This window comes from Odontesthes bonariensis, chromosome 6 (genome assembly GCF_027942865.1).
Source record: "Odontesthes bonariensis isolate fOdoBon6 chromosome 6, fOdoBon6.hap1, whole genome shotgun sequence".
Lineage (NCBI taxonomy): Eukaryota > Metazoa > Chordata > Actinopteri > Atheriniformes > Atherinopsidae > Odontesthes > Odontesthes bonariensis.
This window is the reverse complement of record NC_134511.1, coordinates 12331240-12475418: the sequence shown is the minus strand read 5'-3', so window position 1 is coordinate 12475418 and position 144179 is coordinate 12331240. Positions and strand designations below refer to the sequence as shown.

The 144179-nt window shown below is 40.0% G+C and overlaps 1 protein-coding gene and 1 long non-coding RNA gene across 2 annotated transcripts; both read right to left on the bottom strand.

Annotated features, from left to right (window-relative positions):
• Window positions 1-36897: 36897 nt before the first annotated feature.
• rtn4r (reticulon 4 receptor) lies at window positions 36898-84427 on the bottom strand. Its single transcript, XM_075468952.1, has 2 exons — window positions 83884-84427; window positions 36898-38942 (listed from the first exon to the last, which is right to left on the bottom strand). Exons 1-2 carry the CDS (start codon window positions 83903-83905, stop codon window positions 37561-37563), a joined length of 1404 nt encoding a protein of 467 aa, XP_075325067.1. The 5' UTR covers window positions 83906-84427; the 3' UTR covers window positions 36898-37560.
• A 46037-nt stretch (window positions 84428-130464) lies between these two features.
• On the bottom strand, window positions 130465-131480 carry LOC142382829 (uncharacterized). The gene is made up of 3 exons (XR_012769958.1): window positions 131429-131480; window positions 130767-130915; window positions 130465-130550 (listed from the first exon to the last, which is right to left on the bottom strand). It is a non-coding gene; the product is annotated as an uncharacterized LOC142382829 (long non-coding RNA).
• Window positions 131481-144179: the final 12699 nt, after the last annotated feature.

The following is a 144179-nucleotide window of genomic DNA, read 5'->3' as shown; positions in this document are numbered from 1 at the left end:
CTGCAGTGGGGAAACTAATGAACCAAACAAACAATTGAATAAATACATAGATAAATAAACAAAGTAAGCTTGATAATTGCAGTGTCCCTGTAGCTGCTCAGACCACAGCTGTTTCTATGGTAACTGCATGTAGAGTTAGGGGTGGCCTTCCTCATGATGTTCTGAAATACAACACTCTTCACACTGGAACTCTTATGTTTGCTACTAGAGACACACAACTCATTTGATTACATTTTAGACAAAACTGGTGATGTGATTTTAGGTTAAACATTATTTGTATTGCTGCTCCACATCTTTACTTTTAAAATAAATCTTATTGCGTCTAACTCCTCTTTTAGCACAAAATGAAATGGCATCAACATGCCATGGCAACAGATTAAAAACGACATGAAAAATTTGAGTCTTCAGTCACCTATTTAAAAAGGAAAACAATTTGTTTATAGCAAGTCATTGCAGGAGAAACGGCATCATCATGCAGCAACATGATGCAATTAAAAGTCATCTTGTTGCGAGAAAGTGGATAAATGTTGAACATGCGTGTAATTACATATGCTCTCTGTAAAACAAAAGGAAATTTGTGCAGAAAACATAGTAATGGTAAAAATTTCCCGCTTATGTAGTGAAACTGAAAAGTTTTGCACTGTGGTCCAACATAGCTCACTTAGGTTCTGCCATGAGATTCCCTTTTTTCTTTTCAGGCTTGTGATTTGCAAAGAGTAGGATTACTACTACTATATGAATACAGCTACTCTCCAATGAGACAGGTCTCTCCCATAACATCTACCAGTTACCAGGGAATTAACTCAGAAAAAGAAGCTCACATTTTCACAACTTAGCAAACAAGAGAAGATCAGCTCACCATCCTCATAATGAGGCTTTAAGCTCCTTCTAAATGAGTTGAACAGCTAGAACTGAGAGCATGACTGTCAGAGACAAGGAGATGAAACGGTTTAGAAATCCCACCAGGCAAAGACTTTGAATTCTTATTTTGGAAGGCCAGCACCTGGTAATAGTTCAGTCGTTGGTATTGATCAATATCTCCATTAAAGCTATCGCCCCCAAATTATGTTACAAACATTTGGTGCAATAGGGCAATAAAAATGGTACTTATCACAACTCAAGGGAGTTCCTCTTATCTTAAACAGGACTTTTACAAGAAACAAAGCTTGCAGATTAAATAACCTCTCCAAAATACCCCTCTCTGGAAAAATAAGACTTGAAATGCAGGCTTACTGAAAGGTTAGTGAATTAACTTGGTGTCGCTATTGTGAACTGCATTCATAGGATGTTACTTGACCTCAGAGGTGTGTGACAAACTGCTGTGAATCCAGCCTGTCAGCACCCTCTGCATTGTGTTTCTAGAGATGCCATTTGTCACCCTCTGAAGTCTGAGGTCATTTTAAAGGATGGTTATGACTTTGTGAGTAAGTTTTTCAGTATTTGGCTGTCAGCTTTTATGTTAATGACAAAAAGTGAACATGACAGCTGTTGTTCTCGTTTCATTTTAGCCTCCGGTAAGTTATCTTTGTTAAGTGTGAGCAGGACTCAACACGTTTGGCACGTGTTTGCCACGTACAATGGCTTGAATGTTTTCTATGTATCTCAATTTCTGTGTTGTTTGTATAAATAATTCCACTGATCTTGCAATTTTTTTTTTCCACCAAAATCTCTTCAACATGTTCGGGTTAAATTTCCTGTGCTGTCTGAGTGTGATAGCGCTAGCTCAAATAGGGGTAATATATGCAGGCCTCTGAAACAATCAGTCTTGTTTATCCAGAGCCCTTGAAAATCCAGGATCAGAAAGTTTTGGCAATGAATTCTGATTTGCTAAATCCCAGTTCAAGAAATTGCCTCTGCACAAACATATAAAAAAAAAAAAAAACCTCTCCCTTTTTGTGCCACCAGCTGTTAGATTTGGGGAGGAATAACAGAAAAGAAAGGCTTGGATGATAGAGACCTAGATGATTCACAATTTGTTTATTAGTGGCTCTTTTTTCTCACCCCGTGTCTGCCTCCCTCCCCTTGATTTCCTCTGTCTTGGAAAATATTCTCATCTGCAATGCAGTGCTTGCTTACTGTGAGGAAAAATTTATACAGACCTCACAGGGTGTCTTAGTAGGTTGGTTCATTTGAAAGTTTTCTTGGTGGAGTCCTTCACTATTCTCACATTATATTTGGTGATATTGAATGCTGTTTCCCAAATATCTGAAGTTGGTCCAAGGAGATGGGTATGACTGTATAATTTATATCTCAGGTGTTTATTGAAATACACTCTCTCAGCTGGGGCCACAGTGTTGCCCAAATTGAAAAATCTCAGTTTACTGTGCATCTGTCCTTCTTCATCCCTGATGAAAATAGATTGAAAATGTAATTGGACGAGTCAGATTGCACACTAATTGCTCAAAACCACAGTTGTTGTTTGGACATCTGCTTACTTGTCATTGTTTCTAATTAAGATCATAGACGATTAGTTATTCAGAGCCACATCCCTCAGATCTGAGGGGGGCAGTGCAAACATGTTTTGTTGGACATTTAGCCCAATGATCTGCATCTTATCATCCTCACTTGAGAGGTTTAGTCTTATATTCCAACTGTTTGATCTTAACAACATTTTGAATTTGCCTCAGAGTAGCCACAAAACTGATGTTTCACTGCCATACTCTACATTTTGCAGCTGTGCTTTTGAGTACAATTCTGAAGCTATCGTACTGATGACTGAATAGACTAATTATACAACATCATCATCGAAATGACATAATTAGGATGTGCTTAACATTTCTTTTAAATAGATTTATCATTGGCATGATCATCATTCCCACACATGCATTTTTGATTTTCTGACTGGAAATCACCAACTGTTGGACAAAATGTTATTTTTATTTTTTTTTATATACTTACTTGTCTAACATTATTCATGTCTCTCTCACAACAATGAAAGGCAAAGTTTTTTTTAATGCAATTAGCAGTTAAAGGGTTCCTCTAATTGCTCACAAGCTATGAGGATGTCTCCATGAGATTTTGGACCTCTCCTCTGCTTTGACAGTGTCCAGGTCTTTGAAGCTGAAATCATCACTCTCATCTTTAGTTTCCTGAATAGATTCTTAACAGCGTTTAGGTCTAGATTCTGAGTGGGCCTCTCCAAAAGGTTAGTATTGGCTATTGGCCATTTCCTTACACTTTGGCTGAGAGGTTTTGGCCGTATCTCATCATTCTGCCTAAGGCCAAGTTTCTCTGCAGGCTCCTTGATGTTTTCCACCAAAATCTCTTTTCTCGTGATTCTGTTTGCTTTGATGTGACTTTCTGGTCAATTGAAAAGATACAAAAAAAAGCATTGCATTGCCATCATTGTACAGGACTGTGGGGATGATGTTCTTGGGATTGAACGCTCCTTTTATCTTTAGCCAAAAGAAAAGGCCACCTCCTTGTATCCATACAACTCAACTTTCCATCTTATCCAAACAGAAATGTTGACCAAGGGCTTTCTTTTTTTGTTCAGACGAAAAGGCTATATGAATCTTTGTTTGCCTTTCATGGTGAGGTGAAGTGCTCCTTTGCTGGGGTCAACTGAGAGCAACATTGTCCAGATTCTCCATTAGATTCTGCCTAATGGACAATCTAAGATTTTGGCAATTGAAATGCTCAGCTTCATTTGTACAGCCTCGTGATGATCTCTGGACCTTAGATCTCTCCATCCTTTGATAATAGCCACACATTTACATTCTAGAGGAAACTATCAAACAGGCAGTAGAATTATTTGGCCTTGGGCTGCACTGGACCTTCAAACAAGACAGTAATGTATAAAAGTACAGTTCAAAAAGAAAAAAAAAAAAACCTTCCAGGATCAATATAAAGGCTTCAAAAGTGTACAAGTACATATTCTAAACTGTCACAAATATGATACTACACAACTGTAAAAGTAGAAACGAACAAAGAATCATAAAAGTATGTCAAATGTTGGAAGGTGTTGTTACATTGTGGACTTTCATGCTCGAGAATGAAATTCAGGCCCCATCCAACTCAAAATTGTCAAATTACTTCTAATTTAACTCATAGTAATCTGGAAATGTTTTTTAGATTATGAATAAGAAGTTCATGGATTAGATATTGATTACAAAAATCTAACTGGGATTAAGGATAAAAACCACACGTAAAGGTTTAAAGAAATGGTCGGCACGTGTCACATGAATCCTGTAGGCTACTACATAAATCAAAAATCACTGTATATGGATATCATCTGACAAAAGCTGTGCCTTTATTGTTGAATTACTACTTTCAGGGCAAGTGGAAAACCATACATACATATTTTTGGGATATAGGCCTCATAAGAGTTTCTAAAGAAATAAATTAATTGAAGTTAAACAGACATTAATAATGCTGTGTAGGAAAAGATGATTTAATCCTTTAATTTCCTTTATAATTTGAGTTGCTCTTATTTTGTCCTCGATTCATGCAAGCTTACCTGACACTTTAACTTTAAGTCTTCAATCTATCTTCTAAATTGATGTAATTATTTTCAGACCGACCAACACAAAAACAGATCAGAATGAATAGATTTAGCTTTGGTGATATCATAATGACATATCTCTATACTAGACTCTTTCATTGGACATTTTGATGCATTTTGAATTGGCATCCACTGGATTTAAAAATCTTTTGGAGCTAGTACCTACCCATCCACAGTAGTACTGCGCTTTGAAACATGTGACATTAATTTAGAAAAAAAGATGCAATGTAAACCCTACTAATGCTCTCACCATCATTCATTCATTAACTTTCTTCTAACAACCCAGCCCTAAAAAACCCAAATCTTCCATATCAGGTGCTTTGGATGGAATTCAAAAGCCTTTCTGATGTGAAGATGATAATAGTTGTAAATAAACTAGAAGATATAGGATGATTATATAATACTCCCTCCCATCGCTGCCCACCGCTCCAGGTTGGCATCTGTCTCTGAGTGGGCCCCACCACAGCACTGAGACAGCTCTGATCAAGGTGACAAATGACATCCGCCTGAACACAGATGCAAGTCACAGTCTTAGTTCTGCTGGACCTGAGTGCTGCCTTTGACACAGTTGACCATGCGATCTTATTACAGAGGTTAGAAGACTGGGTGGGAATCTCTGGTCGTGCTTTAAACTGGTTCAAGTCCTATCTGGAGGACAGGAAATATTTTGTTGAAATTGGTAACTGTGTCTCAGACCAAATGGCTATGACCTGTGGGGTTCCCCAGGGGTCAATCCTGGGACCCGTATTGTTCAATCTGTACATGCTTCCACTAGGCCAGCTAATACGCAGCTATAATGTGTCCTACCACAATTATGCAGATGACACTCAGATCTACGTGTCACTGACGGCAGGAGAACACGGGCCTGTAGATACATTGTGTCGCTGCATCGAACAGATCAGTGTGTGGATGCAAAACAATTTCCTCCAGCTAAACTCAGACAAAACTGAAATCATTGTCTGTGGCCCACAGAAACAAAGAGAAAGTGTTATCAGTCACCTTGAGACTCTCTCTCGAAAACCTAATTATCAAGTTAGAAATCTCGGGGTAATATTGGACTCAGACCTGAACTTTAACAGCCACATTAAATCTGTAACATCAGCAGCTTTTTACCATCTAAAAAACATTGCCAGAATCAAAGGAATAGTGTCTAAACCAAACTTAGAGAGACTGATCCATGCGTTTGTCTCCAGCAGGTTAGACTACTGTAACGGCCTGCTCACTGGGCTCTCTAAACGGGTTATAAGGCAGCTGCAGTACATCCAGAACGCTGCTGCTCGAGTCCTGACTAGAACCAGGAAATACGACCATATTAGTCCAGTGCTCAGGTCTCTGCACTGGCTTCCTGTCGCTCAGAGAATAGACTTTAAAACAGCTCTGCTTGTGTACAAGTCTCTTCACGGTCAAGCGCCAAAGTACATCTCTGACATGTTAGAGCCATATGAACCAACTCGGGCTCTGAGAACCTCAGGGAGGGGTCTCCTGCTGGTGCCCAGAGTCAGGACTAAACAAGGTGAGGCTGCGTTTCAGTTTTATGCCCCTAAAATCTGGAACAGTCTTCCAGAAGATGTGAGACAGGCCTCAACTCTGACAATGTTTAAATCCAGGCTGAAAACAGTTCTATTTAGCTGTGCATATGACACCTGAAAGTATTTTATCTGCACTCTTCACTTTTTAATTAATTAATGATTATTTTAATGGGTTTTAAATTTCTTTCTTTTTTAATTTCTTTCTTTTATTTTTTTTATTCCTTTTTAATGGTTTTAAATTTCGTGTGTATGCATGACCAATAAATCGAATCTTAATCACAATTGTAGTGTTTATTTTTAACTTCTTGAGGCAATTTTGCATACGTCTCTTTTTTTGTCTTGCTTTCCTTTCACTAATGTTGGCTACAAACAAGATTTCTGACACTCAAGCCGATGAGATAACATTGAATGAAGTGCTGCTGAGCGGGGAATCTCGAACTGTGAAATGATGTACTGCATATCGGTCTATACAGACCTCTCAGATTACGCTTTTTAATCACATACCCACACCAGCAGGGAGTGATGTGGTGGCTCTCATTCCAATGACAAAGCATTACATTAGTACTTCGGCTGCATGGGATATTCCATCTCTAAATGTCCCCATTGCCATCCAGAAGCCCTTGCTGTTGCCGAGTTTATCATAACAGCTTGGGGTAGATGACCTGCCAGATGTTTGTAATCTCACACCGAGAAGCTTGTGGCTGGGGTCACAATCAGATAAGGACACATAGGCAGGGATTATAAATTGCGATTGTGGAAAAGGCTATAGATTTCATTATAATCGCTGATGGATGCCGTATGTCCTCTTTTACCCTCAATGAAGGAGATTCTGTAAACACCAACTGTTGCAGCTCTTATGGTGCAGAAACCAAGCGCACCTTTCCAATGATCCCAGCTGTTCTGAATGATCGCCAGGCTTGGTTATATTTACAAATGATTGTGTTTTTGAATGAGTGAAAGTAAAGTGCAACGCAAGAAAATATGTCTGTCTTCATTGATAAAAGGATTAAGTCATGCAAAATTTGTTTTTTGTTTTTTTCAGAATCAAGTTTATTGCCAAGTAGGTTTTCACTTACAAGGAATTTGACTTGGGCCCAATCCCATTTCACCCCTTGGCCCTACCCCTTACCCCTTCCCCTCCATTTTGCGCGTTCACGTGTAGGGGTAGGGGTGTCCCAATTCACCTTAGACCGAGGGGTTGGCCTAAGGGGAAGGGCTTTGTAGCCCTTCAAACGGAGGGGTTCGGCCAGGCAGACTCCGTTTGAAGGGGTATGATATATTTTCCAGAGTAAAACGCGACTACCGGGAGATCGCGAGTCTTTTTAAAAATGGCAAAAGCAAGAGAACCACACAAATGTAAGTTCCTCTATTTTTTTGCCATAATTGAACTGTTTTAACCGTTTTAGGTTGTGATAACTGGTGTATTGTGTGAGTTTAACATGGTGGCAATGTGTAGTTGTTTTCTGTTATAAACGCACATGGGAAAAGTCGCTATTACTATGGAGTAATCGGTCAATGCATGTGCTGCGACAGTCGCAAAACAACAAACTTGTCGTTTTTGAAATTGTAACTCGAGTATTTACAAGCAATGTAGTTGGTTAACCTATAGAGAAGTTCCTTTTGAGCGTCATTTCGCTACCTATTATCACAAGTATTCATACACATGACTGATTCACAGGGACTCAAGCTGAAACAAAGGTCCTGATACAGTTTCGCGCCGAAAACGAAACCCGTTTCCTCAAATCAAAAGCCTCGGCCAAACAACAGTGGGAGTGAGTAATTTATTTTAGGTCATAGGTCGCTCACAATGGTTTGTTTTAGTGCATTTAAGGCGTTAACTGACGTTATCCCTCGTATTTACAACACAGGAAGCTGATAAAGGAGCTGGGGTTGCAGGGGAAGGTGTCCTCCCAGCAGGTCTCCAAAAAATGGGAGAACCTCAAGAAGAAGTACAAGGTAAACAGGAAGTAATGTCCTTTAAGTAGATGAATACAATGTGCTCTTGAAATATCGTCAGTGAGCAATGAAATGCATTTATAATTACCATTTATTTGAATTGTTTTGCTTCCTGCAGCAGCTGAGAACTCCCTCCACTGGGGATGGAACCGATGATGGCCAGGAGACCGCCACAACGTGGCAGTATTATGAGGCCATGCACGCGGTGCTGGGAGCAAGAGCAGCTATGGACCCTCCGCTCTTGTTGGAAGCATGTGCAGAGGAGGATGTATGTTTGTATGCTTTGGTAAAAAAACAGCCATGTATTATTTATGTATCTATTGGTCTTTAAGAATGAATGTGCATGGTATGTTTTTTAAAAATACATGCATGTATTGTACACACAGCCACCACTACCTAATTCTGTAACACCTTTTTTGTCAATGGATGAAAGTGCATGCTATAATGTCATGTTGTGTCTTGTTCCCCCAGAACGATGCTGAGCCCAGCACCTCCGATGCGCCATGCACCTTCGCCATGCCTGCTGCGGTCACCTCACCATGCTGTCGTTCTCCACCATCCCCATCCCCATCCCCAAAAAGGAGCAGGAAGTCCAATCCTGTAATGGATTTCCTGCTTCAGGAGAGCCTGAAAGAGCAGAAGCGACATGAAGAGACGGAGCAGCAGACGGAACACTTCTTATCTCTGTTTGAACGGATGATTGACAAACTGTAAGGTGAGTTGATGCGCCATGAACCTATTGTACACACAGCCACCACTACCGCATTCAGAAACACCTTTTTTTATTTTTTACAATGGATGAAAGTGCATGCTATAATGTCATGTCATGTCTTGTTCCCCCAGAACATCAGAGCCCAGCACCTCTGATGTGCCATGCACCTTCGCTGTTCCTGCTCCGGTCACCCCACCATCTTGTTCTCCCCACCATCTTGTTCTCCCCACCATCTCGTTCTCCCCACCATCTTGTCCTCCATGATTGCACTGTTGCCCGTTTATATTGTTATTTTATTGCACTGTTGTTCATTTCTGTTTATATTCCATATTTGCACAACCAGACACTTTAATCTGTTATTTGCACTATACCTAATAAAATAAATTAAAGACAAAAGGTTTGTGAGCATGATTATCACATCAACATCATATGAACGACTGGAACGGATATTGGTATGAAGAGATTTATTATAATAGGGATAAAAAAAAAATTGGGGTACATTCTCAAACAAAAAAATAACATCTTAACAGTTCAGCATTTAAGTCACAAAAAATATATACATCACACAGCTCTACAGTGAGACCTGGGCTGCTAATCTGTCCCGTGTTGCATTTCCAGGCCAAGCATAAAAAAAAAAAATAAATAAATAAAAAAAAGCCAGTATTAAAAAAGCCACCAAAACCTATATGCATTGCAGATCAATACTGTGACACCAGGGCTGCTAATCTGTCCCGCATTGCATTTCCACTCGCCTCATTAACTGCTAGGGCCTCTCGGGGAGGTTGGGGATCCAGGTTGTCCTCTGCCACATCCTCATCTGGCTCAAGCAGGTCCCCATTGTCCAGACACACATTGTGGAGAAAGGCACAGGATGCAATAACCTGAGGAGCAAACACTGGCCTCACTTCCAGTGCCTTGAAAAGGGCACACCGCCACCTGGTCTTCATTACCCCAAAGGCTCGCTCAATTATACTACGACCCTTGGCATGGTAGTAGTTGTAGCGCCCCTGTATTGGTCCATTGACTGGTTCCTTGTACGGAGGCATGAGGCTGATGGGTGTGTCTAGACATGGGTAGCCACCATCCCCAAGGAGAATGTAGCCTGGTGGAGGGTACCGCCTCGCCTTGTAGCAGGTGCTGTTTTTCATGACCCTTGTGTCATGAACGGAACCCGGGTAACCAACAAAGATGTCCAGGAATCTTCCAGTGGAATCACAAATTGCCTGCATGTTGATTGAATAAAAGCCTTTGTAGTTCAGATAGTCAATTCGGTGCCGTGTTGGTGGCTTGATTCTAATGTGGCTACCGTCTATTGCACCCACAACATTTCTGAATGCAGGGCTCCCAGATAGCAGGACAAATCCTTGGCCAACTGCATCCAGCTCTCCAGCCTGGGGGAATGCAATGGCACGCCGTAGATTTTGGCATATGTAATTCGCCACTTTGTGGACGACGCGGTGCACCGTGGATTTGGGAACGTTAAACACACAAGCCACCACGATGTAAGAGAGTCCATGTGCCAACCAGTATAGATCAGGACCTCCAGTTGCCCGCCCCAACCATGGTCCTGCTCTCTCTGTAGTAGCCTTTGGACAGCGTTTACGGCTCTTCTGCTGAGGCGAAAGTTCTGCTTTAAGTCCGCCTCAACATTGAACCACAACCTTAGAACAGGCATGTTGTGGTCCAATCGGCGATAATTTGTAGGATGACCCGTCTGCTGGAAAGAAAAACATGGAAAGATCAGGCTTTCATCCTCCCAAGCCAACACATTGATAGCACACACAATGCAGTGCATTTATTTATGTCATCAAATCTGAACCTGGTACAAAGAAAACCGCTTCAAAAACGCATTGTTTATCCCAAACGGAACGAGGCGAGTAACAAAGGCTAAACATTAGCTTATGCTTTCAGCTAGGTTAGCCAGGTTAGGATACTACTCCAATCAGCAAATCAGCAAATCCAACGAGACAAGCAAATCGTTTCTATATTACACGATATCACAAATGTACAGTTAGAAGCACTTTCAAACACACACACACATTATCATATTCACACGCCAGCTCTGGACGTGAAAAAGTGCTCACTCACCAGTGGTGTCAAAAGTACACATATTTGTTACTTAAGTAGAAGTATAGATACTGCAGTTTAAAAACACTTTGGTAAAAGTTGAAGTATCAACTTGACCTTTTTACTCAAGTAAAAGTGAAAAAGTATGTGCTCCAAAACCTACTTAAAGTATAAAAGTATAAAGTAACCTTTAAATAATTTATTTTTTTTAAAAACCCACACACAAAAAGGTAGATGCCACTATATGAATTGCAAGCTTAATTTGAAAACTGATTAGTTCTACATGTGGCCCAAGACAACAATCATAAAACCATTACTGTCAAAGACAAAGTCACTCAAGGAGCATGTTCTTTCTCAAACTTTATTGGAATTCAGTCCCATCAAAAAAACAAAAAAAAGTCTTACTGCCTGAAAAAATATATAACTATGCCAGTTGTTATTCTGAAAACATCAGAGAGGCAAGGCTAACGTCTTTGACAATTGTTAGCTGCTAACCGGGCATGTCTTGGCATGTTCCTATGCTAGCCAAGCTGCAGCAAAATATATCAATTATCAGTTCACAGTTCGGTGGTAACAAAGAATAAGCTTACAACTTACCTCTACATGTTTTTTCAAATTGGAGGGAGAGTTCTTGAACGCCAAAATTACGTGGGTCTTAGGTGTGCAGAGTTTACATTGCATTTTCCAAGAGTCATTTTTGCACCCGACTATTTTGAAAAAATCTTTAAGATAGGGCCAAGGATGAAGAAGGTCTCTTTGGTCTCCGTCTCCATCTCCCGATACGCTCTCGCCTGTGTCCGACCTTTCAGACATTTCGCCATCTTTTTCTGAATCGGACATTTTGCGTGGCAGCTTCGCGTTTGCAGTTAGTTGTAGAACACCTGCTCGCTTCTGACGAATGACGATTTAATTTGACGAATAGCCTAACCGATGAGTGTTTGCGTTATATGATTCATCCAATTACACTCGTTCTCACTAGGTGTGGATGGCGCCACTGATCTGTATTGGATGGCGCACATGACGTGAAATACATCAACATTAAACTGAAGCCAAGAGTTAAAAAAAAAAAAGTAACAAGGCTGTTTGTTTTGAAAATGTAAGGAATAGAAAGTACAGATACTTGCGTGAAAATGTAATGAGTAGAAGTAAGAAATAGGCAGAAAAATAAGTAGTGGAGTAAAGTACAGATACCTAAAAAGTGTACTTAAGTACAGTAACGAAGTATTTGTACTTTGTTACTTGACACCTCTGTCACTCACACGCGTTATTTGCATTAATTTCTCATTCTACATACCGTAACAAGATCCAGCAATGCTCCCAGATGTCGAAGACACCTTCGCCTGATGGCACTCCGTCGATTCGACGCAGATATTTCTAAAAATATCCGAATAGCCCAGGAGAGCGCGAACACCACAGCAGCAGGCATGTTTGTTTACTTCTGGCTAAAGCTGTCGCTTTTGGTTACGTAACAACTGACGGCGCGGACTTATGACGTACGTGAGTGTGAAGGGGTGTCCCAATACGAAGGGCTAAATTTTCATCCCTACCCCTTACCCCTACGATTGAAGGGGCGAGGGGTAGGGGTAGAAAAATAGAAATGGGATTGGGCCTTGGTGTAGTTGGTGCAAACGATAGATATATATATATATATATATATATATATATATATATATATATATATATATATATATATATATATATATATATATATACACACACAATATAGACTATGCGTTAATGTAACGCAGAGGGTTTGAAGATGCTACATTAATGTAGCTTGTAGGTCTGGAAGGGGAGAGGGAGAGAGTCATTGTCAGGGGGGTCTCCGGGCCTTGTTGATAAGGCTAGTAGTGGATGGAAAGAAACTGTTCTTGTGGCGTGAAGTTTTGGTCCTGATGGACCGCAGCCTCCTGCCAGAGGGGAGTGTCTGAAATAGTTTGACTGGAGTGCGAGGGATCAGCCACAATCTTACCTGTCCACACAAGAAAGGTCCCTGTTTTTTCCCAACAGCAGTTGTAGTTCATCCAGTTTGTTGGACAGTGAACACACATTTGAAATAAATATTCCCGGTAGCGGTGTGCGTAATCCGCGCTGGCAAAGACGCACAAGCGCACCGGCACGTTTTCCTTTCCTCCGGCATTTCACTGCGTGAGCAAAGGTGAGCACACCTTTGACCAGAATATCGAAAATTTCCAGTGTAGGGAGAAGAAAAGTCGGGAATAAATCCTCTGGTGATGTTACCCTGATGTTCATGAGCTCTTCTCTGGCTCCAGGTACCATCGCAAAAAACAGAATTAAAGTGCAAAACAAAACACAACAACGTGCACCAACACACTGAGGCAGGCGTCTGCGGCACCATCTTGAATGTAATAACCAAGATGGCTTTTTTGGATATTTCAACCTATAATAGAAATGAAAAACTAAAATTACTACATTTTAACACACTGTAACACTGAGTATTTTAGAGTGCCCGTAGTAGTTGTTAACTTAGTAAGAGCATATTTTCAGGATATTAGACTGTGCCTAAGTACAGCAGGTTTCACAACAGGCTGGCAGAAGCTAGAAATAGGCATTATGGCAGGGTGTACGATTTCTCCATTAGCATTTACAATGGCGATGGAGGTAATTATTAGAGCTTCCAAGTGGGTTGTAGGCAGAGAGAGACGTCAGGATGGCATGCGCCTTACACCAATTAGAGCATACATGGATGATATGACGTTGGTGACTACAACAGTGCCATGTATGAGGAGAATACTTGAGAGACTTAATAAAAATCTAAAGTGGGCTGGTATGAAAATCAAACCTAAGTCTAGAAGTATCTCAATAAGTAGAGGGAAATTAAGTGATAGAACGTTTGTAATGGATGAAGAAAGCATTCCAATAATTAGGGAAAAAGCAGTAAAGAGTTTAGGCAGGTGGTACCAGGCAGACATGAATGATGGAAAGCGGGCAGTGCAGTTTCAGAAAGATGTTGCTGAGGGACTGGATAGAATAAATAAATCAGAACTTCCAGGAAAGTTGAAGCGTTGATGTGGCCACCGTCTGTATGAGATTCCATTATCTGTTGTAGAAAGAATGGAAAGATTAGTTAGTTTTTATATTAGGAAGTGGCTAGGTGTTCCTAGATGCTTAAGTACAGTGGCACTGTATGGGAAAGGCATACTCCAGCTCCCAGTATCTAGTCTAGTAGAGGAGTTTAAATGTACTAAAGTTAGGACAGAGCTCCTGTTAGCTGTGTAGCGATTTTACACGTGAAAATGGATTAATATGTTGGATATTAATAAAAGAAAGGGGCACCACCTCCCATATCATTAACCTTTATTTCGTTACAGTCCTGGGAGGAGAAACTGTTAAGTTATGAGGGAAAAGTCTCACTGAAGTCGAATTATGTCTGCAGAGATATCCGACACTTAAGAATTTCTGTGACGCTCTGATCATTTACAAAACTTTTATTAAAACAGTCTTTCACAATTATATGCCAACAGTTGATAAAGAGGACAGAATAGAGATAATTTGCAGTCTTTATAATAAAATACGGGTTAAGAGAGAGATGTAGCTAGGTTTGAATGGGATGAATGGGGAAATCCTATAGTTTATTAAAGGTGACCTATTTTACCTCTTTTTAAACAAGTTAGAATTGGTCTATGGGCTATACAAAACATGTTCATGAAGTTTTTGCACAAAATCAATCTCACATAAAGAGATTTCACCAGCTCTATTGTTGCCAGTTTCAGTCTCTCCCAAATTGAGCCGTTTAAGGGCTCTGTCACTTTTATGCAAATAAGCTGTTGCTGGCCACGCCCTGCCCCGCTCATGAGAAGCCTCCGGCTGCGTGTACTGTTTACCCTGCGCGTTTCACGTGTGAAAATGACTGCAAACAGAACCGGTATCCAACCACATATGTTTGACCCTGAGTCGGACCCCGATCCCGAACAAGAGGAAGAGAGGATCCACCTGCACAAACGGCAAGAATGCAGCAAGCGGTTTCTGAATGTTAAGTCAACTTTTTAAATATACTTATTTGTTACCATCGCATCTCTCCTTAGTTGTCAGCCTACCATGTTTAGTCTACCACAACTATGTAGCCTAATAAGGTTATTTTTAGAAACATAATGCCATCTCTTTACAACATTTAGTATTTGCTAGCATTTTAAACTTTACAAAGCTCACAACAATCAAATAGCTTTTTTAATATCATAGGTGCACTTGTGGAAATTGTGGGGCAATGCCAACAGAGGCTGAGAGTATATGCTGCCAGGAAATTCCACAGGTAATCATTAGCAACATTTATTTAGCCTTACAGTTACCAACTGTGCAATGATAGCACTCACTTATTTACTTATGCTAGCGACTGTCCCACCATAGCACACTGATATGCTAGCATCCGTGCTGCTAGCATAGCACTCACCGTACATCATAAATAATAGGTCACACGACGTCTGCAGCAGCTGGAGGAAATGCCTCGATGTATCATCGATCATCCCGGTTTACATCCAGTGTGCCTGAATTTATACTCTCTACAAAATGCATTCAACGTCTACAGAGCTGACCATGGGCCTTTACGGCTAAGGGGAATAGAACAGTACATTTTATTTCTTAATTTTTCTTTTTACCAGTATGCATGGTAAATCTATGACAACATACTGCATTTTCAGCAAACAGATTTTAGTCTTGCTTCACTGTGTTCATAGGTCACTAGCCTTACACTCCAAATACATATTTGGTAAATGCCCCAATACAATATGATTGCTTTATTTCTTATCTATGTTTGTTATCTGCAAATACAGGTAGTAGCAAACACTCAAACAACACATTTAGAAATGCCATTACCAAAAAATATTTATTACATGAAGCAAAAATAGAAATGAACAAATTTTCAGGCACCATGAAATGTGACAGTTGTACTTTGTCTAACAGAACTATTTAACTTACTAATACAATGTTCAACTTGTAGTCGTTATAGGTATCTTGCCTACAGGAGCTTTGTGAGTTGGTGTTGGGGATTCCTTGGACGCAGAATAAGGGTCGTTATCCCGTCTTGTGTGGTCCTGCGTGTAAGTCGGGAGTTTCCTGACAGCCAAGGACAATATGTGGGCTTCAGACGGCCTCCCCTTGATTGAAGCGAGAAACGTTGCTGGCAATCACCTCCTCCTTCTATGGATGCTCAAACTCTGATGACAGGTCCGGAGGGATGTGCTTTTTTAAGATTTCCTCTCTGTATGCTGCTGGGTCCTCAAAGACTGGCCCCATGATGAGGCCCATCAAGTCTTTCACATATCATGTGCAATATTTCATAATCACAAACCATTCTCTAACCATGTACATAGTTATACAAGATTTTATTGTTAATTTGTTTCTAAATTTTTGTTGTTTACATATTTGTTTTATTTAGACACTGAAGTGGAACAGTAGTCAAAATGTACAGGTCTTATTGTTGACTAATTTAAAAAAAAAAAAAAAAGATAACTTACCAAAAGTTGCCTCGGTTTTGATGGGTTTCACCCTGCCCTCTCCCTTTCTGACCTTAATCCTGTACATAGGGTCCCCAGAGGATGAAGTGGCCTGGTCTTGTGCAGTATTCTCGTTGAAATGGAGAGCAGCCAGGTAGAGTCTTGTACAGTAAAGATGAAACCAAACGTGAAAATAATGGTATGTACTGTACAAATCAACATTTTGTGTAATGAAAGTTTCCCTTACCTGCAAAGCATCCCAAGAAATGGATACACTACCATTTTAGGAGCAAATTGCAAGATGACGCTGTGAAATGACTCCAATGATAAGGTCTGGTGGTGGGGGCTAAGTTTAGCAATGTCCTTGAGGACCCTTTTGCTATTCAGCACCTTCTCTAGCTCATAGAACGCTGGAGTTCCTAAAACAGATAAAGATAATTACTTATTAAACTGCAAAACAATGATATGACAACAGTTTCAATGGGTTAATATGACCAAATTAGTTGAACCCATAGACTGACTATTTGTCATTGGCAACTACAAATGAGTTATACCATGTGTTTGACCTATACGTGAAAGATACCTGCTGTCAGCCATTTGTTCTTGTCACTGGTTTTTCGAATTGGATAAAGACAAGCTGGGAAAAGGTGGTCCTTGTGGGTGTGGACATTGCGGACATGATTGAGGACACAGTTCCTTTTCGCCACTCTCTCTGGTCCTGTTGTGGATGATGCTGCAGTCCAGTAGATGTGATTTTTTTTTTTTATGGCCGGCATCCACTTCTTCAGCTTCTGACATTCTTTTTTTTTTTTTGCTGCTCTTCTGTAGTTTCTTTGAAAATCCTATAATTACATTTCATACATTTAATAAAATCCATCAGATTATGAATTTCACCATACATACAATATGCTACGAGATAGCCGAGGCAGACACCTCACATTTAGCCCTACACAGGCTAGCCCATTAACCCACTCAAGACCTTGGCATGAACTATGTAAAGGGGTGTTGATCATATGTAAATTAACAATCAAAATATACCTTTCTCCATGTGCCAAACGTCATAGTATTGGTTGATGCCAGCTTCCCTCAAGAACTTCTGTCACTATGCAGTCAAGGGTCACCCTGCGCTCCTTCAAAAATGCAAGGCTTCTCTTCAGGCCCTCCTTCTCCATGTGGTAGCTGCCGCCAACCTCGTTGCTCTATGAAAGCAATCAGATGCATGTGTCCATAAGTAAAAGGTGCTGGGCAAATCTTGTCAGTTGCAGTGTATCAAATGTACTTACAGTTTGACTAATTCCCACTCACCTGAACCAACTGGACATCAATCACAGTGTCTGTTTTCAGGTACATGACTGTATAGCGACCAAATTTTGCAGAGTGGCCTATGAAAACATTGTATAATTTTAAGTCACCCTCCCAAGGTATTTCGTCATACACCAATTTCTGTCCTTTATTCAAATACCTGGAGAATAAGCCCTCATGTCGCCACCAATTAGGGCATTTTCCTCACGAAGGCGCAGCAGCATGTCATCCTGAGAGGCCTTCCATTTGGTGACAATGGCAGGTTCAATATATGTACGTGCATGCCGACGAAAGGTGTCGTACAGAAACAATTGCAGGTGCATAGCCCGGAATACCTGATGATGGACAGGGATGACAAAAAGGTTGTTAAAAATATTAATGTAATTGTGTCTGCAGCTTGCAATACTACACTATCATAATAGGTATTACTTTGCACTTCATTCCTTATGCAATAATTATGACCAAATTCACTTACCCTTTGAATTTTGAAAAAAGAGGCTCCACAGACATAGACTGCGACAGAGAGCTGAACATTGCCGGCTGGCATGTTGTTGAGAAGTGGTTGGCTCTCCCAAGTTCGGCGGTACTCACAATGGGGGCACTGCTGCACCACTGAGATGAATGTCCCGAGCCGTCTTGTTTGAATGGTGCATGGATGCTGGCACACAGGGCACACCTTGAACAGCTCCATAATGCAGGTCTCATAAACAATGTATTTGTTAACTTCATGGATTGGAGTTGATTCCACATCTCTGTGAATAGATAAAATTCATGATATAAGCCATGATGCGTAGCACGCAAAAACTTGTACACACAGAAAGATAGGAGTTACTCACGGAATGTCTGTTGACGCAGTCAAGGTTGTGACTGACTTAGCGGGATCATAGGTGCTATCCAACCCTTGAGATGCCACTATTGAAGTGCTGCCCTCTAGATCAAGTTCCTCATCCTCATCCACCTCCTCCAGGCAAGGTCCCTTTATGGGAGTTGAAGTCTGGAAAGGCGGTGGGGCAGTGAGGTGTACAGTGGACGTGCCAACACCACAGTCTTTCGTGAACACAGTAGCCTGGACACCTTGAACAGAAATGCTATATGAGAGACAATGACAATAAACCTAATGCAGTACAAATTCAAGCAGTAACAGGTGCAACAGCTAGATGGTGAACCATTTGTGAGAGATCTATGTACCTTCACTTTTGAAGTGAGACTGAAGAGTCCATAGAGATAGCTGTGTACCAACAGTTCGTTTCTGTCTCTCTGGTGAGTCTGTTTGACAACCAATCTCTCTTGTTGCCGGAAACAATAGTGGCTGTACTCTAGCCTAAAGGAGGAAAAAGAAGTAATTGGGGAGATAGTCGTCATTTTGAAATATTCCATAACAATTTATGACAACTTGAGATAAGAAGCTTTCATTCAACAGCTACAAAGCCTACAGACTGAAAACAGGATAAATCTTGAAAGTCATCTTTTGATAGTGTATACACTGATCAGTCATATTGTTTCACCTATAAATTGTGACAACCCCTTCTAAATGCCTTATGGAGTCCCTTGGCAAATGTACATTTACTTTTGGAAGATAAAGGTAAGGCTACAACAGCAAAGGTTAGCCTCGACTAAGGGCTTTTACTTGCTGGCCGCTTCCATTGCGGATAGCATAATATTTCATTTCAGTCTAGGCAACATGTAAACACGCATTTACTCAAACAAAACAAGTACTACTTCACGTCAGTGGCATTGATCTTGAGTATGTTCGAGTAACGGTATGAAGTGAGGCTACAACTGCTAACGTCAGACTACGGGCTTTTACTTGATGGCGCCTCCATTGATAATAACATGACAATATTTAATTTGAGCCTAGACAACATTTTAACAATCATTACTATCAAAACTTGTCAAGGTATAAAATTACTCGATCGGCGGTGTACTGCAATGCTTTATAGAACGGAGAGAAACATATCTCAATCTAAGCAGGTACAGGGCTGACAGGAAGCGACGTTAGCTTTGGCTAAATAGAAACTGCAATAGAAACATGAAACTCATTATTTGAAAGTACTTACATCTCCTTCATCTGCTGACTTGCCACAGATAGTTGGCACAGAGACATCCGTCAGCCGAAGTTTGCTAGCTAGTCCTGCCATGTACTGTCCAAGGTTTTCGAAGCAGTCTGCTGAAAAGTGGTTCGCACACACCACAAGATTCTTGCCAATTGTAGCAGGGACATGGCCATCAAAAATTAATTGGAGCCACGCAGTTCTTCGAGTTTCTTTGCTCGGGAGAAAATGCAAAGATTTGTGTTGCTCCGTGCAGCCAACAACACAACACTTCATGTGTGATTTTCCTTTCGTAGCCATTGCGCCAACAACACAACACTTCATGTGTGATTTTCCTTTCGTAGCCATTGCGCTCGTATGCTCGATACAAGATGGCGGATCTTCAACTAATTTAGTGGGTGGGGATTCGAACAGGTCTATGCAAATTGCCTTAGAGTGCCGTAAGGATAAGGGAGCCATCCAAATGGCTCACAGCAGCATATTATTCTTGACACCAAAGTCTTTCTACTGGCCTACAGAAAATGGATGGATGGTTTTTTTTCACGCTTGGAGTGTTTAAAAGAACAGTAGAGGCCCAAATATGAACACAAAGGCCCGCAAAAAGTGAGTTTTGCATAATATGTCCCCTTTAAGTCTGGCCTCTCGCTACCCTGAGTTCAGTATCGGCTAATTAACTTTGACAGCATATTAAAGGGGCCAACACAGCCCCATGTCTGAGAAGGAGAGACGAGAACTTACTTGGTGGCAGGGACCCGAAGCACGTGATGTTTGTTCTTCTGGATAACCGTTTGTTATCGGAGTTTGTTCAACATTCCATTAAAGGGGGATTCTCTCTCTTAAGCACGTAATAACAGCACGTTCACTGGTTAGATCATATGATGTTCATAACACAGACAATAATATTGACATAAGAACATGCTTGAACACAAACATGAGAATGAAAACGGTTACTGGCACTGAATTCCTCATATTGGCAAAGAGAAAATGACACAACAAAACTTTGCCTGAGGTCACTTCTAATGGCCAAAGGCAGATATAACTTTGGTATAATTTAAACCATTGGATAGCACTTGTAGGCATTGAACCAGGAGAAACACACATGTCATTAGTCTTTCTAATTAATGGGTAATATCGTTAGTGTCCGTTATCCATGTCCTCTAGGTGGCACTGAGGCTCCACAGGAGGATTTCTGAGATAATGTTTTTGTAATTTCTGTAATGAGGCTCGTACAAAGTTGTAGAACGTCTTAAAATGATACGTAAAATATTCCAGACCAAATTTCCACACTGTTACACAATTAAAACGGCAGCTTCTAGGGATTTCATTAATCCATGTGAATTGGTTGCTGAGAGTTCTTTTGTTGACTCCAGAGTGTGACTTGGGTCTGGTTCTTCTTATCTGGAGGTGTCATGTTTAAATTTACAGTGCACAGATAACAACGTGCTGGTCTTCCTGGGACGGGTTCTCCCCCGTTTGTTGAACAAAGGATGAGTCTCTACATTTCTCCAGCAGGCCGCTTAGGGCATGCGTCTGGCATTTTATGTCTTTGGGATAATCCTTATGAAAGCAAAGAAGGGTACTCTTTCTTAGGTCGTAAATACCTTTAGTTCCAAGAAGAAAGGAAGGGGGGTCGAATGATTTCTCTGCCTTCCTCCAGGTTCTGAACACACTACAGCTGGGAGTAAAGATGTGGTAGTTTGTGCAAATAGGCCGGGGAGGCTTGGCCTAGGCAAACCAGTGTGGAGTAGAGCAGGTCCCAAGGAGAGGAGAAAACTAGTTGTTGAGCAGGTTCGTAGACAGGAGGAAATGTTAAGGGGTGCAAAGGCAGTGGCTCAGGCTAAGCAGGGACGGTGGTTGAATTGGGAAGGTGTAGAGAAGAAAAAGCTTAGTTGGGAAGAACTGTGGAGTATGGACGAAAGGAGTATTAGATTTGGTGATGTATTACCAACTCCCCAGAACCTAAAGCTCTGGGTAAATGGAGACCCGTTATGTTCAAGTACTGCAACTCTAAGGCATATTTTGTCAGGTTGTAAGGTTAGTCTGTCACAAGGCCGATATACATGGCGACATGACCAAGTATTGAGAAGCTTAGCTGCAGGTATTGAAGATAAACGAAGGTAGGTAAACTTAGGAGGGTCTAAGGTGAAGAGAGTTGCAATTCAGTTTGTTCAAGAGGGGGATAAAGTTAAAAAGACGATAAGGAGGCACAGCAACTTGGAGGATGCTAGTGATTGGGAGATGCAGGTAGATTTAGGAAATAAGCTTGTTGTTCCCCAGGAGATAGCCTCTACAAATTTAAGGCCTGATATAGTTTTGTGGTCTAGGAGTAGAATGAGAGTCTATTTCATTGAGCTGACTGTTCCTTGGGAGGAATTAGTAGCAGAAGCATATGAAAGGAAAAAGCTTAGATATGTGGAGTTGGGGGCAGAAGCAGAGAGGCCAGGATGGAAAGATAGAATCTGTCCAGTGGAAGTAGGATGTAGAGGCTTTGTTGCAAAGTCTGTCTCATTGTTGAGGGAGCTGGGTGTAAGTGGACAGAATGTGAGGAAAATAGTGAAGGAAGTGTCAGATGAGGCAGTAAAATCCAGTCATTGGATTTGGATTAGAAGAAGCAATAGCAGCTGGGAGCCCAGCAGGGGCAGCACTTAGGGTAAACAGACTTTTGGAAAAAGCAAAGAAGAAGTTCAAGATATTTAAGTGGAGGGTGTGGCCCATGTGAGCCTTTTGAAACCAACCGGCCATTTTGGGTGAGTTGGGTTTGAGTGAGTTGTATGGCATTAGCCGCTTTCGGACAGACCGTTCTAAGAAAGTAGTTATCAGAACTACCCTCCTCGAATTTCGTTCTGATAACTATCCTTCCCCAGCGGAACTGTTTCAGTCTGCATTCGCACATGAGTCGGGACCTGATAGGGACTGATGCGCCGCGCGCAGCCGTCTGCTTCAGTGACGTGTTAGCCGTTAGCCGTTTAGCGCTACATTCAAACACAAAACAAAACGGTAAAAGTAATGAGAGTAGAAAAAACACCACCAAGAAGCTAATATGGAGAGTGGGGAGGCCACTGTGTTTATGGTCTGCATGATGGTGATATTAATCATGGACAATCACATCAGGCGTCTAATATCGAGGCTGGAAAAGCTCACAGAGAGAGTCAGGAGACTATACTTTTTCATTTCATGAAGGAAGAAAGGAGAGCAGAGCGCTGCAGACAAATGAGACCAGTGTAAGTTTAACTTATTAAACACCCGCCGGTTGTGTCCGTGTATGAGTAAACATGGGGCGTAGCTACCGACCACCACACACCTCCGTCAGATTGTTCTATAGAACCATGAAAAGACCCGACCTCGGAGAAGGAGCTAAATAGTTATAGGAACTAAGGGAGAAAGCCCCGAGTTCCTGTATGTCCGAACACGGGAGAAAACGGCCCCGCGGATTAAAAGGTTATTAGAACTGCCAAAGGTTCCTACAGTCCGAAAGCAGCTTTTGTTTTTGCTGGCATTTTTAGTGATTATAGGACTGTTTAGATGAGTTTGTCTGCTGAATCTGCTAGTGTGTCTTGTCCTGCCTCCACCTCTGGCACCCTCTATATTTTCATTACCCCCTACCCGAACCAGAGTTTGAATCACATTCCTACTTATCTTTACCTCTTTTATTTCTCTCCCTACCCGAACCAGGGTTTGTATCCCCACCCCACTGTGACTGGTGTGCAGTTGGTGAGAGGCTGAGGTAACTTGCGGCTGTAAAAAAAAATAAAAAGATGGTGGTTGTGGTGTGAGGAGCAGTGATGGCTGGCATTAGGGGGGTGACTCTGGGACGCCAGTGGTCATTGTCTAGCCTCCTGGAGGTGTCCTGGGCCCAACTAGACGAAACACTGATGAAAGGAGGTTCCCACCCGATGACCCCAATGATGTGTTGGTCAGCACTGCTCACTGATATATATAGGGAGTATAGGGAATTATTCACTGAGTCTGGTCCATATTTTTTTTTTCCCTTAAAGGTGGGGTCTTGGAAAAACGGTTCCTGCAAGCTATATTTTTGAAAATACACAACCTTGCCTCTCCCTTCAGCCCACCCCTCGAAACCACTCCTTCAAAACACATGAACGAGTCACGAGTCTGTGAACGTGGAGGGGGGAGGGGGGCTGACGGTTGATTGGCGTGTCAGAATCCAATAAGTAACTCTCATCATTACTTCTATTGGTCAGACATTTCCTCTTGCTACACCCTCTACAATAATCTAAAAGATTTAGTTTTTTTCCCAAACATTCTATTTTAGTGGGTGCAATGGGGTCGTGAGGAGGTTTTCAGACAATATGATAAAAAATGTTCCATAAAACATCACAGACCCCACCTTTAAGCACAAGTTTCTTTTGTTTACCTTGAATGAATTGTGGCTAATTGTTGAGCACATTATACAAACCTATGGCAAAACTACTGCTAAGTCATCAAAATAGACTCGTGGATAAACGCAAGCATCAACAGAGTGTAACACATAAGTAAATCAACATAGCTCACGCCTTTATGGACGCACACACCACAGAGATCGGTCAGCCGATGTTTGCTCTGCACCGTGGGGAGTTCAAGGACCGTGGCAGTGTGGGAATTCACATGCGCAGCAATTGTTAACAGAAATAAACATGCACAGAGGGACGACCACTTGTACACTCGTATTAAGGCGTCCACTTCATCAAACTCCTCGCACAAGGATGTGGACTTCATCCTTCACCAACTTGCTAACTGATTTATACACCTGTTTATTTCCACATTCTCAAAAAAAATCTTCATGGTGCAGCTGTAGAAAATAAAAAATAAAAAAGGGGGAATTCAGAGCTCTCACAGAAGGCGCAAGCTCATTTCTGTTGCCTCGTTTGTAAGGCCCCATTGAGAGTGCATGGTTGTGTGGGCAGGTTAATGATATCATCTTGAGAGTGGTTTTTAATCATGAACAAACAAATGAGATGGGTTGGGCTGGAGTTACTCAACAATTAACAGCAAACACCAGTCACTCCATCCTTGCTTTCCTAGCCAAATCTTTCTGTTTTTACATTTTTCCTACCCGCTTTCTTTATTTTCTCAACATAAAAATGACAAAAATAAATAGGCAAACTATTTTAATGAGAACTCAATTGTGCTGATAAGGGAATTACTCCGATTCTCCTTGTGGCAAAGTACTGGTAGCTTGTAAAAGAGCAAAATTAAAATATTACAAAGTTGGTGTAAACCACTGAAAAACAGCAAAGCTTGGTTTCATGTACCTCAAAAGACATTTCCCTATTATAAAGATATTACTCATGAAGAAAAAAGGAACCTAACATATTCAGATTGTTCATGTTTTGTGATTCTACAACCTGGTAGTGCTGTACAGATGCTCCTTTTCTATAACTCTATAGTACTGAAACATGTTTCATTACATTAGAGAGTGAAAATTGAGGCTATGAAAGTGTAAAGAATTGAACATCAGTTCCCTTAAGTCCCTGAGGTACATAAAAATATGTTGTCTTGCCCGGCGCTCCTTGTTGAGAGCATGTTCTGCCTGTGAAGATGGCTTAGCAGTGGAGAGTACATTAAAACATGTAACTCCACGCTGAGTCCAGTGGCTGGTCCTCATGAAAACTCACTTTTAATACTGTAGTTATATTTCAAAAGTTGATCCAGGAGATTGTCCTGTGGTTTACCCTGTGGAAAAAAAATCATAATTTACAATAAAGTCATATGTGGTATAACATTAAACAAGGTGATCTTATTCTTGCTACATTTGATTTTTAATTTCATTGTTTAAACAAAAGTGATGTCCTAATTGCAGTGCCAGGAACTAAACTCAAAATGCAAATCTGGACATACATTAACATCTCGGTACTGGAATACTTTGAAAAATGTGGAAATGGCACCATTATTACGTTTTGTTTTTGTATCAGAGACAGAACCCTTAAACAGAGACGGACTCCTGAAGACTGATATTTAAAGTATTTAATTGCATTACATTACATTACATTACGGTCATTTTGCAGACGCTTTTAACCAAAGCGACTTACAATAAGTGCGTTCAACATCGGTAGGCAAAAGAACTTCAGGTCACAAGAAATCATAAGTGCATTTCCTTCTAATACCAAACAGCTAAGAGCAAAACTAGTGCTAGAGTAAGTGCGATAACCAACCAGCCTCTCACCAACTGCACAGCAGTCACAGCGGGGTGGGGATGCAAACCCTGGTTCGGGTAGGGGAAGACATAAAAGAGGTAAGAAAAGCAGGAATGGGATGCAAACCCTGGTTCGGGTAGGGGAAGAAATAAAAGAGGTAAGAAAAGCAGGACTGGGATTCAAACCCTGGTTCGGGTAGGGGGTAATGAAAATATAGAGGGTGCCAGTGGTGGAGGAGACAATAAGTGCGTAAGGAACTAGGACGGATCAGGTGCTGTCCTAAGAGGGCGGATCAGGGTAGTTTTTCTTGAAGAGGTGGGTTTTCAGCCTACGGCGAAAGATGGGCAGCGACTCAGCTGTCCTGATATCAGTCGGGAGATCGTTCCACCATCGGGGTGCCAGAACAGAGAAAAGCCGTGACCGTGTCGATCGTGCGCAGGGATCGTGCGCAAAGTAAGGTAATTTAGTTGAAGTTGCCGAAACAGACTGGATGATGCGGTAAGGACTGCAGGAGAGGAAGGCGACAGGTGAGTTTCCAGGTGATTGTTCTTGAAATGATGATTTTAGAGAAAATAAATGGTTTTTCTGAAGAGTATAGATTTACAACATTCCTGAGGAGACTGTTGTGGCAGTGCAAAGTGGCAAGATGACAGATGTGACTCAAGGCTGACTTATGTCCGGGGAATTTTCCTCAGGTGTGCAAAGGAGCTCGGGGCTGCTCAAATCCAGGCAAAGTGTTTCAAACAAACGGAAGATCCGAAATCCAAACAAGTACAAATTCCTGGAAACGAGCACTGGAATAAAAAATAAAAAAGGTTAACCTGTCAAGAAATCGTCACAAATCATGAGACTCAAGGTTTTTGCTGTACAATAACGCTTGAAAGCAGACGAACTGGTGGTGAGTGAAGAGCTGACCCAGGCTTAGAAAGCGGAGGGCATCATTTCTCGTAGATGACCAATAATGCTTTAGACCAAGGTAAGTAACGCCAACCTTATTACCATACTATTGAGGGGAAAAAAGGGTTTGGAGAAGTGGCGAAATAAATTAATGTGGAAATGAATAAGTACATCTAAAAAAATAGTTTGAGAAGTTAAAAAAATAAGTGTGGAAATGAAAAAAAAATAAACGAGGAAAAAATATAAATTTATAGACAAATGTAAAATGTAAAAACACATATTTGATTATTTATTTCCTCATGTTTATTTATTTTTGATTATGGCAGTTTCTATTACTACCTTTTCACTTATTAGTTAATTAGATTCTTCCGAATTGAACCAAGAGTTCTAATCAGAGCTCTAAAGAGTTATTGGTACTCAGGTTTCCACCGCCAGACAAAAAGGGATTATATTGTTTTATTCAGAATCGAAAATGATGAGAAAGGTTTATAGCTTAAGAATTCATGATGCAGCACAGGCTGATATGCCAGGGCTCAGCCATGGGCAGCCCCGGCCCAATTTAACACCTGTATATATGCGTGTGTTTTTATATATATATATATAAAAACCCTTATTTTTTCATCTTTAAGGTATAAGCTAGCACTGACTCGACACATTAAAGAAAACTTTGGATACCATCTGTTCAACAAAGTTAATCATGTAGCAAAGTGATCATTTCCAGGACTCTCCTTCACTGCTGGCACATTTAACACAACCACCCAACCCTTGACCTGCTAATTTGAGCTAGCATGGCAACATAACATGCAGACAAAGTCTTTATTTTACATCCTTTCCAGACTTGTGTGCATGGCAAACAATGTGTGCTTACTCTGAATTTGAATGACCGGTTATTGTATTTGCACTGCAAAACCACCCAACTGTATCCATTCAATGCAAAAGTAATTGATCAAACAACAAAAAGAATTAAATGAAAAAGGAGGGAAAAGTTTATAGATTATTGCCACTGCAGCTTGGACTCTCAGATTGATGGTTGGGTGATTTTCAGATGTTCTGCTGTCAGACTATTTTAGACATTTGGTTTGGAGCAGATTACTGGACTCTGAGTGTGTCGCTGGTTCAGTGAGGATAACCGCACATCAGCACGGATCACCACATGAACTGGCATGGAACTGTGTAATGTGAAAAGCGAGTAGAGTGATACACTCTACATGCATGTGTGTTCGTGTGTAAGAGAGAGATAGAGGCAGTGAATAGGGGGAAGGGGAACATGAGAATATGGGTAGCTTTATTCTTTGTAATCATATTAAGTTGGATTACTAGATGGACCTATTTACATAGTGCTTTCATGAGTTATATAGGACCAAATCCTATTGGATATTGGCCTAATCTATGGCACAGTCACTAGTTCCAGCTTTGGTAGAGACTTGGTGTCCTCAGCTCATGCTCATGCTCATGCATTAACATACATGCAGCATTCATTTGTCTGAATTAGGATTGGAAACAAATTGCTCACATTCCCAAATCTAGGTGCGGTTGAGAAATAATGACAAGCTCAGCCCACACAAATAGTCAGGTTATCACAGTTTGAATTACACAGTTCTCCTCTGTACAAGCCAGAAAGTCAAATGGTTTCATAATGGACATATTTATCAGGGACATAAAGAAGAAGAGTTTGTGTGAATCATAGGACAGACATCCCAATACAAATGTCTTCAGTACTGATATCAGTCTATCCAAAGATCTTCTTGCGTGCAATGCTTTAATAAGTAGAGCATGTCTCTACATGATGCATCATTTTCACTGCTGTACAAAGTCTGTGGTAGACTTGTAGACTTTGACCTTCCGTAGATGGTGAAAGCATTAAGTCAACTTCTATCTAAAATGTTTGAAGATTATCCTTTGACAGAATTTCATGCTATGATAGCAGTAATGGTAAAAATAGAACCGTGATCCTTGTCATTTAAAAGAGGATCAGGAGTAATGTCCTGCTGATATGACCTTTAGAGTTCAATCTTGGGGCCAACACTAATACAGTGACAGTTCTGAAGTTGGTTCTTCTAAAGCCTCCAAAGCAGATCGAAAGCAGTCGAATTACAAGACACTGTTCAGTAATGATGTATGGATTCAAGTATTCCGCTGTAAACGCTCCATATGGTGTAAAACTCTTCAGACAGATAGACGCAGCGATAGCAGCATGTGTGAATGTGTGTCGCTAAGATATATGCAGTCAGTATATCTGAGATTGTATTTTTGTGTGTATGTGTCTGGGCTTTATTTAGGTGATGTCAAATTCTCTTAACAAGCTATAAAAAGGGTCACTGCCCAGATTTTGAACCACAGGAAAACTTGGCTTTCAAAGGTAACACGTCAAATTTTACATTATTATTTTCTCTTTTTCTTACATGCAGAGACGCATCAATGAATGTCTAGTAATGCTCCTTTTCTGTGGGTGATTCCCAATATTATCTCATGCACACAGATGCACATCTATATGTTTTTATGCAGCACGTTGCACACACTGTACAACAGGTAGTGTGCCAACACAGCACTACTTCAAACTACTTAGAAAACTTGGCTTCTCAAATTCTTATGGGGTAAAAAATGCATATGATATTTAATAAGTATATAATATACCGTACTTATCTTTGATATTTTTGGGTGGGTGGCACGCGGTGTAGATATGTTAAAAATGTGGCATGAAACATGTAGCACAGTGTGAGGCCTTTTACATTTTAGCTGGTTAATTTGCTTGAAGTTAATGATCATCCTTTTCCATCTCCTCTGGCTTACAATTTTCATGCCACAGTTGTTCAATAACCTCAAAATACATCAAATACCTATCCCAATAGCTGATGCCTTTGATACTTCTTTTACAATTTACCCTGACATGAATTCTAACAGGTATGTGCTGGTGGTGGAAGATGAGCAAAGGGGATAAAGGTACAGAGTGACAGAAATAGACAGCAATAGAGGTGGAATTGGACTGAGATTTGATAGAAAGGGAGTGTGATAGTGTTGGAGCTTTTAGTATGCAGAATAGAAGGCAAAGCCTTTCAGCCCTTCTTTCGAAGCTCTCTGCAGTGAGTGCTCTAAACTTTCTCATATAAGCCCTTGCCTTGAGCCATGAATTCAAATATTTCAGTCACATTCACCGAGGCTAAGGAAAAATGTCTTATTAGTTATGATCAAAGGTTGGTGTTTTCTGGAGAAGACATAGAGCGTCTGCCAGAATTTGCATCAGAAGTTGAAGACGGGTCATTTTCAGTTGATAAGGAGGCACCCACAAGCAGATTTGTTGTCTTTACTGCTTTTAAGCTTTTTTTTCCTTTGAAGAAAGTTTAGATGGATAAACACTGCTGCATGAAATCTAAACATGAGTATTAGGATAGAGGAGTTCAATCGTATCATCCCAGTTAAGACACGTGATCACCTATTTTTCGCTGTTTTTCAGCTCCATTCCTTTATATTGTTACAGTAAAATGGAGTTAAAAAGCTTTGGTTGAGCTTTGAGTTCATCTCTGATTTGCAAAGCCATTTTATCTTGGACCAAAAAGAGAGACTACTGTTCATTTCTGTTTTAACCCTAATGTCAATGTTGTCTTTCTTAACCATAAACATTCTGCAACAACAAAATTCTGTTTACGATTACCATCAAAAAGACACAACGTGAGTATGGAAGGAAGAACTACAATCAAATTGTAAAAAGACAAGTAAAGATGAGTTAAGAAAACAGTAATTTGAAAATAAACCTTCTCTTAAAAGAAAAAGGTATTTGACCGTCACTGTCTTGCATGTTTGCAGCCGGAAGGGATGGACCTTAGGGAGAATAGTGCTCTATGCATGTAAATAGGGGTCATTCAGCATGCCCCCACCCATAATAATGTATCACTCAGTCTTGATGTAAAGTGAGTGAGTCATTCATCCTTCCAAAGCTGTCATTTTTAGGAAGCTGGGGTTTGGGTTTCTGTTTTCTCCACAAGGTGAGTTCTGGAGCCTACCGGAGGACGGTCTGGAGATTATTGCTCTCACCTGATTCTCATCAAGAGTCATCAGCAGCAGGATAAGAGGAGCAGGTTGCCAGTCCTTCAGCGCCTGAGTGTTAGCCATGCATGGTACTCTGAGCCACTCCTTGTGGTTTCCTGGTTAAACCAGAATTATCTATTGAAGTTTACCTTGCAGACTTAACTCTCTGTGTTTTCTCATCAAGGTTACCCCCCTGTTTTCTCCTGATCCCAGTCATCACAAACTCTTCAGTAATCTCGTGTCTTCATTAACTTCCACTGGATTCTTGGACCCATTTCCACGGCTGGCGTAACCTGCTCCTCCCTGTGGACAAACCTGCGAAGCCTGTCCGTCCTCCAACTCATACCCACTACAAACTCCCTCTGGTTTTCTCCAAGGATCCTCGGACTCTCTGGAACTCACCTGAAACCTCCCTTGGACCCAAGCCCCTAGCTTCCACTCACCTCTCCCTGGCGGACTTCCATTTCACCACCTTTTAAGTCATCTATTTACAAAATCTTCCTGGCTAAACATTCTGGAACTCACCTGTTTCACTTCCCACTGCAGAACCCAAATAACTCAAACCTCATCACCAGCAGCCCCGGACAAAGAGACTCTTCATACCATCTTGTATAATAAACTTTATTTTCCATCTTATATCTCCTGAGAGAATACTTGCATGTGGGTCAAATAACATCCTAAAAACCATGACAGTCATAGACTGGCAAATTTACCAGAGAGACCAAAACTAACTTTATTTTCATCAGACTATAAACACAATCTACAAAAAAGTTGGACATTTGTACATAGACATAACCCTAACTCTGAAAATGTATATAGTTTGTATATACATTTAGTTAGTGTGTATAGTTTTGTAACCAGGCATAAAGCTACTCTAAATCAAATTTTCAAGTACAAGTAAAAAATCTTGTCTCTTCAAAGAGACAGACTATAGCCGCTTTCGGACAGAGCCGTTCTAAGAACGCAGTTATCAGAACTGTCCTACTCGAATTTCGTTCTGATAGCTGTCCTTCCCCAGCGGAACTATTTCAGTCTGCATTCGCACATGAGTCTGGACCAGGACGGGACTGATGCGCCGCGCGCAGCCGTCTGCATCAGTGACGTGTTACGTTAGCCGTTTAGCCCCACATTCAACAACAAAACAAAACAAAACCCGGTAAAAGTAAGGAGAGAAGAAAAAAACACCACAATGAAGCTAATATGGAGAGCGGGGAGGCCACCGTGTTCATGGTCTGCATGATGGTGATATTAATCATGGACGATCACATCAGGCGTCTAATATCGAGGCTGGAAGAGCTCACAGAGAAAGTCAGGATCGAGCGCAGGCCATACTTCTTCGTTTCATGAAGTAAGAAAGGAGAGCAGTGCGCTGCAGACAAAGGAGACAACGTGTAACTTTAACTTATTAAACACCCGCCGGTTGTGTCCGTGTTGTATGAGTAAATTTCAGCCGTGATAGCTTGACAAGGGGCGTAGCTACCGACCACCAAACACCTCCGTCAGATGTGTTCCTATAGAACCCAGAAAAGACCCAGCCTCGGAGAAGGAGCTGAAATGGTTATAGGAACTGAGGGCGATGGCCCCGAGTTCCTGTATGTCCGAATGCGGGAGAAAACGACCCTGCGGATTAAAAGGTTATTAGAACTGCCAAAGGTTCCTACAGTCCGAAAGCGGCTAATGTTAGCTTATGTTTAAAAGGAGCCACAAAGCCCACATAGAGAGATTAGTCAATATAACATGACACCATGCAGAGGGAGACTACAGTTTTCTTTTTGATTTATTAGTTGATTTTCAACAGAAGATGTGAGTTTCTTTCATGGCAATGACTGGTTCCCAACAACAGCAAGGTGGGTATTATAATTGTAATGAATACAGTTACTAATTATATCCCATACCATTAAATCAATCAAATCACTCTTACCGTAACCTTGATTAAAAACTTAATGAAGCCTTGATAACTGGAAAGGAGCTGGGTCATCATTCTATCAAAAACTATGTAGTAGCATCACATGCTCTGTTGTTTTCACTTGCATTGGGACGCTTGTACTTTCATTCAATGCCACGCTTCATTACTCTGTCTCCAGAAATGTCCACTCACTTGAGCCAAACACAAATCCACATTCCGGCCCCAGCCATCAGAAAGCCCACGTTAACTGAAGGCTAAAGAGAAATTCACACCACTCATTATCTTGGTTACAAAGAGTATAATGACAAAATAACATTTTAGCAGAGCATTAATAATTCACTAAATTATTTAAAAATGTATTGGTTAATTTTTAAACATTCTTCTGTATTAACATCATTATTTTATTATGATTTATTTATTAATGTATTTCATATTTGCTATCTCTGAGTTTCAGTGACCCCAGCATACCAGCCGGGTGAGAGGGTGTGGCTGTCAGCAAAGGATCACCACCTCAGGGTCCCCTCCAGAAAGCTGGCGCCACGATTCGTTGGTCCTTTCCCCATCACAAAGATCATCGGCCCTGCGGCAGTCCGCCTTCGCCTGCCTCGATCCCTTCGTGTTCACCCTACCTTCCATGTGAGCCAGGTCAGATCTGCGAGGGAAAGTCCGATGCTCCCAGCTACTACACCGCCGCCACCACCTGAAGTGGTTGAAGGCGGTCCTGTGTACAAGATCAAGCAGTTATTGGCAGTACGCGGCCGGGGCCGGGGTAGACAATACCTGGTGGACTGGGAAGGATATGAACCTGAGGAAAGACAATGGATACCTTCCCGCTACATTGTAGACTCGAGCCTCATAGAAGACTTTCATAGGATCACCCTGAACAGCCTGGGCCGTCAGGAGTCGGCCTTAGGGGGGGGGGGGGGGTACTGTCACACGGTGAGGTCATGTTGGGGTTTTTGTCTTGTCTCCATGTTTTGTCATTTCCTGTTTTATTTTGAAAAGTAACTCTCCTCTTGTTTCAGGTCACTTGCCCTTCCTCATGTGTCACCTGTCGGAGTGTCTTCCCTGATTCCTGATTGTGTCCACCTGTTTCCCATTGCCCTCATGTGTCTTATAGTCTGCGTCTCCCTTTGTCTTGTGCCTGAGTGTTTCGTCTTGTCGATCACCCAAGCCTGCCACAGCCACAGAAATTCTTACCTTGTTCGTTCGTTTTCCAAGCCTCGATTCCTAGCCTCCTTGCGAGTGATTTTTTTTTTTTTTTTTTTTTGTTTATAAATTTTGGTAATCTAGTCTAAGGTTTTCACAGCCATTTTTGATAGCTTCCTTTAGGAGTGATTTTTGGTTTATAGTTCTTAGTTTATTGCCCTCCTCATAGTAGAGTGAGTTTAAGTTGTTTTGTCCTCTTTTATTTATTAAGTTTTATATAATATATAGAAGTATATTTTCATAGCTGATTATTTTCAACACGTCGCATTGGTGGTTGGAATATTCTAATAAACTCTGCCTTAATTGGATTATCTGCATCTGAGTCCTCCTTTCAAGCCCAGGTCTGACAAATCCTACATTACTTGCTGTTGCTTCATAGATTATATAGATAAGAACGAATGACATCCGAAAGATGTCAGCATGAGAGTGCAAAATAATAATTAAGTCCTTGTCAAGATGCTAATCCAAGCTGCATCCGGCCCCTCAATGAAGATGGAGGGCCCATAATTTGCTTCATTTCCCTTCATCAATGAAAACCCAAAAGTACACTCTGATTGCTGAGAGATGGAATACAGTTGCTATGATGACTGAGGATAAAGTTCTCGATGCTCAACTGACGCCTGCAGGCTCAGGTCATCTGGTCGCTTCCGGGCCCCGTTAAAAGGAGTTGTGGCCCCAGCAGGACACAGTTGTCAGACCTCACGGCCTCTGTTGGAAATTTCCGGGGCTTTTTAAGAGGACAGGGTTAATGGGCTTCCTGTTTACTTGGTGGAGAGCTGAGTGGGAGTTGCTCTCAAAATATAACTGTGTAATTAAAAGAAGCTGCGTTGGTGTGTACGGTTGCTTCGTGCAAGAGTCAGGGTCAACACAAAACACAATTTAAGAAGACCTAAGATTCAAGTTTCTTCAACGACTTGACAAAATAAGTTTAGAACTTTCAAATGCAAAAAATTCTTTGAACCACCATTTACAAACCTTGTGTGTCTCGTATTTTTCCTTTCTCCGTACTTCATAATTACCTACCCTGCCCTAATTTGTTTTACTAAATGATCTTCTGTTGTGTTTATAGTTCAGTCCTTCCATTTGTCAGCTGTCAGTTTTGTGCATCAATTCCCCAATCTTGTGTTTTCTGTTTTCCAAAATTTCACAATAGGTTCTTCTCAGCATGTGTCTCTTTTTCAAAGTCTCAAAGCCAGGGGTCTTTTCTTCAACATTTATGCAATAATTCAAAAGAAGGACCTCTGTAATGAAGTGCACAAGATGGGTTTTATGTTTGCACATGTATCCTTAATATGAGAGAGCAGCAGTGGCTTGTTTGAAATAACACGAGCATTAATATGTCAACCCTGCTGAATCATTGCTGAATCACCAAAAAATGGCAAACACAGAAAGAGCATTAGTAACTTAGACTTTACCTTCTAAAGCTTTCTCACAAATGAGCTTGACTTAGTTCAATTTTCTCTAAACAAAACTGTACGATACCTAAATTACTGTGGTAAAAATAAAATTGTAAACCTGCAGTTGTTAAAGCTGAAACTTATAAATATATTATTTTACAAATACATAATCTCTATGCAAATTTTGACATTTTCTGAAGATGTGTGTGAAGGTGTGATTGACTACTGTGACATTCATATCAGTATAAAAATCAAAGGGAGAAGAGGTCACAATAACCTTTCAACAATGATTTATTGAGGTATATTGACAATGAAAAGAAAATCGGCTAAGTAGTTAAAAAAAAAAAAGATGGACATGTAGCAGCCTATGATGCACACTACTTTTACAGAGGAATAGGATTCGGATAGCGAGTACTTTTTTGATAATAGCCAGAGCAGATACACAGCCGAGGTTTAAATGAGTTGGACACAATTACTGGCATCCTCTCGCCTGTGTATCAGCAGAGGGTATTGGGACTGTGTTTGATGGGGCCATGTTGATTTTCCCTGTTGATTTCTACTCAAGATCAATATCTTCTCAGGGTCCCCTCAGTCCTTTTACTTTCCACGGTTAATCTACAACAACAGAAGGCTGCAGGGATTTGTGGAGACCCTGCCTCCTAATGCTTTTACTTTATGTGAAATAAATTGAAGTGTTGACAAGATTGTGGCATAACGTAGTGCAGTTCATTACTCTACCTTAGCTTGGCCGGTGGACACCTCAGCAATGATTTCACATAACTTGCCTCAGCAAAGCCGCATCTTATGGATTTTTTTCGACATGTTCTCCTTTTCCTTAAGGGGGTTGTTAGTGATTTGTATGTATATATGCCAATCTGTAAGATATCCTTTCTTTTTTTTAATCTCCTCAGTGAGCTTAAAGTCTACACAACTCAAGATCGCAGGTGTAACTAATGTGGATCAAATAGGCTTTATAATGTTATTCCAGTGTTATGTGACTTACTTTTTAGATAATTCCTTGCCCTGATACTTAGAATAAGATATCACAATAATTTAAAAAAAGGGGATAGAAAGTTCACCCGAGAATACAAATTAAATCCTGGAGGAACCTGAGCAGAAACCAGAACCTGCACACCTAAACGTGTGACTAAAGTAGTCATAACTCTGAAAATCGAGAACAGAGAATAGAAAAAATGGAGAATGAGCCTGTCTTTGATCTCAACATGATTAGTGAGACTTAATTTGCAGTCATGTTAATAATAAATTGCTATCCATGATTTGAATTTAAACCCATTTGGTCCTCTTTTGTTTGGACAGTTTTGCTGATGCAATATTTGAATAAAGTCTTGTCTTCTCTGTACCTCATTAAAAGCGTACAGAATTTTGTGTAGAAGAAGAGATTTTCACGATTCGCAAATATTAAGTGAAATAAGTTAATTAAGAGTCTAAACTGTTTTTTCCCAGGGTAATAGCAGCAAGACAAAGGGATTTCAGACAATCAATAGTATTCTATATTCATGAAAAAAAAATCAAAGCAATAAAGCTTAAACTTAAAACAATATATATATATATATCTCCATCATGTATATACATCCATCATTCTGCTTGTTCTGGGTCTCATTTTTTGTTCTCTCCTGCTGCTTGTATTTGGTCTTCGACATGTTCTCCTTTTCCTTAAGGGGGTTGTTAGTGATTTGTATGTATATATGCCAATCTGTAAAACAAAGAGAAAAAGCAAATACCACACAGCATACACAAGATCTAGGAAATAAGAACTTTTATTCATAATATATTCATACTTGTACACAAGTAAAATAAAATGCATATCTATGGTTCCATTGCAATCTCCATGAACAAACGGACAGCATTCTTTTGGCAAATGCTATCCATATATCCTTTCTCTCATGAAAATAGAACTAAAACCCAGGGAGGTAAAACATTTGTTTTTATAAACATAAAAAACAAAACATTACCCAACAAATGCATGACTCTGAATAAATAATGAGGGGCAATTGTTTTTTCTTCATTAAACAGACCAAACATTCTTTGTGGGCTTTCTGTCTCTGATTTCCTCCATTTTCTTCTTTTTTTTTTTGGATCCTCCCGTGGTCTGTCTAAGCAGTAAAAGCTTTTGAAAGGGAAAAGGGAGGAGTCTCCAAAGTGTAGCTTAGACACAGTACAGCTGAGTACATAGAACAAACAAGTTTGGGCACCGATTCATTATTTACATTAGATGTGTAGTGTTCTGTAAAGGCATCCATTTTGTTTATTATACTCTTACTTCTTCAATATTGTATGTCTCCAGCAATGTTAGGTCAACATGACTCCTCACTTTTCAGTCACTGCCTGTTGTAGATGTCACTGCATCTTCTGTATCATTGTCATTAGCGTCAACATTCTTGAGTCCTGTGCCACCATGAGTCCTAAGACATGGCTAGAGATATCCAGGTCATGGGAATGATGAGAAAGAACAGCACTTGCAAAGTAGAGCCCTGACCTTTGATGCAGTGGGTGTCTGATTTGGGCTTTTTGGAACACTTCTTTTTCTTTTTGTTTGAGGCTGTTGATGATTCTGGATTATCTATAAAGTCAGGGTTCATGTTTTCCAAAGCCTTGTCCAGGGTGTTGGACAAGGTTCCCAGCGGTCCATCATTCTGCTTGTTCTGGGTCTCATTTTTTGTTCTCTCCTGCTGCTTGTATTTGGTCTTCGACATGTTCTCCTTTTCCTTAAGGGGGTTGTTAGTGATTTGGCGACTCTTTCCAGACAGAATAGAAGACTTGTCATTATCACTGAGACAACACCTGGGAATGACATCCTCCAGAGGGCTTTCAGTGGATGGGAATTTCCCCGATTGTGCCTTGGAGCTGAAGAGATTGGTCTGAATTTGTGGGGTTTCCACACATCCCTCCAAGTCTTCATTTTTCAGCCGTTTCAAGTCCTTTCCAGCCAGGAATTCAGGGACACTGCACTCCAACTCAGAGCTGGAACCTTTGAAACGTTTGAACCACTCCCACAAGGTCCTCGCCCGGCAGTCGCATATCCACAGATTCCCATTTAACCGCAAATACTGGAGGGAAACCAGTGGATCCATGGTCTCTCCTGTCAAGACTGTTAGGTTGTTGAAGAACAAGAACAAGGATTTCAGCTTACCAAGATCACTAAAAGCCTTGGGTTGGACATAGATAACGCGGTTCTGGTGTAGCAGCAGACGGTCCAGATTGACCAAGCCTCGAAACATGTTGTCCGTTACTATTTTGATCTTGTTATTGTGCAAGTAGAGATAGGTGAGATTAGCAAGGTCCAGAAATGTGTCATCATGCAGCGTTAGAATATTATTGTCCTGTAGGTAAAGGTACTGAAGAGAGAACATTCCTCTGAAAACCCCAACAGGGAGCTCTGATAGGCCACACCTGTGGAGATGGAGGGTGTGCAGTTTAGTTAAGCCCTGAAAGGCCGTTGGGCTGATGGTGCGGAGGTTACTGTTGTCTCCAATGTCCAGTTCCTCCAGTTTTTCCAAGCCATAAAAGGCTCCAGCCTCTATGTAGCTGATGTTGTTGGAGTAGAGCCAGAGAACAGTAAGATTGTGGCAAGAACTGAAGCTGGTGGACCTTACCACCGTTAGCTTGTTGCTCTGGAGGAATATCCGCTGGCTTCGTACAGGGATCTCAGTAGGGATGGAAAACAGTCCTTGTTGTTGGCAAGCCACAGTGGGCCGGGGTTCACTGTAGCACACGCACTTGGCAGGGCAGCTGTTAGATTGAGGCACAAGGTTCAGACACATCACCAGGAAAAGGAGTCGCCCCCCTATAGAGACACAAAAAAAGACATCAGTGAATCAGTACACGACATATGTAAATATAGAAATAAGCATAAAATAAGCAACCTGTCAAGTTGTCACTTTATGAGAAGCATATAAATCGTACCATTTAAAACCCCTGACAATGTACAGCAATAACAAAAAGGACAAAATCCCAAACATTCACCTACAAGAAACAATGTTAGGCACATTATGACAGAATAGTTAATCCTGTTCATGATAGTGATTTAGCACACATTTCAGGAGTGATGTTGTTTGGGTCTCAGGCAGCAGGGGTTCTCCCTGATTCAGGCTAATTTAAAATTGGGTGGGTGGCTTTGATATGGAATTAGCTTGCTCTGATAGGGAGGACATAACTAATGGTGTTTCAGTGTTCCAGAGGTTGACATAAAACCTGTTGGTGGGAGATAAGCTATCATGCTGAGCAAAGAGAGCAATAGCTAGGGGCAAGGGGAAATGTTGGTAGTTTCTTCTGTACAACCAAAACTGTCGGATTTTCACTACAGATATTTTTTTTTTATTATTACTTTATTCATTTCTGTTGATTTGTCATCCCACTATCTTGGACACACAATCTCAGAAGCACCTGAAAGACATTTCTGCTGATTTATATTTCAATATCCACTTGGACTAAAGAAAGAGCAGATTTGGGTTTAGTGGGCACACTTAAAGTCACTGTTGCTCAATCATATGTTTGACATTGACACTGTAAAAACCATTAAAGTAGCCTTTCACTCAAAATTAATTTCCACTGTGAAGCCCATCAATCTAAACTCAATCTATTGCCCAGCAGGGGGCAATTCCTGTGGTTGCACAAAGAAGAAGTCTAAGGAAAAAAACAAAAAAGATCTTGCTTCTCTCTTGGTCTGTGACCTAGATACACATTTTCCTGATGAGTATATGATGTTAATCATTAATGATATTTTCTATTGAAAATAGTGTTTTTTTTTTATGTATTAAGAAATGCTCCTATAGTCAAATGGTCAAAAAAAGACGTTTTTTTTTTTTTTAGGAGATGAGGCTCCATCACGATTGACAGGTTGCCATCCAATGGGCATAGTTTCCAGGGCTGACAATCCAATCTGCTGCTGCTTTTGAAAAAAGCTAAATGACCCAGAGAAAACATTTAGAAAATAGCAGTAAAAAAAAAACAGCAACCTTGGCTCTCTCTTATTTACAGTTTCAGGGTAGTTCAGGGTCACAACCCAAAAATATATGCACTTGTTATGGTGTCATTTCAGAGAAATGACATGGAATGGGATAAAACAGGTAAAAAAAATAAACGGTCCTGCAATTTAACTAAAAAAAACTATGGCCTGTGAGAGAATGGAGGGTTCTCACATTTGCTTGGGCACTGAAGTGGTACTACAATTTTGTAAAGAATCTTTAATGTGTTTGCCCTTAAGGAGTCTATGTTTGAAAAAAGGCATATCCCACATTTGCTCGCATTAATTATTTCTGCTTGTCCTCCATCACAGTTTAAATGAGCTCACTAAACACATCAATTATAATTGAAATAGAGGCTGGATATGTGAATGATCTCAACTGACATTACACTGTTGTACAGCTGAGTGAAAAATGAATGTTATCTACTGCTACTCATACATCCTTCATGTCGAGATGAAGGTGTCAAAGTGTCACAATCATGCCTGATATCATCATATTATGGCAGGTGCTGCTCCAAATCTCTGAATCCACTTCAACTCCTGTCCTTTCTGAAGATCTCAAATCCCTGCTCCCATGCACAAGTGAGGAAAGCAAGGCTTGCAGGCATGACAGGTAGTAAGTCTCTGGAAAAATGCATGAGCCTTTGTCAATTCTCCATACATCCTCACACTCCCTTTTCTTATTCCCCTACAATGTGTTGTGGTGCAGCTCATCTCTGGACCTTGTTAAACGGAGCTCTGGTGTGGCCTGACAGCAGCCCTCTGCTGCACTTTCCTTCCAATCTCCCTGCTCAGCCGTCAGACTGCCACCGGAAAGCTGTCAAGGCTTTTCACTGTTTCTGCATCGCAGCACTTTTCCCTCAGCACTGCCTAACAATAGCAATATTTTACCACACAGAACGCTTCGTGTATCTTCTCTGCCATCTTCATTTTTTTTATTCCATTGCTGTCTATTCATTAACAGGCTATTTCCACCCAAGCGTCACATGTCAAAGCCTGGTTCCCTCAGCTCTCGGCATATGTCTCGTCTTTGTTAGTGCCAACCGAATGACAGCATGAGCTCATAATGTCATCAACCACGTACCAATATTTACTTTTTCTCATTAACAGAATCTTCACATCTACAGCGCACTGATCATATTTCTATATGTTATGCGAATAAATCTTGCAGTCATGGCACCTTGGCATCTTTTTATGAAGTATTTCACGATCAAATCCCTCCCATGACATCACAGTTGGACATCACCATTCACCCCTTATAAAAGTGACGTAAGTCATGTTCACTTTTTAGGTGGATCAACAATGTTACACTTCCCTTGAAATATTCAAATTGTAGCAACATTACACAAATTTTGAGTTCATGTGTTAGTCTCAAAAGTTCCTGCTGACATGTTGACAAAAAACATCTGACAAGGTCAGGAAAAACTAAATCTGCACTAAATATCCTTGTTTTATTCTTTTAGGTTTGGTTTTAGCATTTTATTTTCCCAGGTCTATTTTGTCAAAACAGGATTCTATGCACTGCCTTTCCTCTTTAAGGCTTAGCCAGTTACGTCTTTTTGGGAAGATACTTTATTATACAACGGTAGTCTTCACGCTGTTAAGGAACAAATGTTTTCTTTTTCCCTTAAGTCAATTTTCCTATATCTTTTATTTTAAAAACATCAAGTCCACCAGTAGATCACCTTCAGAATAAACATCATTCACAACCTACAATATGGCATGTTTCAAGGAAAAAAACAAAAACAGATTAACTCCCTTGCTTAAACTGTCTGTGGACACAGAAAAGTCTAAATCATTTGAAATGGCTCAGGACACTTTGGTTATTGGGCTGATGTAGTTCAACTCAAAACTTAGTACTGGTCTCTTAAACCTTTTCCAGACATGGAGTATGCAGCTTTAATAGGTTTCTATCAAAGTCATTTAGACTAAGAGAACACTTTTTTCAGATAAACGAGAGAGCTAAAGTAAATGTTTAATATTTTGCATTCAGGACTGGACATACTTTATGTCAGGTATAATGCCAAAGTCCTTACAGAAAGAGATTTTTATCACAGCAGCATAATAATTCATTTTGCGATTGTGTAAAATATACCAGCAATGGATCAAAGCTGTAAAGATGCCCACTTTTTGACATGCTGAAGCTTATTAAACAGCTGATGTGATGATGGACTCTTTTGGCATATTCTCATTGCATGATAATTTTCGACTCTACTTGACTTTCCTCTTCTCTGCTTCATTTTCCACTTCAGACTTACATCTCAATGCAAGCTTTTCATTATTTTCATTATTGCAAATATATATGATATAATATATAAAATGGCAAAATGTCTCACAAAGGTTGGCAAAACTAATTAAGTTAATTGGAAACAGATAAAAAAAAAGGCCGGTAAAAAAGACTGGACATATAAAAAGCACCTTACAGTGGCAGAGTCTCTCGAAGGTAATGATGGGCCGATGTTCAGCAATCTGCAAAAAAAACTTCATCTACAAGCTGTGGAGCAATGTCAGAATCATGCTCCACAACATAAAATTATACTTCCATCATCTACTTACATAATATCATCAAAAGATGCAGAGAATCTGAAGACATCTCTGAATGCGAGAGAGACGGCTAAAAATTAATGTTAGATTAACGTGATCTTCAGGCCCTCAGGGATCACAAATGTAAGTTCTATAGTGAAAAAAACGCCATACGTGAACATGATCCAGATATACCACCATCATCTCTGGACCAAAATTAATTTTATTGGACTTGCGCAAAGTGAAAATCTGTTCAGCGGTCAGACAAATCAGGATTTACTCTTCTTTTTTTAAACTTGCACATCTTGACAGCCACCATCAACGCTGAAAGGTGTATATATATACAGGTTTTAGAGAAACATATGCTCCCATCCAGTTTAGTCTTTTTTTTAAAGAAAAGGCCTTGATTATCTAGGAAAGACAATACTAACCACATACTGCATCTGTTACAGCGGCATGGCTTTGGAGTTTGGATGCTGGAATGGCCTACCCACAGTCCACCCTTTCGCCATTTAAAAACATTTAGCACATCATTAAACACAAAATACTCTGAAGACTCAGGACCATTGAACACCTGGAATCCTATATAAGAGAATAATGAGTTTACTAATGCTTGGTTTCAGAAAACACATGAACAGGAAAGCTTGGTCAACATGATATTTCTTTTTTTAATGGGGGATTCCTTTTAAAAGCAGGTCACAAAACAAAATGAGACGCCGCCACTGTGCCTGCCTGTATATGGGAATGTGTTATGCCGTGTTAAAAGTGAAACTAAAATGTTACTAAGCCCAAAAGACTGCAATCAAGACTTTTTACAGAAATCACCAGGCTGCTTTTTCAATCAAGGTGGTGTCTGGAGGCATTTTTTTCTTTCATTATCAAGTGTGACATTGGATTTCAGGAGAAATAAGTTTTGTGGTTACGTAGCATCAGCAGACAGTAACTTCAGTTCAAAAGTACAGATGGCATTGTACTAGCAGTAGCTAAAGGACACTTTATTCAACTGGAAAAAACATAAAGATGTCAGTGTAAGTGGTATGAGAGGTTTGAGTGGATACAGACAGCTTTGTTTACTTCTCCGTGAATCACTTAACCAGATTCCTCACTCATTTGAATATGTTCCCGGCATGTTTGGAGCTCTAAACTGACACTAAGAGCTGCTTTGTCTTAAAGTTAAAATACAACATCCATTTTAAATGCTTTTCTGTGTCCTTAAAACCCACAGACAACACAGAGAGCATGTGGGATAGCACACTCAGAGAGGGCCCACGATTCATCACGGTGGCTTTACTTTGAAAGGTTGGGGATTGGGCAGGGACGGCTAACATGACAGTCTTATCCCCTTGGGCCAGAGTGGAAGTGATGTCTCTGTCAGAGATGAATCACAGCCGTTCTCCAGAGGGACCTCCTGGCCTCTTTCTGAATTTCCACATTATTGTGTTGCTCAGAAGCAGGCCGTCATTTAATTCAGTTATAATTTCTCTTTGTAAGGTCATATATCTTGTGTGAATCCATCCATGCATACATAATTTGTTTTTATATCACAGCGAAATGGGGAGGTTGGAAAAATTGCATAAGGTTTGACAGTTGTGTGAGTGCACAAGTTTAGCACAGCCAAGGCAGCCATAAATGAGTTTTTTGTGCTGCGAGTAATAAAGAGCAATAACAGTTATTATGAGAAGAGCACACAACAAAGGTTGTATTATACCACTAAGAAAAAAAAAAATAGGCTTTGATTTTTTATTTTCTATCTTTTCAAACCGACAACTTTTCTTGATTAATTTCCAGATGGCAATATTCTTGTTTTCACTTTGGCACTTCTGCCTTTATTTGACAAGGTCATGACTGAAACAGTACCACCTTTGTTAGGCAAGAGTTACAAAAGTGTCATACGTAGATAGAAAAATTAACCACTGATGACCAATTTTCCATTTGCTCTACCCTCTGATTCCCACAAAAATGGTGAAATTAATCTAAAATTTGTATTAATCTGTCTTGAGCATGCACACCACTCACAATGTCAGGGGACTAAAGCGAATAAAAGAGCCAACGCGATCTGTTGGTTTCTGTTTTTGCCTTTTAACAAATTTGTGTTAGAATATTACAAGTACGCTGACTTGGATCAAACTGAACTGAGTTTGACTGTATTGACACAGTCCGTATTGATTTGGACTACATTGGTTTGAATTGGACTGCAGGAATTAGACCTGAACTAAACTTGTTTGAACTGAATATATTGGGTGAAAATGTTTGTCATCCATCCTCAGCCATAACATGGCCCCAAATGGCTGAATTTTTGCTACTTGCAAGTAGACTTCTAAAATCAGTCCTTCTACTTTCACTCAAGTGGAGTTTCTCAGAAACTTCTGGAAAAAAAGTGAGAATTATAGAGCAGCCTACAGTCACACTGTCATGGCAAACCAGGAGAGTATTCCATTTAAGTTTGCTTTGAACCTCTTCTCCCATCATAAGTAAAAAGTTCTATTACAAGGAAGAAATGGTCCTCATTTTCAAGCACAGTCCCGAACTGCAGAGGGATTGGTCGGTAGGGCATATTCATATGGAAAAGGTCGTGGTAAAGAGGACTATATTGACCTTTTCATTGCACCTGTTTTTATCCTGTCACAGTATAGTTTTCAAAAGAGCTACTTTTCCTCTTTGACTCAGTTTTCATTGCTGTTAATTTTAAGAAAAGTAATATTGCTTTCACATTTCAGCAGTTTTTCATGTTTAGTCTCATCTAATTTCACCTCCTGCTTCGCTGGCACTGTAATATTTTAACATTCACAGTTGGCATTAACAATTAGCTTATTTAGTGGATATCATCAAGAGAGCTGCCTATGTATTTGTGAAACTCCTTCTGTGTGGACCTGTTACATTTTTAACCTACATCCCTGGAGACTGTCAAGAGAGCAGACAAAACAAGCACACAAAAAAGCTCACAAAGATAAATTTGTGCTTGTCCTTACAACATTAATGAACCAGATGCTATGGTCTTAAATAAAGATGTACCCATCAGATCAAACAGGTTATTTAGGATAAGAAGGACTAGAATCTAAAGCCGGAGTCCCTTAGCTAACCGTAGCGTCTTGCAAGGGCATCGGCAGTTTCGGCATGCAAACGAGGACACAACTAGAAGAGGAACGGGAGGGACAGATGAGGTCCTGTTTGACACACATCTGACACAGCCCTTGCCCAAGCAGATGGCTCATGAATAACTGAAGAAACCGGAGGTCGGTAGGCAGAAGGAAAAACAGAGCCTGCCAACAGTGTGTGTATTTCAAAAGCAAGGTCTACATGGATTTTACATGTATGCGCCTGCTAACTCGGAACTCTCACTGTCTATGAGGATGATCAAATCAATAGCTATGCAACATTCAGTGAATACTCCTGGCTCAGCATAGCTGCAGTTGGCAGATAGGTGGTAATGTCAAACTACAGGGAAGTGACAGCAGTAACAATAGGCAGCGGACCAACAATATCCTGACAGTGAGAGGATGAGCTTGCAATCAGACGGGTGTCAGATTGAATCTCTGCTTGACTGACAAGGCATTGGAAGGGAAAGTGGAGGTGAGGTGTTCTCCCTTTCAACAACGGCCCTTTATGGCACTCACCTTCCAGTTGTTCGGCATCTCTTAGTGGGGCATTAACACTCAAGACCGCCTTGTGCTCAACATTTGCAAGCCGTCACTGCAGTATACAGTGCTGAAAAGTATTTGATAAATAAATGTACTGTTTTGCAAATGTGCTGACGTAGTCTAATAACGAATATTTAAAAATACTGGAATGGAATCATAATGTACGTGTTGTGACTTTTTCATTTGCTATTAGATTTACATAATCATATAGAATCGTCATGGTTTTTATAATAATCTCCAGTAAAATGCTCATTTAAATTTTATTCCACGATTATCATAAAAGGGCAATGTACTTCATAACCTTTCTCTAACCCCAAGATTGGGAAATACTTTGGTGTGGTGTTTGAGGGTTTATCAGCTAAAAAAAGACAGTTTGTAACATAAATATAAAGCTGCAAAATGATGCTGCTGTGAGGGAGGAAAAGTTCTGGATAGGCTGGGGAAATCGGTCCAACTTGGCAATATGGTCAGCGCTTCGACTTTTACCCAACAAGAAACAAAGAAAACCCATCACATACTATAATAGAGAAGCCGAGATCTTCAAAACATAGTGTCACAATTTATGGTTGGATATTGTGTTATGGGAGTGTATCTGTGGGCTGTTTTTTAGGGAATTATTCATGTCAGATAACAGCAGCTATGATCTACAAATATCAAAATGTATAAGCAATAACCATCGATGATCATCTAACCCTGTCCATGGATTCTGTCCAACAATAACCAACAATATTCTGACCAACAATGTTTCTAACCCCAAACGAGTCAGAAACGTTTCATACTTGTGGTTCCTTGCATGTGAGTCAGTGGACTTATCCTCCACCCTTCATTCTCCTTTAAAGTTTTCAGAATGACAGTATCAACAACGCACATTGTCACATGACGAGATGTACGCATCAACGCAAGCGACACATATAACAAGGATCTAGTTTCATCCCAACACATAAGCTCGGTCTCCAGATTTACAAAAAAAAAACAAATGTCAGGAAATTATTGTCACTGTACAATTCTTGAGAGTTGTTTGATTTATTTATTTATTTTTTAAAAATCCATTTATTCAAGTCTTTCTTCCATGAACCAGTGTAACTTTACATTATATTGTATTTATTTAGTATAAAAGTTACTCACTTGTAAGTCGTAAGTTATTTATTTGTAAGTTGTTTTTCTTCAAAGCAACCTGCAAGTGGGTAACACATATTGGGTGAAGTTGGGGATCGCTTGACCTCCTGAGCTAAAGCCGCATCAATATATTGCTGTTATATGTTGTGAGATTGGTTGGAAGAACCGTGTCTAGAAATAAATTATCGGACAAGAAAATCAGACAAGTGATTAAAAACGAACTACTGAGAATAACTCAGTAACAGCGAGGATCTGACAATGGCCGAGACAAACCAAGGAGTACAGAACTGAGGCAAGAATAACAACAAAGACAAACCATTAGAGGAGTTATAAACATAAAGGCAGACTCATACATACAGAGAATAGATCCTAATTCAAACCAATAACTTCAAATACTAAGAACACAAATAAGAGAACAGAATAAAACCAAACGCAGAAAAACCAAGACGAGTAAAATAAAATCCTAAGTCTGACAGTTCTCAAACTCTAACATGGGCTTATTGAAAATTCATATTCACATTACCTTTATATTTGCAATAAAAGGGTTTAAATGCAGAGAGTCTTATAGGTCGCATCTGTCCTGATTCTATGCATAACTACTATAGTTGTGCTACTGTGACAAGAATTTGGAATATGTTACAGTTTCAAAGACTGACTTATCCAGAAGTGTAAGTAAACCTGAGGCTAAAACTTTGTCAACTGTAGTAAAAGCAACTGCCCACAAAGCTCCATCAGAGACCAGAAACACTATTCAACTGTTTTCACTAGCTGTGGTAGAGTGTCTGTTTTAATGCATGAGTTATCAAGGTTAATGTATGCATAAGTTTGCCAAACTGTATGCAATTTCCACTGGTTTGGAGCATTCTGGCCATGAGTGAGAGATGAAACCTATATTAGTTTGCATTTTTATTAGACAACACCTCAGTTAAATAGAAATAAGCATAACCAAGTTTTAGATAAAGGTCTGTAGTTTTTATCCACAACAGTTCCATTTACACTTGCATAAAACAATGAAAAAAATTGAATTTCCTACATCGTAATTAATCAGAAAATATACTTGCAAATGAAGATATTTATTACATCATTGTGAATATGGGCCACACTCTTGCAGCTATCAATTAATTTAGCTACTAAAATTGTAGTTTGCTTTGCTCTTTGACATCAGTAATGTCTGAGAAAGACTTATGTACACTTAAATACTACCAAAGTGGATTCATAATTATGAGGTGGCAGTGTGCCATTGGATTAGGAGGCACAAAATGGCATATTACTCACAACTCCATTGTAAAGCTGGCAGCAAACCAAGCATTTTTCAGTGTTGCTGCTGCAACTCAAATGTTCCATGGAAGGTCTTGGGAGTCAAATGTACCCGAGAGGTTTTTGCAGAATGGCTCAAGTCCAGCTTTATTCCCGCCTCCATGTGTCACAGACACGGGCAATTTTCACATGTGAATCCACGTAAAATTCATAATTCAAGTAAAATAAGCGGGACATAATGTCGGCATTTCACAAGCACGAGAGTGGGGGTGTCGAGATGTGCTTCTCGAGCCACAGAAGGCCGGCGAATGCCCTACTTTCAGGTTTGGTCCATGCGGGCTTGCCAGTAATGCAGCCGAGCATTTTTGCTAAAGAGAGTGCAAAGGGCTTTATCTTATCTGCACTTAGCTGGGAAGAAAATAAATGAGGGTAGCTGCTACAATACATGCCCATGTCCCTAAATGTTGCGGCTCTCAGGCTTTAGCTCAGGTGTGAACAATTACACAGCTTTCTTTTTTTGTTGTTGTTGTAGTAGTAACTTCCGAAGAAGGACTTTCTCTACATGATACACTTTAAATGATTTGTTGCAATTTAGTGTGCAAAGCATCCACAGGCAGGAGGAAACTATTTTATGTTGGTTTTATTAATAGTAATCGCTGAACTTTCATAGAGACAAGCACTTCAGCTGGACTCGAAGCTGTGTTTGCTTAGTTGTAGTTATCAATTTTTTGTTTTATATCGTTCCACTTGTGCTATTTATTATATCTAAGATATTCTATGTTATTGGAAAGGTTTGGTATATAATATGCATGTTTTAATGTTTAATGTAGTTTAATGTTTATGCAATTTGAAATTGTTTTGAGGTTTTCTTTTGGCACATGGCTGCATGAGGCAGAATGGCACCAGTCAGGTGTTCTTTCACTAACTGAACAAATCTGAAGCGTTTGGAAAGTCCATCACAGGGCGAATACAGAGGCAAACGAGACAAACGACAAATCAACCCTATGGTCATTTCATTAACTTGAAATGAATATTTTTGGTGTGTAGGAGGAAGCCGGAGAACCTGTAGAGAACACAAATGGGTATGAAGAGAATATTCTCTTCAAGTCTCAGGTCGAGATCTGAACTGAGAATCTTCTTGCTGTGAGGTGACAGCGCTAACCTCTGGGACTCCGTGCAGCTGGGCATCCACAAGAGAATAATGGAGAAAGTGCTTCTTCAGGAGAACTTCAGCAAACTTATATACCTAGGATGCCTGGGATGTTATTTCATATTTGTTAAGACGCCGATCAGTCAGGTGAGTTTATTGTTTACGGGCCCGGACTGGAAATAGCTGGTGTCAAACTTTGTCAGGTCAGATGGGAAGAATAAAAAAGCACATTAAAACTTATTTGATAGAAACACAAACCACCTCAAAATGAATCTGAAACTTTTTTTATGCATTAGTGGAAGTTTTTACCATTTCCATTGATCTTTTCTTATTTATATCGTCTAAATGTTATTCAAAAACAGCCATTAAAAAAAAACTGTGATTGACAGTTCATCGGGAAAAAGCAGATTTAGATGGATTGTTTGATACAAACAGAAAGAATAAAATGTGTGGTTTATTTGTTTACTTCTTGGTATTTTTGTCTTTGCAACATAATCCAAGCTATATATCTAGTCATAAATTAAATTTTTGAATACTTAAGATCAACAGACATATGGTTTTGATTCCAACAAAAAACGTAAAACATGGATGTTAATCATGTGGGGTATACCATATTTAGCTTGACGCCCTTACAAGTCATGCGTTCTAAAAAGCGTGATTCAACAATCCCAAAAACTGACTCAGTGACAGCGCTCACAGGCAGCCCTGAATGTTTGTGCATGTTAAGATGAGGAAACACGCTGAGGTGGTCTGGGCAGCAAAACACATGGTAATGAGTGAATACACACGTTTTATGTCGTTTCAGCTTGTCTTTGCTGTGGGCATTCTTGAGCTTTCAAAGAATTGTATACTTTGCCTTCTAGCCCTGGAAGCAGAGTGGGTGCAAACATTATCCACTCCACATCTTTCTGACAGCTTCATTACTATAAAATTCCTGCGTTTGGCAGCGGCCCTCTCAGAACTGGCACTTGTGCTTGTCGAAGAAAAACTAGCACTGGATGAATTGTTGTGTTTGTGTGAGTCACAGCTTAAGAAGAAATACATCAAACCAGCATTTCATCTCTGACCAGTCTAGACTAAACCAAAGTCATTCTTTAAATAATCTATTTAGTTGTTTTGGAGATTTGCTGGAAAGAAAATAAACACTTTTTCAAGACAATTTAGGATGTTTCTGTCCAGTTGACTTGAACTACAGTCAGCAACTCATTTGAAAAGAGATTGGGACAAGAACAGATTCACAACCTTGTTGCATCATCTCTTTTTCTAACTACAGCGTAAGTAATTGGAAACTTTGGAGACCAACTGCTTTATGCCCATTCTACTCAGTGGGCTTCTTTTGCCTTATTTTTCAACTTCATATCATGTTATCATATTTCCAATTGGAGACAGCTCTCTTCTATTATGGAGACAGAAAGAGATCCCAATCTAATCGTCTTTTCTTTGGTGGATATATAACTGGCATCTGTTCATGTCTTGAAGAACTGTTCAAGTTACCAGTTCAGTGGGCACTTAGGAACCTTCATACAAACCGAGATGCTGGTTTCTGAACTGAGAGCTGATGATAACCCAGATGGTCTCTGTCCTCTCTAGTCCAAAAGACTCAGATCCATGATTTGAAAAAAATTCTAATGTTTATTTCTTTGGCCACAGAACAGTTTTTCATATTTCCTGAGTCTACTTAAAATGAGATTAGGCCCAGAGAAAATAGCAGCGTTTTTGGATCATGTTCACACGTGGCTTCCTTTTTGATTGATGACTTCTGAAACATGTTCCTGAGCCCTTGCAGAGATTTCCATTACAGAATCATGTCTTTTTTAAATGCAGGGCTGCCTGAGAGCCCAAAGATCATTCAGTTGTGATTTTCCGCCCGACTCACAGAAATTTTTCAACATTATCTGAATCGTTTGATGATATCATATACTTATAGTATACATACTACATGAAGGTACATAATTCTGAAATCGCTCCATAATTCATAGAGAAAATTTTTGCATATTGCTTAATCTCATTTTTGCTCAGTTTTTACGACTGAGAGACTTTGCCTCCCTAAGGTGCTCTTTTTATACCCAATGATGTTACTAGCCTGTTGCCAGTCAACCAGCAGGAATTAGTTGCACAATGTTCCTCCAGTTTTATCTTTTTAGTACCACTTACTTTTCCAGCAAGTAGCTGCTCCTGTCCCATTTTTTTAAATGTGCTTTTCTGCCGTGAAAATATAGATGAGTCAATATTATAAGATCTTCATGTGTGTCAAGATTTTTCCTGAAATACTACAATATCATGCTTACATCATCATTTGATTTGAAGTTTTTTCATGTTTTATCGTAAATAACAAATTGGTTTAAGAGATTTTTAATCATTGCATTCTTTTAATATATATATGTAAAATAATTATTTTAAATGTGCTATTTACTGTCTTTCAGGCACTTATAAGAATAGGGGCTGCTGATCCTGTTACATCCTGACTCCCGGTGGGATGAAAGCTGAACAGTGTGGCTCTCATAGATTAATAAATCCATTCCCATCTTTGCTTTTGAATAAATCTACTGCTCCAGAATACTCTTTTTATATCCACTCATGTTACTGAGCTGCTACTAATTTACCTCGTCAGGTGTTAGATAATCAACTAACACCTGAATGTTAGATGATTTTTTTTCCTTTTGTCTGTTCATTCATTTTTTAAATTATTTTTAAATTATTACAAATTTGAGGTTTTAGTATTAAATGTTATCTTTCTAGTGCGCTTGATTTTTAGGGTTTTAGGTTTTAAATGATTAGAAAAAAAAATTATCTATTATTTACTTTCAACAGAGATTTCCTTTCTTTTTGGGAAGATTGAGCTGTACATTTAAAAAATGATTTCTGTTTTGTTCTTGACACGGATGCTCAACCTAACCTTGCAAAGCCCTTGCATCCTGTATAGGAACATCTGCATGCACACACATTTCTCATTCCATGGTAATGCATAGGTGGATGTACAGCACAAAGAGGTACATTGAGAAGCATTCATGTGAAAATGCAATGTATGAGAGTGAGAAATACTTCACAAGATAATCGATTATTGACACCTTACTGCCAAAATGAGGCATTCAACATCTCCCAGTCCTCTCCAGTTTTGCAATAATGCACTCTGTTCAACTGGCCAGCTGACTATGCAGACTGGTTGCAAATGTGTCATCTGCAATCTCCTTCATCTGTCCGAGACTGAGTAAGCAGGAGGAGGCATTCAGCCTCAGAACTGTAACTTCACATATCGCAAAAAATATCTTAACTTATTTTCAAATAAAAGGATACATTGAATGTTTTGTACATTTTTTTTGGAAAATGTGGAGATTTTTATGTACTTTTTTTAACGTAACACAGTAGAAAATAGCACTGCCTTCCCAACATGCAAACAGAAGAACAGATGGTCACCACACAAGTCATCTGACTGGTGGAAAAAACAAAAATCTATATTTTTTAACAATGTGAAATGTGAAAGGAACCCTTTTGTGATGCTCCCGCAAAGTATAATCGCCCAATTCTGCGGTTTCCCTGATCCCCACAGAACATTTTAGATCATTTTGTTCGGTCTTACTTCACTCATCAAAATTGCTTCCAGCCACAGCAGGCAGTGAGGGCAACACACAGGAGCCCAGAACAACTGGAGACAAATTTTCTCCCTCAGAAATTGGCAGAGAGCAAAACAGAAATAAAAGGAAGTTGGTAAGAGGATATAGAATTACTGGATATCCAGGCAGACAACTTACTGTTAGTCACTTACGATAGATTTACATGTTCAACCAAAATGTTTTGGTATTTTTTACTTTTAAGTATGAATATGATTTTTGTTGTTTTTGTCTATATGTGTCTCTCTCTATTGGAGTTGAAGAAGTTTTTGCTGTGGACCTTTCACATAAAATTTTGTCGTTGACGGCAGATCATTCATAAGACAACCATTTATATGAATATCTAATGAATAATATAATTTAAAAAAAACATTTTGGCTTATTCAGGCCAAAACAGTTTAGCTGCGCCACATTGTGACACGGGTCTTCATTTAAAAGAGAAGAAAAGGGAATCATTTGGGATATAAAGTCCATGGATTCTAAAAGACTTGGACACTTAAATAATGCGTGAATGACAGTGTGACTGGACTGCTGCCCGAGGAAGGGAAATCAATGAAATCTCATGAAGATTAAGATGAAGGAGAGACAACCACAATGAGAAAGGCACACAGTTTGATATTTGGCAATAACTGACTCTCTTGTTGTGATTGCATGCACATGTATTTACACAGTCAATATATTACGTGTTTTCTCACTCTTCTATGTTAACCTCTCAAATTTACAACGGATCCAGTTCTTGCATCTTCAAAGACACACATGGGTGCCATCTCATAATTTGGTCAATGGTTATCAGTATCTCAATCGCCGGCTGTATTTTTCCATTTTAGCTCCTGTGTGTGGCTCATCAGACACAACGGGAGGAACACACACACAACATGCCGACAAGCATCCAAAGGAAATTGCCATGGGAAGAAAGATATCCTGAGCCAAGCAGAAAATTAAAAGAAAAAAACAACAAATATGGTGGATCATTGTGCGAATGTTAACTTATTCCATACAGCTTTCCCGCAGATCCATCTATTCTGAATGTGTGGGCAGCCCTGAAGGCATGTTTACCTGAAAGACAAACCTCTGCCTTCTCTCCTTTCATCTTTTGAGTCAGTTCCTGCAAGCAAATATATTAGGGCCAGTATCACAAGGTCTACTTCTGGTGCTCTGCCCTGTAACAGGAGCCACATTCTCAGCTTTGTTTTGCTCCTATCACGTTGTATTTTATTATCTTCCAGGTCTTTTCAAAGTGGTGTTGTCAAAGGAAAACATTTGGATTTTGTTGCACAATGAAAACTATTATGAATCCAGTGAATATTTGTGGAGGCAACAATACTCTGTGAGCGTATGTGGGTGGATATTTGACATTAGTGAGGTCTAGGATCGCACAGCTCCACCTGCCTCTGCATACATCTCACTCATTATATGTTCTAGACCTTCCACTTTAACTTTTGAAAATTAATTTGGCTAGCTTCTTATTTGCAATTTTATTAAAGCAAAGCTGATAAAAGAGCCCTTTAAGCACACTAGAAGATTTTAAATCTCCAATACACTTTATGGAAATACGATGACCATTGCAGAATCTCGGAGCAACACTGGTGGGGCAATACAGAAAAGGGACGAGTCAGATTAAGACTTGACCCTTTTATTTGAAGGTTACAGCTCTGCGTTTGAGGAGAGGTGAGCAAGCTTGAATTTCCTCCCCTGCTGCTCTGAACTGGATATCTTCTCCTCATCTGAGCAATACTGATGTAAATGTTATGCACCAAAACTTACAACACCAAACACTGCCTGGGAATCCACAGGCACGTCAACCATCTTTTCTCTCCGCAAGTGTTCAGATATGGGCCGACTGTATTCCACCACCGTAAAGGCACACTTAGCGACTTTGGTAGCACATCTTCCATTTGAATTCTACTTTTAGCTTCGGTGAGAAAGGGTTGAGGGAGCAGGATAATGGTGCTTTGCTGCAGACATTTTTTGAGAGACACTCTCATATTTCCCTTACATTGCCCCCAAAAAAGGGAAAGAAATGGCTGCAGCCTTGTTGATTTAATAAGCCCACTTCAAAGAGCCTCTTTAAGTGTGCACCCCATCCATCGGAAGAATATAAAGAGAAAGACTTCTGCATTATTTACCACCTGCCTCCGTACTGCCGCACCCTGCGCAGACAAAGCGGCCTGCTGCAGAAAAATGGATTTTTCTGCAGAGGAGCTCAGAAAAGAAGTATAATAGAAAGAAAGGATAGAAAACAGTATTGGATAAAGACAAGGAAACATTAGCCAATTGCAGAATAAGTTAAATTTCTACACATCAACCTACAATCTCCTCGTCTTTCTCCCAGCTGGTCTGATAAGGGAAGTTCTTTAGATTAGAAGCCTCCACAACTCAGTCACCTCCTTTTTTTCTTTCTATCTATTTATTTATTTTTATTCGAAAGGTCAAGCAATGGCCCAAAGTTCGATCCATGCTGGGAAAAAAATCATTCTTTCTCTTTATCTTTCAGGTGAGAGATGATCCAACACTGACTGCCATGCCAGCCTGCCTCTTAATACGCCCCAGAAACCCCTTCAACATCTCCTTCTCACCTGCCTGGGAGGCTCCTGTAGAGAGAGACCAGCACCTCCTGGCAGAGAGGCCATCAGATAAGACTCAAGTGAAGATCCAGTAGTGGCAATCCCACCGTGGCGCTGAGATGTCTGATTGATGGCCTGTTCAGGCTATCTCTTAATGCCCCACTTTTCTAAACAAGTGAGTCAGGGGGTGAGCGGAAGAGATGAATATGGCAGTTTATGGCAGCCACCTGCGACTTTCCCTGCCTACTAAAAAAAACAAAAACCTTCTGGATTCTAACACAGGTGTGTATTGTTTATGTGAGATTGTGAACAATTGTGTATCACTGCTGTCATGATCCCAAAATTACTATTTCACTGTAAATGATGCGCTGGTGCAATCTGAGTGTCGGTGAACTGTGGGACGACTCAACTGACAAGGCTTCCTACTTTGCTGTCTGGGTTATTAGTCATTCCAGCCCTGGAGAAAAATAATGTGGAATTTTTAAAATGCATTAACTGTTCCTTTCTCCATGGAGTGCCATCTTGTAAGCTCTTGGTGGCTTGTAATATGAACGCCATTTCTTGTGCTGGTGCTAATGGGCCTCATATGTGTGAATAATATAAATGCATTACAGAGCTTTTAATGTTCATCTTGGTCAATCCATGCCCCGTTGATTCAGATTTAGTGCTTGGCACAATGCAACAAAATACCTTATATGTGTTAACTCAACCAGATGACTGGTACTATTAGTGTCTTTTCAGGTTATACAACTCCATGAATGTTAAAAAAAAAACAAAAAAACACTTAGGCTCAGATTGACAGGTAAATTGCTTCTTTTTCCTTCTAGAAACCACATGCTGTATACTGTACATGTAGTCTAACTGTTATTGGGATTTAAAAAAAAAAAACTCCATGCCCCCCTCACTTTATCACACAGAGATGCCTGTTAAAGCTGCTGTCGGCAGGTTTTCAAAATTCCGAGTCTAAAGTCGGAAAATTCGAACTGATACAACTTTCAGGTCCCTCCCCCTCTGTGGACGAGGTTTTGCACGTGAGTTCACACCAGTGTATAATAACAAACCTAACGTGATTGGTTAAAAACAGCCGGGAGCGCTCGATTTTTGCAGGCACGATTACAGGCTTCAGAGGGAGCTACAGAATTCGTGATTTTGCCTAAACAGCCTATTTAATATTCTACTTCCAGAATCCCATGACAGTTCAAGCTAATATGACTAAAAAAAAGTTGCCGACGGCAGCTTTAAAGAATGTTCAGTTTTTTTAAAAGTGCTATTAATTACAAAACAATGTTTTTTTTGGAATGCTCACAAAATGGAATTACCTTAATCTGCACCAAGGTTTGTTATCTGGTTAACAAGATACACATCTCTGCATCATCTCGATGTGTTTCCTGAGAACTTTTCAATAAAGCTAATGTAAGAAAGTATGCTTCCCATCTATCTCAGTTTCATGTATCTTGATTTCAGGAACTACACAGCATTAAGCAAATAATAACCAGTCTGAAAACAATCCGTCCGTATTCTGTGTTATACAATACATCAACAATACAGAGGTCTACCTGTGAAATGTTGCAGCAAATCCTGGCTTTCTTTCAATGTAACAAGTACATCATATCTTGAACTGATAAAGTTCTGATCATGCAAGAGTCCTGCATGTTGTGTTTTATCTCCTTTTGTCGTTTTCTTGAACACATGCTTATTATCAACTCATAACATCCTCATGCTTGGTCAAGAGTCCTTGGCGGCACTTTTCAAAGCACAGGGAACTGCTCTATACGGGCGTGTTACCAGTTATTCTTCTGCAGCAGTAAGTGCGTCAATGGAAAAGAGCAAGAGGAAAACATCCTTCTGTACTGATGTTTTATTCATGATAAAACACTTTGTGGTGGTTGGAGGGGATAAAGGGGGATAGACACCTGACTTAAAAGTATAATAAGTACAACAATAAGGCTTTTTTGCGGCTTATTACTACTTTACTCTCCTACTGTAGTCTACTACTTTGTTATATATTAGAAGCACTTGGTTAAGATTAGTAAAACATCATGGCTATTCTAATACACAGTAAAATAACTTTAGCTGTAGAAATCTTCAGCAACATTTTCCATGTTGACAAGTGTCCTGTGATTGTTATGTTACCAGCCAGGGGAAAACCCTGCCCGTGCAAAAATGACACTGTTCACTTTAAACTGACACTGCTGGCTCCTAACAAACATTAGTATGTTTGGAGTTGGGAGTGAAAATGGGTTGATTTTTCTTCTGTGTGTTGTAAAGCACTTTGATTCAACTGTGTCACGCAGTCAACAGTAATAAATTAAGTTGAAGGTTTTATTACTTATTCAGAATTAACAGTGTCCCGTTGTATCACACTGATCAACTCAATCCCTTGTTTGATCGGCCTCTGAGTGTTGTCATTTTCTTCGTAAAATGTTTGTTTTTAAATTGAGGAGGAAATAAGGGGACAGAGAAGTGGACACAAGATGCTGCAGCAGTGTAATCCTAGAGATAAGCAGGAGATTTCCTAAAGACTTGTCATTAGCAACCAATAACTGCATATGCACGAAGACGGTGAATTACTGGGGTTGGTTGAAAAACACAGCCAACTGCAAACCGGATTTAATCTGCATCACGCCACAGAACCAAAGACTGAGCCAGTTGTTTGTGTGGTTCCAGCCTCTTCCTGAAAACCAGCCTTGTCTTTGTATTTTTTGCTAATCCATTTTTTTCATCAACATAGTGCAGTTCACCTCAGCTCAACAGTCCACCCCTGTCATGACTCTCCTCCTGCTCAGCCTAAGAAGAAAATCTGGGTTAGCTCTGTCACCCACTTGTTCTGCTCGGCTCATATGGCTGCTGTTTCCCTAACTGCCCGCTGAAATCCAACCCCTTCCACAAACTTTCTCTGCTTTGCACAGTTGACCTAAATCTCATGGTTAAATGCTCCATAAATGTTATGAAATGTAGATGTATAAAATATCTGGAAATCTGAATTTCTGACATGGATTCTGTCATGTTTTCTTTGACTTTTAAAGATCGATAGAAAAAAAATTATCAAAATAATAGGAATGTGAAAAGGAAGTTAAATGTTATTTAACTTCCTTGTTGTCTCTGTTATTCACATGTTATTCACATATCACATATCCTTTTCAGCCAGTTGGCTTTGACACATACACTGGAAAAAATCAAAGTCTTACCAAGTATATTTGTCTCATTTCTAGTCAAAATATCTCATTACACTTGATATAAGACACAACTGCATAACAAGTACTATTTCAGCCAGATATAGGGTCTTGAAAACAAATTGTTTTGAGTCGGATTACATATGAAACAAGCTTTTTTTGACATTTGAAGAGGTTTTTAAGCTAATTTCAAGATCACTTTTATCTCAAAAGTCCCCAAATATCACATCTTATTTCAAGAAATCTTGACAAGCCGATTTTCACTATTGGGAGATTTTTTTTTTTGCTAATTTCAAGCAAAAACGTCTTGTATTTGTTGTCTTTCGTACTTATTTTTGGCGGGGCATTTTATCCAGTGTACACCTGACGGTTTGTAAGAAGCGTAAAGCTCTCTCAGGGTAATCCTTTTCTCTAAATAACCTCCTTTAACCGTTTGTGTTACATATATGGCAGGAGGTTTTCTTATGTTTCTGTAGTCCATGCATATTTGCCAGTGGTTTGTACATGTGCCTCCTCAAATTATGCTTAAACATTTTCACTCATAATGACTTAATGCCCTGTAGAAAAACAAGACAGAGATGGCGATGGATGAAATCCCTCCTGATCCCCCAACAAAAGAAAACCTTTAAAGTCCTCTGTCTGTCTGGATTCTGCTTGGAAAGGCTCCAGCATTGTGCCAGATCACCTGAGCAGCCATCACCGGACTGCAGGGATTTCAATCATTGTGCCTGTCTCCCTCTTTAGTCCCAATGCAACCAACTGCCACTATCATGATAATTTATGAGTGCACGTTGATGTGAGCTCCTACTTTTTAGAGACACCATCATTGACTGGCAAATAAAATTTTGCTTGATTTAAAGAAAAAAAAAGAGGACAAGAGATGAAAAGTTTGGCTTCTTCTAGGGAAAATCTGCACAATGTAAGGTCATGTGATAGTGGAGCATGTTTATACACGTTTTCTAAAGAAAGAAATAGCCTAGAGTCAGAGGAAAGAGACAACAGAGAGTGCTACAGTAATTTCACAGGTACAGGTACAGAGCATCTAGGAATAGCAGCTGCGCAGCAACTGCAGTGGTTAACAATAGATTATGTTTGTGCTTCCATTTTTGTTGACTGTATTTATGGTAAACCTCCTCCAGTGAAGAGGAGTAAACAGGAAAACTGAAGCTCTGCATGTGCTCTGAGCAACTAATCTTGCTCCCACAGATTATGATTAGTCTCATATAGCTGAGAAAAAACTCCTGGAATTAACAGAGCCCATGAAGAAGAACAACAAAACTTAAGTGCTAGCATTGGCTCTTCTTTTTCTCATAAGGTACCAAACAAAACCCTACAGGATTCATACAGCTCTCCATAGGCTTTTGAAAACAAATCATTCTGCACTTAGAGCTCAGCTTATGGAGCTCCAACACTTCCTCATGAACATGGCCTGCCATTTATGATTAATGGCATTACCGGTTGGGCCAAGATAAGAGCTCAATTAGCTGTGTGGGCAAGGACCTTGACTCTATCTCCAATGACTAATCCCATGGCTTTTGTTATGATTAGCAAGAGCAGAGTTTTAATCTTGGCTTCTGAGTGCCTGGCATGTGCCCAAACACAAGTGATTCATTAGCACTGAAAAATGCACTTCTTGCTGTAAAAGACACGATTCGGCACGGTATGATGGTGGCAATGTGAGGGTTACATCGCCCAATCAAGCAGTCTGCCACTCATGTGCTTTGGCTATATCAGTGGCAACAGCCATTGGCAGGAAATTATATTAAGTCATTTAAGTGAAATGAATTCAGCCACCTTGTTAATATTTCAGCAAGAACTGTCTCTGATGAGTTACCATCCACACTAAGCCTGCTCGACCTATTGTGCGCGGCGGGAAATGTGAGTGGCAGGTAGGGGGTTTCTGCCTAAATGCCTACAATGTAAGATTCCGACAAATTTATTTCCAGCTACAGCAGTAATGCCCAAGGAAATCTACTGAAGACCTTACTCTCTGCAGAACAACAGGGGGATTCTCAAAGAGCTGTGGAGAGCTCTCAGATTAAATAACACAAAGTTCCCGAAGAAAGTTCTTAAAGAATCTGCATATGTATGTGGAAAATAGTTCAATTTTATTTAGTCATGAAACATGGTTAGGTTTCTTAAAGTAATTTTTAAAATATGACAATTAACTTAATAACAGAATGTAGTAATATTTACTTGTAATGATATGACTCAGAAAGTGGAAGAGATTTCTGCGGTAAAACCCGTTTTGCGTGATGCTGCACTCTGTAGCACTCACCCTCGGCAGGGGGGAAATGTAGCGCACCATCTGTTCCTCAAACCCAGGGAACAAACAATAAACACAACACAGCAGACACATTTAGCCACCACTCCTCCACCAGCAAAGAATTGTGGGAAATAGGGAAATGGCTGCACGAACACAGGACAGCTAAATATGGGATGAAAGCACTCATCAACTGCAAAGGATTAGATCAGGAGAACCGAGTTGACACCGCACAATTAGAAGTGACGCAAATTGAGGCAGACACTGCAAAGGAGCAGCCTGCAATGAGAGAGATTCTCAATATCGAGGGAGCTACAGAGAGGGAACCCATGGGGCGAGGAGAGAGATGAGGGGGAATGTAGACTCTGTGCAACAAGGAAGCTTCAGAGGAGTGTAAAAACAGGGGAGGGTACAGAGGAAACGGCTAGTGTATCTAAAAACAGTCTGTTTAACAGTGTGTAAGGGGGCAGATGGAGGGAGACTAAAAGAGATAGAAAGTGGAAGATTTGGAGGTGGAATCCATTTTTAATCCAAGCTACCAGAAGTCCAACTTGCCTCAATCAGAATAGTAGGTGGCCTCATGAGCATCTTTTGGATCCAGGCTAATGCGGGTGGCTCACCACACACGAGCCCGCACCCAAACAAACACGAGCAAACACAAGAGTTCACAGTCTGGCACAAGCATGCAGCCCAGTGACACATGCACAAACAATGTGAAGTGTTAACAGATGGAGGAGGAAGGAGAAGATACCTAAATATGCTGCAGCATGGCCATGTGAGACAAGCTTAAGCTTGCCCCCTAGTGTTTATCCCACTTCCTTATCAGAATTACACAGTGCATGCTGCTGATCATAAGAAGGTAACAGCACATAACAAGTCCACCAGCTGGGTTATGTTAGTACTTGACCTGTTTTAAACACATGATTTTCATTTTTAAAAAATATAATTTTGTTGATTCAATGCTAGATAGATAGACACAGTAGATGGAAAGTACAATTTTTTTTTTTGGAATTGGATTTCCAAGTATGTTGATGAATAATAAAGTAGTCGTGCATCAACGAACGACCATTAAAAAAGCATGTGGTACAGCGGAGGGAAAAAAACTACCAAATTCAATGAAAAGTAGACAGATTTGTGACCAATGGCCTGTATGCCTGTGAATCAACATCAAAGACGGCTGCAATGAAGAGAGAGATTTGTTATCTAAAAGATAAAAAAGAATGCATTCTATTAACAAGACCTTGTTCTGCTCGTCTAGAGAAATTCTCCATTTTGTATTGCCAGCAGCAGATTTGATTAAATAATGTGTGACAAGACAGCAGTGAAATGTCAGCACCAGGCAAGAGAGTGAAGAGAAAGCAAACACACAAAACCCCTTTTACATCGAACTTGTTAGGACTAAGGAAATGACAGTCTGACAACGAAAATGAAATGAGACGGTGGAAGATTAATGTGACTCAACCTCCTTCGTAGTAAAGTTTAATCGACCAACACCTCATCACAAAGCACTGAAGTTTAATTGGACAAAAACTAGAACTATACACACTGTATATCATCACATCAACACAGTTTTTGATTATTTTTTGGTGCAGAAAAACATCAGCAGATTACATTGTGGTCATGCACTTCATTTCCATTTTGTTTTTATTCTTCCACCCATGCCTTTGGGCCTGAATGGTAAAAAGCTTTTGCCATGTGGTATTATGCAGCTAGGGAACAGTGCTGGATCAGTAAACACCCACAAATAAGAATGAGCCTAAACCGGGAAAGGCTGCCTATTTAGGCAGTGTGATGGAGTGACCATCACTAGGGTTGTGGGTGTGTTCTGACTGTCACGCCAATGAGCCTGGCTCTTTGGTGTAGTGGTCAGAGCCCCAGTTTAGTACCCAGAAGGCTGGGGTTCGAGTCTCAGCAGCGCAACTCTACGCCCCTTCGCTACAGGTAGCATGATTAAACTTCTTAAGTTCAGAGTAATTTTGCCAGGATGATGGACATTTCTGAGTGACTTCACAGGGAGAGCCAGGGAAAATCAGAACCATAGACTTCTGAAGTAAGAAAATAAAACGGACATCCTTGATCCCATAATGTAACACAAGGCCGTCTCTTCGTAAACCCTCATTAGAAGTTGCAATGTGATTTCTGCCTCAATCTTTTAATTTTCAGGCTTTTGCCTTGTCTCCTCATTATGATTTAACTGGGCACAAAGAAACAATACAGACAGCCCCTTGAAGCCTGTTATCTAAGCATTTTTGCCTCCCTGAGTGGAACGAATTGCTTGTCCAAACCATGATTCCCTTGCACAGGGAAAGATCCAGAGAAAGCAAAGTGGGGTAAAGCAAGAAAAAAAAAACATGATTCTTCATACATGATTTTCCTTGGATGTTTTTGTTTTACTTAGAGGCTCGTTCCACCCTAGAGATTTTTGGTACGACCTGATGTCTCTACACCAGAAGTATCTCTATATGGACAAGATAAGCAACTGACCTTAATAAATAAAGAGGCCTATTACATAGTGTCGTACAATTTCCTCTGTTCAAGCTGCCTTCTGATGCAGCCAGCAGAGCTTAGGAGTGAAAATGCAAAGCCATCATCTTATTGCAAGGAAATTCAGACTTTATGGAAAAATACTTTTTATCTCTGTACTTCTTTTTTCTTCCTACACTGAGGCCCAAAGTGGGGATACATGAATGAAAGCAGGAACTCATTTAATTGTACTATCAGGCCTGTTTGTGTTTGAAATAGTTTCCCTTTTGGCATTTTCATACTTCTTTAAGAGACCTAGAGGTCTGATGGTCACTGGCTGGAGTAATTGTTAAAAAACATAAAAGGAAACCTGTCAAATACTGAGCAAATACTCACGTATTTCCTGCTGGTTTATACCTTATCCTGGGGATTAAAATCCCACCAGGAGAACTTATCTGATAGGACTTTACGCTTAAATCGACACTTTGAATATCTGGGCTGAGGTCACCTTTTGGAGTCCATTCTCTAAAAAGAGCTTCCACTTTCTTGTGAGACTCAACACACTCTCTAAAATGAAGTCGATGAAGTATCTGCTTATCAGGAGAGCATGACAGCCTGGGAGATGAGACCACATCAATCATGTGGACTCCAGTAGCCACTCTGTGACTCAGATAAAATGAGGAGAGCAGACAGGCAGCTCCTTAAATAGGCATGAGAGGAGCCACCGAGAGATTGTTTCTCTTCCTTGGAGAGGTCAAGATGTCCTAAAACTCTCACAAGCTCTTAAATTCATCTGTGGCGCAACTAACCAAACAACAGCATGTTCCACTCCCAAGTGAGCCTGTGGAATGTGGGACCTCTCGTTTTTGTGCCGCAGTTTTGAAAAACATATACAACCACTGCCTGTTTACTGCACAATAAGTTCTCTTCTCCAGCTTTATAGCTTTACTCTGCTCTCTCTCAGATAGTTTTCTTAAAGTTTTGTTTTTTCTTCAAACAACAACTCACGTCCCATTAGATTTCAGTGCAAGACTTCAATCAGCATGACTTCGGTACAGATCTTTTCCGTAATGCTGTTGGACACAAAGCCTGAACAATCTAAGCCTGTGAACGGAAAATACAATCACTTACTTTTCTGCAGAAGTGTGACCCAGCAATATGGATCTGATTTAAAAGGTTTTTGTGCTAATCAATATCACCCAAACACTTGGAAATAAAGGACTCAGGTTGAAAAATTAACTGCCTGAGGCAACACCAGCTCGTACTTTCAAGAAAGAAATGTGCATTCCTGATTCAGTTTTCCCTAATATTTTCACTGACATGCCTCTTTCCTAAAACAATAAACTTAAAAATGAAACCTGAAGAAATGAAAACTGGAACGTGTGGTCAAAGCTAAAGCAGCTCAGGCATTCGATTCATCATAGGTGTATCTAATGCTGCATCAGTAGCTGGTGTTGTGTTCTGGTTTTTCAAATGTCACTCTACATTTCTTCAAGCCGTTTAAGTGAACACTGCCTTCATACTGTTGGCGAACTCTGGAACTTGTCTTGAGGCATTGTTTTGTGGCTGTGAATGTCAGCTGATCCCATGTCAAGTTCTTACATGCCAAGTTCTTTTTCAGAGCCGTATTTTGACATTTTGTGTCCAACATCCAACCCTGCAGTTAAACGCTGCCATTTTTTCAAAACAAAAGTCAACTTGTATTTTATACGCTTCACTTACTATAAAAAAAACATATCCTCATTGTTGTGGGTAACATTTCTTTGCAGCCTCAAAGTGCCAAAACATTTTAAGTTGGAAACAGAAAAAGAAAAAAACAAAGGAAACAGATTCGTCTGTTTTTCTTTTTCAACTTCTAAAATGTTGCAGTGCTGCGGGAACTGTCCGGGAAGAATAAGCTTTTCTGGACTTAAGTTTGCGTTCCACTCATTTCACTCATCCGGTTTATTCAATTTGTCGTTGGGAGTACAAGAGAACATGTCAAAGTAGTGGACTGATACCTTCCAAGGCTTTTAGAAGACACTAGTCACAACCAGTTAAGTCTTGTGAGGACTTTGTACTGTCCATTTCCTTGACATGATGGCACATCATTTAATCTTTATTTCTTTAACTGTTGGTCCGACAAAGCAAGATGTCTGTTGGAATCACCTTGGCACAAGGAAAATTAGTTTTATTTCTATTTTTAAAGACCAAATTATTACTGATGTACTAAAAATGAATACTGACATTATTAAAGACATGACTGATAGTATCTCTACATACCAAGGCGATGCATGGCTTTCTTTCAGAAGACAGGTCTTTCGGAATCATTTATTACACAATATATGCGCTTCCTCTTCAAGCCGAGCATCAGACACTTTCATTTGTTTTCATCACCTCCTCTCAGGCAGATAACCCATCTGAGTGCTTCCTCAGGTACTGTGGTACAGTGTACAGCTAATGGTATAAATATACTACAGACACCCTGTCATTTATCTTCTCACTGCTATCATTTCTAAGTCAATTAGCCAAGTCAATATGCTGTGTCAGTTATTACCCACATTATACCATGAGTAAATTACTTCCGTGCAGAGCAGACACCTCTATCAGGTTGACATTGAAGTAAAGAAACTTGGATGCGAATTAGGATGATAGATTGATGGCAGAGAATAGAAACAAACTCAGCGTGGTGATTTATGAGTAGCTCTGTAGGGAAGTTATATGGAAGATGGTACATTGTGTAGGAGACCTCATCAAATGGAGGTTGTGAAATGTAAAGCTGAAGCAAAGAACCCTTATGCAAAATAGTAAAAAAGAGAGCAGAATACAGAGGCTTGTGTTAGTGTGCATGCTTCCCTCCCTTTTTTCTCTGCTTTTTTCAGTTCCCAGAGGTCTCCATCGCAGTCTGATCTCGTGTGCTATCACCAATCCTGCAACATCCCTTTCCAAGGTCTTTCTTCCCTGTTTTATTTTAAACATTCGATGTCTGTGACAACACTGTCACACGGGAAGAGGCAGCTGAGATCTTCCTTTGAGAAGCTGTTGTGACACTCGACTCTCTCTACGAAGCGACGGTTCGGCAATGCAGAGAAGGAACAAGGATGTATACTCTAGCCAAAGGGACGTGGTTGAAAAGCACTTTATATTTTTAAGATATTAAGCGGGGAACAGAGATATTTTTTTTAAAAATGCTCCCAAACAACTTTCAAAGAAACATAAAGCCACTGAACTACGCATGGTGCTGCTCCATGGAGAAAATAAGGGTTTTGTCTTGCAGTCACACTGCTAGATGTACTGTATGTTTTGTTATGTGGTTGGAGTTGATCCACAATAGAATATATTTTATTTTGCCTGCTGATATGAATGATATATAGCAAGTCAGAAGTAAGATTAAGTGGTGCCTTTTCTAAAGCCATTCACGTTTTATAGAGTTTTGTATGACAATTCCTAAAGATGGTGGTTGACTTCAGAAGGAAGAAACCACAGCTCCAACCTGTGTCCATCGAGGGAGTCGATGTGGAGGTGGTCAGGACATATAAATATCTGGGGCTGCAGCTGGATGACAGGTTGGACTGGACAGCAACGATAGACTCCATACACAGGAAAAGACAGAGCCGTCTGTACTTCCTGAGAAGGCAGCTGTTTCACCAGCAGTTTGTGGTGGCTGTGGTTTGCTGGGGAGGTAGCAGCAAGAAGAGGGACTCTGCCCGACTGGACACACTGGTGAAGAGAGCTGGCTCAGTGGTGGGCACAGAGCTGGACTCTCTGATGACAGTGGCAGAGAGAAGGACCCTGGACAAACCGCTGTCCATACTGGACAACACCCACCACCCTCTGCACAACACCTTCATCAGGCAGAGGAGTGTGTTCAGTGGCAGACTGCTGTCTCAATCCTGCTCCACCAACAGACTCAAATACTCTTTTGTCCCTCTGGCCATCAGGCTGTACAACAGCTCTCAGTGATGGCACTTCTGTATTTCCTTACCATCTGTACGGTCACTTTACATTTTTCAATTTGAAATTGTTTTTTTACATTTTTTTTTAAATTGTTATCTATCTATCTATCTATCTATCTATCTATCTATCTATCTATCTATCTATCTATCTATCTATCGATGAACAATAAAAAGAAGAGTCCAACGAAATACATGAGACTACAGACTACATTTGGATTAAATAACAGTTAAGTTTTTCCAAATAGCGAAATGATAACCATTGATGGAACAATGAATTCTGAGTTTTAACAGAAAATATTACAGGTCTGGAAACCTTATCTCAAGAGAAACTAGTTTAGCAGGACATTGACTCTGAGAACACAGGTGGTTCTGTTAAGCTTTGCTTACAGAAACATAAAATGTAGTTCACATTTTGTCGTACAGCTTGTGTGATGGTAATGCCGGGGTTGCAGGGTTTGCATTTCCCCCAAACAGGAGCTATTTCTGCCAGACTGTTGCCTTAACTGCTGTTTTAGAGCTGGGGCCTGTACTACAGAGCCATATCAATACATCCACAGTATGTTTAGGTGATCTGTCTTAGCTAACCCTAACGGTGGAGATCTTGATAAGCAGAACTACAGGGCTGGGTATTAACTCGGTAAGTGAACCCAGGTTTACAGATTCTAGATATGTTCATGCAAAACTGGAGAGGTTGGCATCAGTTGACCAATGCAAATGTATAATTCTATCGGACGGAAAAGCAGTGCAACTATTGAAGCCAGTGCAAGAAGGAAAGGCAATTAAAAAGGAAAAAATACCAGCAGCCAACAATGTGAATGCACGATTGATAAGCAAATCAATGTCACTGCCACGTCATTAAAGCATAGATGAATGTAATACAGATGTATTCTTGAACTAATTGAGGACGTTACAGTCTTATTCAGATTTGTTACTGACTGTGGAGAGGAAGAAGAGGACTTTCATAAGATTCAGTGGCCTGAATCGCTTTCCTCTTAAAAAAAGGGCATCCAGCATTTTCAGTGCTGCTTTTGCTCTCACTCCTAAATTATTAGGGTCAGGACTTTAAAAACACAGGCTTAAAGTTGAACAAATGAATCTTCAAGTTAGGGTCAGAATAATAACAAGAATAAAAAAAACAGTCTAAACTAGTTTGTTTTGGACAAACGTCCAATTACATCTTTTTTTTGTTTGTTTCACACTGAGCACAAAACAGACTAACATGCATTTTGAATAAAAAGAGAAAGTGTAAATTTGGAGCCCTGGGTCAAATTACTCTGCAGTAGTTTTTAATGGCTTCAACGCATTGATGGGAACACAACACTTGGGTGCAAATGGAGCAACAAAATTAGCCACAGCTCACTTTTTTTTTTGACAGAAATGCACATTTGCAGACTGTAATGTCTGGCTCTGATATACTGACAGAAACAACTTCTCAACAAAAATATATGAGACTGGTCGATTTTACCCGTCAGTAGGATAGATGACAACTAACTCTCAGTTTTGCTGTGTGCGCTGAGTTCTGCGGTTCAGTCAAAAACTATAAACCAGCCAAATTATCTCAGAAATTTGTGCTTATCAGAAATTACTGCCCAAAGCAGCCTGTACCATACAGTGTAACCCCATCCCTGCATGTTGTCCTAGTTCCTGACTTCTCCCCGAAGTTAGTTGTAGTTTCTGGACTGGATCTGAATACATTATAGCCCTCAGAGCACCAAAGATAAACACACTACAGAAGAGAGTAGGAAAGGACTTATCTGGGTTCTTTTTGCTGATGTGTCTGTGACTTGTCTGTGAAAAAAACTCTTTCAATGCACAACTTTTCACAAAAACCAGTGTCAGACTGGACTGTTCAGCACAAGGAGATCAGGTTCTGAAAGGGAGGGTTCACATACCCACTCACACATACAATGTTGCATCATCATTACTTCTTAGCAAACTTTTTGAATATTATTATTAACTACTGCTGGATATTTCAGGTTATATTCATGCAGAGATATTTAAATTCAGTCCAACTGTCAAGCACCACTGTGTATATAACCTTTATTCCAAAGCTCTATTTGGAATTCTCACCAAACTGATTCACTCTTTTCTTTTTAATTACACACCGCATGTGAAAGGAAGCGTTGTCCTATCAGCAGCTTGATTTTTGAGTGGAGAACAACTGCAAGTTCGGAGTTTATATTGCTGACATGGAAAATGTCATTAAAGCAGTGATTTAAAGTGTTAGTGGAGCCTCTTCTGCCTACCAATGAAAGAGCTCTGTCATCTGGGAATCTAAAGTGACTAAAGATACAGTTCAGTAAATACAGAAGTTCTGTTATTAGAGCATCAATGTCTATATGTCAGCAAAAAATATTCAAATGATAATCTAAGCCCTCAAGAAAAACAAAATACAGCACAAGAGTGTCCAATTTAGCAAGGCTTAAATTTCTTAGATATCAACTGTTATTCCAGATGAGCCTCACAGTTCTGTAACTGGATAATGTATACTGCTTCTAACTAATACGGGACAAATAGCCTATTGGTGATTGATATTGATAATACGTGAGCATCATCAGATATGATTTGGTTCCATACAACAAAATACAGACAATATCAGAATGGAACAGTGAGACAATATCCTACCTTCTGTGTCCTAATATTTTTGGTTTATTTTGGTTCCACAGCATTTTCATTTGGGCTAGCCTCCTTGAAATTAAAGGAAGATAAAAGGGAAACTGGTGCTCTGTTAATATCTCTTTGAAGATGGAGCCAATCTGGCAGCAGAATGCCGAGCCCTGTATTTTCCCTTCCCTTTCCTCTCTTCCTGTATTCAGCACACTGGATGAGAGATAACTGCATACTCAGCTTAGCAACAGCTTACCTCAGGTGGAGGAACTCTTAAAGGAATCTCCTTTCATCTTCATCCTCGTGGCTTTGTTTGGTCTTTTTTTTAATCGACATCTGGACAATGAATATTTATCTTTGTAATTTCTGCTTATTCGTACATCCTACCCTGCAGAGATGCACAGAATGCACCTGTCTGGCTGGATTTTCAAAAGGTAGAAATTAACATCATGGTTAGTATGAGGGGCATATGTGTGTGAAGAGGGGGATATAAAACACTTTCTGCTCACAGGCTGCAGGCTGTTAATGGCCGTGCAGAAATAATGATTATTTGTGGACAGCCGTAGCCATTATGCAAGTCCTTCATGCACTTAACCTGCATAATCCTCCATTAGAATGGCAGATAATGAAAATAGGATGAAACAGGAACAACTTGGTACAATGTAAGTCCAGACAAGACTATTCTTTATGTGAATTTTGGTGATGTAACATGTTATTTCCCCCAATAGTTGCTTTAAACATTTGTTCCAGAGTTTCAGGATATACTGGCACTAAAGCGAGCCAGTATCTACAAAAACAGAAGCAGAATCATTAGTTTTATCTCATTTGGAAAGGTGTATAGTGCATTTCTTGCATCAGGCTTTGATTTCAAATCCACATATTTATTTATTTCCATTACTGGCCCAGAATAAAGTGATAAAATGTGCAGTGAATGCACATGTTCAAAAACTGATTCACACGTGAAGTTGAAAAGAGTCACTCATCTAATACTCTCACTGGCAAAACATCTGATGTTTTTCAATTATAATAGATAGCTCAAGAAGCTCAAGAAGAGCTTTTAAACCAAATAGTGTTAAGCGTGAGAAGCGATTCGTTACAGTTTTGTTGACACCCATATGAGTGCTCTGCACCCAGGCCACCATCTTTAACAAGTCCCTAAAGTGTCGCAATGTGACTTTAATACGCTGTTAATTACTCCTGTCTTGACCTTCTGGTAAAATTAACCCATGTTTCTGTTATCTGTGCAAAAACGCATTACCATATGCCCCCTTTAATGGCTTTAATTAGTTGTAAACGGAGGTGATTCTCCATTCAAGTGGATGAGGAGTCGATACAGTAATACGGTCCCGACACAGCTCCGCTCCAACTCTTTCTCATCAAGAGTATGGCACGCAGGAGGATAGATCTCAAAGCAATAGCACAGGGTCAATTGGATAAACCTATTCTATGTTCAAAGGTATTACAGACAGAACTGACTCACTGCTATGGTGTGGAAAAAATTTACAATTAGTTTGAGGCTGTATTGATGGAGGAAGTATTGCAGAAGAGTTTTCTCAATGTCGGTTGCATAATCTGTAAAAAAGTTTCCACTGGAGAAGATGAAACATCAGCGGGGTCTGTTATCATGATGAGAGAGAAGGGAGTCATCTTCCTGTCAATAGAAAGTAAACATATCCTTGGGTTGACATGAAAGACCAATGAACGTGAGTTGAGCTAAATTAGAAGGGAAAGTAACAAAAGATGAGAGAGGCCTGTGTTTTCAGTCTTCGAAGGTGAAAAATGTCAAAACATCAAACAGATCAACATGATTTCAGCTGCGGTTGACAACGCTCACGATAACCCCTTGAAAAAGTCTGCATATTCCATAAATAAGGCAGCTTTGAAGCAAAGAGACCAATACACTCCACGTTGGTAAACTACATCTCCTCCCATACGCTTATCTGCAGTAAAGTTCCAGTCTCTTGTCCCTTAATTTCTTCACAAATACCAAGCATGGACAGTGGTGAGGCAGAGAGTACACTCACACTGGAGGATAATGGCTGTTTATGGCTTGTAATGCATTGTAAGTCAGGAGGTCTCCATTACAAATTGTGTATGGCTAGAACTGACAGGAGGTGCTTTGGCACAAGTGATCACACTCAAATCAAAGGACAGGCTTGTCTCATCATCAAGATGAAGGTTATCTGTATCTGATGACTACTGTTACAACAATCTGCTACAGCTTACCTCTATGATAAAGATCAGGCAATAGACAAGATGTTTGTCTCTAAATGCTTTACAAACAACAATAAAGAGCATGAAAAGGAGCCATAAAAACTAACTGACACACAGATAAACAGTTCTGTAGAGAAAATCCAATTCCAATCACAGTCTTGAGATGTTTGGGAGAAATAAAAAAAAGATAATCAGATTTTATTTTGAGTGCTTTGTGGTTTCAGAGGATAAAAATCAATGTAAACCGTGGTCTTTAGTCATTCTTTTTGGAAGGACACACAGCTTTTCATCTATAATTGTTAGATTATTTTAGCAGATATGTAGGTGGAGGCTCAAATCTCTACAACAGATATGTCATATGAGATTCCTTCAAATATTTAGAGGGGGTAGGTGTTTATGCAGCTAATTCTGACTGATATGTAACAAAGCGGAGGGTAAACCAAAATTAGCTGCCTGTCACAACCATTTTGCTAACACTATTGTCACCACCAGGGGGAATTTGCCTTTTGACCAAATCACTGACATTTCTCTTGTCATATCCATCTACAGTTGAGCTTGATGGCAACTGTGAGTATTCCTACAGTCACAGCTCTGCTGCCAGTTGAAATGGAAAACCTCTGCCGCAAAGACTGGGCCTTGTTGATGTCAAGCTTAGACGATCTTCATGTGTCCATGGCACATGTTGTAAGAAGATAGCTCGGCTCTTCATACGTTTAAACTGCATGCAAAGTACTTTGCGATACTCTTGCAATCTGGATATAAACAGAAATGAGACATATATATTTTCTGGTTTGCTGTTACCTCTCAAGCTTGAACATTTACGCTAAAATGAATACTGTCTGAAGCTTAATGAATCATCATGCTCAAAGCATATATTGGTGCTAAGGTCAGCTAGGCATTCTTGGATGCAGATCTTTGATAAACTGAGCAAGAAGGACAGACCACAATTTGAAGCGCCACTTATATATAGTTTGTAAAACAGCTCCAGCAACTTGTATCAACGAAGAAGAATATGTTTATAGAAAGAGTAGAGCTTTTTTTCTCCCCTAAAAACCATGAGAACCAAATTTTCATCAAAAATAAATAATGCAAGAGATTACAAATTATGTAAACATTCTCAGAAAGAGATTTCATTAATTTTTAGGTGTCTAGTAGGTCAACTGGTTAAGCAGCCCCATGTATGGAGGCTAAATGTCGGGTTATAGCCTGTGGCCCATCAGTGCATTTTTTAACCACTTTTTTATTTCTACTCTCACTGATAAAAAATCTTTAAAATAATGTATTATATGACACATTGTGCTGTTGATATTAGACATGAACTCTTGAATGTAAAATACTCCGATCAGCCATAACATTATGACAGGTAAAGTGAGCAACACTTCCCATCTTGATCCATTGCAATATTCTGCTGGAAAAACCTGCCTCCTGGGACTCGCATGAATTTCATTTTGACACCCCACAACCCACAGGGCCCAAAAGACCCTTTGCCAAGGTCCTGGTCCAAAACACTGCGGGACACCTTGAGATGTACTTTGGCCACGCCTTGACTGGTCAGAGCTATTTTGGGAGGATGAGGAGAGCGCACTCTATATTAGGTCATAATGTTGGTCATAATCAGTGTATCTCTCTGTTTACTTCCATTAGTCCAATATTATCTTTCCCTTGGTGTGGTTTTGAATTTCTTATCAGGTTAATTCTTTACACTCTGATGTAAGTATCATTTAAGTAAGAAACAGTAAAAATGGAGGGAATGGAGTCACAGGAGTATTTAATTTGGAAGATAGGGCATAGCTATTACCTGGCTGTGTTTCCAGAGTTAATAGTGGGAGATGTAACAAGAACAACTCACCCCTCCTGAAAGTAGTGTCCACCTGCTGAACCTTGTGTAAGTCGGCATGCAGTGGGGGGTTCAAACAGCCAGTACGTGCACACTGTTCATGTTCTGCTGAAGTGTGTATGTAAAGCAGGAGCCGGAGGAAGTGTGCTCTCTCTCCCGTCTCCCATTTCTCTGTGGTATAATGTGCTGCCTGTTCTTGTGATACCTCTTAAATGTAATGTGGGAATCGCTTCACAGTCAGGCATGAAACTCAATATGCTAATGCCTTTCACGGCAGCTACGGAAGGGGAGAAAACATAACCTGTCAATTACCCACAGCAAAACCACTGAAAGATTCACTGAAAATCACCAGGAAATTCCACAAGACAGAGGAGTTTAAACACAAGCCAACAGTTGTTTAACTAACTGTGAAATCGCATGAGTGAAATCAACCTCCTCTGAGTTCCTGGCGTTACGTTGAGATCCATTATATTTAAGAAAGCATGTGCCGATATGAACTCCATCAATTGCTTTCTTTTCAAGTGCCAGCTGAAAATTTCAGGCTTTGATTCGTGCTTACAGATGAAAGGCCTGATTTGTCAAGACTCATTATCCAAATAAATGGAGGAAAGCCAGACTTTTGATGAGAAATACACAACAGGAAAACAAAAAAAAACAATACATTACAAATACACCATACATCTTAGAAAGGATTGCTTCAACAGCTGATTTCCATCCAGCTTGAGTTTCACTCCCACGAGTATCCGCTGTTTAAGCAAAGCAAAGTGGGACAGAACTGGTTTGAGATGATTTTGTGCTGTCATACAGACATCATCAAGACCCCCTTAGAATAATTTGTTTACAGCTCAGAGATGGAGTGCAGGCAGTGCTCGTATCTCCCCCTGGAATAATTGCTGTGATGAGAGGCTTTGTTGGAAGCATGCACTCATGTGAAAATAAGCACCATTTTAGATTCACGGGCCGGAAAACTGAGGCAAGCTGACATGACACACCCACATCATTGACATATCACCAGTAAAACCGTACACGGTCATCAAATCAGCTCTTCTGTTCTTTGTGTTGCTATCACCTGTGCATCCGTTGTTATTCTGTCCTTAAATGAGGCCGGTGGGTTCCCTCTTCACCAGGTTTGAAAAACCAGCTGAGTTGGCTCAAGTCAGCGATTTCTAGCAATATCAGCCAATAACAATGTGTCGATATGGATGTTGCGCACTACAACTTTCTTCACTTTTAATGTGCGAGGCAACGGAGTTAGATTTTGACGTAAAGTAGGTTTTGTTTCTCTACACTACACCAAGATAAAAATCATGACTTCAGCCCTGAAGCAACCCTGAGCAAGATAAAGGCACGTACACAAAATGGATGGATTGTGTAATAATCCAACTGCAATAAACTTTTCCGCCATTTTGCATTTTTTCTTTGTTCTTATCAGTGATCAGAATGGATAATATGCACCCTCTGGCCACCCCATTAGGTGGAGATTTGCCAGTCTGAAGCATAATTATGGGAGTGATGGCAGCGAATAATGGCTGCACTATTTAATGGGTTGATAGCATTCAAAGTAGGTGTCTGCTCTCTGATCCTGAATGACAAAGAGATTCCATGGCATTGTTTTACACAAGTCTACTGCCTATTCGTGTGGGTTGAGAGATGATGATAACAATTCAACTTTTTCAGTCTTGCTAAGTGCTCTGTGTAATCATATGAGATGGCTAAACTCAGTCACAAGAAAGCATCTGTATTTGTGGTTCCCAACACCCGGTGAAGAGTTCCTTTGGAAAAAGATGTATTTTTTGGGTTCTGGCAACATTTTGGATTGGAATGATGACAAAAACTGGGCACTGATGATTCATTGCCACACTATAAGAGGCAATACTATAAGAGTCCTCATAAAATTATGAAAGAGACATTTTAAAACAGAAAAGGCAAGGATTAAGTCATGAAAACACAATTTGCGGAACAAAAACATCCCAGCAAGGCACATAAGTGTTTGTGTTAAGGAAAAATTACCTTAACACAAACACTAGTATGAATTTTATCTAGGGACGTGGTTACAGTCTCTGATGGAACTCTGGTACGCACAACTTAAAACCACAGGCGACATATGGTCCATATGACCCTCACCAGTGGCACACTACCATGTTTGCATCTTTCCAGCCAGCCACCTGATCCCTACTGAATCCCCTCTTCATTATCATCCGTCTCTCTCACCCCTCCCCACTCTTTCCCCTGAGCCCAGCAGATTACAGATATCATTATAATGGAAGTCCTGGCAGGCTAGCTGTGGTCACATTTAATTTGCCATGCCCAGATATCTACACAAGATAATCAGCATTTACACCTGAGACTGAGAAAAGAAAAATGAGCGACATATGGGTGAGACTAATCGAATCGTAAAGAGTAGAACGAGCAACACAGTATGAGCAGAGTTGGTAAAAAGCAACAGTAAATTAAATAAATGTACAAACTCTATGTATGGAATATGTATTATTATAAGCTAGTCCCACTGTAGCTGAAAAGTGGGATTTTCATTGATTGCACTGTTATTCTTGTATGTTCATAAACTCTTTACTGTAACAGTTAAAGGGATTATGCATCCTCTGCTCTAGAAAATCATTTTACTCCCACCTGCCTGTGAGATAGTTGAAAAGCCAGAGTGGCTAAATAAGTGGCAGAAGACAAATGTTTATTAACAGAGTGCATGTTGCAACAACAAAAATACAAAAATGTATTGACAAAACTACATAACTAAACAATTAATTTGTCTAAAAAAAACATAACTAAACTAAAAGAAAAACATAATTAAGCTACATGCAACCAGCTACATGGTCATAGCCCTCCCCTTTGGTCAGACCAAGGATCAGGATCCTCATCGTAGAATGACTTCCTAGGACTCTTCCACCTATATAGGAAAGTCGGTTCTCTGCAGGTTTACACAGTGAAATTAATGTACTAACTTGCAGTACACCTCTCCGATACGCCTTGTGTAAACTGGTGTAAACACAGTCTTTCAACCATAAAACAAACAGAATAATGAAAAAAAAAAAATTCTAAAACTGAACGCCAAAACGAGGCCGGAACTCGGCTCACAGGACGCAGCGGGGGGTAAGTCAAATTCAATAAATGATATCGCTAATATGGGATGTCATACAGCTTCATGTCAAAAGAGGCGAACTATCCCTTTAAGTCAAAAGCTATAAATACAGGAAGTAATTCCGTGCTTCCTCCTTTTGACTGTGGAACACATGGTGAGTACACAAAAGTGAATAATTAAACAGTTTTAAACAGTAAAGAGAGTTAACGAAATGAATACTGATACGTTTGTGTCTACTGACCGCTAACTAATATGTAGCAAAAAAATTTAAATCGAAACAAACAAATATGGTTAACGGACTGTTGTAAGTATGTTGCATTTGGTTACCAAATGGTGTCACTCACCCACTTTATCACACTGCCACTGAGGACACTTATTTGTGTATGAAAGAGTGTTGTCAGCCACCTAGAGTTTGTGGAGTTCCATTGTAAAGCTGCCAAAACAGATATATATATTCTATGTTTCACCCCTATAGCAAGAGCTTTCACATTTCTAACAGATCAACAGAGCTGAGGAATGATGACCTATTTCTTTGAAACAGTTTCATGTACATATTTCAGCAGTGAACCACCAAGCTCATGGGGAGACATATTACTGCTGGGAATGCAAAGCAATGTGACTGAAACTGCAATCTCTCACAATTTCTGCAAGGCTTTGTTCTACCACCATCTTAAATGGAAGTCTATCCATCTGTCTGTCTAATTCATGGTTCGCTGTCAACTCAAGCTGCTTTTTTCTTTCACCTCACGCTCTAGAACTCCCTTTTGAAAGCTGGTTAATGTATGCAGTCTTTGCCAAACAGCATTGATTCCTCACATATAAAAAAAATGAAGTGATTCTGTGGAAAAAATAACGAGACAGAGTCCAACATTTCATACAGTAGAGATAGGTGACTGCTTTAGAATAAATTCGTCAACAACTTGGCGCCAGGGACTTAAGGCACAGCATCAAAACACAAACTCCCATCTGTTAAGATTTCAAACTAATGACAACAGCGGGCACACTCGCACGATGATCAGAAGCATTGGTAGGGGGTTCATTTTATGCCACTGCAGCTAAAAATACCAATTAATATTTATCTATCGGGGGGGGTCCTCTGTTATAAAACTCCACAGATTAACATTTGACAGCCCAGTTGTAAAGGCACAGCAGCCAGAACTGAGTGCAGAGTTCAAATTAGCTTGGATGTTAGCAAAATGTGTGTAATTTTATTTATAGACAACCAGAGCCCTCAAGTTCTGTGGCTCTCCAAAAAATATTTACAATTCAACACTAACATGCACAGGCATTCACACTTTTGATATTTTTGGAAAATAATGATTTTGATACTAAAAATGCTTACTTCAAATCGCTATCTTAGACTTTTATCTATCTGTGTATCTTTTGGTGGCTGTGAGCCCAAGACTACTCGCATCTCAGATCGGCGGGCCACTTTATCTGGATGGCAGCTCAGCCTGCAGCAGGGGGAGCGGGGCAGGTTTGACTTATAAGGCTGACAATGTCTCCATTCACACATCTAATTTAAGAGCGGCTTCTGCTCTGTCTAATGAACAATTTACTAGGCCATCAGTCTGCCTCCCCATCGTGGTATAATCAGCGTCACCATTGTTCCAAGTCGCTCAGTACACGCTTTCACATTTGCAAAGGAGATAGGAAATACCGTGCAACTTTCAAGGAAACCCAAACAGAAGAGCGGGCACTTTGACTATCAAGGATTCAGAGAAAACAAGCATGGAACCGCAGACTGAATCAAAAGATTTAACCGTGCAGCAGAATCAGACGCCCTGTGTGTTTCACAAATTAACCAACTCTGGTCGCGCATGTTAGAAGCTTCTGCTAAACAATGTTATTGACAATTTTAAAGGAATCATCAGATGCATGTTCACTCCCACGGGGGTATGGTGTTTTTTTCTGGCTCAGTCACTACGTTTATGTCTCTACGAGTGTCAACATAGCTCTGATACAATGCATATTATATGCACATTTCAAGTGCCTTTTTGTGTGCGTTTGTGTGCTTTGGGTTAAGCATAAGCTATTGAAGGGGTTTCAAATGCTATGTACTGTATGCGTAGGCACCTTTAACGGATTATCATACAGTGTCAGAGTGGATTTTGGTAAAAAAGACACAAATAAATCCTCCATAAAGACTCCACCCGCCTCACCCTGCAGTTGCGTAACTCTAATTCATCTGGTGCTCCGTGTTCTGCGACACCCTCCTCAAGACAAGTACCAACACTTATTTTTGCTAATTTTTGGAAAGGGGGTAGAGAAAAGGGGCTGGGGAGGTAGAGGGGGTGTTGAATCTGCAATATGTTTATTTCTGCTGGTTGTCTCTGCAAATTTTCTGACACCACAATAATAACCCACAGAGAGGATTAAGGACTAGTAATCTGGGGGAAAGTGCATTTCATTCTGACTGCTTGCTGCTTTATATTTTTACCCCTTAGCTTCCTCTGTATAAACAAGTGGAATTTCTCTCGTTTATCCACTTAGTTCCTCTGTCTTGCTGATTAGCAGTGAAGGGCTGAGAGAATGGGATAACTTATGGTTCCAAGGATAACTGAGTCCAGCACGCCTGTGTGTGTGTATGTGTTGTGTATCGCTGGGAATCTAGATGTGCATGTGTGGCTACACTGGATAAACAAATTCAATACTACTTGAAGTGTACGGCCAATTAAAAGAAGCACCTGAAGCAGTGTGCTCATCAGGATGCAATGAGCGCAGCAGATCCACTCTTAAGTTAGCCTGCTGCAGACTGTCACTGAAACTAAGGCATTCATACCACCGAGCTCTGCAGCCCACAGTTTTGACATCTTTATCCTTTAACCACTGACAAATCCACATAAATGCGAGGACATTTGATCAAATTGTTCTCAATTTTAATCTTCACTGAAAACCCAGATTTGAAGCATCTGTAACAAAAAATAAAAAGTCCACAAAAATGGCTCTTATGGCATGGGTTGAATAATTGTATGTAAGAACTAAATCTTCTTATTTCAGTTCAACAACCCCCCCAAAGATGTTATTATGTCACTCAACGGCGCGTTACTTGCAGGGAACATTTTGGACATGAGAGGGATTAAAAGTCTTTATCAAACAGTTATTTCGCAATTTGCTGCCAAGAAATGTCATGGAACAAAAAATTGTTGAGTTGGACACAGAAGCTAAATGTATCAGATAATGTATCGGGGCCTGCACTGCACTGGAGCCAGTGAAAGTATATTTCTGTATGCATCCTCCATGCCTGGTTTAGAAGACCATGCGGAACACCATGTAGCTACAAAAAAAAATCTCTCATCTAACTTTTTCACAAAAGTCCTTTTATTCTGTGCTGTATTATTAGTTATTAGTATTATTAATTATTTCCATTCGCCCATCATCTTTTCTTTACACTTAGCAAGCTGCTACTTAAAAATAACCAAAGTTTTAAGTCCTTAAACCTCACCAGGTAAAGGTAACGTCTGCACATCTCAGATAAACCACAAGCTGTGGCAAAAGTATTTGACATTCTGATAATAGAAATATCTTACACATTAATCAAGCTAATTAGCCCTCAAAGCTTGCAGTTCCATTATGGTCCTTAACTGTTCAAGGTGTAGTACATAGTCACATCAAGCTGCGAAAGTGTAGTGCAACACATTGGACCGTGAGACAACTAACCCTGGCCATCTGTGCATAGAAATGTCTTGTTCTGAAGTAATGAAAACACAGCAACTTTTATATTCACATGATTCTACACTCATGGAAACATATTCATGTGTAAGTGTTACACTGCGTTTCTTTCATTAGATCCCACTAAAATGTAATACAGTGGAAATGTAAAAACCTGGAAAAAGTAAACGAATGAAACAGGAGACCCATAGATGTTGAGGTTGAAAAGCTGGGAAAGAAAGCTGGAAATCTTCAAATGTCCCAGGATCATTCAGTGAGATCAACTTGCCTTCCCCAATACATAAATTATAGTCGATAACCTTCTGCTGTAGGGATGTTACAATTTTAGATGTTTCCTTCTGACTATCTCAAAGGTACAATTGTATCATTGCTCTTATTGCTCACTTTGTGTTGAAAAAAAGACTCACAGGAATTTAAACATCATTCCCAAAATAACAACTTATCTTTCCAATCATTTTGGTGCAGCCTCCACACAAAGCACGATAAAAGACAATTAAAAGAAACTATATTTCTGTCCTTCTTTCTATCAGCTGACTTTCCCTTTCCTCAGACCACCCCATATACTCACAGAACACTTCACCCACACACACATTATCCCAGCAGCCCTCCCCTGTGCTTGTGTAAACATCCATACAAACACTAAGATGGATCAATTTCACATTCCCTTTCAGGAGGCTGGAGATGCCTTGTCTCATTGTGAAGTTATGGCACGGTGTTTGATGCTGCTTTGCAAAGCAGCTCTTCTTTTCTTTCTTGTTTTTTTTCTCTCCATTTCTCTCTTTTTCTTTACGCCCTAATATGTTCTAAGCCATGATCTTCCCCATCTCAGATGCAGCCACTTGTGACCTAATCTTTTGAAAAATAGGCAGCATTTTGGGCAAGGCTGTCCCAAAAAAAACAAAGATATAACAGCAAACTTAACAAATTGAGCAAAAATGCCCTCATTGTGTGGGTTGCGTGGCAGTTTAAAACTCCTAAAGAGAAAGCTTTCAGTTCCACCATAATGGTTTTATCCATTCATTTGCACTTTATTGGCTTTGCTTGGCTGTAGACAGGGAGCAACGGCACCCCCGAGCAACAGCTTTCCCACAGAGGCATTTGATCATATGCTGACAGGTTAGAATAAAGAAAAAGAGTAAATTAAAGTCCCTCCCCACCCTGAGACTTTAAACACAAGACATAGGCCATATTTTCTCAGCCAAATCAGGTGCCTGAGAGATGGATACCAATTATAACTGCTGGAGGAAAAAAAAGGAATCAGACAGAGGTGTGTGTCAGCAGCCTGGTGCTAAATCGCACAAGCAGCTGGATGATGAAAACTTGCCTGTGGGGTTTAAGGGACCCACAGCCATTCTGTGCCTGTGATGGGATGTGCACTTGAATTTGCATCACTCCGTGACATATCAAAGAGAATGCACAAGCAGATGTGCCTCTTTGATTTTGCCAGTTGTGAGATGCAGAGTTATTCTGTATAGGCCTGCAATAATCTGCGGCTTTCTTACAATAATCCTCCAGTTTTAGCCAAGTAATGAACATCACGAGGAAGATGGAGAGTGTGCAGCACGTTGCGTAAGCACTGTGTTTATGAGTATTTGTGTGTGAATGTGTGTGTGTGTGCTGAGGCAGTCAATGCACGGGTGGGGCTGGGTAGAAACGGGGCTTTTCCCGGAATCTTCTGATGGAACAAACTAGATGTTACATACACGCATACTTATCTCACGGTGCTGCCCGTCACACAGCACAGCCTGAGGCCTGTTATTATCGCTGCACTGCATCAAACATAAGCTGTTTACACGCTAAAATATGGGCTCAGGTACAAACAGGTGCAGGAAGACAAGCGTGCCAGGTGCCCCCCCCCCCCCCCTAACTTTCTGTGCGCGCACACTGACACAGCGTCTGACACGCTCCTGCCAAGAAATGAAATCCTTATCCACTTCTGGCGGGATCTAGAAAGCATCCCTGCACTTATGACTCTGGAACTCGAGCTATTCCAATAAGGCCCGGTTTCCTGTCACTTTACCCTGAGTAGGATGATGCAGACTCGTTATAAACCAAGGAGCTGGGGAGTGATGTGGTGCTATTGAGCCGCCAAGCGGACCATCTGCAGACTTCATCAAAAGCTGTGCTTCGCGGCACCAACACGGGCTGAGGCAGATGCCAGGGTTAAGTTGCGATATCATGCGGTGCGTGTGCACCACCAAAAACACTAAAGTAAGCTACGCGCCCCATCGTGTTTAAACTTCAGGTATACGAAGACAGAAAAAGAGAGAGCACGCACATAATCTGCTCTGAATTCTGACTTAATTAAGAGCCACTAAGTCAAGGTCGTTTACAGCCGCAATAGCCTATTCATAACTGATACCAAGGCATCTTGTTTGTCTGATCCAAAATGATCCAAATGCAAAACTGTGTTTTGTTATAATACATGTTAGAAATCTTTTAGGTCGTGTTGTCAGTTATGTATCAGTTTAACCAAACCGCGGGGGAGATAGTGGAGTAAACTCCAATTAGGACAACTGGTTTCTATTCCAAGAGAGCGGTGACACTGCACCGTGGAGGGCTGTAGGCTATCAGTGCGCAGTAACCCAACGGTCTGCTTTAAGGAGAAAACTTTAAAAAATAAGTCTTTCTGTCTAATGTGTACTCACCATCAATTACGACGGTCCTCATGATTTAGATGGGGGTGAAATCCAGGGGCGATATAAATCCAAAGCCGAGCGACTTCCACCGTGTACGGAGATAGGTGGGATATCCGCTTTTTAAAGCAAGTGACGGGCGACTGCAAATCCAGTGCGAGGTGGGAAAACGGACCCACTGGAGTCCCTTGCACCCTTCAAACTTTAGCCGTAGGTCTTCCCGAGTGGGGAGCCACGTCTCCTGCTGCGCCCTGGCTCAGTCATGTGGATGAGGATTGTTTTTAAAAAAGCAGTCAGCGATAAATATCCAAATTCAGATCAGCAGACTCGACACCTCCCCGAAAAATAATAGAAATATGGGACGCGCACGCGGCTCTGGCAAAAAAAAAGAGCTTAAAGTGTCATCACAGAAGTGGAGAATCAACGAAAAACCTGTATGGAATCCATCTTTACTAATCGCAGCACATATCCAGTCTGACCACTTTCTCCGTTGAATATTTCCCTTGCAGCTACACGGAGGAAAGTGTGCAGTGTGAGCGTGGATGTCGGTCGCACTGGCGCGCGCCAGTGTGCGCTCTCCGCGGCGAGGTGTAGAGGGAGGGCGGGGCAGAGAGGTGAGTCTGGTGGAAAGAGACAGAGAGAGGGGGAAGAAAATTCAAAGATGAATCTTTTATGGCTCTGTGTCACGCTACAAAAAATGCCCCTCATAATTCTGAAAGTATAGTTTTCGTATTAATTCTTGCAAGCAAACAAAAAAAGGTGCGTAACTCCTGCCAGTATTTCACAATGGCATTATTGATAGTAAATCCTGACTTGTAAAAAAAAAAAAAATGATTGCATCTACAAATAATTTTACACAACCCATGTGGAGAAATTTCAAGACTTTTTAAAAGTGATTCTGAGACCTAATGACATTTCTTGTAGCGCTGGGCTGCGCTCTGATGAATGTTTGATGTGCCGGGCTTCTGGGTTGGAGGTGGTGGTGTGGGTGGGTAGGACGGTGACGTGAGGTGAATCTATTTGTATCGGACACGACCAGGCATGCACATCCATAAGAAAGGAACCTCAAAATAAAGGCGCAGAGCCTCAGGCACGAGCTTTCTTCTAAGACCGATGTCTTCGGTGAATTGCTGAAAACCGACAAAAAAGTGACAAAAACAACATTTTGAATCTTCATTCAAAATACATTGTTTCCCAGTGGAGTTTTTATTCGACTTTAAATCAGCCTGCATCTTCCGTTTTTTTCACCCTCTTCTTTAAAAGTGATATCTCTTGCTCAGACATCGTCCGAAAATCCTCCACATTCCGTACACTTCTTTTAACACTATCGGTGATAATGCTTTTAAAAAGTGATTAGACTATTGAACGGCCCAGCAGCACCGTGCCAGAGCTGATTGTATCACAGATCAATTGTGTCCTGTTTTGCATCTATGCTGGGTTTTGCTGAATCCCAGGAGGGTTGGAGTCTCAACATCCGACTGTAATCTGTAGGTACCACACGCCCCCTACCGGCAAACATAGAAACATATTTTGCATCACATATCGAGAGAGAACTTTCATCTCTGGGTAATGATTTCTACCTGAGAGACAGAGAGGAATCAGCATGTGTCTGTAAGCTATAGAAGGGAAATTATTGCATTCACAGTGGGAGTAATGTTGTATCTATCTTTTTTTCTATTAGATTGTCTAGAATATACAAGTTTAAAAGGAAAGAGGCACATATTGTGTGTGTTTTGCATTTAGAATAGCATCAAATGTTTTGAGCGGAAGCACTCTCAGACACTTCTGCCTCATGTCGTGTATCACACTGGCACAAAAGGACATGCTTGCATTAATTACCATGTACTCTGTACACTGAGATAGGTGATGGCCAAAAGATTAGCACGGTGAGTAGGTGAATGGAAAACACTGGCAGGAGGGTGGTTTAGTTGAGTGAAATAGAGGATCCAGTGGCTTAATCCCAAGCTTACAACTACCACCAATATTGAGACACACCGTCAGAATATGTCGGCGAGCTACTCGCCTGGTATTTGCTCACAGTGTAGAGCAGCAGGGCCAGATGGCCAGAAGGGATGCAGGCCAAAGCCGCCACAGCAGCCCGCTGAGAACGAGGTCGCCCCACACGAAAGGAAGCGCTGTCACCTTTCACAGTCATCTCTGTTTCTCCTGCCTTATGTAAACGCGGGCATGTGGGTAAACACATGTATGTGACTAATCCCGCCACGCTTGTGTACGCTATGCTTTTTCATCTTTGTCTGTACGATAACATTGTGCGACGCATTTCTAAGGTTTTTCTCAAGAAGAAAATAAATATGGAAAGCAACAGACAGCATATGCTTTAATTTTCATAGCCCAACATTTTATTTATGGCGTCTTTTTCTTTGCAGATAATTCTAAACTATCCAGTACTGCTAACCCACTTCTGGGATATCACTTCAGAATATGGAATAGTGCATTACAAACGATTACTTCTTCCCTGCTCATGATATAACATGCCCATGAGTCATTCACTCATTACATTACTGCATATCACAAAGAAATGTGCCAGCAAGTGAAAAAGACACAGGTAAATTGTCATGGGAGCTTTTGGCCAGAGGCTTTGCACAGTGAGGGACTTTCCATGAACTGGATTATTACTATGTGATTTTTTTTTTTTTTTTAAAAAGGGAGAGATTGGAGATCTTTAATTCATGACAGTAATAAAATGCGTCAAGCTTTTGAATCTCAAAGGCAACTGATCCTTATAGACTGAGGCTCTACGATTCTTTTCATCACAAGCCTGACAGATCAAAAGGCAAGCAGGGGTATAAATGACTTCCTCTGGTAGTGGGAAAGTTAACTGTGTCCCTCTGCCACAGGAACTACACAGGGGCCAGTGTTAATTACAGTTTATGAATGAAAGATAAGGATGGTTTAGATGACAGAATGAGCAGGTGGGAAATAATATTGATGGTTTGTGTTCTGTTTATGTCAAAGATTCTGGATTTTTTTTTTTAGGACCACCCATCCTGTGGCATATTAACCTTTCTTCTTGACTAATCTTTTGTCAAAATCATGTAAATATTCAAGAGCCCATAACTAAGCTGTACATTTGTCACTGAAGGCAATCATCTCTCCAGCCCCCCACCAAACCGAGAGCATGTGGTAGCGACGATAGAAATGCTTGAATTTTTTTTTAAATGAAATAAAAAAATTAAAAAAAGACAAATTTGTGCACAGAAAAAGAAGGAAAATGCAAGTTTTCATGAGAGCAAGAATCCCCGCCGGCTGAATTTCACAGTATGTGTTCAAACTAGTTCAAGACAGTGTATTTATATTTAAATTTATATATAAATTAATAGTTACGATATGATTATTTTAATTAGTCTTACATTTCTGCACATCATACAAAGCACATGATACAATGTATTGAGGATAAAACACTTTCAAAGGACCTTCTTGTACACAAATTTGCTGATTTAATCAAAATAAAAGTATGTATCAATGTTATCTAATCTCTCCTTTATTTGATTTATTAACTTTTTCAATTTTTAGACCAGGTCTGTTTTTAGAAAACTACTGCAGATCATGAATTATTGGGCTCCGGGCGCAGACATAACAGAGGCCACCCACTCATTCTACTGAGGGCTGAGACATCGAGACACACATACAAAAGCCATGCAAATACAATTTATGCATGTGTCATGTTTTCGATTTGTTTTCTTACAGATGTGTTCCAGAAAATTTATGGATGTTTTATTCTATTTGGCCATTTCTATGTCATTTCCGTGTGCCTCGATGGTAATTTTTAAAAATCTGTTCTGAAATGTTGTCTCGTTTTGGTCATTTTGCCTCTCTGCACTAAGTATATGTCTCTACCATTTTCTTTTATCTCAAATTTTGTTCATTTTATTTCGTGCATCTACTGTGTGGTCACATTTCATTTTGGTATTTGGTCAATTAATGCATGAAAAAATTGGTAAATTGACCTGATGGTGGTTTGATATCTCATTAATCTTGTACCATCTCTTTTTTCACATTGCATGTCTTTGTGGTCATCATACTTCTCTTTTACGTAACACGTTTTAACCATGTTTAACAGCTGTGGCCTTTGAAAACTAAACAACGCAATTTGTCATCTTTTTCAGCCACCTTTTGAAATGTGGCAAGCTCTCAACAATGTTTCTTAGCATCATAACTTTTGCAAAAAAAAACTTTTATAACTCTTTATCCCCTCATCCTTTTTACTTTTGTACCACTGAAAAGAGCTGCACTAAAGTTTGCCCTGTGTAGCTGTCCTGTGACAATTAAAGTATTCTCTTTAAGTTTAGTTTAACGGTATTCCTCAACCTAACTCGTGTATATAAATCCATCCTAGTTATCTTAGCAACAAGAACAAAAAAAATAATGTGTAGACTATGTGTATACTCTCCTTGCATATTAAATTTAGATACTTACATTTACAGTAATTTCTTTATATACTGCCAGGAAAATGGGGAATTAGTGTCCAATTCTGGTGTAAGTATGTAAAGTTATTAGTTAATAGCTCTTTTGGGAATCATCCTGTTGGTACAAAAGAAAAACCTTTCATGTCTTTCAGTTATCTGTGCTATTTCTTCATAGATGCAAGTGAAAAATGGATAGAAATGATATGTCTTTGTAACAGGCTGCTAGTAACACAGGGCCTAAAGATTGAATCTAAAATTGGTTCTTTGCGAAATTGTCAGTTTTGTCTAGATAAAACATTGGTCCATCATTTGAGTTAAATGTCTATTTATGCTTGGGTGATTCATAGGTCAGTGCAAAAAGTTTTAACAAACAAAAGGAAAAAAATATTCCTCTGAAAAAGGTCAGGTACAAGGACTGGACTAAAGCAAAGCAACATATTTCCAAAGAAAACTTTGAAACACCTTCAGAAAGCACAGAGAACTATTGATCAAAACCAATTTAAAATAAAATAGAAAGTTTGGCTCATAATAAAAAGAAATACAATGGATGGCCCAATACTTTTGCATTACTGTGTATATTTCAACACATTTGGCTTTGGTGAATACATAGTCAGACTAAACTGTGACAAAATGATTGGAATATTAAGCGATGCATTAATATTTCAGATGACAGGATTGTGGGTGCAGGTGCTTTTCAGTCACAAAAAATTCCACCTTGTTAACATTATCTAATCTAATTATGTCAGCTTCACATTTTAAAGTGAAACAGTTTTCTAATCACCACACTGTGGAACCATCTTTTAACTCAGATCGTCTCTTGGGAGCAGAGTCCTATTGCAGCTATTTCCCCTCAAAAGCACCATCCATTTCTTATTTGTATTTTTTTTTCATCCATTTTTCTCCAAACTCGCTGACCAAAGAGTTAACTCTGTTCCCCCAGTTTTGCTCATTAGGTCTGGGAGTCGGACATTAATTCTGGCCAGGGTGAAAACCCTGTCACCATTAAGATCGGGTGACAGCTCATTTTCCTTGGTGGCCTGCAGAAGACAATAGAAATGATGGAATTGTTTTTTTTTTGTTCTTGTAACCTCATTAACACATTGGAATAAAGACAATGTGGAGATGTTTGCATTAAGCTGTAATTATTCTAATTCACTCACTCTCTCCTCTCTTTCCATTTACTACTTTAATTAGATTCTCTTCTGCTCAAACACTGACAATGTGGACTTGTTTGTAACTCGTAAATTAGGCAGCCACCTAACCATCACTTCTCAGATAGTCATGTGTGCGATGTGAGAGAAAGGGGGAAAAAAGGTAGACAGTGAAAGAGAGCTCCATGCAACACGCCAGGGTCTGCAATAGTCATATATTACCTGACCTGACAAGGCTACATTCCTTGAGACTGTCAGTGGGTTGGAGAGGACAAGTATGTGTAAATTTATTCTCCCGCAACTTCACGTGCTCAGTTGCCTGACCTTGATTTTCTCCATCTCTCTCTCTAGTAAGAACTAGAGAGGTGGGGGAAAAAAAGAAAAAGAGTGACAGAAAGATTGAAAGAAAGAGTGATGCTTAGATGAACACAGGCTTTGTGCGTCTGTCTCATGTATATCTGATCTTGTCTGTGTAGCGTGCTCTCAGGAAAGACAGAGCACGGAGATGTTTACATAAAGATCCAACCTTTCTTGACATCAAGAAACGTACCCTCTTTACGACCCTCTCAACGGATCAGCTCAAAGGAGATAACGGAGCCAGATGTGAGACCAACCAAATGGGGTCCTTTGTTTCCGAGTCTTCTCTCCCCCAGACCAGCTACGAATAATAAATTATGTAGGACACCTCCTGATAAGGGAAGCAGATGTAAGCTCAACTCTCCTGCTGGACCAACCAAAGGAATGCCACACTTCCCTATTTTCAGAGAGTGAAAATTCCACTATAAACCTCACTTTCCGTAGACTGAAAGTGTGAAAATCATTACTGGACAAATCTACAGATCATTTTGAAACATTCGCCATTCTTTTACCTTAAGTACTTACCAAGTTATGAATATTGGATTTAAAGAGAATCCCTCTCGTGGAGCCACAGCGCCCCCAAAGGACATGGATAACGGACACTTTTCACTATGTCAACCCAATGAAATAGACAATTTCAACTATGTCATGTTTAATGTGCTCATTATGTGCAATGCATATAATTCAATTGTGTTAATTCCACAGGTATTTGACCAAAGAGCTGCAGATTATTCTAGTTAACAGTAACCAAAAGTTGTCATACCATTTCTATCATGATAAATATGAAGTATTGTATGCTGATAACTGTCAATGCTCATATGGGTGTTTATGCCTGCTTGTATGCAACATTATTGTCTGTTAAGAACATTATATTGTCTAAAATCACTGTCATATGGGTTAAATACGGTATAAGAAAGGAGCAGAAATCCCCCCTTTTTGTCTCATGAATTCAGCGTGGTCAACCCCCCTTTTTCCCTTGGGTCAAAAGCCAGCTGAACTCTGATTGGACGAAAGCTGACATGTGATCTCCAGCTTAAAAGAGAGGCGCGCATGAAATCGTCCTCTTCTCTTGCTCTCAGCCCTCTTATCTCAGCTCTTGTCTTTTGCTCTGGTCTCTTCTCTTTTTATCTGCTTTTGTTAGTCTCTCTTATCCCTTACGCTCTATTTTGCTCCGTAACTATTAATTCCCAATTTTTTTAGACTTCCCCTTTTCTTTTGTATAAAAGTCTGGTCCAATACACGCGAGTGTGTGCCAACTCATACAGCCCAGCCAAGCCGCCACTCTTCATCCAAGGACCAAGGATAAAGAAGAAGTCGATTCTACGTCATCCCGCTGGTTACCACGGGAACACCGCTTCGACACCAACTCATCAGAAGGAAAGAACCACGGAATCCCTTACGCTGCTACGACAAAGTAAGGTGCTGGTTTGAGATCTTTTGAAGCCGTGGATAAAATGAAAACTTTCTCTGAAAGCGACGAATGAGCAGACCTCCGCGGGCAGAAGACCGTTGGCACAATATCCGTGTTACGAACCAGATTTAGTCACATTTTTGATAGGTAACCCTGTTAGTGGCCTGCTCCTTTCTTCCCTATTATCCCCTTTTGAGTGTCCCCAATAATTCTAATTTCTGTCTCTTTATCAATTGTTTATACACCTATTTACCTGTGCAATGTTGAATAAATGTTTGTATTAACCCATTTAAGAGCGTCACAGACAGTTACTAAGCCGATTACCACTCCAAACAGGACGCACGACTCAGAATGAGACTGAGTATTAATATAACATACTAGGATCGCAAGATTTTAAACAGTCTTCCTCTTTGGACTGTAACGTAACAAATTAAAACAAAGAGGTGGTGCCCTGATCATTTTCGAGGTAAATATTAATTAATAACGCCCAGATAACGCTACATCTGCTTGCTGATATGTGCACAGATAGCAAATGTCAGCCCTGGCTTCTTCCTATTGCCTTCTTTCAGATCACATCAGTGTCATCATGCATAATATCTCCAGAAAATGGCAGGATTTTTGAAAATAATGATGGATGTAATTCCGTTTAGAAAAACGGTACGTGCCCAAGTGGGAAATATTTTCGGCTGAGTAATGAAATATGACTTTGCGTAACAACTTATTTCATGGAGCAAGAAGTTCACAATTTGCTGGTTCACCTGCCAGAGAGATATTTCCAAAAAATAAAAAGTACCGGAGAAACAAAAGCAACTGGAGTTGCTTGGAAGTTGGAAGTTTTTTAAACACATTTGCTGTAAGTAGAGATTGACAAAACCACGTGAAAAAAATGCAGTTATGAAAATAAGATTTGAACAGAAAACAGTTGGAAAACTATTTAAATGTATGATCAAATCGAACATAACAGAATAATTGAGTCTCTGAACATGCACAGTCGCCATGTTGCTTTTCTTAAAGGTTAATGAAGAGTATGCAAATCTCTGCTTTTTTCAAATCAAATAAAAAAGGATTAAACAGCTCCCAGAGGGTTCAGTTTTTTTTCACACCTCATGCAGAAGATTTGGAAGATTGAAGCAACACGCTTTCTCTTTCTTGAAATGCCTAAGGGCTAAACATATTAACTTTCCCACTAGGGATCCAGCAGAGGAAAGTGGAAAGTGTTAATATTAAACAATAATGTTAGAATGAAAGTAAATTGTTAGGCTTACATGTTACAAATGCATTATCAGACATACAAATATCTAAATGGTTACGGCTAATGCGTAATATTCATGGGTCACAATTTCCGTCCTGTCACGTGGATGTGGCTCTACAGAAAATAACAGCCCAAACATAGTTCAAGCTAGCCTGCTTTACAGTTTATATGCTCAGAGGCTATTTTATTTCACAGGAGAGAAACCTGCTTCAAATCCTGCATTTAAGTCACAGTATCATTTTGTAATGTCTAATCATAGGTTTAAACAGATATTAGTCATTTTGATTTGTTCTGTCAAACTTTTTCTTTTCCATCCACCTGTCACTCAGCTATCTCTGTGTGTCTTTTGTATGACTGAGGTGTATGACAAGTGACTGAGGCTGCCAATTATCTTGCTAAAGCCACTATTGTTGAAGATATGCAGAGTTAAGTATCCATGGATTACAAAGCTTATGTGCTGGGACAGCACCCCCAGCGACTCTGGGCCCAATTGAACCCCGCTTAGATATCTTAACCTGGACTGACACAGTATTTATTCTCAAGCTCCCTTTTACACCCAGACAATAATTAAACATTTTGTTCCGGTCATATCAGCAGCTCATAAATATTCTGTTAATCACATCTCTGTCCTCTGTTCACAGAGAACCTTCTCTCGAGCATTCTTAATTTCACATCTTTTATTCATAAAGGACACAGACTTATTTCTCCTCATATTCAGGAGTGTGTGGTCACTGCATTCTGAAAAAAAAACAAGCTACTCAGCCACCCTTGAGATCAAACACATGTATTTTATGTTTTCTGCATTGTGTTACCATGTAACAGTTGGACACCAAAACAGTTGATCTTCACTTACCCTGAACAATGAAGCCGTGCAGCTCTCCCTCCGACTCTGGTTTGATGTAGGTCGGATTAAAAATGTACATGGTTAGCTGAGGTGCTACTCTCTTAGTTCGTGTTTCTTAAGTCCTTCTCATCCAAAGTTATTCAGGGTTTAAATGTCTTCTTCATGGCGGATAAAGTTGGTTACACACTTTATCACACTCATAAATGAAATTAGGCAATTTGCCTCACTTCAGTCTATTTATTCTGCCACTAACTTCCCATTATCTCCCTCCTAATTTGATTGGAGTCTTTCTCCCCACCTTCAAATATACAGTAGGAGCAAAAAAAAAATCATGTCGGGACGGTTGCAAAATTTGGTCATGGAGGCACAGTAGGAAGTCCTCCCACTCACTAGAGCAAATGGCTAAAACACTACGATTAAAGTCTCGGATTTACCTCCTAAATCAGGGTTGTTTTGGGACTTCTGATGTTCACACGCTGAGATGTCATTGTGGTTCTGAATCTGATTGGATTATAAGATTAGCCTATTTTTTCCTGTTCTGTCATTGTATTAATCTTGGGAAGCACATCACAAGGAATGCAGGGATGCTCAGCAGTATCAGGTTTGTTTTATTCCACAAAACTAGGGCCCGACCGATATGGTTTTTTCAGGGCCGATACCAATACCGATAATTATGGAAATGGGAGGCCGATAACCGATATGTGCAACCGATAAATAGAAACATTATTCATGATAAATTAAAAATAGCACACACTGACACAAACTTTCATATCCATTAAGTCTTTTTAATTGTAAAAATGAAAAGTGCAGGGAGCTGCCAGCAGCATTTTGTAAAATAAAGCCAAACATAACTTAGAATAAAATGGGAAATAAAATAATAATATAAATACATAATTATCAATAAAAAAATAAATCACTCCCTGCTATGAGAATACTTGAATATATGCTATTTTTATATTAAGAAGTAACAGAAAATGAACTGACTGAGAACTAAAAAATCAAGTGTAGAGAGCTGCTCATAGCATTTTTAAACAGTAAAATAAACATAAACATCCCTGTACAACTTTACAATGAACCATCTGAGTCGCGTCGCGTACGGCTTCAAGAAGTTGTTCACCTAACACCATGGTTGTTAGCGCAAGCCTGCTAGCTACTTGGTGGTGGTGTGACAGCCTGTCTGGCTACCCGTAACAAGATGTTACTCCAGATGTTTGAAACGCATAGACAGGCCAAAACGTAATTTTATTAAAGTTTTATTAAGAGGGACATCACGACCAATCACTGTTGGTTCTAACGTGCTGGGTAACCAGTTGTTACGGAACGAGATAGGCTCTCACACCGGCAGGCTACCAAGTAGCTAGCAGGCTTGCACTAACAAACGGTTAGTCTCAGGAACAAACACAAACACGTTTTATTTGGTCTTCATTGACCATGGCTTTCAGTCCACCTTTCGTGTAGAACTACAGACACGTTCACGTTTCCATGTGGGGGTTTAAAAATTACTGTACACTATTGTAAACTCGCACACTCTTTTTTTTCTGCATTTCTCCAGTCCAATTTATCTGTCCCTCGTTTTTCTTCTCACCTCGGGACCATTTTCTTCCATCTTTCATTCAATTTTTGTGACATATTCACACCATAAATATACTGTTATCTCCCCCCTTTTTATCTATACCAAACCCCAATATTGAACAGAAACCACTCGAGATCTGCTGGAGCAGTCAAATATCTTCAAGCGGTGAATGCCCCCACAGTTGCATGAAAATTAAAAATTCTGACCCTGTGTCCTACAGTATAAATTGATTCTGTCAACCTGACTAAGTTTCGGGATTATAGACTGCTTCGCACCTATAATCGTCCCAACTCTCGTCAGAGGAGAAACCTTCCGTGTCGGAATTCTTCTAATTTTATTTATTTAGTGGACCCACTCAGTTTGGGCTTTTATAAACTACGTCGCCACACTTAGCTATTAGTGCACGGAAAATTTTTTTGAAGACAAGTTCCCCGAATGGGATATTCGTTTATAAAATGAATTTATCTTGTCTTTTATTTGTTCGAATTCACTTGTCAGGACACTTATTCACTTTCCCTGTGTGAGGCTATGTGTTTATACTTGACGTGTTACCATTTATTGCAAACAAAAGACAGTACATTAACACCTGGATTTACCATGATCAGAGGACAACTTCATTCAGACAACTTCATTTAGGTTATTCAATATGCAGACATTTCATATTTAGTCATTAAATGGTGTTCCGCTCACCTTTTTTCTGGCGCCTCAAATTGTCTGAAAAAAGTCGTCCCTCCAATCACCTCGAGCCGTCCTCCGAGCCCGCCAACCTCGTGTCACGGGACCATTGTTAGATTCGGTTCTTTTAGTTGGAAGCTCAAGAACGGACCGGAGTAATTCAAGTGAAAATGAAGTCTTTATTTGTAGTCACACGTCAAAGCATATCAGCGCTGGGCTCAGTGGGAAAGAGCTCCCGCAGGAAGTCTGTCAGACTGCGCTTCGATTTCCGGGTATCATTTGTATTTATAGCCTCATAGGTTGGACTCACACTCGACCGAGTATGATTGGACATGAGTAGGTTCAACATGCTTCGTCATATTCTCTGGATCAGCCCAAAACAATATGTGTGTGTGAATCTGCCCTTGCTTTCCTAATTGTTTTGTCTTTCTACTCCTGGATCACTTTAGGTCATAATGGAAAAGTACTGGGACTTATTTCATTCATAATGTCTAAGAATAAAGCCAATTTTTACAATTCTGAGCCATAACAAGACAAGTCAAGGTTTGTTTTTATGGTGCATTTAAAAACAGTGAGCAGAGTGCAACTTGGTTAGCCAAAATAGAAGTCTGTGCAGGCACACAGACTTAACTTTGGCTAAAGCAATTCCCTATTAAGCATTATATTATGCATTATTTAACCTACTATTTTATATTATATATAATATATGACCTATATATGAATGTTTTCAGGTTGTCCCACATGAGGCCTGGACGGGGAGAAAATACCCTGTCCACACCCTTTTGTGGGACGGTATGAGGACTTGTGTGAATGTGGGAAACAAGGTTCGGTTGCCAAGCGATGGCCATGGTGAGTGGGGGCTGGGGAGATCCCAAAGGGGGAGATCCCAAAGGGGGAGATCCCAAAGGGGGCACTAACGGCTTGTGGGACAAGGGCTACCTGAGGGAGGAGGAGAAGGACGCCAATAGGTGGCGTGATGGAAATTCGAACTGTGCTCAGTCATTGCCTGTGGTTGAAAGAAAAAGGATATGAATGGGATGAATGAAATGTTCTGTAATTAGGTGTTTTGGTTCATCGGAAGACGTTCCATTAGAGATGACCAGAAAGTTTTTAATCTAGTGCACTAAATTGATCAATCATTCGGACGTTATTTATTTAGCACTTCTCATCCAAGAAAATATGGAACAAAGACCTTTCAGGTAAAACAAAGCAGTGAAACCCAAGGCCAAATACAGACACATGCACACTCACATATAAAGCCACGCACACACACACACACACACCACACATACTGGAAGGAAAATCAGGAACAGGGACCACAACGTGATCCTCAAAGAAAAATAAAGGATGAATTAGGATAAATAAAGAAATGGAATTAAACTATGTTTTTAATATCTGTATGGAAACATGTTATGGTATCATGTGATGTTAGAAACAGCTCTGATGTCACACCGTTGGTACCACATGAGGTGTTTCTGATTCAATTGGAACCGGAAAAAACTTAATGCTGATCCTGAACTGTCTGTGTACGGCTCAGCATCAAAAAACACAGCCACTGGTAAGAATTAAACAACACTATTACTAACTAACAAGTAAGAATAAAGCAGATTATGCTGAAATTTTATTTTTAACGCTCTGACCTGAATTAAGAGAAGACAGAAAATATTTATCTTAAACAAGTTAATCAGTTAGTAATTGAAAAGAAATATCTGCTTTCTTGATGCTGTGCTGCTCCCAAGATGAGATCTAACCACAAATATTTCTGTCCTGCAGCAAATAAAAACACAGGAGGAGAAACTGCAGTGGAGCAGTTCGGCAATTAATTAACAATTAATCATGGTTTACTAAAACTTCTCAAATTTTCCCAAAAATTCTGTGTGTGTTTGTGTCTTCTTTTGCATTAAGACTTCCCGGACCTGGAAGAGGAAGACATGGAATCAAACTCAGAATATGAAAACCACTGTTTGTATACTTAGGCCCCAATGAAAACATGAGGTTAACTTGAGCAAACCCAGAAATGCGATATATGTTTGTCATCTGTTGTCATCTGTTGTCCTAACCTGTGGTGTCTGGCGTTGAGTGTTGTTTGTGTGTTGTCATGATCCCACAACTGTCTGATGATTTTTCCACAGCAGAATAAGTGGACAATACAGAAGTTCTCATGAATGCTGGACAGCAACTTGGTGAGAATTCTCGTATTGTCCTAAAAACAAGGATTATACCAACTGTGTTATTGTTGTCTCTGTGTTGATGTGTTCCCTAAATGATTTGAAGTTTTTTCACAGCAAAATAAGGTGACGGTACTGGATTTCTCATTAAGGCTGCACAGCAGCTTGATGACTTTTCTGGTTCCTAAAAGCAAGGGTTATACCAACTGGCCAGTTGTTTTGTTTTGGTTTATGTTTATTTTATGATTTCTTTGATTTGATTTTCTTTTGTTTATTTGCTGAATATCCCTCAGGGAAGCGATGTACTGGTGACCTCTCCTTCCAAGATTAGTTCCAGATCAGAATGCTGAACAGACGTTCAGCCAAGAGGAGAACCAAGTTTCGAGGAGTGACAGGATTGGACCACAAGAGACCACACGACTCGTCATGTGGTCATCTAAGAAAGATATATCATTTAAAAGAAAAGTTAACCATAATTACTCAAGAGGCTAATATACTCATATAATCGAGCCTTGGTTAAATTTATATTTGTTATGTTTCATTTTAAAGTGTTTAGCTAATTCCTCTTAAAGGGTGATAATGAATCATTTTTAGTTATGTCAACTACCAGTGGGGTGAATCGGCTGTTTGGAGCGGGACCTTAGACTCTGAACGGTAATAAGTTGGTCGGTCGCCAAGTGGAACTGGGGCCATAGGAGAATTTTTCCCGGTTCAGCCATCGGGTTTTCGCTCCTATTCGCTGCAGACGGTGGACGAACCTGCTGGTGATGTTAATTGCCTTATGCAATGTTTGAATGTCAGTAGTATAGAAATGATGTGATAATTGTTAATTAATCAATGGTGTGTGTTGTTGGTACTTATGGGGGAGCAAGACCTTTTAGGCCATTATGAACAAAGATTCCACACAGAGGATGGGTTTGGGGCCACATACACACAATACATATAGCGAAATATCATTTTCTACATATAATAAAATGTGCTCATTGCGGAGTTATTATCAGTTGAGTTAGGAAGGTTTTAAACTTACTAGAAAAGAGTCTCTATTTCTAGAATCTTGATCAATACTCCTGATATAGAAGGTTTTGCTAAAGCATCAGAATTGTTTTCTAAATGTGCTCATTTGCAGAGTTATAATCAGTGACTTATGAAGGTCTTAACCCTCTCGGAAAGAGTTTCTGTTCCGAGTAAAATGATGGAATAGTCCTGATTTGAAAGTGTAGCTAAAGCATTAGAATTATTTTTACTATTTCCACATGCCTGTGCAATGAAGACTTGCTTGCTGCTGTAATTGCAAATAAGACCAGCTTACACATTAGCTTACATAATAACACATGAAGTCACTTCAAAATGGAGATGGCAGAAATCTCCTATCTGATTGTGGTACATCTCAAAAGGTAAGTGGCTCTTGCAGTTTGGGGGGTGACTGCCAAAGTCTTGCTACACAGATGTGACACAATACAGAAGATTACATTCCTACCTCAGTTATTTGACTGAATTAGTTGAAATGATAAAATCACTTCAAAAGGGGGAATTGTAAAAATTGGCTTTGTTCTTAGACATTATGAATGAAATAAGTCTCAGTACTTTTCCATTATGACCTAAAGTGATCCAGGAGTAGAACAATTAGAAAAGCCTGGGAACGCAAGGGCAGATTCACACACACACATTGTTTTGGGCTGATCCAGGGAATATGACGAAGCATGTTGAACCTACTCATGTCCAATCATACTCGGTCGAGTGTGAGTCCAACCTATGAGGCTATAAATACAAATGATACCTGGAAATCGAAGCGCAGTCTGACAGACTTCCTGCGGGAGCTCTTTCCCACTGAGCCCAGCGCTGATATGCTTTGACGTGTGACTACAAATAAAGACTTCATTTTCACTTGAATTACTCCGGTCCGTTCTTGAGCTTCCAACTAAAAGAACCGAATCTAACACTATGCTGAGACTGCTTTATGGACAACCGTTTCAGTGAGGAGTATTCGCTGTCATTCTGGTTATCCTTACGTGAGCTTAAGGTTTGCGTCGTTACACAGATCGAATGGACCATTTTCACTACTTGTATACACTAATAAAGACGTTGTGGTGCCGTGCTTTTGCAACGTTGGTGTTTTTGTGACTTATTGCAGGAGATAAGGCTTTGTATATGCTTACCTTGAAGGGAGTTTGTTCTCTCTGCTTCAAGTAGTACTGCCACTACCGCGGCCCCACTTGCACCCGCACCGGAGCCGCCTTGAAAGCCTTGCGTGTTGATTGGTTGTATTCCGTGTGCCAAACAAATCAGATGCTGTGACGGGCGGGGCAATGCTCATGAACTCAAAGTGGCGAGAGCGAGAGCAGAACACGCGTTCAGAACCACACGGCTGCAAAATTGGTTGTGAAAATTATATAAACTTATCGGTGGAAATTTATGGAAAGTATGGCCGATGCCGATATCCCCAAAATGCTAAATATCGGCCCGATATATCGGTGGGGCCGATAATTGGTCGGGCCTTACACAAAACAATTGCCGCCCAAAGTTGTTCTTTTTCAATAAGAATAACACCAAGTTATTTCAAAGAGCTTTATCGAAAAAAGATCTTTCAGTTCATTTCAGTCCAATATTAAAATTCAAATATTGCTGAGATGATGAATTTATCATATATCATATAATAAGATATTTTTTGCTCCTTAGATCTATAGATGGTATCAAAAGACAAATTCAGTACTGTGTGGAATACATTTATCGCACAGCAATATACCCATTCTGAGATAATCTAATAGCATGTCCATCTTTGAATTTAAATGGGCTCTGGTAGTAAATCTTTCAGAGTATTATGGTTATCTCTGAAATATTGAAAGTCTGTGAAAGCCTATAATCAATCTTGAATAAAATCTTTTTTTTCCCCCTTAAGCTTACCAAAGACGATAAGACATGAGCATCAGGATTGCTGTCCAGTAGTCACTAAAAGATTGAGCCACGCACCACCAGTGATTATTAAGAAAAAAAAAAAAAAAAGAAGATGTTATTCCCCTTGAAATGCTGAGAGGTTTCCTTATTTATTTCACAAGTACGTTGGCCGAACGAATGTGAGATGAACAAGTCTATTTCATTTTTCAGAAATCAAGCATGTACAAGGAGCTTCAAAGCCTCAGCAGGGAATGAAAGGGGAGGCTGGGTAGCCCTGCGTCACACAGGGTACCTGCTTTTCTGCCAACTTTGTACATAAAACTGATGGAAAATCTCAAGATTGTAGCCTCATTCTAGATATCCAAGAAACAGGATAACGGTGAAACTGAAATCTCTGGTCGTTTTGTTTAAAGTGGAGGCTTAAAATGTTGGTGTTACAACTTAAATACAGACAGAGCTAATGTCTGTCCAAGTGGACAGAAGCATCTGCACATAGACACATGTGGCTATTCATATTGAAATGAATGAATTAACTACGTGAATTAACTACTTTTACTAACAATAGCATTATTTCTGAAGGAGAACAGGGTGTTCTGCTTTAAATTATTGAATATATGCTTGAAATGAAAACCATTACTATATCTATTACCAGGACAATACCTGAACATCACCACTCACACACACTCCTAAGACAGACATACATCCAAATAATCTGTCATTATCTAGTCATCTGCTACTACTGCATTTATGTGTAATTTCTTTTGAAAATAGAAAAAAAAAGTGATTTATGGCTCACATGTGTGAGCCCACCATGTGCAGAAGCTGGTCCCACACTTGCTTAGGGATTTGACGCCATTGTTGTGACTCTGTTTGACATTTCTGACATCCCTGCATGCATGGTGGCTGCCAAACATACCCTACCACTGATCAACTGTGACTTACAATTCTGCCTGTCAAATCTTAAATTACAATCTATAGGACAGTGAAAAGAAGTGAAAAGCTTGTAAAGGCACCATCTTCTAAATCTTGGCAAAAATAATGCTCAGCAATACTCTGCCTACAAGCTATTCAACAAGTCGCACACAACGTTGTTTGGTTGAGAAAATAACAAAGTAATGAATTGTCTGATGCAAAAGTAAGACACTGACTGAGCACTTCATACCTTTAAATGTCCAGTGTGTATGATTAAATTATATGCAACAGCAAAAATGTAATGTAACCCACCTTCCCCACAAATAAAAATAAAAAATGTGACCCAGCTGTTAAGGATTCTTCATCTAGGAGTTTAAACGGATCATTGTTCCGAGAATTTCTTCAATTAATCAAAAACATCACCATTTCCATTCTGCATGGTTCATTGATGAAGGCTGACAATGGTGATATTTTCTACCGTAAGCATGATGGACCCAAAGGATTGATATCGTCAGTCTAGAGTTGCAAACATGAGCAGCTGCCTCCAGACAGTCCCATGGCTAACAACTTTCATTTTGTCTCACTGCAGGCATCTGGCCCTGGGCTACTGGCTATCTCTGCGAAAGGTCAGCAGGAACACGCTGCACTCATAAAGACAAGCCAATTAACAAACCCACTCTCAGGAACCTGCATTACTTATTTAGCATCCTTCCTTAGGAAGAAAATTGGATTGAAGGAGTAGGTAGGGAGGATGTAGGAAGAGATGAAGGAGATCAGTGGAAATGGGAAGTTTAATTACCATCAGCTCGGTGGGCCATCTTCACAGGGCTAAATCCTTGGCAGGAGCTCATGGAAACAGACCGGCAGCACCCGGAGCCAGTATCTATGTTTTTGACTCGTTTCACATTCACAGTGGTGCTGTGTTTAACAGCACTGAGATCAGGGTGGGAGCAGCCCTAGTTGACAAGCCTGACATGCTTTATGATGAATAATGAAAGAAGTGTTTTTGTCAAATCCCTTAATGGGCTTAAAGGAGAACAGCATTTGCGTGGAGTTTGGGAAACCTCCCCTCCTGTCAGGATGTAACTGAACATCATCTGTAGATAAGTTTCCAGTCGTGATGCACTTGAAGCATCACAAAACCAAAATGTGATATCCTGGCTGAAGGATAAACACTTAGTTTCACACCAAGTGAAGGAAATGTGATTAAGTCTCTAAAGTGGATCAAGTGATAAATATCATAAGATGGAAACCGCCCCATCTAATTTGTTGTGATCTGCCTGTGATGTCATGATTGGATGTGCTCCTTTAAATGAGTCACAGGCAATTCCTGTCAGGTCGGAGGATGTGTGAAAAGAAACACTGATTAATGATGCTGTGTTGCTCACTGCAATTAAGCTGTTATAATGAAACTGGTTAATTCACTTCAGCGAAACAAAGTGATGTTTAGACAAAATACATACATACATACATACATGTGTAGACTTTGAATAAAGATGAGACATTATACGAAAACACTTACAGGTTGGTTAAACCCCACAGCAAGAATTTTTTTCTTGTTCTTCCTGAATGTATTGTACTTTTTATGTAAATCAACGTGTTTACTTTTGTAAGCACCATGTTTTTCTGTGATACTATGCAACGCAGCAATTCACCTCCCCTTTGAACACATGGAGTAGACGTACTTGCATCCGATTGTTAACACCATGCAGCACTCATCTTAGCTTTGGGATCTATTTCCATGACATCAAAAGAAAGGAAGTAGGTTAACCCATGCTGAGATTTTTCATGGATATTTTTGCTACATCCATATTTGCATACAGAGTGATGCAAAAAATGAAAGCAATTATGAATTATGTCAATTTGATTGCATTTACCTTGTAAAACATAATGTTGGGGATTACTCAGAAAGAATGTGTGCTTTGTGCATGTAACGTTTTACTTTCGAATTAATTAGTTCTGATAAACGAATGCACATTTGCGAAGAAGAGCGTTCTGTGAAGCTTTTCTCCTGGCAAAAGCTTAGTTACTCTGCTCATTGGTAGAGATCTTTAAAAAATGTAGCATTTGAGGTATTAAAGAAAAAAATCAGGTGAGTAAATGCAAAAATATGCAGAAAATCTGGAAAACTAGCTCAACCTGCATTCAACTTTTGTTGGCATGAAAGGAGGTCAAATGAGAAAGTGTACATATGCGTTTATTTTTTTTCCCCCCAGCTCTTATTAACATGCACCTTTGGAATGGCTTGATGCTTAACCAAACTGAACTTCTAATTCTGGGACTGAGTCCAGATATCTGTCAAATTCAACCTGCTTCTGGTCCCCTGAAAATTTGCCTATGAAAGACAAACTCACGTGTGACCCAAAAGTGGAGACATGAAACAGAGGATGTAGAAAGGGCGGCTTCTCTCTCCTCTGACCGCTACCACTGATGTATTGACCACCCATAATGCTGCCAGTGCTCAATACACTCAGACCCAATTAAAGACTCCTTCCTGAACGTAGTCAGTGTATAGAATTTAAAGACTGTATATACTGTATGTATGTTGCATATGCGTATTCCCTACACTCACTGAATATTTGTTGTCAGATTATATTATGAAACATGTATAAACTGTCTTAACAGCATAACAAACAACATAAGATGTTTACCAGTTCTTAGAAATAGTTAACCCTTCAATCTCCCTACTAAGTAAAAACCAATTAAATTTTTTTTTTTGCATCTTTTTTTTTATTTTCTTGAGACATGATAAGAAAAATCAAAAATAAAGAAACAGAACTGCTATAGTTGCAATACTCAATTGTTATCCTTCGTTTCACTGTTCACTCACTACTACGAAGTAAGAACAAATTATGATACAAAATTACACTGTAAGTTAAAGGGATAGTTCGCCTATTTTGACATGAAGCTGTATGACATCCCATATTAGCAATATAATTTATTAAATTTGACTTACCCCCCTCCTGCGTCCTGTGAGCCGAGTTCCAGCCTCGTTTTGGCGTTGACGAAGGTAGTCCGGCTAGTTGGCTGGGGCCACAAAAATAAAGCGTTTTGCTTCTCAAAACCATATGCATTCAAAAGAGTAATACATTTGCATCACAAAATCGTTCATCCAGAAAAAGTCAGACCTCACAATCGCTTGGCGCTATTTTCTCTCTACCTTCATATCAATGCATGTAGCCACCTGACGATAGCCGCACCTGTTACTACGTTTACTGCAGGGGACTGATCGGTCTGCACGGTCTACACAGCCCGTAGTGATACGAAGGTAGAGAGAAAATAGGCTGGAACTCGGCTAACAGGACGCAGCAGGGAGTAAGTCAAATTTAATAAATTATATTGCTAGTATGGGATGTCATACAGCTTCATGTCAAAAGAGGCAAACTATCCCTTTAAGAAGAATTACACACTAAAATGGTATGTACTTTTAGCGCGTTTTAGCCTTGTTTAGGCTCAACAAAAGGGCTCAGCAGCGTGTTTCTCTTTCACCCACTCATAAAGAGCTAATAACATTAACCGCATTTCTTATGTTCTGTGGTTTTCCTCTAAAATCACACAGCAATGTTTATATCATTGAGAATATGGGGTTCAGTGTCTTGCTCAACGACACTCCAGCATGAGGAGGGGCTTGGGACTGATCAACCAACCTTTGCTTGTCTGAAGCCACCGCCCCCCCCCTAAATGCTGGAAAATCAAACAAATAGTCACAGGCTGTTACAAGTTTGTAGTGTTACAAACAATTCTGATCTCCTGTAAATGAGATTTAATGGACAAAAGTATATAAAGGTTTGAAATGTCACAAAACTGAAGAGCTTTCATATTCAACCTATAAGCGACACAGCAAACAGTTTTTCATTACTCTTATCAAATTATTCCAAAACAGCTCTTGTTACGCAGGGCTGATGCTCGTTACTGCACAAACTCACTGCTATTGTTTGTTGAAGGCCCTGCAGGTGCACCCTAGGTAATGGGAATGACAAAATGAGAAAAACTTGGCAGGCTGGTACATTGCAGGTTGTTCTGATTAGAAGTATTGCTTCCACCCAGATAAAGCCAGCATATTTGGTTCTTCAGCTTGATTTTGTAACCTTTGTAACCTTGTATACCTAATATATCCACAATCCATTCAGAAGAACTGAGGAAGCGATGGGGCAGAACTATTGTCACAATGTCTCTTGGTCAGAGATTCTAACGGTTTTTGGTTGTGTCGATTCAGTCTCTGGCTCATTTATCTTCAGTGCTGTTTAGCTTTATCAGTAAAGGATGCCTCAGTCTGAGAACGGTCCCTGAACAGTGTCCTTGAACCAGACATTGACACCTCCATTGTCCCTTGTTAATGCATGTGGTTTAAAATAAAATTTGACAAACAAAACCAATGTGATAATTAAAAATTGAGAGGCTGTGAGTCTCTGGTGATTGTTATCTCCTGAGTCTGTTTGATCAAAAGCACAATTTCCCACGGCTATTGTGAAAAATCCTCCTTTTTTTACTTTTCGATTGATTTTCACATTATAAATCCAAACATGTCTGACTTTAGTACCACCACTAATACTTTCAGTGCTCAGGCCTGTCGTATATTCTCTGTACATGACAAAGCAAGGTGCATTAGTGAACTACTTCTCTTGAATTGAAGTGCCTATTGTGTATTTCAGACCAAGCAAGTAGGTGTTAGTCATTAATCGCTGCTGGGGCCACTGTTGATTTTCTCTTTGTGTGGGTGCGGGATGTATATTATGAGAGTACTGCGATGATTCTCCTAACACTTATAATTAATACAGGCAAAAAACTTGTTGGTTTTAAGTGCATGAAAACATTTGAATATACCTTTGTGGATGTTGCTTTGGTGTGCTTGGACTTTATTGTAATATTATGGCAGAAAATTGGTCTTTATCATAGGCTGTAGTCTGTAAATATACATACATGTATATAGCTATATATATATATATAGCTATATATATTTAAATATATGAATTCTACAGTTGCCTTTCTTTGTGGACGGTATTCCTCTTTCAAGCTCGGGTCCTCTACCCTCTACTTAAGGCCTGGTAGCTTGAAGGCTCTACACAGTATCTTAGCTGTTCCTAGAACTGTGCTCTCAGACAGAGATCTCTGATATTGTTCCCGGGATCTGTTGGAGCCACTCTCCCATTTTGCACGTCACTGCCTTGACTGTTAGGATCACCACTGGTACCACTGCTGCCTTCAATTCCCACATCTTTTCAACCTCTTCCTTCAGCCTTTGGTATTTTTCAAGTATCTCGTGTTCCTTTTTTGATGTTGCAGTAGCTTGAAATTGCTACATCTATCACCACTGCCTTTATTTGTCAACCAACACAGTGTCTGGTTGGTTAGCCATCACCTGCTTATGAGTCTGGATCTGGAAGTCCCACAGAAAATGAGTTCTGTCGTTCTCCACTACCTTAGGAGGCATCTCCCACGTTGATTTTGGAACTTCCAAACCATACCATACTTGGCACAGATGTTCCTGTACACCATTCCTCCCACTTGGTAATGGCCTACCTGCCTGCATCTTACACCCAGCTAATATGTGCAGGACTGTCTCCTCTTTGCACAGCCTGCACCTGCGGTCTTGTCTGGTGTGGTAGACCCTGGCCTCTAATGCTCTTGTGCTCAGGGCCTGTTCTTGAGATGCCATTATTAGTGACTCTGTACTGTCTCTCAGACCAACTTTTTCTAGCCACAGATAACACTTTCTCGATATCAGCCACTTCTTCAATCTGTCAGTGGTGCATGCCGTGCAGAGGCTTATCCTTCCTCCTTCCGCTTAGTGCATAATCTCAGGGTGCTGGACTTGGGGTGAAACCTTCCGTGCATTGTGAGGAGCTTTCTCATCTTGATATCAGTGGCTTCTATCTCCTCCTTTGGCCAGATTATTATGCCAGCGGGGTATCTGATGACTGGCAGGGCGTATGTGTTGATGGCGCGGACATAGTTTTTACCATTTAGCTAACTCATCAGGACCTGCCTTATTCTTTGCAGGTACTTGTTTGTGGCTGATCGTGTGGCCTGCTCTTGGTTGCAGTTTGACAGTGGGATCCCAAGGTATTTCTGGCTATCCTCAACATCTGCAATGGTGCCCTTTGGTAGTTCAGCCTCCTCAGTCGTAATCATCTTGCTCTCTTTGATATCTTTTGACTGCATTTAAGTAGTCTCAATGACATTCCGATGTCCTTGCTGTTGACCCTAGTGAGGTGTATCAGTGAGTTGATGTCGCACCCAGTCTTGGTATGCAGCTTGATGTCATCCATGTAGAGGTGGCTGATGGTTGCTCCACTTCAGAACCAGTATTAATATGTATGTGTATATCTATACTGTATACATATTATATATTTCAAAATTGCCCCACTGTGGGACGAATAAAGGTATTCGTATTCGTGTATATATAAATTTAAAGAGAGTATAGTTAATTGAGAGTGCAGTCTATTGCTCCGATTATGTTTGGCTGTCCAGCCAAGGCATGAAAGTCCCTCTTAATTTGTACTTGTTGGACAGCGGTGTATGTGAATTTGATGTACCATGGGTGATAAACTGATGAGAGTTTTGATGACCAAGGGGAGCACACGACTCACAGAGGACTGGGACACCCCCGATCTGTCTCCAATCTCCCTCTGAAAGGTTCCAGTGGCCAAAAATCCAAGGGTGGTGAGGACCTGGACGTGTGGTGGAATTGGGTTTGATGGGCATGTTTCTCTCTGGAGTTGTGGCTCTAGCAAGCTGCATATTTGCAGCAGCACAGTACTTGGCAATCTAAATCGCTTCCCATTGACCTTGTTATATAGTCAAATTAACCTTCAATTAGTGCATAATTTAAGTCAAACAGAATAATGTCAGCATAATTATGGGGTATAATGTATATATTTATTTATGTTTGCTTCAAAGTAATTAAATATGCAATCCATTAGTCAAGCAAACTTGATTCAAATAAAAGAAAACGTAAAATACGAAAAGATTGGTGAATGCGCCATTTCTCTTAAATCACTCATACACACGACTTAAAAACAAATCTGTGCGTACGAACGGTTGTTGCATGAGGCCCGTTGTTTGCGCCACCACTGAATAGGCATGATAATTATAGTAACAGTAAAGAAGAAGCAAAGTTATAAAACTGAGACACTTATCACTCATCAGTGAGGAAAAGGAGCTTTATTTTATTTGGTGATCTCAGTTCTGAAATCACGATCAGAGCAAAAACAGCGGAAGTAAAAAAGTAACAAGAATCAGCTCACATGTCACATCTGAGCTACAGCGGAAGACAGACAGTTCCAGTTTTATCTGCAGTGGGTGAACACAGAGTCTGAGCAGTATACAGTCTGTGTGGAGGGAGGGAGACACAGATGTATCATATAATTAGCTGTTTAGCTGTTCTTGTTGTTGCCCTGTAAAAGCCTCGGAGAGTTTTTTGTGCCCGCAATGTCAGAACATTCATTTTCTTTTTAAAGTCTCATTAGAGAGGGTTTCCACAGCAATAATACACGATGCACAGCTGCAGGTATTCATAGCACATTGACACAGCCCATAATCACTGTACATAAGAGCTTATTGTGAAAACTGAAGACATGTTTCTTACATGTTGTTTGTGCATCAGACCTGTGACTTTTGATGCCTTACACAGCAACAAAAAGCTTCAAATTTACTTACATTTCATAAGTAGAATCTTTTTTTTTTGGGCAAGTCGCTTCCCTCACACAATCCCTCACTGATACCATGAAGAACATGGAATGGTGGATTGAAGATGATCACGTTTAAAAAGTGAATTTTGCAAAGTGGTACTTCTCACCCGGTCAGATGGTTTGTAGAGTAGATAAAACCTGTCAACTAAACTTGAGTCAAGGTAGGCTTTATCCAGTGGTATCTAAAATGACTGAGATTCATGCACTTTTTTCTAAAGGTTGGATTAGTCATTATTGCACACAATCAGTGGTGCTACACTAGCTCAAAAGTGGTCTCGGGTTTCTATTTTTCTAATTTGTGGGGATTGATAAAGGATAGGGCAAAAATAAAAGACAAACTAAAAATGCTGGAGGATACCGCAAATGATGCATATTGTCCAATTTTTATATATTGCAATCTAAAATAATGAAATATACTGTACCGTTAAAATAAGTTGCAATATATTCTCTGTAAAATATTGTCTCTGCATCAGCATTTTAGTTTCTGGTTTTACTCTTCTTTTTTTTTTAACAATAAAATGATTCACAGTTCTCTCATCTCAATTGTTTTTGAAAATTTCACGAGTATAATATCTAACTTGTTTAAAACCAGATTTTCCCTTTTCTTGGAATAATAAAGATCTGTTTACCAAACTCTTGGAAATAACGGCCTGCCCGGGCAGTATCCGGCCGCATAGATAAAGTGGTTTTCTGCCCAAATTTCAGGGCTGCAACTCTCAAAGATTGGTTATGACTTTGACTCTGACTCCTTGCCTCTCACCTTTATTACTTTTCAGAGGCTTAACCCTACCGGCTAAGTTCAGTCTCAAAGCAAACAAAACACATAAATTCCACAGGCCAGCATGAGAAAAATGAAAGAAACTTTCAACAGACGTGTATCCTGTTTAGAGTGACCTTGTCCATCACAATGACACATGCTGTACAGCCGTAAGATTGCCCCTTGGTCAGGGTCCACAAAACAGTTATGGGCTTAGATTTCAGCTTTTACTTTTATTATTTTTGTGACTTGACCGACAGAAGGGCTACCGACCAATTTGATGTGTTTGTGAGTCTTTCTTTTTCTTCTTTTGTTTGCTTATTTTGAGGTGAAACATTTGATCAACCTTGTTGATATTGAGGTGGGGAATGTTCACCTAAATAAAAGCTTAGTCCTTTTCACGGTGAAAAGCTTCATACAGACTTTGTTGGCACTACACAGTTCCATTCTTTTGTTATTTCAGTCTCAGTCAAAATGGGGAGCATCTGTAAAACTCGTGGAATGAATTCCCTCAAATATAATACTTCAACAAAATACTACCTTTGGAACACATTTGATTAATTCTAGTTTAGTCTTCGTCCAACAATTAGCTGTCGAAGGAAAGATTGAGGAAAAAAAACTAGAAAAGGCAAAAAACAGCGCTGTTGCATTACTATAAATGTTAATAAGTTCTTTAACCCTTTGAGAGTGAACTTAAACACAGTCTCACATGCATCCTGCTGGTTGACAAGATTTCAGCACAGCTGGGTACAGTTTTAAGTGGGTTTACATAAAACTCTGATCTCAGCATCAGAAAATTAGCGCGCAACGAAAAAAGGGGAGAAAAAAAATGAAAGAGCTCACTCAGTCTGCTTCTGTTTTGAATTATATCACAGCAGTAAAGCAGCTTCAGCTTCCCAGTGGCTTTGTGATTGAGACACGGTATGCTCAAAGAGGCAATCAAGAAAAGAGAGCCTGTCATTGTTTTCTGTAGAGAGATATTGTACAAAGATTTCTTTGTACACCGTCAAAAGCTGTGAGTGAAGGACCGACACTAAAGGCACCCACCCACTAATTATTTATTGTATCTATATTTATTTAGAGTTTCATCTGTTTACAAATCCCTTAACATGCGATGCAATGAGGAAAAAAACAAGTATCTAAAAGCATAAAACATGTAGTATTAGTGTGTTGCTGAACTCTGCCTGCACATATATGAGTTGAAAGTCTTGCTAACAGTAATTATCCATCCCCAGCTGTCTACATTCTCCTCCATTCCCTCTTGCTGCTGTATTCTAATATCTCATTTGTCCACTGCTCCTGTCTCTGCCGCTCCAGTCTTGTCAGCGAAAGGTCACTCTGGCCCTCCAAGCAGAGTGCACACTTTCTCCGGGGAAATTAATGGTTTGAGCCTTCAAGTCCTGCCTTTCTCGTTCTTTGTAATTTGCCGGCATTGACTTGGTGTGTCGCCTCAAAAGGTAAATGTACACTGGGGCAGGTATGGAAGCTGAAGATGGATCGACACTCCTCCCATGTTGATTAATTCAGAAATGAACCCGCACACTTTGAGTGATCTGGTACACAAGAGGTGGCTCTGCCAAACTCTATTTTCTGTGTGTAAATATTATAATACATATCACGTTTTCTTTGTGTGTGCACCAACATCAAGGCCAAAGTGATTCCATTGATTCGATTTAATTTCACTACATCCCGTGGAGGTGTCAGTGGGAGGTTTGTGTAGCCAGTGCCGCTGCCACCCCTGCCACTAGCGTTACGTTATTGATGATGTTTTTATCCTCCCAGTCTATCACCGGGGAACCACGGACAGACAAGGGAAATATGTCTGCTTTTTCCTGTCAGAAGGCTTTGCAGGCAGATGATGTTGAAATACTCAGCACTGCCTCTGAAACAGATAATCAGAGATGTGGTGCAAACTATTGAAAGCTTGTTGGAAGGGCAGACCAGCCTTCACAAAGACATCTCCTATGGTAATTACCATTTGGTAGAATTTGGGACCAAAATCTCAAGGTGACATTTTTGGAAGTAAAACACTGTTCATTTGGCAATCCCATCTTTATTTAATAATACCAGTGGCTGGCTGGGTAAGAAAAGAACAGGCTTCATAATGTGACAGGAAAGAGCTATTTCCTCTGGAGAACATTATCTTCTTTTGCATTTTAATCTCTTGCTTTTCTCCAGATTCTTGTCAGCTGCTCTATCCATTAGATTGTGGCTAAATATGGTCTTTACTGCCCAGTTATTACAGTGGAGCTCAGCGGAAGTCTCCCCAGGCTTAATAAATCTCACATGCAGATCACAGTGGACCATTTATAAGCCCTCCTATGGCAGCAGGAGAAGAGGGGAACGGTTTTGCTTTCATACCAGTTAAAGGGATTTTAATAGAACTGAAAGCAAATTGGTCAATAAGAAATCAATCACAGATGAATAGTTTTAAGACCACAGAGAAGTTTTAAGCAGGGATAATTCTTTTTTAAGAAGATTCTCTCTTTTCAGACAATGCTGCTTATCTTGACAGTCTTTTTCTTTGCAGAGAGAATGATGTTTTTACAACAAGAACTCGAACTCTGTAGCCATAATCCAAAGCACTCATCTAATTCTGTTGCCAGTGTGTCAGCTCTTTTTATCTTAACAATCGAAAATGCAGTGAGGATACTTTAGAAAAGTTTTTCTTTATTTACTTGTTGAGCTGGATAAGTTTGCAAAGGTCACCAAACTGTCATTTCGATGAATTAGCTCTTTTACCCTGTCAATATTCAGCTCAAAAGGACGAAACTTCGAAGCGCACATGAATGACGATGACTCAGAAATGACTGTGTGGATGAAAACTATTGAATATGCAGTCAATTCATCAGCAGTCTGCAAAGCGTGTTGAGGTGTGAACATGTGCTGTCATAAAATTAGGCAAACAGGAAAGGTCTTCAGACACCCAAAAAAGGTCGTCAACGATCTCACGGCATCAGATTCTGCAGTCATGTCAGGATCCCACGGTGTTTCTGAGGGACGCACAAAGTGTCCTTTGGTGTCGGTCAGACTTCGCCCTGGATCGTTTACTTATGAAAGATGGTGGGGAAAAGTCACAGGAGTTGGAATGACGAGACATCCTTTTTGCTTGTTGCTCGGTTACATTTAGGCCACAAGGCAACATGGGTAGTTTTGACGATTCAATTTGCTGGAACGGTTTCAAACTAAAACCCGTTGGTTAGGTTTAGAAAAAGTTTGGTTTATAACTGCACCACTTCATAATATTAATCTGGCATGTTGGATGCACCGGATACAGAAATACACAGTTTCATTTAGTTTAGCCAGTATGTTGATGCAGATGCTACTTTCTGCTTACTTTACAGCACCAGGGCGTTGATAAAACCACATATATGATGAAGATAGAATGAGAACAGTCTGTCATAGTCCATTTGGCTTGACATAATTAGCTTTTGTATTATATGCAAAACAGTGAAAATGTTCAAACGAAGGAAAGAATAAACCACACTGACAGCATCCTCAAAATTTTAAACCATCCATGCATTAGCTCAAATTAGCCACAGAAACAGCATGTACACTCATAGCAGCCAGTAAAGACTATTCAACCAAACATATAAGTCTTTGGACTGTGGGAAGCAACCAGAGAAAACCATTTCTAGCATCTGTGTCACACACATATTTGGTTTAATATATTAATTTTATATATTGAAGTTTGTGAATCACATTCAGGTTACTACAAAAACTGGTTTCAAAAGTTTCTGTTCTATTTTGTTGCTGCGCTGATACATGGTACTTTAGAGTGGCCTTGGTTTCATATTATCTTTTTTTCCACACATAAGCTTAATCGGACTGTTATCTGAGATGCACTGGGCTTCAATTGCCTGTTGATGGGATCAATACCTGTGATGTGTGTTAGTGTGCAGTGAATCTAACATTCGGCTGGATGGGGGGACCCTGTCTCTTCATTGCTGCAGGCGAGATGTGATAGATTGGAGGCCAAACCACAGATGCTCTTAGGTCTCTGCTGCGTGCCTGGGGCATCTACAGTTCAAAGTCCATGGAGCAAAGACATTTGAAGAACACACAATGCTGCATGACTGAGAGGCTATCTAATGTTTGTCAAATAATCCACAGGGACATGGGGTTAGAACAGTGAGGAGGAATGGAAGGACTGAGATAAGGGGTGAGAAGCATGATAATCACGGGGAAAAGGTTCTCATGGAGAAGACATTCAGAAGAATAGAGAGTTTGAAAAAATGGCCAAGATGGTTGGATTTCTAAATTCAGTTTTTTTTTTTTTTTTTTTAATAGTTTTTAGATAGCTTGTGCAGTACTCCTGAGAAAACAGTGAGCCTGTGGGATTAGAGTGATTATATAGTAGAGAATTGTGCTTAAGTGTCCCACATCTAGGGTGAGGGATTATGGATTTGTAAAATGTGAGTAAATCCGGCTTTTCAGATGTAAAACTGTAGGGTCTGAGTAGGCACTGTGGGTGTCCCTACTTTTAACCCTTCTCATCATAGTTTACCCCAGCATTGATGTGAGTTTCTCTAATCTGCAGCTTCACGGACATTTGAAAATGCAGCTATGGACAAGCTCTTTCTTGTTCTGCAATTAGACAGCTGTAATATAGTTAACAGAGTTTTAATGACCCTCTCTATCATATTTCCCTTTGTGTCTTGTGGGGGTTTGTCTCCTGCAGATTCCAACCTTTGTTTTGTTCCGTGCCCTGGCATCAAGTTCAGCACAGCTGAAAATGCTATTGTACTCATACCATTCTAAGGGACACAACAGGACATCCAGTGACAAGTGACCTCTGGGTCCATGGTTCTGGTTTGTCACAGGGAATCAGTGATCAATAGGAAGCTAATTGGAGCTCAGTGCCTGCATGTGTTATGAACTGCATCATGGAACAAATCAATTGCTCAGAACAAAAACAAAGAAATCTGCTCTTTTGGTGCTCAGCAGTGCAATTCAGGGGACGTAGTTAAAACTGAACATTTTCATTTAGATGCAGAATGCTGTCATCAAGAGCATGCGCCTCACCTCAAAAAATATTTACAAGTCAATACTTGTATCAGGATGTTCTACTCTGTATATTGTTTAGGACAAGGGAACAGCACATAACATTTGTCACTGATGTGTCACTGGTGTAAACCAAGCAGTGCTGGCCGAAAGTACCTCCGCTTCACAGCCTGTGTTGATTTAAACCTGCGCCACGCTTGTCACCTTGAAAACAACAATGCTAATCTGTTTGACTAGGATTGCTTGACATGACGCACTAACGCTATACAGAAAAGCATGTTTTTCTTTCCCTGAACCACCTGCTGAGGCAGGCAAAAATGTGGACCACTCAGACCATGCAGACATTTGTTATTCTTTTTTTTTTTTTTCATAATATAATTCAGTTGAAAAGAGAGGGTGCAGTGGCGATCAATAGCAGGTCAGCCAATGATGGATGGTGGCGCGGTTACTAATTTCACCGTGAGACAAATAACTCTGCGCTTGGCCCTCTGAGCAGAGGAATTGGGAGAAAGAGTAGCACACTGGGCAACATGGGCCGTCTTAGCTCCCCAATCCACTTCCCTATTCACATGACCATTCATCCCCATCTCTTCTACACTCCTGGCTTTCACTCTCACTCACTGAAGCATCATAATGACTGTGGGGGGTAATCACATGAGGGAGCGTACGTCAACTATCTCTGGATGAACTTCACCATAATTTAGGGAGAACTTTGGTAGCCTCAGAAAATCAGGCCAGTCCAACTGCCTTCGATCTTCATTGTGCTGCATGTTATTGATGCACAGTAATAGGAATGTTAACAGTGAGGTCCCTGCATTAGTCTGTGACCCAAGACAGCTATCGCTCAAAAACTGTAGAGTAGTAATCAATTTCAGATTATGCTTATGATTTCAAACACTGTCGTTAAACTGCTCAATAGAACAATCCCAAATAAAAACAAGGGGTGGTTTTAATTTGCCTTCAAGCTTCTTGGGCGGGAGGAGATGAGAGGCGGAGCAGAGGATAGGTCAGAGAGAAAGAGACAAGGGGACATGTCCAACTTTCTGGGTCTCTCAACGCTCAGATGAACTCATTAGAAGTTAATTAATCACAGCTATTGATCTGCTGTCACTCTTCCCAGTGAAAGGCTCCACCAGATTCGAGGGTTCGTGTTCTGCTCAGCCGCTTAAAATGCTGAGTTCTCTTGTCTTCCTGCACTCTTGACTCGGCTGTGCTATTTGTCCTGGCGCCATGCTGGAGCTCTATGTAGCATGAGATGGCTGATCCACGCCTGGGATGTGAGACGACCAATATGAGGTTTAGCTGGAGCTTAATTGAGTGTTAATGCAGTCTAGGTCCATACTGTATTACAATATTTTCACACCAAACGATCCATATTTGCCAGTCATCCATCTGAGAGCAATTTCTATGACAAAACACATCCTCTGGTGACCACAGTGGACATCCTGCAGTGTGAAGTAATCCTAGTAAACTTGATTAGTGTGTTTTGTCAAGCTTAGTTTTTGCTCAGACAAAATTTAGATGTTGACTTTTAAAATCTTCTAAATAGTTTTTGGATACAGCTGATGGTTTCAACTTTCAAGAGTTTTAAAAAGATCCTCTCAGGACTGGATCAAAACTCCTCTTTGTCTCTTCTCCTATAAAAGTTGTTGTTGGTCTAATAATCCACATCTTTCAGTGTTTGTGCAGCTGAATAGTTTATGAGCAGGATGAAGAATAAGACAGACAATTCAAATGTTTGTATTATTGCAAATGAAACTCTGGGAGGTAGATCTTCCAAAATGGCAGGCAAAATTCCCTCTTGAATTAGAATCTTAACAAAGTAGTGTGTCATAACCAGTTAATGTAGTTTCAGCAGATATCAAGCCTTACATTAGTTCAGTCAGACATGTTGTCATTGTTGGTCACAAGCTCTCTTACTCCCAATCAGTCTGACTTCAGTCTGTCCCACCCAATTAGCATGCTCTGTATACGAGCCGACATTTGTTCATTCTGCCTACTCTGTGCTTATCATATCACTTATTTTGTTCTTCTATTATAATTACGCAATTTATCTTATCCAATCCTCAGGGTCCCACCAGTATTATCCATTTTTTTTTTAAACAGCCTTCTACCTGAATGTATCTATGAGTTAATAATCTTGAAAGAAAAAGAGTTATTTAAAAGGTAAAGGTTGTGATCTCAGGGACAGCCTGTGTCACCCTTGCTTAGATAGTTTGTGATCATCACTTGAGCAGAGTCACATGAAAAATAGATCTATGTCAGGTTAAAATTGCTGTAATGCTCTAACTGAAGTAAAAAAAAGAAAAATACGCTAACCTAGCCTTGAGACAGGAGAACATTCATCATCACCTACAGGTATGAGTGCATTTAAACATAATTCGTAATTAACGTTCTCGGGAGATATGAATATTTTCTATATAAAGCATTTTGATGAAATATTGTAATTTCATACTTTTTAAAAAGCCTTTCAGTAAATAACAAACAAATCTGACAAATGAATCCATGTACTTATAAGTGGTAATTTTTTTTAACATTGCTGCCTCACATGTCCTGCGTTAATTTGGAGTGTTGTTTGTGCATTGTCCTCAGAAATTAATGCTATGCATCTGCAAGCTGCAATATATAGGTAATGTTGGGCTAAATATGACCAGATGTTTAGTGACAGGGTTGGCAGGGGTAAAAATGGTGGGAAATTCTGGAAGACGAGCTTATGGAGAAAGTCCGCAAGTATCCCTATGCTTATGATGCATCTTTGCCACAGTGACAAATACGTTTGTCAAAATAGCTGGCAGGGGATCAGTATCATTTTGCACATCTGTGCATGGAGGAAAATGTTGGATTAACAGAGTGGGGACAGTGCTGATGGTATGATTTTTTCCATTCTGACTTATCTGTTGTGCCCCCTAGTGTAATTCTCCGGTAACGGCCATAGAACATAGGCAAGTTTGTTAACTAATTACACCCACAATGGAGCAAGTAGTCTACGTGAATTTTCGATTAAAAAGCAAGTATACCCCTGGCCTCGGGGGAATAAACTGCTTTGTCGGCAGAGTGACCTCCTCATACCACACTCGACTCGATGGTTCGTAATCTCTGTGCAGTCTTCAAATGGGATGGGGTTATTTGGTAAACTCCACTGTACTGAGAGCAAAACCTCAGGACATGATACAGAGATACACACACACACACACACACACACAGTGTGGTGCATGAATTTATTCAACAATCTGATCAAGTCTTCTGTGGTATATTCTAAGAAGGCTGCACTGAGTAGCTAAAGGTCAATGTTCCCATTGCAAACGAACACAATATGTCATATAGCAGTTTCAGCCACTTTATTTGCTTTCCATTCTTGCAAAGAGGGATGTAGACTTTTTATATTTTAGCTGACTTTCTGTTGCACCAGGATAAAACCTAAGAGTAATCTCCAGAGAGTGCAGAGTGGATGTGCCTGGAAATAGAACCATCTGTATGTTGCGTGCCCTCAGCGCCACAGCCCACAATGCTGACTTATGCCTTTTTTTTTAATGTCACTGTAAGAAAAAAAACAACAAATGGAGCATCGCGTTAGTTCTGGCAGACCACGTAGTCAACGCGCCCTTTGCCTATTGGCTGACGCCGACCCAACCCTTATGGCCAGCTGCGCTCAATGGGTAATCAACTGATGCTCGCAATTGGATGCTAGCATTTGGGGCACTTCATTTAAACTTGGTTTGCTGTCACTGCTTTTTTTTGCTCTCTGCTTGCACCCACCACCTCCCCTGCTCCACCGACTTCTCATTGCCAAACAATGTCATACTGTTGTTCATTGTTGCTTGCTCTGTTCTAGGGGGTTTGTTGCCTTTACAGCAAATGGAAGGCACTCCACCTGAGGATGCTGCTGTTCCCTGTCTTGGCTTCCATGGAGCTCATGGAAAAGTCGGGAACTTCCTCCGAACAGAGCCATACCGCCAAACATAAATTGTATGCATTCAGAATAAGCTTCTGAAATTCATCTCTGTTCTCGTCTCGTTTTGACGAGAGTGGTTCTGACAGAACTCCTATTTTGGGTTATGGGTATAAATCATGAATAAAATGTGAATAAATAGTATTACTTTCATTAAGTATGTTATACTTGGTTATGCAACATAAAAGAATGAGGGCATGAAATAAATCAGGAGCACAGTCCTCACTTTACTTAAAATACAATGTTTTCATCACAAAATAGAAGAGATTAAGAGAGAATTCAAACATAACTGGATGGGAATCTGTTTTCCATTGGGCTTTGAATGCTCAGTCATATGTACCACAGCAGCTACTAGATAATTTATAATTCACACAAACAGTCTCGGAGTGTTCCATTTAATCTGACCTACCTTAAATTCAGTTGTGAAATGTTACACAGTGGTAGCCTGTAGAAGCATGTTAATGATACATTGTTGCCCCTCATAATTAATGCAGCTATTTAAGTGTTTGTGCACATTAAGACCTGCTGATATAAAGTGCAACATAAGCCACCGTTAGAGTGTTGTGCCTTGTTATCTGTTTTAAACTGTCTTTATCAGCTCTGTGTCTTGCCTTACCAAATGTGTTCTCTTTCAATTAATTTCAACCCAGATTGAATCCGCTGGCAGCACTTCACCACTTATCAAACTCATAATCCCTCCCCCAGAGCAGGAAGTGATTATATCATAAGCATTATGCTGTCAAAACTGTGTTGTCGTCCAGGAGGTCACTTTCAACAAACAATAAAAGAAAAAAATGAATAGATAAATAAAAGGGACATGTTTCTGCCAACATTTCTAAATGCAAGCAATGCTTACAGACTGAGTTGGCTTTTATGTCATGTAACAAGTTACTGTAGGTTAGCAGGCATTGGTGGGTACAAAAACAGCAATGTTGCTGTAGTAGAGAAATAAAGAATATTTAATAGAGAACTTATAAAGGGTCAGAAAAGCTGGATAGAGAATATATTTCAAATTAAAGATTGCTATTTCTTTGTTTTCTCTAAAATAAGATTTATTATTATCTGTTTTAAAGACATCACACCACTTTTCAAACATTTTGCAAAACCATCCTCTATGAAGTCTCCAGACTGCTCTGTGTGTGTTATTAGGTTTGCCACTAACCCTGATAGATATATGAAAGAGATATTGAAACGCCAAACCCATTACCCGGTTGTCTACTAAGACTTGACTGATTAATCCTCCTCAGTCTCCAGCTCATGAAAGTCAGTTTGTTCATTCCCAGGTATCAAGGGGTAACTGGCCTTGAGGCAGTGCCATTTCCCTGACTCTAAATAGCCAATTAGCTTAGATCTTAGGAACCAAAGTAAGGCAACCATTAGTAATTAGCCATTGACATTTTGGGTGCTGTAGAACAGAATAATAGTGTGGTAAAAAAACTGAATGGCCTTTTCACTGAATCAATGGAGATCATTTTTAATGTTGGCAAGCAATTCAGTATTCCAGGAATCATGTGAAGGGGTGTGGTCAGTGAAAAGATGCTTTTTCAGAAATATTTCCTCCCTATGACCTTTTTATAGTGGGAAAAACCTGATTAAAGTCACATAAAGCAGGCATCATGGGATTTCCCCAGTGCATGACTGTATTTTTAGCACTCTGTACACAATCCGCATCACATTTTACCTGCATTATGAGTTGGAAACCCAGCACGTCAGGCCCACAACACATCAATGTTAAAACTCTCACAGTAGAGGTGTGGAAAGTTATTGCTTTATTCTTTTTATGTATTCCTTTTTATCGTCGGTGTCAAAGGAACTAGAGGTCAAAGAAAAGTAAAAGGCAAGAAATTGTCAGTTGGTCTGCATAAAATAAACATCATTTTAGATGTAGAACAGACAATTTTTCTCACACCCGTGTAAGAGAGCAACGTTTTTTCAAGTCAGACGAGGTTAATCTTGGTTTCTCTGAGGCTTAAGAATTGTCTTCGAGCGGCTCTAACTAATGCAGCACAAAAGCAGCAGCTGGAGTCTTCAGCAGAATCTAAATGATTGTGCCGTCCTGGAGTTTTGATTGCGTTGCATTCCTAAAATACAATAATACCATAGTGCAATAAAGCAGGGGAAAATTAGAAGCTCTTAAATTAATTTGTAAATGGACAATGTATTCCCTTTCACCGCATCAAATAAATGAACACATTTCTCAGTGGTGCATTGTGAATACTGCTTTCATTAGGGAGCTTGAGTTTTGTAGCATATTCCGTAAGAGAGATGGAGGGAAGAAAATTAACATGAGAAGCAGGAACCCTGTCTCATTAGCTGAGCTAATGTGATCAGAACAGCTGCAGCTGAAGCTAAGAGATAACCTGTATTGGTTCTTACAGGTCTAAAAAGAAGGTAAAAGAAACAGGATGAATGAAATGTAAGGCTTTACCTCTAAGGATACATTATGTCCAAGCAGTGTGTCAGGAGCTGTGGCAGACTGAGCAGCAATATAAATCTTCCTTTCAACACAGCATCAACACTCCATCTGACCTACATTCTCAGAAGCTGACAATAACTACACTGAGAATATTGCAGAATTAAGAGCAAGCAGAGCAATTTTATCAGCACGCCCCGGCTGCGTGTTCACAGTTCTTCCAAATCTCTGGGGAAAGTCACTCATATTGCTGAAGACAGTGGATGATTTCTGTCAGGCTGCTTCCTGTCTCAATAATGCCACTATTGTTATTTTTGTTACTCCACGAGTAGAGAGTTTGGAGACAGAGTAAAAGTTTTTCGAGGCTCACATAATCGATTTTGCATGAGCTTTATGTTCTTTACAGAAAATTACTATCGAGGTTAGTAGGACACAAATATTCAACATATTATTTAAGCCCGAGGGTAAAACATAAAATGCTCAAGAAAAGCAAAAAGGGAATGATTGCTGATAAAGTCAGAACACTGTGGGAACCTGAAAGTGGACAGCTAGTTCTAATGGCTTCTAATATATTTCAGTGCATTTGCAGTTAAAAGCATCCAACATAAAATGGCCATTTGCAAAATGAACAGATGAATAGTAATCTGTGGATTCATGAATAAAACTCTGGGAACATACAAAGGCCACATTATGCTCAGACATTCTTTATATTACGTGCTGTTGGGACGGCAAACCCAAACATGACTGTACAGATTAGACTGAAGGACACAGCAGCGAGGCAAACAACCCCCAGCCCTCCCCCCTCACCAGACCCTTTACTCCACATCACCCAAGGTCTCAAAAGGATGTCTCTATCCCAGCCAGGACTCCAGCGACCACCATCAACCGAGAAACGCAGAGCACCCCCTCCTCCTCCTCTTACATCATCTGTCCTGGCAGAGCAGGACACAAGGGGATGTGCTGGATGTTCAAGGAGCAGCACAACACCCAGAGTTCAAAACAAAGATAGCACTGTTCAAACCAAAGATACCATGCCATGATGTGTTCAGGGTCCCTGCTATAGAAGTCCGACTTCTGACAGCTGTTCTGAGAACAAGCTGGGACCCAGTAGGATTCCTGTATTAGTTAGTAAAAGAAGGAATCGAAAACAGTCAACCTGCTGGGTGAATTTATCTAATCTGTTAACGGTACCACATACAACTCGGAATACAACAGAGACCAGTGTAAACTCCACAAAGCTAGCCTAACTTAATATTAGATCTCTGTCCAATAAGTCACTGTTAGTTAATGACTTCATAATTTCACACAATTTAGATTTTCTTTTTCTGACAGAAACATGGTTAACAGAGAGCACAAGTGCTACTGTTCTTAATGAAGCAGCTCCCCCAAACTTTAGTTTTATGGATAAATGCCGAAATGGGAGGAAAGGTGGGGGGGGGGGGGGGGCTGCCTTATTTAAAGATACATTCCAGTGTAAAGATATCTCATTTGGGGAATTCACTTCTTTTGAATATCTGAGTTTTATTTTAAAGGGTGTTCCTAAAATCCTGTTCTTAATCATTTACAGATCTCCAGGATACTGTGCAAGTTTTATTGATGATTTTTCTGAATTATTGTCTGTTATTTCGACTGATTTTAACCATTTTATCTTGACCGGGGATTTTAACATTCACATGGATAATATGACGGATGGTACTGCCAAAGAATTTTCTTCTGTGCTGGATATGTTTGGTTTGTGGCAGCATGTAACAGAACCTACCCACCTTCGAGGTCACATTCTGGACCTGGTCATTTCTAAAGGTGTTGATATTTCTTCTGTTGTGGTTACTGATTTGGCCTTGTCTGACCATTTTTGTATTTTATTTGATTTACATATTACTCAGAATGTTCAAACAACCAGCTTCTCAGTTAAGAAGAGGTACATCAATGAAAAAACAAGTGCTCAGTTTAGGGAGGCCATAGTTATGTTACCAACAATGAGCGCAGAGTCGGTTGAAGAAATGCTGGATCATTTTAACGTAATGGAAGCTGTTGCACCGATAAGAATCAAGAGCACCTTGATCAAACAGAAAACCCCATGGAGAAACACCACTACGGTCAAAAATCTGAAAAGAGAATGCAGGAAAGCTGAACGTAAATGGAGGAAAACAAAGCTTCAGATTCACTATGAGCTGTACAAAGAAAGCCTGCGTAGTTATGAGCTGTGCAAGGCCAGACAGCTGCATTTATCTGAAATGATTAATAAGAATATCAACAAATCTCGAACTCTGTTTGCTATGGTTGAAAAACTCACAAATCCTCCTAAACAGTCAAACACAGACCTCCTCTCCACTGAGAAATGCAATGAATTTGCCAACTTTTTTAGCCAAAAAATCAAAACAATTAGACAAAACATTAACGCAACACAGACAAACAAGAAAACTAATCTGTGTCTAAAACCTAGAAATAACTCTGACGTTATGTCACAATTTAATATTGTTAATTTAAAAATCCTAGAGGAAACAGTTTGGCAGCTGAAATCAACAACTTGTTCATAATACCATCTGACTTTTTAAAAACTGTTTTTACCTCAGTAGAAAGTGATCTCCTACAAATAGTTAACAGCTCACTGGCATCAGGCATTTTTCCCAAGTCACTAAAGACAGCTGCCATTAAGCCACTCCTAAAGAAGAGAACTCTAGACGCCTCTATGATGAACAACTACAGACCTGTCTCTAATCTCTCTTTTATATCCAAGATTATTGAGAAAGTTGTATTTAACCAGCTCAACGACTTTCTGAATGAAAGTGGAAGTCTTGATAAGTTTCAATCAGGCTTCAGACGTCATCACAGCACTGAAACAGCTCTGGTCAAAGTGTTAAACGACATTAGGTTGAATACTGATTCTGGTAATGTTTCAGTCCTGGTTCTGTTGGACCTCAGCGCTGCGTTTGATACTGTAGATCACAGAATCCTGTTGCACAGGCTGGAAAACTGGGTTGGACTTTCTGGAGCGGTCCTTAACTGGTTCAGGTCCTACATAGAAGGCCGGAGTTATTTTGTTACTATTGGCAGCTATGAATCTGAGCGAGTGGCCATGACTTGTGGAGTCCCCCAGGGGTCAATTCTTGGACCTCTTCTTTTTAACTTGTATATGTTCCCTTTGGGTCAGATATTGCAGAATTTTAACATCAATTATCACAGTTATGCAGACGATACACAACTTTATGTGTCTCTGTCACCGGACGACTGCAGCCCAGCAGACGTACTGTGTCAGTGTCTGGAGGAAGTAAACACCTGGATGAGAGAGAATTTTCTACAATTAAATGAAGACAAAACTGAGATCATTCTGTTTGGTAGCAAAGAGAAGAGGGTCAGCGTTGGTAAATATCTTGAGACTCGGGACCTTACAATCACTGACCAAGTTCGTAACCTTGGAGTGTTGATAGACTCAGATCTGACTTTCAGCAGCCACATCAAAGCTGTCACCAAGACAGCTTTTTACCACCTCAGAAATATCAACAGAATTAAAGGTTTCCTCTCCCAAAAAGACCAGGAGAAACTCATCCATGCATTCATCTCCAGTAGACTCGATTACTGTAATGCTCTTTTAACTGGACTTCCCAAAAAGAGCATTAAACATCTGCAGCTCATCCAGAACGCTGCTGCTAGAGTTTTAACCCGGACTAAGAGATCTGAACACATCACACCAGTTTTAAAATCTTTACACTGGCTTCCAGTCAGTCACAGAATAGATTTTAAAAGCCTGCTGATGGTTTACAAATCCCAGAACGGTTTAGGCCCAAAATACATCTGTGATATGTTCAGAGAATATAAACCCAGCAGAGCTCTTAGATCCAAGGACTCAGGCCAGCTGGTCCAGTCCAGAGTCCAGACTAAACATGGAGAAGCAGCATTTAGCTGTTATGCTGCAAATAAGTGGAACAAACTGCCAGTGGAGATTAAACTTTCACCAAATGTAGACATTTTTAAATCCAGGTTAAAAACATTTCTTTTCTCATGTGTCTATGCATGAAATATCTTTTAACTTATCTAGACTGTTGCCTGATTTTAAATTCATTTAAATGATTTTATTTGTTTCTCTTTATATTATTTTATGTATTTTTAATGCTTCTTGCACTCCCTGCTGCAATGCTTTTATTTTATGTAAAGCACTTTGAACTGTTTGTACATGAAATGTGCTATACAAATAAATTTGATTTGATTTTGATTTGATATTACATAGACAGAAGTCATGCTGATGCAGGATCCTCTTGTAGAAATTTCAAACAAAATAACTAGCATGTATGAGAATTTATGAATCATTCAGATGGATGTACACACCTCATTTAAGATTTTCAAGACATTTCAGTTATTGGTGATGCATTTCCTGGAAAACATCAGCCAGCTTGCCCACTGTAGTTTTACGGCTATCGTGATTGACAAAAAACGTGTGTGGAGTTCCTCATGATTCAAATCTAGGGCTTCTTTTATTCAACATTTACTTGCTCCTGCCGGCTCAGATACGCTGACATCACACATGTACATCACCATATTGCCCGGGGATTATAATCCTCTGCAACACTAATTAAGTGCCTGTCCATCAAAGAGTTGATTTTAAAGTACTGCTTTTGGTTTATAAAGCTTTAAATTGGTTTAGGGTCAAAATACATCTTACAATTTCTGGTACTAAATGTGAACGCTACAAATAGAATGTATATATTTCAGCAAAGTCAAATTACTATATGTAAACAAAAATAATGTGTCACTATGTGTGTCCATTGTATGTGAAACTAATGTAACTAATTTGGTAAAAGTGTTGGTGCCGGCCATCACAGAGTGTAAATTTCTTCATCTTCCCTTCGTTCTTAATTGGCTGTGATTTCACATATGAATATTGTATTGTTGGCATTTCTGATTTTAAATAATGTCAAACAGTAAGACAGTTTCAACGCAGCCAGTAGAGAATAGTGTGAAAAAGGGACGGGTAGTGTGAGATGTGCATTCAAAATGCCAACAGCTGCAGCCTCCTCTGTAAAACACCCAGATGGCATTTACCTGACAGCTGGGCAGTGGACGAGTGGAGTCTCCTTGCATCCCTTCAAATCTCCATCCTTCACATTTCCTTCCTCCTGCTTGTCCTCTTTGTCTTTCCTTTTCTCCATGCTTTCACTTCACCCCACTCCACTCTTCTGTCACTACCTCTGATCAACCACCCTGCAGGCAAGGGCACAGTCTTGTGCAAGACGTGTGGCTGATAAATGAAGATCCAGACTTCTGCTGCAGAGGGGGCCCTTTAGTTAAACGGGGCGGCTAAATCACCGCCATTGATTACGCGGCTTCAACGCACTGACAAAGGGCCATGATCGCTCATCTCGTTAAAAGTAGATTATTGGCTTGTTTGTATTTGTTACACCCATAAAGATTTTTCTTCCACTCTTTTTTTCTCCCACTTACACAAATTAGCTGTTTTTCTTTGACCTAATTTGCTGAACGTATAATCTTCTATGTTGGGTCTTTGTCTGCAATAGAACTATGGATTCTTATGCATTTAGTATTGTCCTTTACTGAAGCGACTGATGGTGTGTAGATGTGTTGAATCATTAAGTGATCTTTTGGCTAGTGAACATGACTGATATGGTGTATGTTGTTAGGCTATAATCTAGCCTGCTTTTGGTCTATTCATATTCTGCTGACCCCTGTGGTTGCCATACATGAGTGCTTTGTTACATCTGTGAGATGAGTAACTCAAATCATCCTACCCCCACCCCACTGTTCATCATACCATCAATGCATGTCCCCCTTTGAACATTTAATTATACTATCTGAATTTTATCTTGATTGATAACGTATTTATTGTAAAAAAAAATTCCAAAACCAGTTTGCAAAGAAATTAAACACAAAGATGTGCCGTTTTGTGGTGTAGGACAGACTCACCTGCATAATGGCTGGAAAGAAAACAAGCAGCTCTGTTCAGGCTGCTTTCTGGTGGATTGTGTCATCTGTATAGTAATTTAGTAGCTGTCCAAGACAAGCTACATGGATTCAAGGAATCAAAGAACATTTATTGTCATACCAGCTCACATTTACATGTTTATGGTACGAAATTAGGACTCAGGCTTTAAGAAGCCTAATAAATAAGTATTAAAATCAAGTACTTAAGTACTTAAGAGCAAAATATAACAACAAGAGAAAAAAAAGGTATATAAATATATATCTAAAAAGCAAAAATATAAACAGTTAAAGCTGCGGTCGGTCACTTTTTTTTAGTCATATTAGCTTGAACTGTCATGGGATTCTGGAAGTAGAATATTAAATAGGCTGTTTAGAAAAAATAACGAAATCTGTAGCTCCCTCTGAAGCCTGTAATCATGCTTACAAAAACCGAGCGCTCCCGGCTGTTTTTAACCAATCAAGTTAGGGTGGAGGAATCCTACCTGTCAATCACAGCTTGTGCACACGCTGCTGAGCGTGAGTCTGCCCCAGCTTGTGTGCGCTCAACACTGGTGTGAACTCACGTGCACAACCTCGTCCACAGAGGGGGAGGGGTTTGGGGGGCGATTCGGAGCTTGGTAGAGGTTGGGGGAGCGACCTGAAAGTTGTATCAGTTCGAATTTTCCGATTTTAGACTCGCAATTTTGAAAACCTGCCGACTGCAGCTTTAAATAGTGAAGCTTAAAGCTGCAGTCTGCAACTCTTTTTCAAGCATAATGCCGGGAACTGTCCGGGGATTCTGAAAGTAGTACATTAAATACCCCAATACAAAAAAAAAAAATAGTTCTCTAGGTCCCCTATTTGTCCCGCTAGGTCCCTCCAAAGCCAGCAGGTTTGTTTACAAAATTGCAGACCGGACCGGTAAAAGGTAACCAATCAGGTTTACGAGCTGGGCTCTGCTGCCTGTCAATCACCGATTGTGCACGCGCGATACAAGGTAGGCTGTCCCCACGCTTATTTATCTAGACTATTGAACTTCATTACGGGCTAGTCTACTTACTGTGTCTTCCATGATCGCAAATGACAGGTGAGTTGAATGAGGAGTAGTGTAAGCGCATCTGGCGTGCACGTCTACGTGCACGAGTTCTCATGTGTTTTGATGGGGCGGGACAGGAAGTTGAATAACTTTTTATTTTTCGGTTAAAAAATAAGCATTTCTTGCATTTTGCGACTACGGAGGTCACCGTTTTCAACTTCAAGCATTCTGATAGATCATGTAAACTCTTAAAATGCCAAAAAGTAGGACTTTACGTATGACAACAACAAATCCTGCAGACTGCAGCTTTAAATTAGCTTTGCTAAATACTAAATACACATGTGAGAGCAGGAGGTAGTCCATAATATTGCACCTGTGATGAATGAATGAAATATTGCACCTTTGGTGGATAAAGTGTTTTTTAGTGCAGGTCATTGTGTGGTGAAGAGAGAGAGAGGTGGGAATCTACAGAGTACGGCTCGAGTTCAGCAGTCTGACAGCTTTAAAGTTCCCATGGCATGGTATAGTAGCGGCACTTTAAATGGGCTTTCGGAGGCTTCAGGATGTTATACCCCCAGGCGTTCTCAAAATTCACCCGAAAAACGCAGATTTGGCCACTTAGAAGAAAGCCGCATTTCAGAGCTCTCTCCAGTGCCCTGTTTTCCTAATGAGAAGCAAGGAGGAGCGCGAGGGGTGTGTCATGGCTGAATGGGGGCGTGTCTGATTCTCTGTTTTGGCTCCGCGCATGTTAGCTGCCTGCTAGTAGGAAAAAAAAAAATAGAAATGGCAGGTGAGCAAACCATCGTACTGTTCGCCTTCGACCCGGAATCGGACCCTGAAGCCGAGGCGCAGGCAGTTCAGCAACAAACTGCAGATCAGCAGCGCCTTCAGCAAAACGTCTCAGAATGGTGAGTTTGAAATGTTATGTCTGGAAACGTTTATAGTTGGGTCGGTTCGAACCACTGAGGTGCGCAGATACAAGCAGTGGCTTAGCCTACGGTAGCCTAATTAGAGCAGAAATTGTAGTCACTACATCAGGACTACCTAAAATATTATTTTTGCTTACAAAACGTATAAGTTCCCAACTTATTTTGTAATGTGGGCACGTATTTGCAGTGCTAACATTAGTGAGTATGGCTGCTGGCATCTCCAGTCTCTACACCAAGTAACTTTCTCAATGTCGCCTTGCATTGTACAACAGTAACACTGCCAAAGTTTTTCCCATAGTACACATTGCCAACATGCAAATGATTCTCCACCCAGTGTTGACATAAGGGGAGCGATTTATAACCAAGTTTGCTAGACAAAAAGGTTTACATGCTGTAATATACAAAAAAAAAAAACATACCTCATCATATCCTGACCAAGTGCTGGATCCAAAGTGTAACTACACGGAATGAAACTTATGCCACATATTTCTGTGTACACCTTTTTTAGTAGCCTGTCTTCACTGGGAACAGCCAGCTGTTCGTTGCCCATGTAGTTATACAGTAGAATATGGCATGCAAAAAACATGATAGTATTATGACCAGCATGTAATTATTCTCCATGCTCACATGTTAACTCATTTACTTGCCACTAAAGATGTTTGATTGTTATATTTGCCGGCATTACCTGAAAACAGAATATCATTACACTGCCTTTTTTTTTAAAATAATAGGTGTCAATGTGGAATTTGCGAGATAATGCCCACAGAAAGGGAGAATAGATGCTGCATGGAGATCCCTCAGGTAACACTGTAAACATTTGGATCTACCTGTTTGGCAGTTTACGCCTGAGAAGAACCCATCGGTAAGCGTTGTAAAATAATCACTCATAGCCACATACATAAGAGTTTACAGTACACCCACCCAACAGAGCCTGATAATTCAACTATGCAGACAGTATGAAGAGTGTTTGTAGATTTATTTACAAGACATTATAAAAACACAATCAAGAATAATCCATAGGAATATGTAAATATGTACAACATAGCAATAACAGAAGAACAACAACATTCTCTGCAAGTGTAATTTTTTCTATCTGTTCTTCCAGGCGCTTCAGGCATTTGGCCTACAGGCGGTTCGTGGCGTGGTGCTGGGGCTTTTTGGGTCGCTGGATCAGAGTGGTCATTCCTGCCTGTGTGATCCTGCGTATCCGTGCCAAGTACCCCGATGATGAAGGACACTGCACCGGGTTTAGACTGCCTCGCGTGTGAAAAATTAGGTCCATCAGGACATCCACATTCCCTTTTCACACAGAACATTCATACACACTGTACACACACAACATTTGTATATTTCAGTTAGTCATTTGTACATTTCAATGTTTATTTATATATTTATATTTGTTCTATATATATATATATTTATGTTTGTTTAGATTTCTATTTCTCACATTTTTTGTATTCCTATTTGTTGGAATTAACCTCAGTAAATTTGATAAAGGCAAAAGTAGTTGGACTTGAATTCTTGAACTTTTGAGGTCTTACCAAAGGTTGGCTTAGTCTTTTGACGTTTGACTGTGCACTCCCCCTTCTTGGATTTGGGAAAGGAGATTTTGAAGAGAGGTACACCGTCTGCTGTCTGGGCCTGTGGTCGGTTCGCATTTTCATTAAAGTGGATCGCCGCCAAGTACAGTCTGAAAGAACAAGAAACAATGTGTAAACGGTGTTTCTCACAGAATTTTCATTTGTCATGGTGGTGGGGGTTAGCTGGTAGAGACACATGCATCATCATGGGAGAGCATATGAAAAGCTCTTTTCCAAAATGCTATAGAAGCTGTTCTTATTACTTTTTAAAAAAAAATCTGATTTCAAGCATCAGGAAAGTGATATCAGCTGAGATAGCATTTGAAACATTTAAATGCTGCTTTTAATGGTAGTAACAAAAAAAACAATATTTTTGAAAGTAGTTATAAAACATTTTGGAAAAAGCTTTTCATATATTGTGAAGTTTCATAGGAACTATGATCTGAAAACCCCCTAAAAGTATACATTTTTTGGTAAATCAAATATAAATTACATTCACAAGACAATCTTTTCAGGGGACCTGGTCTAGGTGTTTTGTGCCTTATAGTGCGGGAGAAACCCGGCTCAATTATGACATTTCAGACAACAAAAACTTTCAACAACTACAAGGTAAAACATCTCACCTGCAAAGCATTCCAGTATAGAGAAAGACAACATTCTTCGGTGTGGCTGCAGTCCTATTTACAGACAATGGGGTCAGTCTGGCAGGCAGCATCCCTGCTCCGGGATGTCTGGACGTGAGCACTTGATGTGCTGGCCAGTGAAGAGTGAACCTGATGCAGACAGAGAGCACACATCTCATGGGTCGAAAGCTGAGCATTACACTCGTGATAAACTGACGTGTCACGACAGATTTGAAGTCAAAACTGTGTTCGAATTGACAGATACGTAATGGTGTATGTTCGAGGGTAGTCAGCAAATGTTTGCTAAACATCCTTCACCTAGCCACAACACCCGATCGCATATCACACACGAAATAGCAGAAACGACTCGACGTTAAAAAAAAGTCACCAAACCGTAACAAATGCTTACAAAATATAAAGTCACCAATCTAAAGAAAGGCTTACAAAATATGAATTGTTATCGTCGGGCGTCATTTTCCGTGTAACAGACGTCTAGCCGCAGAACATAACTAGACTTGCTTACCTAAGTATTCATGCTGTATGTAGTCCCCTACACGTAAGATACTTGGTCAAAAGACAAATGTCTTGTTTTACAACCAATTTTCCAAATCTAACCAGTTTAACAGAGTATTGGTTTTGTAGCGCAGTGTAGGTTTCATGGATAAATACCTCCACAGCTAATGTTGGCTAGTTAGCTGGTACCCATAAAGTAGCTAGCGGCTAGCAAATAATTATGACTTACTTGATCGGTGTGGGTAGCTGATGGACCGGCAAGGCTTGGCACTGATCCAGGCTTCAACTTCAGGTGTAGGGTTGTGAAAGCATTCCTCTGAAATGTGTCGCGCAAACACTGACGCTCTTTGGAACATGCATGGGCACCTGTCCCTCTAAATGAAATTAGCCATTCCGTTTTCAAAGGGACAGAGGATGGAAGCGGAAACATATTCTTCTCTTCATCTTCACATCCTGGCACTGTACATTTCGCATGGTAAAGTCGTTTGGAAGCCATTGCTGTATCTTCTGTGACTGTCTTCAGTCGTGGCGAGTCTCGGTCTACTCCACATGAGTTGGGCGGGTAAGATACAGGTAGTTTACCAGCAGTGGGTGGAGACAGAGGGCGTGGCGGAGAGAAGGGGTGGGAAATTTTGATGAGCTCTATCCTGGCATGACGTCATGCCAGGAGCCTTGAGTCAACGAGACAATTCGAGGCGCTCTGTTCAAAACACGGAGGAAATGCTGTACTGCTCTGTGAATACATTTCGCAATTTCTACTCACTGGGGTGACTTAAGGAGGCTAGAGAAACTCATTTTAAGGCTCAAAAACCTCTGAAATGGAAATTTTCATGCCATGGGACCTTTAAGCTGTTTTTGAGCCTGGTGGTCTCTCTCTGAATGCTCCTCAGCCGCCTGCCTGAGTGGAGGGGCTGAAACAGTCTGTTGATATTTATGTATACATATAAAATGTAAAATACATGCATACATGCAGTTGCGTCATCAGGTAATCAAAATCGCTAAATGTCCACATGTGTTTGTTGTACAGGCAATGAAAAGTTGTATACTGGCCATGATATATTCTATATTGCCCCATGAATTAATGGCACAGGAAGACACAAACAATTTACATTTCTGTATGATTTTTCTCTCTGCCATACAAAAGTCTCTTCAGTTATTCTTTGCTTTGCTGTAACACTGACAGTTAAACTTGCACATGTTCAGTTAGCATTCAGTTTGCTCAATTAGCACGTAAGGCTATGAGACCAAACGTTTCCTCATCATTCACTTTCAAAATTGCGCAAAGCAAAGCACATAGCTTGCTACAACAGTATTTACATTAGTTGGTATGAAAAGTACGACAGTATGAAAGCCCTTTCATATCTTTTGAGTACACATGGTAAATACATGGTAAAATTGGCTAATGTTATAGCTTTTGCAAGCTAACTGCCAGCTTGATGATTATATAATCCTCTCTTATGCTCAATGCAACTCAAACTTGGAAACAGGGGCTTTCATTGGAGGTCATAACCCTGCCAGCATCGAAGAGAGCAACGAGAAGTGAAATCAAGAGAATAAATTAAAATGTTTGGAAAGAAATCAGTCAACAATGTGTGACACATTTATGTGTTATGTTATTACATGTTGATTCTGTCAAAAAAAGTATGGTAGTGTGTGTGTGTGTAGGTGTGTGTGTGTGTGTGTGTATGTGTGGAGTTTTCCAACTGGGAATGTTGTGGTTTAATGACAGACATGCTAAATCCTGAACTCCCTGGCATGAGGCCTATTTTCCTCCTTGAGATCTTTGTCCAAGGCGAGCACTCAACACACACATATGACAGATGAATCGCTGAGAAAATGGAACATCAGCCTTTTAGGGCCACTGGTACACAAATCTATTGTAGTGGAGTGGAAGTGCCTTCCCCATCTAATTACAACCAATGGAGGTTAATCCCTGCTTTTGACAGAAATAAAAAGTAAATAAATGAATGAAATATATCTCTATGGTGCTCTCCACTTAATCGATCACATCTGAGAAAATGTGCCTGCTGAGAGGATATCCAGCACACTTTTTAACTGCAAACCCTCTTTTCTAACTCATTCCTCCTAACTACATCCTGTTGGAGGCCTTTTCTATATGAAGCAAAAAATAATAATAAAGAAAAACATTTTCCATTGAGTGTATTTGATATAAATCATTATTCAGAGAGATTGTCAGATATGATGGGAAATTTTGTAAATTTACCATGAACTAAATTCAGTGGTTGGCCTTTAATTTGCTGCCCTTTTTTAAAGAGACACTAATTGGTCAGATTTGCATTAAAAAGATTGTCACTTAATTATGATGGCATTTTGACATATTTATGCCATCTCTAACTGTATAAAAATGAACAGGACACCAGAAGAGATTAAGTTTTGATTATCGTAACTGGAAGCTTTAGATTAGTGTACCCATGAACCAAAACGCCAGACCACAGGAGCTAAACACATGATTGATGTGTTTTTATTGCAATATGTGGGGAACATGAAGACATGTTTGGAGCGAAAATTTGATTTGATGATCCTGACTTGAGGGATCTAAAGTCAACCGCGCTGACATGAGCCAAATCTCTACAGTTTGGATTAGATTAGGTTTCACAGATGCATGCTACACCATAGCATTTGATCCTGTGGGAAGGTTGATTTTCAACTTCTTCACAGTGCATCAAAACTAATGGCATGATTTTAATGTATACCTGACACATCACAGAAATGACAATTTATTGCAAATAATTCTACAGTTGGATGGCCTTGCCTATTTTTGGAGAGCCTAAAGAATGCAAGCACCAACAAGTAATCCGCAGACTAATCTAATCTATTTTCTAAAACATAATACTGTAAATCCAGAGATGTAAATCCAGAGATAACATACAAGCATACAGCCGTTTCTGTAAATATTTAGAAACTAACACACAAACACACACCTACATGCATATGTATATATTAAATACACACATATTTATGTATTTATGTGTGTTTGTGTGTCTATATACTGGAGAGAAAGAGAGAGAGAGGTTTCTTGACAGCTGGTTGTATATTTGATTATGAATATCTATAAAAAAAAAATGTTTTTAAAACAACCAATATCATACTGATCATAGGACATCATACTGACCTACTGACTGGCTAAAGACACCTGGACACCTATAAAAATGTTTACCTGTGACTCAGTAGTTCATGAGAGAAGTTGATTTCTTGTAGCTAGAGGTGAGGCCCTTCCAAATTGGTTTCATGTCTGACAGCAGATGACTGCGTACATCTTTTTCCTACAGTTTTCTGCAGTCTATGGTTGCATTGGGTCATTATCCATCTGTATCCATGTAGCTTTGGCTGAATTTAAAAAGACAATATGTCCTTACACAATTAAGAATCAATACAATTGCCGCACATCTCTTTTTTTCCGTAATTTTGTTGTTGTCCAAACAACACTGTTTTAGAGCTGGTCTGGCCTTCTAAGATCTATACATTTTCTATACTTGCTTTATCCTTTATAAGTTTGCTGAGGAACTAGAGCCTAAAAAGCAATTAATATAAAATAGGGACCATCAGAACTGTCACTGGGCGAGAGGCAGGTTACATCTTGGGCAGGTCGCCTGGCCATCACAGGTTAATGTAATGTAATGTAATGTAATGTTTGAGGCCAAATTGATTGTTGCACTTTAAACCTGTGATAAAGAAATTGCCATTTCAATCATTTCATAGTATTTCCTAAGTTTATACAGCTGAATATCTTTGAAGAATGCACAGCTCAGCATCAGAATAATTGTATTCATTTTTTTTCTTTATAATTATTTCCCTCTGGACACGATGACCGCTACTCTGTGCTCGTCTAGTCTTTTGATAGTTATCTATAAAAACCAGTCAGAAAATGATCACTGCTGGTAAAGCGAGTACATGCGTAGCCAGTGGTGTTGCGCAAGGCATACATAACATACCTACTTATTTTTCAGTGAGCACTAAGTACACTCACATCTGTTGCCCTCCAATGTTAATCACATTCAGGAATGTGCTGCAAGCCAAATATTTTTTCGTAGGATGGCAAAGTCATGACAACCCCTCTCTGCCGCTCACTGGCACTAATAACACAATGACGCTCAATCCCTAATGGGAAGCGGCAGCGGTTAAGTTACCATGTTCAAAAGCTTCTGGCCTACTTTAGGATGAAAATGTGGCAGAGTAGACGCACATGTTACAGTGCATTCATCGGTGCCCTGCATTCATCATTTCATGGACAAGCTGCTCGGAAAAAGCAAAACAACTATTTGGATAGAAAATATGTATCTGCAACTTATACCAGTGTGGTGTTCATGACTCACTTTATTAGCTGGTTTCTCTTACCATGACCCACCAACTACTGCACGAAGCAGAGTGATTGGCTGTGGTATTAATATCTCATAAAAAACAGCAGCTTGCAGTGTAGCACATGGTTAACATCAGCCTGAATAGCTGCTGTATATTGGCATGCAATGAATAATGATTTAAACAGCTTTCCAACAACTCTTTCCATTAAAACCCCATACTGCATTTAAGTTACAGTAGTTTCTATGAAAGTTACATAATCATTACCACCTATTGCATTTAATATTTTCAAGTGAAGAATGAAATTCTTCAAATCTGTTAACTGTATCTGCATTCTCATTAATCTAAAATAAATTATAATTTGATAGAAGTACTTTTTCTAAAATATTCACAACAGATATTGTGTCTGAACTTTGTAGAAATACCCTTTTTTTTTTTTTCCGTCCGGCACCCGGAAAAGGGGGGAATGCTCTCTTCGGGTCGGGAATGAGATCCTTCCCCAAGTGGAGGAGTTCAAGTATCTCGGGGTCTTGTTCACGAGTGAGGGACGAATGGAGCAGGAGATTGACAGACGGATCGGTGCGGCGTCTGCAGTGATGCGGGCTCTGCACCGGCCCGTCGTGGTGAAGAAGGAGCTGAGCCAGAAGGCGAAGCTCTCGATTTACCGGTCAATCTATGTTCCTACCCTCACCTATGGTCACGAGCTGTGGGTAGTGACCGAAAGAACGAGATCGTGAATACAAGTGGCCGAAATGAGTTTCCTCCGCAGGGTGTCTGGGCTCTCCCTTAGAGATAGGGTGAGAAGCTCGGTCATCCGGGAGGGGCTCGGAGTAGAACCGCTGCTCCTCCGCATCGAGAGGAGTCAGATGAGGTGGCTCGGGCATCTGGTGAGAATGCCTCCTGGACGCCTCCCCGGTGAGGTGTTCCGGGCCCGTCCCACTGGGAGGAGGCCCCGGGGAAGACCCAGGACACGTTGGAGAGACTATGTCTCTCGGCTGGCCTGGGAACGCCTCGGGGTCCCCCCAGAAGAGCTGGAGGAAGTGGCCGGGGACAGGGACGTCTGGGTCTCTTTGCTCAAGCTGCTGCCCCCGCGACCCGATCCCCGGACCAGCGGAAGATAATGGATGGATGGACTTTGTAGAAATACTCCAACTTTCTCTGCTACAAGTGCCCTGTGCACATGTGTAACACGTAAAAGTTAAAGCAAAAGCTGACTTCTGCTTACACTGTGGCAGATTTAACTTCCAGTTGTCTCTTCAGACAGAATCAGAGTTCTACCAGCTTGTCTATCACCAGGTCCCTTTCAATATGGATGTAAATACCCAGTTAAAAAAATCAAGAAACAGCTCCTGTGTGTTGTCTTGTTTAGTTATAAATTTGAATTAAAATGTTTCTGTTTGACCCTCATCTCATATATGACCTAAGAAAATGTTCCAAGCACAAAGTTTACAAATGAGCAAGTCAATAATAATTAGCAAATCAAGAAACCATGAACGGTTACCAAGTACCATATTAGTCAGTGCTCAGGTCTCTGCACTGGCTTCCTGTCGCTCAGAGAATAGACTTTAAAACAGCTCTGCTTGTGTACAAGTCTCTTCATGGTCTAGCGCCAAAGTGCATCTCTGACATGATAAAGCCATATGAACCAACTAGGGCTCTGAGAACCTCAGGGAGGGGTCTCCTGCTGGTGCAGAGTCAGGACTAAACAAGGTGAGGCTCCTCTTCAGTTTTATGCTCCTAAAATCTGGAACAGTCTTCCAGAAGATGTGAGACAGGCCTCTTAAATCCAGGCTGAAAACAGTTCTATTTAGCTGTGCATATGACAACTGAAAGTAGTCTATCTGCACTCTTCACTTTTAATTAAATCAATTAATGCTTATTTTTATGTTCTATGGAATGATTTTATTTGCCTTCTTGTGATTTTATGTAGCTGTAAAGCACTTTGAATTGCCTTGTGTACAAATTGTGCTCTACAAATAAACTTGCCTTGCCTTTCCTCGCAGAAGAACAAAAGAATAATATGCTCCAAAGCCACTAGACAAATGTTTTATATATCCTAAAAAAAAACTCTAAGAACAGAAGAGGTCAGTCCTGTCCACAGAGACGGACACCAAGTTTCTCTTAAACCTTTCTATATGATTACCCACACAGTAAAGTTGCACAATCTTGAATATAATCTATAACAATATTTTCTCAGACTCCAATTATACTGCATATGAACCTGTCTGCAGACATACAGTATGCAGCATAACACTGACACTGAACATTAAGTAACACGCAGTGCAGGGTATGATCGGAGAAATGTAATTTCAGCAGCAAATGTTAGGCTTAGAAACCAGCAAAGTAAAGTTTGAACTCACAAAACTGGGTTTATGGAGAGTTAAGTCCTGGCATCACCTCACAGCTGGGCTCTCTTCCACTAGCTTCTGATGTCTATGTAACCTCATTCATTTAGAATGATTTTCATTTTCTTGAAAAAAACACTGGATTTTCACAGAGTTGAACTAGTATCTCCGCAGTAAATGGAGTGCCCGTTGGATTATATTCCATCCATCCATTTTCTTTCATTTTCCAGGGTTGGGTCATGGATGCAACAGGTCCCTCTCCCCAGTGACTCCCTCTAGCTCCTCCTGAGGTGTTCCCAGGTCAGAAGAGGTAATTCTGCTTCTGGTTGAACATGCCTGAAACACCTCCAAAGGAAGGTAACTCAAAGGCATCCTATTAGATGCCCGAACCACCACAGCTGATGCCTTTCGATCAACTCCAAGCTCCCCCCAGATGTATGAGCTCCTCATCTTATCTCTGAGGCTGAAACAAGCTACCTTGAAAGGAAACTAATTTCCGCCACTGATGTCTGTGACCTCATTCTTTCAGTCACTACCTAAATCCCATGGCAAAGGGTTAGTGTTGGAACATAGATGGGCCAAAAACCGGAAAGCCTCACCTTTTTGGCTCAACTCCCTCTTCAGCACAATATCCCGGTGCAGTGCCCTCATTATTGCTGATTAAACCACAATCCCTCTATCCATTTCTCTCACTCCATCCCTCCATCAATCCTGAACAAGTTACTCAATCTCAACCGCTTAAAGCAAAGACCCAGCCATGACCCAGAGGGGGCATTACACCTTCTTTTGGTTGAGAACAAGACTTGGAGGGGCTGACTTTCATCGTGGTCACTTCACACTGTTCAGAGGATTAAATTACAATCCACATAATGTGATATTATTGTTAGCACAGGGAATTTAGGATAAACAAAGCACCTGGCCAGGGTTTGGATTCATTACTCCTCAGGTAATACACTTGCTTAAGATAAAGCTATGTCAAGTAAATCCTGATTGCAGTTTAAATCAGTCTAGTTTATTTTGGGCATGAAGAGTCGGAGGTGTCATTTTTAAAGTAGAGTAACAAGACTTGAGGTGCTAAATTGTGTAAATTATTCTGACAGCTTAAAGAAGCACAAGTCACACCTTAAAGAATTTTCTCTCAGACCACAAACCGCAGTTTATCTTATTCTCATACAGTGGGTCACGGAAACTGTATTTGTGTGAGGGTGTCAGACAGTAATAACAATGTGGAACTGTTAGATGAGACCTGACTTTAGCTTATTGCAGCTCTAGTTAGTGCTGAGGGAAATATGTGTTGACAACTCTTGGGCAGTGCTGTGAGGAATGAAGAGTGGATTTATCTTAAAGCCCATACGTGTGGCAGATTAACACATTGTGGCATCAGATTAAGACACTGCTATTCTTGCTATATCTGAGGTCTAATGAAAAGAATTTGACAGCTTCTCTTTTTAAATTGAAAGAGCAATATGTTTCCAGCACTTTGACTTGCTATTGGATATGAATGATCCAGTAGTTTCAAGGACAATTTCTAGAGAATTGGAAACAGGTTTGGAGCTGTTGGGAGCTTTCAAGTGGTTGAATTATTTTTTCAATCCCACACCACCAAGGTCTATGGAACTGGAATTAACCAAAATGGCTTCCTTGAGGGACTGACATGGGTAAGGCTGCAGTGTGTTTACTGCTTTTGCTAAGCCCATAAAATGTTCACAGTGGTTGTCAGCATTGAACACTCACTGGGGTTTTGCAAAGCACTTCCCGTTGTGCTTAAACACGGTGAGACATATTGAATATGGCTCACAAACTCAAGTGAATTAAGCTGCCGTGCCATTTACTGTGTTCCTAAACGGTGCAACACATTCCTCTGTGCATGTGGATGGGCAATGAGCCTGAGCCAAGTTGTGAAAATCTCCATTTAAATGTGCCTGCAAAGTAGAACAGCAGAATCAAAACAACTTGAATGGGATGCATTTCTTAAATAAAATCAAGAAACGCATCCTGAATGTTAATTACCAGTTTGCCCATGTCTGGGTATAGGAAACGCAGTAAAAGAACAAAATACAAGCTTTGTGCCCTGCCGTGTGCAATCAAAGACGTGCATGTGTCACAGTTTAATTGCACAAGATTCATATTGATAATAAGATTAGGCACAGGTCGGAATATTTAAATCATTTTATCAATATCACTACACTGATTCATATCAACACATACCACCTTTCATGAGACAATATCTGCCATCTATTTAAGCTCCTTTGAAGTTCCACCACCTGCTCCGTCTCCTCATTGACACCATAAGTGGAGCTGATGCTGCAGCTGCTTTTCTTTTTCTCTTTTTTCCAAACAGCTGTCATGTTCTGTTCAACCCTGTTTTTTGTGAGTCTTGAACCATAACTTAGACCAAGGTCTGCAGCAAATGTAGCGTAGAAAAGGTCATCAGACGTACAGCATGGGTCACACATCATGCTGTGGCTCCAACCTCCAAAATAGCCAGTTGAAGAAACTAGACAGTTATCCTGTTAAATTATCATTCTCCAAACCGTGTTCAGTCTAAATCAGTATTGTTCAGTTATTTCAAGGTGCCTCGTATGCTTTAATGTTTGGCAACATTAAATGTAGGATTACAAACGGTTTGTACGCGACACGAAAAAAATGCTGTTAGGAAGTAAAATGAAGTCTTTTTTTTTGTTTATTTTTTGTACTCAATACAAACAGATTTCTGCAATGAATTGTAAATTGCAACTGTGTGTAACACATCAGAAAGACATGATAAACAGATTGTCACAGATACTCAAGACATTTCCGACACCCCATTGGTGTATATAAGCCCTTACACAATGAAGGTAATCTGCAACGTTGAGATGACAGTGATTCACAGTTTGTCTTATATTGTAAAAGCACTTTGGATGAGTCAGCAAGATTATAAAAGTGCTATAAAAGTGCAATACATCTGCCATTTGTAGCTCTACAGTTAAATAAAAACAAAAAAGACTTAAAACTTCCAACACCGTATATTCTGCCTGCTAAACATAGCATAATTTTTGCCACAAAAGAAAATTACAAGGCCGTATAACCATACATAATCATAATCCTATTATCATAATCACATAATGATAAGTATAAAGTTGAATTTGTATTTTGAACATTCTAGAATTCAAGAAGCTTTCAACCTGCAATCACCATCCCTGTCTTTGATGGGGAGATCAAGACCACACACAGTTCTGTTACAAGCAAAATTAATTCAGGCAACTTCAAAGACAACTTCTAAGTTAGGCCATAGCCGTGCACAGTTCAAAGAAAATATCCTGCTCAGTTGTGTCCAAATAAACATGAGCAATGTTTGTCTAAGATCATCATCAATAACTTAATTTGGTGTCAAGTCTCACTTGGAAATGCTCAATTTGCACTTCTGTTGCATTTATTAACAGTACTTCCTGAATCTGCATTGTTTCAGGCAATAAAGTTAGGTGAAAGAAATCAGTTTACAGCATGTTTTTCTAGTTTCTGCAAGCAAGTTGGTCATGAAATCATTCATTAGCTTTATCAAAGTTTATGAAAATATTTAAGTTGTGCCACAGACTCACATTCTGTCATAACAATTGTGATATAACGCTGACAATATACTTTCTACTAAATCAACTTTCTGCAGATCTGACGCAAAGTAACATAATCTACTGTAATAGTTTATTGCATTTTAGCTAGAGAGTACAAAAGTTATGTGACAGAGATATTGCTGTTGCTGCATTAGACTGAGGAGAGACAGTTTGCTTTTCCTACATCACATACTGGGCTTTTGAGTCTGTATGTTCTCCTTGTGTAAGATATGCTATCTGCTGTCTCTGTGTGAGTTATTTTCCTGTGTGACAGCTGAAGATCAATGCAATATTGTGTGGCTAGAAAAACAAATTTGCTCTTTGATACTGTGGGGAATGATGGCAAAGCCTGACATCTACTATTGATGTTACATTTCCAATAAACTCTACTTTAGATACAATAACATAGTATATTTGACAGGTGATGGTCACTGCTGAAAAAAAAATACCAAACCACTGGATAACAAAATAGACTAGAAATAGAATTGAGCTCTACGACAGCTTTACTTTAAGAGTGTTAAAATGTTTCACGGCATATTGTCAAATAACCTGAGAGCAGGGCAAATGAGAATCGTGTGTTTCATGTGTGTGTTTGTAAGATGTGTCTTGACTGGTTAGCAGGCAGAGTTGTGTAACAAAAACACAAGCGGGTGGTGGTGTCCAGCCGTGAGCACATAAGGATTAGGAGAAACTCACCCTACAGAGATCTGGGTTAATTAAAATTGTTTGGTAAGCTTGGTGACCTACCCAGCAAGATGCAAAGAGATGCCGGCACCATCTGTTTAAGCAAAGATAAAACTGTACTCCCCTGACAATAACTCGACTTAATGCAGTAATGTTCAGTAAATACATGCTGGATTGTGCCGTTTCCTGGCCATAGTTTCACAACCTACAGCAAGGCAGGATGTGTCTTTTGTGATCAGCATGAATATAATTATACTTCTACCACAGACATTTCAAAGGTGGTATTTATTCCTTATAGAATACCTTTGATTTGTTTATGAAATTACTCATGATTAAACTAGCGATTACCAATATTTCTAATGGGGTCAGCAATTGTGTTCTCCTTTAATATCTTTTTTTTTTATTGCAGATTATTTCACATACTCTATTCTTTGTAAATACTTTACTTACAATGTTATAGTTTATTTTATTAAAATGTTATATAAAGAGTCTCCATGGACTGTTTTTCAGCCCTGCATAGACAGTTTATAGGAAGTTTAGACCATTCCTCCATCCAGAACAGTTTCAACGCTGCATGTTGGCTGGTTTCTTTACATGAAATGCCTCAAGTCTTTCCATGTAATTTCTGTCGGATTAAGGTCAGGACTTTGACTTGGCCATTCCAAGTCTGTATAGGAGGACAACTTGTCACTGTCTGGGTATTTGACCCACTTCGTTTTAGGATTCAGTTTACAGACGGATGCCATCCAATTTTAATTTGGAATCAACAGGCATAATTCAGAACTCATTGTCTTCTCAATACTGGCAATCTAGCCCTGGTGAAAAATGGAACAAAGCAGGTTCAAATCGTAATACTAATACTGTGTTTCACAAATGTGATTTCATGCTGGAATGCTGGGTGGACAATTATCTTGAATTTCCTATACTTAAACACTTGTCTGATCATGATTAGATCATATTAGCAGTCATAACTTTGAAAAGGCTTCTGCAACCTTTTGCAGCTTGATTTTCATCAATCTGAGCCCTGTATTCCGCACACAGCCATAAATGTGAATTTATTGTCATGTTAAAGAGGACGTAAAAGACAGTATCAGAAGCCACCAAAAATGTCAAACATCAAGTTTCGGTAGATACAGAATCTAACAAGAATAAGACTTCATTTTTATATACAGTTCGATATATAATAAAAAAGCTCAGTGACAAACATACAATACAAAGAAAAATATTTATTTTAGTTTATCTATAATATGGTTTAATTTTTCTGCTTTACAATTTTGAAAGATTTGAATCTGACGTATGTATGGA

Excerpts from the sequence above, each read along its gene's own strand:
- rtn4r (XM_075468952.1), bottom strand. The coding sequence starts at position 83,905 with ATGAGGACCGTCGTAATTGATG. Across the intron at positions 38,943-83,883 it reads GAGGACCGTCGTAATTGATG|GGGGGCGACTCCTTTTCCTG; the intron begins GTGAGTACACAT and ends GTGTCTCTATAG.